Raw genomic sequence first — 121,217 nt, forward strand, 5'->3', positions numbered from 1 at the left:
TCAAGCACGCAGTCCTCTCCGAAATCTTACCACCTGACATCCTCTGCCGGCTTGCCTGCCCTGCCTCGAGTTCCCGGCCATACGATGAGCTGCGTGCTGCCGTCCTGGCGTGCTTCAGCGGGTCTGTCGCTCTACGATGCGGCAGACCCGCTTTCGCTGCCGGCAGCATCCGCAACCTCACCAGCATCACTCTCGTCTACGGCTACATCCTAGGGGCACAGCACGCCGCAGCTGTCTCCGGCCAGCTCTCTGCCCCTCCTGCCTAGCGCATCTGGCCCGGCTACTCTCCTACATGTATGTATCGTCTACGACACAGTAAGCGCAGCCTCAGCTGTTCCGTCCTCCTGTGCCGTCACTTACACTCCCATGATGGGAGTGGATTGAATTGCTGGCATGCGAGTCGTGTGAGGCAGCAGCACCGGACTTCAGCACGTGCCTCGATTTCTCGCACCAAGCGTCCTGCTCATCGTCTGCAATCGCCCTCCATCGCGATTGCGCATCACTGGGCTCCGCAGCCACCTCGCTCGAACACAACGCGTTATGCGACGCAACATCTCTGGTTCGTGTCACAGAGCCTATGGCCACTCAATTTGCATTTTTTGTGAGCTTCCCGCTTTTCCAAGCCCCTATCAGGCAGCAACACCATATCAGCTTATGCCTACCGCAAGTGACCCGTGCGTACGTACATCGCAGCCCTCAGACTCGCAGCCCTCAGACCCTGTCTTCATCACGGTTAATTTTGCCCTCTCGTGCTGCAAGCTTAGGACAGTACATAGCTCTTCGTCACGTTCCCTCCCCAAGACTGGCTCGCCTCAGTGCTTTGCACCATTCATTCGGCCAGTTCGTTGTGAGCACAAAGCCTGCCTTCAGCGCCGTCGCATGCACTACCGACACACTGGTGAACTTAGCACATTCCTCAACAGTCCCGCTTCCTCTACCGCCACGTTTTACTCAGCCGCGATCTCCTGAACAGCCATTGAAGAAATCTGCTTGCCCCTTGGACTACACCTTGGACACGAACTTAACATGTACTTACGTGTATAGCCTTCTTCATAGTTTTTTTTTATGTAGACAGCGAGTTTCTTTTCCTTTTTTTTCCGACCAATCGTCTGGGGGAGGAGCCCTGCAGCGACTCGCGTGGCATGCGCCCGGCACGTGCCGAAGAGAAGGAAGCAGCGCCGGGACGAGAGCTTAGGAATGCTAGCGACCTTCGCCTCGGCCGGACGCTACCGTCGTCACCTCTTCAGCTTCTCCTAAAATAAATGTGGCCGCGGTCGCCCCTGCCTGGCGATCTTTACAAGTGCTTCTCGTCATCATCTAATGTATGACAAACACCACTGGCCAAGCACCGCATTATAACGGACGAACACTCTCGACCTCTGCGCCAAAGCTCTTACCGCGAATCGCCGCGAGAACGTCAAGCCGTCCGCGAGCAAGTCGATGAAATGCTCCGTGACAACGTTATGCAGTCATCAAAGAGCACCTGGGCGGCACGCACTTATGGTGAAAAAGAAAGATGCGACACTTCCCTTCTGTGCCGATTACCGCCGCCTAAACAGCATAACAAAGAAGGATGGTTACCTCTTCCTCGCATCAACGACACTCTAGACCGGCTCTGCAATTGAAGGTATTTCTCATCGGTGGACCTGAAGAGCGGATATTGGGAAATTGACGTCGACAGAGGAGATCGCGAGAAGACCGCATTCATCACACTGGACAGCCTTTTCGAGATCAAGGTGATGCCATTTGGCCTGTAATCAGCATCAGCAATGTTTCAACAATGGACACAGTGCTGGCGGGCTTGAAGTGGCAGATTTGTTTGTTATACTTGAATGACGTCGTTGTCTTCTCTTCGACCTTTGAAGACCACCTAGAAAGGCTTCGGACAGTGCTAGAAGCTATCAAGTCATCAGGGCTAACTTTAAAAGCAGAAAAATTCCGCTTTGATACGCGAAATTGCGGTCTCTTGGCCATATCGTAAGCGCGGATGGTGTTCGCCCTGACCCTCAGAACACGGCTGCATTCGCGCACTTTCCACCGCCCGCCGGCAAGAAAGCCGTGCGCAGGTTCCTTGGGCTGTGCGATTATTATTGACGATCTGTCAGGAACGTTTAGCACACTGCCGAGCTGTTGACGCAGCTTACAAGACGTAACGTAGCATTTCGATGGGAAGCGCCGCAAGAAGAAGCCTTCGCCGAACTTATGCGCCGCCTACAGTCTCCTCCAGTCCTGGGCCACTTTTCTGAAAACACCGAGACCGAAATTCACACCGACACAAGCAAAATGGGCGTAGGCGCTGTCCTCGTTCAGAAGAGCCCTGGACAGGAGGAACTATCGCCTACGCTAGCCGTTCCCTGTCGAAAGCTAAATCTTACGACAGAGTAAGAATGTCTTGTCATCATTTGGGCCACAGCAAAATTTCGCCCATAATTGTACGGACGACCACTCAGGGTTGTGAGCGATCACCATGCTCTCTGCTGGCTCGCCAACTTAAAAGCGACATCAAGCCGCCATGCGCGATGAAGCCTGCGTCTTCAGGAATTCCGCATCACAGCCGTCTACAAATCCGGCCGCAAGCACTCCGATGCCGGCTGCTTGTCACGAGCCCCCGTTGATGCTCCGACGAAAGACGACGACGAAGACGTTTTTTTGGGACCGGCAAGAGTCAGCAGTTGCACAGAACAACAGCGATCAGACCCTGAGCTGAAAGCGCTAGTCGATTACTTAGAAGGAAACACCGTGTCCCCTCCTGCTGTGTTCAGGCGTCAGTTATCATTGTTCGCGTTAAACAATGGCCTCTTCGTGAAAAGAACTTCGCACCCAACAGGACCGCGCAGCTTCTTGGTGTGCCTAAGCGCCTCTGGCACGAAACTCTAGAGACGCACGATCAGCCCACAGCCAGGCATCTCGGGTTTGCACGCATGTCGCGGCGAATCCAGGAGTATTACTGGCCGCGACTGCCTGCCGAAGTTGCCCACTACGTAAAGTCATGTCGGGAATGCCAACGACGCAAGACACCGCCGATCAGACCAGCGGGACTACTGAACCCGATTCCGCTACCAACCCTGCTTCTTTAACAAATTGAGATGGATCTCTTTGGCCCCTTTCCAACTTCATATATGGGTAACAAGCGGATCATCGTGACCACTGACTATCTTACCTTATCATACCCAATGGTACCGCGGCGGAAGTCGCCACATTTTTTTGTCTAACAAATGCTCTTGCGACACGGTGCCTCAGAAATGCTCATCACGGACAGGGGAACGACGTTTACGGCAGAGTTGACGCAAGCCATCCTAGAATACAGTTATACAAGCCATCGACGAACAACTGCGTACCATCCCCAAACCAACAGACAAAATATCGCGGACATGATCGCCATGTACGTCGACTCTGAACGCGAGACCTGGAACGCCATCCTGCCGTACGTGATCTTCGCGTAAAACACGGCAGAAGACAACCAGAGCGACCCCGTTCAAACTTGTGTACTGCAGCTGAGTCTATGTAAATTCCATCCTTTTGGGACAGAACCACATCCTCAAATTAGACAAAAAGTGACTGAAGGTAGGCTTTCAGTATGTTCAGAAACCTATCCACAGCTACACCACACTTGTTCTGAAAGCGAACTGCCCCGTAGGCGTCAATTCATTTTTCGATAGCTATGAGCACCTCCGCGGAATGTTATAGAATAGGTCCTTGACATCTACTGAGAAGCTCAGCACCGGGCTAGGCACCCGCAGGAACAAAACGAAGTCTCTCGAGTCCCTAATTAACATGGGTTCTTCAACCTACAGAAGGTCCGAAGCGCTGTGCAAGAACTTTGCCGCGCACCTCTGCCAGGTATCCCGGTCCTCAACAATCACGCGCAATGGTGCTCCTTCATTGTGAGTCTTCACAAAAAAGAAGGGTCAGAGCGCAAGATTCTTGCTGATCTTTATGTCTTCAGCAAGGAAGTGCAGATAGAAGGGGGTGCAGAAGATAGAAAGAAGGCTTGATGCCACCTCCCTGGAGCTGAAACTGGAAGTGTTCGCATCCCCTCATGGGGGGAGGGGCGGGAGGTACTGCGACCGGTACCGCAAGAAGCTCCGCGATGTCTCTCCTTCGGATCTGAGCCACTTGTTGTGCCGGCCTTCGTGCCGTCCGCGTTGGGCGCTGCTGCTCCTTCCTCGCCCTCCAGCAGAGGATCCGGAATTGCTTCGTCTTGGCTGTTCGCGAAGCTTCTTAAGGCAGTTCTGGCACTCCTTTTCACCAGTAATGTGCGCCTCACCGCAAAGCACACACTTAAGCGAGCAGGTTTGTTCTTGAGGTGGGTCCAGAGTCCCGCACTGCCGGCACATCCGGACATTCGGCGTGGAGCACACATCCGATCGCTGTCCTAGTTGTAGGCAGACGTTGCAAACCTGCCTAGTGGGTCTTTACGGGTAGCAGGCTACCTCATCGCCCTATAGAGAATGTATTTTGGAACGACGGCACCCTCGAAGAGGTAGACAACAGTCCTAGATTTGTTCAGCATTCTAGACTGCAGAATAGTGACCCTATGAATTCGTACGCGCAGATTGTTCTTCTGTTTCTCGAGTAACGTGCCTGGGTCTCTGCTATGTATGACCCCATGTAAGATGCCTTCTGTGACTTCCAAGTTAAGTGTTTAATTAGTACGACTGTCCTCAGAGGCTTATGCGCGTGATATGCCGAATGAGCTGTGCCGTATGTTCATGCGGCGTGCTCACGGTAAGTATATTTGAGCCAGTGCGGCGCTGTAGGATGACATCATCTCCCTGGAACTGCTGGTGGTCGCCGCATGCATCTACCGTGGCGCGCGACACCTGGTGGGTGGTCAGCGTCCGCAGCTGCCAGGCCTTTGGTCGCATGATGATCTTGAAATCTTTTTTGGGGAGTGACAGCGGGTTGCTCCGCTATCCACGCCACCCCAGTGGTTCTTTCATGTTTCCAAGTGGGCCGGATCCGGGGCCAGCGGTCGGTGGTGTCTTGTATTCGCAGGGTGGAGTCGCACCCGCATTACCGCCACCTTTTCCTGCGCGCGATCCTCTCTTTTGAATCTTCCGCTGGCGTTCAGAAAGATCCAGCTCCCAGTTCTTTTTTTTTATTTGATACTGTGCATCCCATCAGGGATTGTAACAGGAAGGGCTGTGAGCATATTATACTACAGCATAAAAGCATACACATTAATACATGGTGTAGAGTGTTACATGCAGCTTACAACAATCGAATAACACAGATAATATCACTTATATTAATTACATGATTACGGATGATACAGCGAGGGGATCAGTATTAGTTGTAATTGACAGTCAAGGCACAATCAAGGTTTAAAATACTAAAAAAGTGAAAATCGACTATAATGAATTAACAACTTGAATCAGGCATAACAGGCAAGTAAAAATACCAGGAGAACAAGGAAGCATAAAAATAAGGAATACAATTGGTACTGCAATGGGTATAATTCATCAGCAACAAGGGAACAAAACTCCGCTAAGGACGTTGTGTTAGTAATGCGCGTGTGTAGAGTGTTCCATTCTCGTGTTGCCCTTGGAAAAAATGAGTATTTGAAAATATCAGTATGAAATGAGAATTCGTCTAATGTATGCGTAAGGTTATAACGGGTTAATCTGTTCGAGGACGTCGGCATGTACACCAATGACACCTTACCACCGGAATCCTTCCTTGGTTTTCCATATTCCCACAACTTCTTCCTAATGTTTCGAATACGCGGTGAAAAGTCCTGTGCTACTGTGCTACTTGTGCTACTTACAGTTTACTTAGAGGGCGTATTCAAAAACATTGAATAGGAGCAGTCGGTCATCAGGGTTGTTGAAAAATATCTCAGTAATCGGCAATTCGCTGATGACATTGCTTTGTTAAGTTACTCAAGAGACCTTGCAATGAATGATTAATGGCCTAGACAGAAGAAGCAGACAGGTAGGCCTAAAGATTAATATGCAGAAGACTAAGGAAATAGTGGACAGCCTGGAAAAGGAACAGCAGTTTAAATTAAGTAGCGATGCGCTGCAGGTGCTTATGTCTATATTGTACTGGTAAAAACCGCAAATCCGGACCTCAAAATTCATAAGATAAGGGATAAGATAGGAGGATAAGATTGAGATGGAGCGCATTTCGAACACACAGATTATGCCTAGCAGCTAATCGGTATTTTAAATAATACTTGCATCAACCGGCCCTCAGATATATGGGGCTGAAACATGGAACCTGACAAAAAGGAGTCACTTGAGTTGAGTACAACGCTGAGGATTATGGAACGGAAAGTGTTTGCTCTAACGTTAAAGAATCAGAAGCCTATCGAGTGGGTCAGAGAAATAACTCGAGTTACTGACATTCTAGTAGAAACCAAGAAGAAATGGACACAAACAGTATACATTTAGTTCGAAGAGTAGGAAACTGATGGTTGCTATGAGTAACCAATTGGATTCCAAGGGATGGAACGTTCAGAACGGAGCTGCAGATTTTTGGGTAGGCGGATAAGGTTGAGAAGCTCGCAGTTATCAAACGGGCGCAGATCGGACGTAATCTGCGGTCGCAGATAGAACAGGACCGGGTTAGTTCGAGGAAAATGGGAGAGGCCATCGCCCTGTCGCGGGTGTAGTTTTGCTGATGGCGATGGTGATCAGTCTAAGCAGGCGCCAACAGCCATCTGCGAGTGAAACCTATGCAAGATGTGTCTCTTTATTTGAGCAACGTTCTTATTGCCAATACAATAATGAGTTGACCAAGCGGGGGAGCTTGGAGTAGATTGGCGGAACAGATGTGGACGCCGAAAACGTGGGTCCATTTTATTGTGGGAGCGGCGACTGGGCCTTCTCAAGATCCACCTACGGAAGGGCACGTCTGTTTGCTGTACAGAGTGTAACCCTGCGTGCCGCATTTGTTTTCAAACTCCTTGACACAGTCATCCGGCACCGAATCCTTGTACTCGGTCTTCACAAAGGCCACGCAGTCTGCAAAGAAATAAAGAAAATAAATGTCTTCTACGAGGGACCTTTGCATCCTAATTATGATCGTGATAATCATCAGGTTGACTACGCCAACTTGGGAGGAGGGCGGGGGGATCAGTAACCTATAGTACCTCAGAGCCGTGCTTGCTCAAGCCACGTAATACCTGCAATACGCGTCCGCTCTCCTAAGTTTCTCCTAAGAACCGAATTAGTTACTTTTAACAGCAACCAGGGATTTGGCCTTCTTATTCCACATTTGCTCATGCCCGTTTCTTGTTTTCGTTTGACTAAATTGCCACTAGCTCATATTTACTCACAGGTCTGATTGGTTTGTTCATCGTATCTTTTGACCAATTATTTTCCTATCCGTTCACCACTGCGTTGCCATTCTTTTTATGAATTCCGCTCTTTTCTTTAGCGCCTATGTGCCGGTAAAGTACAGTTGTTATATGCATCTTCTCCTTTCTTAGGGTCATGGTAAACTGTCATTGATGCCCTCAAAATCAAACGCACATCACACCTTTATTTTCTTCCTCATCCTGACCGGAACAGCGCGCACTAAGACACAGACAAGAAGAGAGACACGACACACACGAGTTCTCGTGTGTGTCGTGTCTCTCTTCTTGTCTGTCTTAGTGCGCGCTGTTGCGGTCAAAATGAGTTACCAACTTGCCCAAGCATCTGTTCTTCCTCATCCGCCGCTATGAAAGAGGGTGGCGCTGTCGAACACTCTAAATGTTCGGTAACAGGAGACTTTATTACCCCAAAAAGTCGAAACTTTGGCAGCCGTCGATGTAGTTCAGTTGATAAAAGCATCGGACGCGATATTCGGAGGCGGTGGCTCCGCTCCAATAATTGGGGTGTTGGTTTTCCTTCTACTTTGTGGTTAATTATATTTCTCCCCAAATCAATACAGTACTAATTTTGGTACTTATCAACTGCAAAAGTAAAGAAAAAAAGATATACCTTACGCTTTCCTTGGCCTCGCAAACTGTCCGCGTCTTTCATTCTTTTATCATAACGAGCCGCTTATTTCCCTTTCCATTTTCTGCTTTATTTTCTTCTAGTTATTTCACCATTGAGATGCCAATCCGCGGGCGCTAAACAGCAGCCCTGAGAAGATGGATTTCCTTACTGCAGTGCATCGCAACATTAATGTAAGCTGTTCCTTTCCGAAAATAACAGAAATTACTTTTCTTTGTTCTAATTTTATAACCACCTTCCTACGTGAAGAACGGACCAATAAGCATTGACACTTAATAAGACTTACTTAAAAATAGAAGTTTCTTCATCGTAGCACCGCGGGCACATGATCCCACCCTTGTCACGGAGCTCATAGCGAATGCTGATTTCATCACCACCGGCAGGCTTGAAGCATGCAGCTCGCAGATTCTACACTTTTACCCGACGAGACATCGACGAGGGTGTGTCGACTTCATGATATGCTGCGTTGTATAGTGCCATCGTAAAGGAAGCGCGCTTCAGAAGTGCGAGATGCCGGGCTAGTTGATACTGCATAATGAAATAAAATAGCGCAAAGAACGGGACGAGACACGAAGGGTGTCTTTGTCTCCTTTCCTTCGTGTTTCGTCCCGTTCCTTGCGTTTTTTTATTCCATTATGAAGCACGCTTACCGGTCGCTACCTCGGAGAGTCATGTCGAGGCATGCTCGGAGGAGCGGGAAGATCCCGTAAGTTCAGTTCTATATGTGAGGCAGGAGATCCTGTAACTTCTGCTCTATATGCGAGGCAGCTTGTGGCAAGCAGACATAGCCCAGCGAAATTAGAAAGAATGTCACACAACTTTCCCGCTTCACTTTTACCCTGAAGAAGGACGGTACAATGTCTGAAACTCTCGGTAGAATACGATAGGATAATCAGGAAAGGTTTGCGATAGCCGTCATATGCTTAATGCAGTAAAATGGAAATCTTGGGCACGGTCAATTGTAGTAAAAACAAAGACCAACCTGTGAAGCAATTTACTGGTTTTCGGCTGTGGTGCAGGCCTTCCCTTTCTCTCTCTCTCTCTCTCTCTCTCTCTCTCTATATATATATATATATATATATATATATATATATATATATATATATATATATATATATATATTATTTATTTATACATGTATATTAGATGAGGTAGGGGCGCACAAACGAAAACAATGGTTTATTTCCGTTTGTGCGCCCCTACCTCATCTTACACATAGTTCTGGGTCCTGGACGACTTATGAAATATATATATATATCGCGCGGCGAAGAGGATAAAGTGGCGAAGCCGACGAAGCGGACGACGCTCGAGCGGTCGCTGTGAACGCTGGCTTTCGTAGCGGCTACGAGAAGGCCAACATATTGCTGTGCGAGCCATCTAAACCGCTTCATTACACTTGGTGAAGGTGTTGCCGGCTCCCAAGCTGGAGCTCTGCAATCGCACCTTGCCCGGCTCTATCATCATGACAGACGCCACAACTCAGTGTTGCCAGCTTGTTCCAAGCGCCATCATCTGTTCTGGAATGTGCGGCAGCGCGGACCCACCTATCTTCACCGGCACAGACGACACCGGCACAGACGACACCGACGCAGAGGACTGGCTGACTTCATACGGGCGTGTGAGTGCTTATAATAAATTTGATGACCATGTTAAGCACACCAACGTCATCTTCTACTTAAGTGTTGTCACTAGATTGTGGTTCTGAAACCACGAAGCTAATATCTCAACTTTGGCAGCACTCAAAACCAGTCTCAAGGAGGTGTTCGGCCGCCCCACTTTTCGAAAACTTCGCGCCGAACAACGGTTAATTTCTCGCATCCAGAAGAAAGGGGAACATTTCACAAGCTATATTGAGGATATTGTCGACCTGTGCAAACGTCTTGATCCATCTATAACTGAAGCACAGAATATCAAGCATGTCTTCAAAGGAATTGAATTGGACGCATTCCACATGCTCGTCGCCAAAGCCCCCCAAATCGTTTCTGACATTTCTTTGTGCCAGAGTTATGACGCGCTCCACAAACAGCGTATCATTACGCACCGTACCATTTTATCGGATGAAGAACTATCGGCACTGGATCTTCCCGGTTACCCTCAGGATCACCCAGTGCTTCTCCACCAAATAAAACAGTTTCTGCGGAAGAGGTGGCTCGACATATCCTTGGTTACCTGCCGGCCCAATTGTTCATGTCTGTCGCCTTCTCTACAGCGTGGCATCCAACAGCAGGTTGCCGAGATCCTGCCAAGTACCAAACCACCCCCTATGGTGGCCGCTCCGCTGACGAACGCCGAAATTTCAAGCCGCCTACCGCTTTCACCCGAAACGCCCACGTACGCACCCTCATACCACGGCTTCAATAAATCGCTGCCCGTGCGTCTAGTGCCACCTACGCATCCTGCTCAGCCTCGCACGTCTTCCCGTAATCCAAATCTGTTGCGCACACAATGTAACCGACCTGCTATGTCTGCGGTGTAGCTGGCCATGTGGCACGGCGGTACCGTGCACGGGGATCCCGTTTTTATATGGCTACGGGCGCGCTCCAGCCTACGACGTACCGTTTTCCGAACCTGAGTCCGATCGTCCGCCGTCGCATCACTCTCCGACACGTTCCGCTTCATAAGCCCACCGGTCACCATCTCTTCGCCCTCGGTCACGCTCTCCTATGCCCCGCCAATCACCAGCACTTCAGCCGGAAAACTCGACGCCGCAGTTCCGGAGGCAAGAACTACGTCCTCAGTAACTGTGTCAAGCCCTGTTAACGTTATTCAGGTTTTCATCGAAGGGGTTGCTGTTGATGCGCTTGTTGACACTGGTCCTGCGGTGTCCGTGACTAGTTGCAACCTGTGCCGCAAACTTAAAAAAGTGACGACGCCGATCCCCGATATTTCAATGCGAACCGCGAGAGCCGAAAAAATTCGACCAGTTGCTGCAAGCACCGCACGGCTCATCATACAAGGCCTCTCTTACGTTATTGAATTCATTGTTCTCGCTAACTCTTCTCATGAAATCATCCTCGGCTAGGGTTTTTTGTCCGAGAATCATGCCATCATCGACTGCACATTTGCTCATATTGATTTGTTGCCGCTTTGTGACACTCTCGTAGACACAACCCCTGCTCCAGCTGCACCCATCTTCACTGCCGATGACGTCGCTGCGCCTGCTTCTTCTTCTGTTCTTGTGCCTGTGAAATGTGACGTCATCAATGGCGCCACAGCAATGTACACACCGTATGTCCATTGTGCTAATCGCAAATATGTGTTGCGCTTGCATGCCGTGTGACAATTTCCGGTTGCATTAGCGCTCTGTACGTCGCCAACCCGTTGCCCTTTCCAACGAAATTACTTCGAGGAGAATCACTTTGCACTGTCGATATCATAGATCCCGCCGACGGCCCTAGTGTTATTGCAGACCCTATAGTGCATCACGTTACTGCCCTCACTCCTCCCACTGGAGTCACCGACTCGACCACATCTGACATTTTCGAGCGTTCTGTCGGCGCATCTTTGCAGCCTTCCCAGCGCAACGAGCTCGTTGCCTTGCTTCAAGAACTCAGCGCGTCTTTCGACTCTCATCAGACTTCATTGGGACGTACCATCGCCGTTTGCCATCATATCGACACCGGCCTCCACGCACCACTGCGCCAGCGCCCCTACCGAGTCTCAGTCTCTGAACGGCGCGTCATCGATGACCAAGTGAGTCACATGCTCAAGCGCGGAGTGATCCAGCCATTCTCACAGCTTCACCCGTCGTGCTAGTCAAGAAAAAGGACGGATATATTCGGTTCTGCGTCGACTACCGTCGGCTCAATAAGATTACTCGGAAGAACGTGTATCACCTAGCTCCCACGCATCGACGACGCCCTTGACTGTTTGCAGGGAGCTGAACACTTTTCTTCGCTGGACCTTCGCTTTGGCTGTTGACAGGTGCCAATGGCTGAAGCCGATCGCCACATAACTGCATTTATAACACCAGACGGTCTATATGAATTTAATGTCATGACTTTTGGTTTGTGCAACGCTCCAGCCACATTTGAGCGCATGATGGACAACATCCTTTGCGGGCTGAAGTGGCAGATATGTCTCTGCTACCTAGATGATGTTGTTATCTTCTCGAAGGACTTTCCATCTCATCTTCGCCTCGAGAGTGTTCTTCGATGTCTGAGCAACGCAGGCTTGCAGCTAAACTTGAAGTGTCGATTTGGTGATACTCGGCCACGTCATGTCCAAGGACGGAGTCCTGTCGGACACTGCCAAACTTCGTGCAGTGGCAGAATTTCCAAGGCCCGTCTCACTGAAAGAACAGCGCAGCTTTATAGGGCTTTGCTCGTATTTCCACCACTTCATCAGAAATTTTGCCGAAATTATTGCCCCGTTGGCCCAGCTTCTTGCTGGAAGCCCTGACTTGTCGGTCTGGTCCCATAAATGTGATGACGCTTTTACTACGCTCCGGCGACTTGTGACATCCCCACCAATACTACGTCGCTTCGATCCGTGCGCTCCTACCGAGCTCCACACGGACGCCAGCGGCATCGGTATCGGTGCCGTTCTCGCTAAGAGCAAACCTGGTTTCATTAAGTATGTCGTAGCTTACGCCAGTCTAGCCCTGACCAAAGCAGAGACCAACTATACAGTAACAAAGAAAGAATGTCTGGCGATTGTTTGGGCCATCACTAAGTTTCCTCCTGACTTATATGGTCGGCCATTCAATGTCATCACCGTTCATCATGTTCTGTGCTGGCAGTCGTCCCTCAAAGGCCTTCCAGCCGCTTCGTCCGCTTGGCTCTCCGTTTACAAGAATATGACATTCGTGTCCTATATCGCTCTGGTCGCAAGCACTCCGATCAGATGCCCTTTCACGCTCCACTGTGACCTCTGACCCTGAACCACACGCTGTCTGCGGCCTCACTCCTTCGATATGGTATCTGAGCAGCGCAAAGATTCCCGGATTCTTTCACTCATGAACGTTCTGGCCAACCAATCACAGCGCCACCTTTCTCGAGCTCTCCTACGACAAGCCCATCACTTCACTATCCGTGACAACCTCCTTTACCGCAGAAACTACCTCCCTGATGGCCGAAAATGGCTGCTCGTTTTTCCCCGACATCTGCGACCAGTCATTTGCGCGAGCTTTCCCAATGATCCACCGTGCGCCCATGTTGGATTCCGGAAAACATATACTCGTCTACGTCATTGCTACTACAGGCAGGGCATGTATCTTTTTGTCCGCTAGTACGCCCGCTCTTGTATCAACTGTCAGCGTCGCAAGACCCCACTACGCCCTCCAGCTCCCCTGCAGCCTCTACCTTGTCAACTTCGGCCATTTGCACGTGTTGGAATCAACATTTACAGGCCTCTTCCCTGCTATTCTGCAAGCAACAGATGGATCATTGTTGCCATCGACCACCTCACCAGATACGCTGAAACTGCCGCTTTACCAGTTGCGACCGCTCGTGACGTTGCTGGTGTCATCCTTGAGAACCTTATCCTGCATCACGGTGCACCACAGGAATTACTTAGCGACCGTGGTCGCGTATTTTTGTCTGATGTTGTAGAAGCCCTTCTTCAAGCGTGCAGTGTTGTTCATCATACGACGTCTTCCTACCATCCGCAGACAAATGGAATAGTCGAGCGATTTAATCGGACCCTTGGGGACATGATGGCTATGTATGTTTCATCTACCCTCTCAAATTGGGACCGTCTGTTACCATTTATAACCTACGCCTAAAATTCTGCTACGCAAGCGACTACCGGGTTCTTGCCCTATTTCCTTCTGTACGGCCGCGAACCTTTTTGCACAATGAACACGATCCTACCCTACCGTCCTGACTTTTCCGAATGGACACCCATTTCTCAAGCCGCTGCCTATGCCAAAGAGTGCCGTCAGATCACCTGTCAAATCACAGCTGGAAACCAGTTCCACCAGACAAATCACCACGCCGGATCCTCATGTCTGCCGGCTACTTATCGTCCAGTCTCGTTGGTGTTGCTATGGGTGCCATATTCTACTTCAGGCCAGTCGCCCATGTTTCTGAGTCGATACCAGGGACCCTTAGCGTGCTTAAGCAAACTTCTCCGGTTAATTACCTTGTCGGGCACCACACGGCATCAACATACCACCGCCGACGAGGACGTGGAATCGTCCACCTTGACCGCCTCAAACCGTACCATGACCCTTCCATCGTGACCTCCGCCTAATCCGCGGACCAGGATGGTGTCTTTTCACAGGGGGAGTACTGTGAGAGAGATGCCTAACCTGCGATAAAGCAGAAAGAAGAGGAAGATAGAGACGTCGTGCGCCGAAGAGAATGAAGTGGTGAAGACGGCAAAGCGGACGACGCTCGAGCTGTCGCTGTGAACGCTGGCCTTCGTAGCAGTTTCGAGAAGACCAATATATTTCTGTGCGGGCCATCTAAACCACTTAATTACACTATATATATATTGTGGAAGAAGGGCAGGTCGAGACGGCAAGGCCGAGAGGGCAAGGCAAGGGATGCCGTGTCTCGCGTTTATTCCGATGGACTACCGAGGCATGTGCCACCGGTGGCGCCGCGGGATAATGAAGATGATGGTATGTACACATGAAAGAAGAAGATGCTTGGAAGGCTCACAAAATTTTCCCAAGGGGTCGGAAGCGGCCAGCCTGGCCGCTCTTTAGCACTGCTGTATCGCGGCGCACAAATGGCTTCAAACGAGACACATGAACTATCTCAGTGCCACGGTGACGTCGATCGGCTGAGGGATCAATTGGTGTCACTTTGTAGTTCACTGGGGACGTTTGGGCGATGATCGTGTATGGACCAAGGTAGCGGTGATGAAATTTATCACTAAGGCCGGGGGTGCGGAGAGGTGCATAAAGTAGTACTTCGTCACCAGGACGGAAGGAGACCTTACGATGTGTAGAATCGTAGTGATTCTTGCGATCTTTGTGGCAGGCTTCTGTGTCGAGGCGAGCAAGGTGACGGCATCTGGCCACGCGGGATACGAACTGGGCAGGTACTGATGTGGAGGAACAGTCGGACGTAGAGAAGAATGAACTGTCGAGAAATGTTGTGGGAGGGCGGCCATAAACGCGGAAAAATGGAGAGTAACTATAATCCGCTCTACTGCTATATTATAGGCGAATGTGACGAATGGTAAAATAGTGTCCCAATTTCGATGATCCGGTGTGATGTACATTGAGATCATATCTGATAAGGTGCGATGAAATTGTTCCGTCAGACCGTTAGTCTGAGGATGATAGCTTCGGTTGTCACTTAGGAGCACCCGTGGAGCGCCATCCCGCAATGCAATATATCGCAAAAAGAAATTTGCAACCTCTTGAGCCGAGCCAGTGGGCACAGGTGCTGTCTCCGCGTAGCCCATAAGGTGATCTACAGCCGTAATGATCCAATGGTTGCCGCGATCGGAGAGAGGCAGGGGACCATATAAGTCAATGCCGACTACGTCGAATGGTGTGGCTGGACAGGGAAGGGGTTGTAGGAAGCCACCGGGTGGAGAAGTCAGCCGTTTGCGACGTGGCACAGGGGGCAGGAAGCGATGCATTTAGCTACACTGGAGGACAGCCCAGGCCAGAGGAACCATCTCTTCACGTGGTCGTAGGTGTTGTGAAAACCTAGGTGACCTGCCGTAGCGTCATCGTGTAGAGCCGCTAAGATACTTGGGCGAAGCACAGGCGGGAGGACTGGGATCCAGCGGGTTCCTTCAGGGCAACACACGTAGCAGAGTAGGATGCCATCTTCGAGCTTGAAGTTACGTAACTGTCGGCGGAGCCTAGCATTGGGTGGGTTCAAAGCGCCTTTAGGGCGGTCGGTGATGGGACGGAAGTAGGCGTCCGCTAGTGGCTGCGACTGGAGAGCATGTTGGTTGTCAGAGGCAACAAACGAAACTGCTATGATATGCGTCGGAGGAAGAGAAAATCGACTCTGGTCAGAGGAGGAAATACATTGCGGAGAAAAACTGCAGGCTGATGGCGAAAGTGGCCAGCGAGAAAGCGCGTCGGCATCTTGGTGGTGGCGACCCGATTTATAAACGACGTCGAACTGGTACTCTTGTAGGCGTAGAATCCAACGACCAAGTGGACTTATCAAATGTTTCGGCGAGAACAACCAGCAAAGAACATGGTGATTGGTCACAACTGCGAAGTGGCGACTGTATAGATAAGGACGAAATTTCTGAACCACCTAGACGACGGCAAGACATTCCTGCTCGGTAATTGTATAATTTTTCTCAGCTGGAGTCATGGTGCGGCTGGAGAAGGCAGTCACTTTCTCACGGGAAGTTGCGCCGCGCTGTAGAAGTACAGCACCGAGACCACGACCACTGGTATCAGTATGCAGGTTGGTCGGAGCGGTGTCACTAAAGTGGCCAAGAACAGGATCTGATGTCAGGGCGTGCTTGAGGTTCTTGAATGCAGTTGCGCACTGTGCAGTCCACACGAAAGCGCTGCGCGCTTTAATTAGTTCATGAAGGTTGGCTGGTTTGGTTGGTTTGTGGGGTTTAACGTCCCAAAGCCACTAAGGCTATGAGAGACGCCGTAGTGGAGGACTCCGGAAATTTCGACCACCTAGGGTTCTTTAACGTGCACTGGGAGCAGCAATAGTTGCAAAATGTCTAATAAAATGGCAAGCCGAGAAAACTGCGCAAATCTGGAGTCCGTTGAGGAAGAGCAAAATTCAGGACCCCCATAATGTTTTCAGAGTCTGGACGAATGCCGTCAAGACTAACTAGATGTCCCAATATTTTAATTTTATTCTGTGCAAAGTGGCACTTCTTGGTGTTGAGTTGAAGGCCTGCTGAAGCGAGACCTGTGAGGACTTCATTCAGGCGCGTAGGATGGTTGCTAAAAGTTGATGAAAAGATAACAATGTCGTCCAAGTAACATAAAAAGGTTCTCCATCTTAGTCCACGAAGTAGTGTATCGATTATTATTTCAAATGTTGCTGGTGCGTTACAAAGGCCGAAGGGCAAAACATTAAATTCGCAAAGTCCATCGGGAGTTGCGAAATGGCTTTTTCTTTGTCATCTTCGTGCATAGCTATTTGCCAATAACCAGAACGAAGGTCCAAGGTCGAGAAATATTCGGCGCCTTGGAGATAGTCAAGGGCGTCATCGATTCGCGGCATCGGGTATACATCTCTGCGGGTAATTTTGTTGAGTGCATGGTAATCAACACAAAAGCGATCCGACCCGTCCTTTTTTTAATTAACACTATTGGAGAGGACTATGGGCTTGTTGAGGGACGAATGATATTGCGACGTGGCATGTCATTTACCTTTTCTTCAATAACAATTCTTTCAGGGAGAGAAACCCGATAAGGCTGTCGGCGAACGATAGAGTTACCTTCAGTAAAGATGCGATGCTGTTCAACACTAGTCCGTTCCAGTGGTGGGGAAGTGGCATCAAAAATGGCTTGGTGATGTCGAAGCAATGTCAGCAGTTTTTGGCGTTGGTTAGGCGTGAGGTTCGGGTTAATAGTATTTGAGAGAACAGGAAGAGAGACGTCTGTCTAAACTCACTGCTGAGGCAGACGGGCGGTGAGCACCATCAGGGACAAAGATTGAACATCCACCATGCAAGGCAGAGAAGCTCCTTTTGGGAGCATCAGGGATTCACGTGAGGTGATAGCGGCCGCTACTGCCGCTGAACCACGATAAGTAGTTCTTCGCACTGAGGAGGCAAAACAGCATCAGCGGCGGCAATGAGGGGATAATGTCGTTCAGAAAAATCTGATGCAAAATCACTGTCTGTCATATGGATGACATGGTCGCCACAGGAAATTAACGCTGAAGCAGTTGACAAAAAATCCCATCCAAAAATCATCAGATGCGCACAAGGTGAGAGCACAGCAAACTGCACACGGTGGCGGACGCCGTCGATAACAACTCGCACAGTGCACTTTGCTGAAGGGCGCAGAGGAACGTCATTGTCTCCACGTAGTTGAGGTCCATCATATGGTGTCGTCACTTTTCGTAACCGGTAGCGCAAATCAGAGTGAATAACAGAAATTGCAGCCCCTGTATCAATCAAAGCTTCGAACAATAATCCTTCAACGAAAACACAAATCATATTGTACGGGCGATCAGGAGGACTTTTAGTAAGTTCGCAGACTGCAGTTTGACCTCCGGTAACTGCATCACTTTGTTTTCCGAATGGCGGACAGGAAGAGCTGTTGCGGGACGGAGAGGAGAAACTGAGCGGCGGTATGGGGATAGGGAGCGGCGTCGAGATGCATGGGCTTCACTAGGCTCAGACGAGGACACTGAAGGCGAGAGGACCGACGAGGCGGGCTGGGAATAGACCGGCGTTGATAATATGAAATTGAATGGAGATCAGTTTCGAAGGCGTCGTAACCACGGCGTTTGTTCTGAAGACGGCGGAGACAGAAGCGGGATATGTGTCCTCTAATGCCAGAATAGTAGCAGACTGGTCGGGAGGGGCGCCAAGGTGCGTAATAGGGTGATGCAGGTTGAGCCATTGCCATTGCATTGATGGGATTGTAGGGTGGTGCCAGTCGGGGCGGCGGAACAAAAGGAGGCGGATGCTGCGACGTGCGCGTAAGTCGGTGCTGGGCGGGGTGCAGGAGGGTCGGATGCCATAGGTCGGGTGATTGTTGCCAGCTCATCTTTAATGATGCTGCGGAGACCGGCGTCATTAGAAGGTACGGAAGAATTATCGCACCCGTACTGACAGACAGGCACGAGGGCCTGGAGCTCCTCCAGGATGATGGCTCGAATCAGTGCCCGCAGATCGAGGTCAGCAGAGGTCGGGCCAGTAGCAATATCGGGCTGCAATCGGAAGGACTGCAGCTGGTCGTAATAATGGTGTCAACAGTACAAGGATTCTGGGCAATTAGGGTGTTATAAGACACAGAATTATTTCCTTTCAAGACGTGGTGTAAGCGTTCAGGTTCCGTCATGGTAGGACTAATACGGCGGCAAAGTGCAAGTACTGCCTCTATGTAAGACGCGTAAGACTCATCGGGACCTTGGAGGCGGGAAGCGAGCTTGTTCTTCGCGATCTCAGTCCGAACTGCCAGGTCCGCGAAGTATTGGCGGAACTGCTGTTTGAATTGGTCCACTTAGTGGTGTGGGGTTTACGGTTAATAAACGAGGTTCTGGAGACCTCAATGAGGTAGAAAGAAACGTTCAGAAGTTTTAGAGCATCGTCCAACCGGTTGTAGTTACTGCAGCGTTCATAGGTGTCCAGCCAGTCATCGACGTCTTCATCGCGACGAACAGCGAACAGTGGCGGGTAACGTTGTCGTGTGGGCACAGTCGGAGGGGGTGGTGCAGTCGAGGTAGAGGGTCCTGCCGGATCGTGGGTACTCTCGGTAGACATAACGATGGCGGCAGGCGGTAAACAGAGACCGGAATGTAGCTCCAGCGAGAGGCAGGGCACAAAACAGCAAGGGGATCAAGTCACCTCCACCACTTGTGGAAGAAGGCCAGGTCGAGACGGCAAGGTCGAGATGGCAAGGCAAGGGATGCCGTGTCTGGCGTTTATTCCGATGGACTACCGAGGCGGGTGCCACCGGTGGCGCCGCGGGATGATGAAGATGATGATGGTATGTACACGTGAAAGAAGAAGATCCTTGGAAAGCTCACAATATGTATGTGTGTGTGTGCGTGTGTGTGTTTGTGTGTTTGTGTGTGCGTGTGTGCGTGTGTGCGTGCGTGTGTGCGTGCGTGCGTGTGTGCGTGTGCGAGTGTGCGAGTGTGTGTGTGTGTGTGTGTGTGTGTGTGTGTGTGTGTGTGTGTGTGTGTGTGTGTGTGTGTGTGTGTGTGTGTGTGTGTGTGTGTGTGTGTGTGTGTGTGTGTGTGTGTGTGTGTGTGTGTGTGTGTGTGTGTGTGTGTGTGTGTGTGTGTGTGTGTGTGTGTGTGTGTGTGTGTGTGTGTGTGTGTGTGTGTGTGTGTGTGTGTGTGTGTGTGTGTGTGTGTGTGTGTGTGTGTGTGTGTGTGTGTGTGTGTGTGTGTGTGTGTGTGTGTGTGTAGTGACAGCACTACAACCACAGCTCTGCATAACAAATGAACAAAATTCCCATAATGAAAGGTGTTAGACAAGGAGACAAGATCTCAGTACTTCTCACAGCTTGCTTAGAGGAAGTATTGAGGGCCTTAGAATCTTACTTTGGGAGCCAGTAAGGGATAAGGACTGATGGAGACTACTTCAGTAATCTGCGACTTGCTGATGACATTGTCTTGCTAAGTAACTCTGGATAAATTGAGAGGAATGATTGGTGACCTAGACAGGAAAATCAGAAAGATAGGCCTAAAATTATTATGTAAGAGACTGGTAACGTTCAACAGACTATAGGGGAGGAAGAGCAGTTTACAATACGTAGCGAAAGGACACGTATTGACCGAGATCCGGAGCATGAAAGGGACATAACCAGGAGAATAAGATTACGAGGGAGCGCATTTCGCAATTGCTCTCTGATTATGACTAGTACCTCACTGGCATCGCTAAAGATGATTACAGTTGAATCATATCTATTCTCAGCTATAAGGATAAAACGTGGAGGCTAATGGAAATGGTTGAACTTAGGCCGGGGACAATGCAGAGAGCTATGCAAGGAAAAATTGTAGGTGTAAGGTTAGTGATAGGAAACGTTCAGAGTGGTTCCGAGAAATAACTAAAGTAATGCTATTCGAGTGGAAATCACGAAGAAATATGTGTGGTCAGGTCATGTAGTGCGAAGAGATGATAACCGATGGTTTCGAAGTGCAACAAATTGAATTCCAAGGGGAAGGAAAACGTCGTACGGGAAGGCAGAAAGTAAGTTTGGCGTATGAAGCCAAGTTCGCAGGGGTCGAGAGGTTGCAATTAGCACAGGGCCGCGTTAGTTTAAGCAATATGGCAGAGGCCTTCGCCTTGCAGTGGATACAATCCGGCTGATGATGATGGTGACGGATAACAAAAAGACACATGCACACCAGGGCTGGTTCAGCACTTATCCTTCTTGCATCCTTCACTTTATCCATCTTTTTCGCAATAAGATGCGCGATGCATCGTGCTGCGTAACCAACTGACCCAAAAAAGAGGGCTGCAGCCCTTAGCGGGAACTTCCACTCATGGGCAGCGATCAATGCCAGTCACTGAGCAAGCTGGAGCATTGCGACCTTCCGAGAAATTTCGGAGGCAGATGAGACCCCGTCAGTGTCATCGGGGTGAAGAATGCAGTCCTCATCCCCCTCCCACCTATTTCAGCTGTCCTTTCGCGTTCTTTTGCTTGGAGTGCACGAGACATGGGCATCCTTACGAATGTCTTATAGGTAAAATGCTGAAAATCCTGCGTTCCCACCAGCAGCTCCTGTACACCTTAAATGCATATCTTAGGTGAGCTGAAAATCCTGCGTTCCCACCAGCAGCTCTTGCACACCTTAAATGCATATCTGAGGCGTGCCACTGTGCTACCCTGAGAATTGTGTTTCCTAAGTTTCGGATACAAGGAAAGGCACTATGAAAGTACAGCACACGACCAAACAGTATAAAAAACAGCGCAGTGGCACAATAACCTAGAGAAATAAAAACTGTATTGTGACAGAATAACACAGGTATTAAACAAACGCATCAAAGCAGAACAAGCTGTAAAACAGCATGTAAGAAACAACATACAACTAAACAGCGCAGCGCAGTACGGTGCAGCGAAGCGAGGGCGGTGAATAAAGAGTCATAACCGCGAATGTTAAAGGACAATGCAAGGAAAAACACAGCGAAATTTGGAGCTTTCTCTATCGATTTCGCTATGCCGCAAAGACGCCTCAAGAAGCTTTCAAATTGGTATTTCTAACCTTCAATATTTTGAACGGCGCTGCCGAATAAAATTGTATAAAGGGATGACGCACGGCTTTGATGTTGACTGCCAACAATGTCCCATTATATTATTGCTTCTTAGAAAATTATAAGCACCTAATTTTTGGGTTCGCCCTTTTTTGCTTTGTAATGATTTGTAAGACATTACTGTACACGAATCGCTATGTGATGTTAGCCTACAACCGTCGAATGATTTGCAATTGAATTTCTTTTCACAACTGCTTCGGTTTCAACAGCCTAGCAATGGCTGTGACGTGAAAGCCGTTTGCGTCGCGTAAGCGATGTAAAAACGCTTATATAATCGCTTCTGATTCGTCTCAATTCACAGCAACGCTAGAGCCGTCCTGCCTCAAGAACAAGGATCACAAGTGAAGAATCGGAAATTATATCGCTCGTTTTTTTATTCTGCGTGTGAACAGGGCCTATTCTCAAAATATGACCGCTGCTTTGTGCCATATTCTTTTTCATATTGTGAGCACTGTGTGGCGCTTCATCTTCCACACGGCTGAACATGCTGCTTCATCTTCATCCTGCTCCCTCTTGTAGATACCACTCGTCATCGCGGAGTGTGGTTGGCTGCAGTGTGCGACCAAGGCTTCAGGTCTCCAATAAAACCTGATCCCCCAAATCCAACCTTCGCATTATCTTACACGTGGTGGAGGTGCGCCTTGATTTCCCCGCTGCTTCGTCACCTGAATCCACCTGGAGCTCCGTTCTGGCCGCCGTTTGACCCCGACCACCATCGTCATGACTCAAGAGGGCCACTTCGCTATTCCGGCTTCTACCAACTCGACCCCAGCTCGCCTTGCCACTTGGACTGTCAGTAGCCGTCAGCGCGACCCGCAGATGTTCGCCGGTCTCCGCGGCGACGACGATAATGACTGGCTCGACAGCTACGACCGGGTCAGTGCTTTCAACCGGTGGGACGATTCTCCTAAACAAATTAATGTGTCCTTTTATTTGACGGATGTCGTCAAAACGTAGTTCTTAAATCATGAATCGACGATTCAGGACTGGGCTACCTTTAAACAAAAGTTACGCCAGATTTTCTGCGCCCCTACTGTTCGCACGGAGTCCGCCAAGAAAAAGCTAGAAGCCCGGCTTCAGCGGTCCAATGAGACCTATACCTCTTATGTAGAAGATGATCTTGCACTTTGCCGGCACATAAATGACACCATGCCAGCGGCCAAGCAGATTCGGCACGTCCTTAAAGGTATTGGGTCACTTGCCTTTAACGCCCTGGTTGTGCAAAACCCTACCACTATCGACGTCACCATATAGACTTTTCAGTGCCTTGACGAACTACAATCAATACGCCTGCAGCCTGACCCCACTTTCTTTGGTTTCACTGCCGACGCTGACCTCCATACGCTTATTCGCGGATTAATTCGTGAAGAGCTCTCGGCTCAGGGTAATTTGCACCGCCCTGCATCAGAGCCACATCCTTCAGGTGCCGGCCTATGTACCATTGTCAAAGAAGAGCTGGCCTCAATGACCTCATCCCCCCAACACCGGTCGCTCCTACCTTCAAGTGCCAACGTGCGCCCAGGTCACGTCCTTGCCGCTTGCAGTTGGAACGCCTACGCCACCGGTGCCTACCACTGCTCATGTCGCCGCATTGGCACCACCTGCCGCGGCGCCGACATACTACCCCACCTGGCGCCCAGCCCGCCCTGTTTGTTATTACTGCGGGTACCGAGGCCATATTTCCCGTTTCTGTCCTTGCAGGCTCCAAAATGAACGCCGCGGCTACGACTCATTTGAAGCAGACTACCATCCTCGCTTCTCCGGGTCTAACCACCGTTCATTCCCTGATTATCCTCGACGTTCATCCCCCCGCCAGAAAGTCCCGCTCTGCCTGGTAGTTAAAGGCCTTCAAGACGCCGTTCTCCTTCGCCTTTTCTCCGCTCAACCTCGCCTCTCCGCCAAGCTTCTCTGACGAGCCACCTCCTATCGGAAAACGGACCACTGCAGTTTTAGGAGGAAAACCTGCACGCTTCGGCCATCCCAAAGCCCTCCCGAACGTCCCTCGAATATTATTTTATTTTGGGTTGAAGGTTTATCCGTTGAGGCTTTGGTTGACACGGGCGCCGCTGTTTCTGTGATACACACTGACTTGTGCTCCCGCTTGCGAAAAGTGAAAACGCCTTACGATGGATCTGAACTCCGTGGAGCTAATGGTGCAATAATTCAGCCTTTTGCTAAGTGTAATGTGCCAGTTTTGTTGACGGTGTCCGCCACCATGTACAATTTGACGTGATGTCACCGTGCGCTCACCCAATTATTTTAGGCTGGGATTTTCTGTCTGCCGCATAAGCCAGCATTTCGTGTCGTGACTGGGTCATTTACATGAACGAGAGCGATCCGTCTTCTGAACCTCCCAAGCCTCGTCATCGCCTGCTTGCCGCTACTGACTCAGTGTTGCCCCCTGGATGCGAACTTGTCGCGCTTACTTCGACTGACATTGATAACGGAGATGTGCTAATCGTGTCTTCTGATCGCCATCTAACCCGTGGAATCGCGTTACCATCAAGTCGTGTAGGGTTTGAGCATGGCACAGCGCTTGTCACTGCTGCGAACGCTTCCCCAAAGCACATTGTACTGACTAAAGGGACATATTTTTCTTATGCCCTGGACATGCATCCGGTGTCCCTCACCACCCTTACCGCCCCCTCTTCCTCATCAGCAGCTTCTTCCGATACCTCTCTCTGTGTTCTCTTCGTCATCATCAATCCTGACCCTCCTGCAACTCACCAAGCTTTGCAGGAATTACTTCGAAAACACCAAGCCTCCTTTGATGTCACTTCTCCGCCCTTGGGCCGAATTTCTTCTGCACAGCACTGCATTATTACAGAAGATACTTCTACTGTTAGCCGCCGCCCTTACCGTGTTTCCTTATCAAAACGTAAAATTATAGCAGATAATGTGAATTATATGCTCCGACGAGACATTATTCGGCCCTCAGCTATCCCCTGGTGATCTCCGGTCGTCTTGGTCAAAAAAAGGATGGTTCCATGCGTTTTTGCGTTGATTACCGCTCACTTAACAGTCACTCGCAAAGATGTTTACCCTATGCCACGAATTGACGACTCCCTCGACTGTCTTCAGGGTGCCGAATATTTCTCCACTTTGGATTTGCGTTCCAGTTACTGGCAGATTCCGCTGCACGAAGCCGACAAAGAACAAACCGCATTTGCTATTCCCGATGGGCTTTACGAATTCAATGTCATGCCTTTTGGAATTTGTAATGCCCCCGCTACGTTTGAGCGCATGATTGACACTGTTCTTAGAGGACTTAAGTCGAAAACATGCTTGTGCTACCTGGACGACATAGTTATTTTCTCTGCGACTTTTTCTGATCATTTATGCCGCCTTGATCAGGTATTAACGTGCCTGATATCCACCGGTCTCCAGCTGAACACAAAAAAGTGTAATTTTGCCAAGAAAGAAATCAAGATCCTGGGCCACCTCGTCAGCCGCGGTGGCATTCGACCCGACCCTGAGAAGCTTGCTGCAGTTTTGAACTCCTCAGCGGACTAAACATCTACGCAGTTTTCTTGGCCTATCTTCCTACTTTCGCCGTTTCATTCGCAATTTCGCTATCATTGCTGCACCGCGCCACCACCTCCTTACCGACCGTACTACTTTCAATTGGTTCGAAGAATGCGAAAAAGCTTTTCAAAACCTGAAGAATGCCCTCACTTCGGAACCTGTTTTCGCGCACTTCGACGACACTGCTGCCACCATTCTCCACACCGATGCCAGCAGCCTCGGTATCGGCGCCATACTTCTGCAACGTGATACCGCTTCTCGGGAAAAGGTAATTTCGTTTGCCAGTTGAACTCTAACACCAGCGGAACGCAAATACACCATCACTGAGCAAGAGTGCCTCGCCGTCGTTCGGGCAGTTCAGAAATTCCGCCCCTACCTCTACGGCCGCCATTTCACAATCGTTACCGATCACCACGCTCTGTGTTGGTTATCAACCCTCAAAATTTGACTGGATGCCTGGGCCGTTGGATTCTGCGTTTGCATGAATACCACTTCGATGTCACATACAAATAAGGTTACAAATATCGAGATGTCGATGCTCTTTCCCGTTGCCCGCTCCCAGAATCACCACCTAGTGTTTTTTCGCGTCTTCCTGCGTGCACCCTCGACGTCCCAATGTCGTCCAGAGCTCCAAACATCACCTGTGTTACTCATGCCGCTGCTTCAGATCGCTACGCCATTTTTTTACACCAGCGAGCAGATCCCTACTCCCTTTCCCTAATCGACCTTCTCACCCTCCTGCCGCTAGGATGCGCACGCAACTCCAAAAGTTCAAACTTGACAACGGCGTGCTCTCCCGTTATATTTATTGATTTGAAGGCACCCGTTGGGTCCCCGTTATTGCGAGAGCGCTTCAGTTCAGTTCAGTTCAGTTTATTACCTTAAGGACCCCCGTGGGGGTATTACATAAGGGGTGGATTATACAAAAAAAATAAGTACAATGGTTGCCATGCGGGTTCAACATACAATATGATCTGTTAGTGCTTTGGAAAAGTTGGATGGGCAGGTGATAGCGGCGATGCTGTGGGAAAGGCCGTTCCAATCTAATGCTGCTCGGGGGAAGAAGGAGGCAGCGAACGTGGTCGTATGGGTCCGAGGCCGGGCAACTTGAAGAATGTGACCAGTGCGATGCGATATGCGAGCTGGTGATGTGATATAGCCTGCGTAACCGTGGGTGCTGTAAAAGAACTTATGAAACAGGTTTAGGCTGGCAATGCGGCGACGAATAACAAGGGTTGATAAGGCGGATTCTGCTTTTAAAGACGACACGCTGACTTGGTATGAATAGGTATTGTGGATGAATCTAGTGGCACGGTTCTGGACGGATTCGAGGGCATCTATGAGGTATATTTGATGTGGATTCCATATGGGGGATGCATATTCTAGTTTCGGTCTGATTAGCGATTGGTAAGCCAGGAGTTTAACTTGTTGGGGAGCGTGACGTAAGTGGCGTTTTAAAAAGCCTAGTGTTTTATTCGCGGATGATATTACATTAGAAATATGTGTGCGCCAAGATAAATCATGAGATAGCGTGACTCCTAAGTACTTAATTGAGTTAACTGCTTCTATTGGGATTTGAGCTATATTGTACGAAAAAATAAATGGTTTAGTGCGACGGGTGAAGGATACAATCTTGCATTTCTGAGGGTTAAGTGTCATCATCCACAGGTCGCTCCATTGCTGAACGTTAGTTAGGTCAGTCTGGAGGGCTTCTTGGTGGGAAGAGTTATTAATAGTACGATAAATGACGCAATCATCTGCGAACATACGAATGTGACATGATACGTGAAGGGGCAAGTCATTAATGTATATTAAGAATAATAACGGTCCGAGCACTGATCCTTGGGGGACGCCTGAGGTTACTGGAATGTAATCAGAAAATTCGTTATTAACTATGACTAATTGGGTTCGATTTGTTAAAAATTCCTCAATCCAGTTTAGAATGCTAGGGTGAATATTTAGGTAAGAGAGCTTAAGTAGTAATCTCTGGTGTGGTACTTTGTCAAAGGCTTTTGCGTAATCTAAAAAAATAGCATCAGTCTGTTGGTTGCAGTCAAGGTTGGCATGTAAGTCATGAACAAATGTAGCCAGTTGTGTCTCACAGGAAAGGTTTTTACGGAAGCCATGTTGTGATGAATGAAAGAAATTGTTGGAATCGAGAAAGTTCATGACTTGAGAATAAATTACATGCTCCATGATTTTACAAGGAATGCTTGTTAGGGAAATGGGTCGATAATTTAAGGGCGAGTTTTTGTTACCGGACTTGAAGATTGGGACGACCTTTCCCACTTTCCAGTCATGCGGTATGTTACCTGAAGAGAGAGACTGAGAGTACAATAGTGATAAGTAGGCCGCGGAAATGTGCTTAGTATTTTTCAGAAATTTCGAGTTAATTTCATCGATCCCGGCTGATGACGTTAGCTTGATGTTTTCGATACGAGATGATATACCATCTGCGAAGAAAGAAACTGGATCCATGGTTGACGCTGTGAAGGAACTTATGAAGGCGTTAGCAGGTAAATCACACTCTTTCGCAAAAACAGTTGAAAAGGCTCTATTGAAAATGTCAGCACATTCACAATCGCTGATGGTTTGACCCATATCGTTAGTAAGAATAATTGTACGTGTATCCTTCGGGTTTACTACGTGCCAGAATTTTTTAGGGTTGTGTATTAGCATTTTTGGCAAGTCAGAGTGGAAAAAGGTGTGTTTTGCGTTGCGGATAGCAGCAAGGTAATCAGCTTCGGCAGTGTAGTACTTTTCCCATGATGCTTGGCTTGGGTTCCGCTTTGCTGCCCGATAGTGACGCTTTTTCTTGTTTTCCAGGCGTTTCAGGGCCGTAGTAAACCACGGTTTTTGCTGGTTAGCACGGAAACTAGCTACCGGAATGTACTTGTTTGTTAGTTCGTGAACTTTGTCCCTGAAAATAGTCCAATTTTCGTTAAAAGACTTTGTGTGGAAATCGGTTTCATAAGTTGTAAAAAAAGCAGTTAGTTCTTCATTTATTGCTTGAAAATCACCTCTTTCATAAAGACGAATTGTTTTCCTGGAAACTTGACGAAGCATGGGTGTAAAACTGAAGGTAGCATGAATGACTTTATGATCACTTATTTCCCTTAGGTATGTAATACTTGTTGCGCTATCAGGGCTGTTGGTTATTATCAGATCTAGAGTGTTGGCGGAATTCTGCGCAATGCGCGTTGGCTCTAATATTAGCTGGGTAAGGTTGAAGTTAAGACAGACCTCGACAAAATTTTTTGCTTCTGAAGAATTTGTCATGGAGGTGTAGTTACGCCAGTCAATAGTGGGAAAATTGAAATCACCAAAAAGAACAATATCTGCGTTAGGATACGATGATGTCAGTTCACTCAGCACATTGTTTAGTTTGTAGGAAAAGTCCGGATCATTTTGCGGTGGCCTGTAACAGACTCCTACCAGCACAGTTCGGGGGGCAGCGTGGCAGAGCAGCAATAGCAGCTCTAAGTTAGAATCTACATTGATTAAGGATGCTGAAAACTGCTGATGTACGGCTATGAGCACGCCACCGCCACGGGCTATTTCCCGGTCTTTACGGTAAACTTTAAAGTTGGGCAGCGCAGCTAAAATTTCGGTATCACTGATATTGTCTGTTAACCACGTTTCTGTAAGAATGAGAAGGGTGCTGTTGGTTGATAAGACAAGACTAGATACGATTTCCCGTTTCGGTAAAAAGCTTCGTATGTTAGTAAATACTGCAGATAAGGTAAGATTAGTTCGGGGGGTGTGCTGTCGGGGAGTTGCTTTAGAGCGAGCAGAGTGTGATTGCTATGGCACTTCTTTTACCGTTTCCGTCAAGTCGTCGAATATATACTGCTTGGGGCCTATGTACAGTGTTTTAAAGCGCAGTGCGTACTTATCAGATGTTTCTTTCGCGAAACGTAGTAAATGTTTGCGTGCCTTACGGACAGAATGTGAAAAGTCTTCTCCTATGCTGTAGTCGGTGTCTTTTAGTTTCCGGGCGTTTTTTAGGATGGATTCTTTTGTCTTATGGAAAGTGAATTTAACGATAATGGGTCGACATCGTTCACTTGAGTGACGGCCAAGACGATGTGCTCTTTCTATTTCTTTTGGGTCTATGGTGATGTCCAAATTTTCACTGCAAAGGCGGGTGACCAGTTCTTCAGACTCAGAGGACGTTTCCTTTGAGCTAGTATCAGGTAAGCCATAAAATAGCAGGTTGTTACGGCGCGACCGGTTTTCGGCATCGTCTACTCTGGATTCGAGGTTACTGATTTGGCTCGCCGACGTGGCGGCATCAGTCTTAATGGATTCAACTTCTGTTTTAAGTGATGCGAGGTCCTGATAGTGGGTTTCTAATTCGGTAATGCGCTTACTTAATTCGGTGATCGATTTGTCTGTCGCTACTAACCTGCTGCTGAGGTCTTTTACTTCGCTGATTAACGTGCTTTGGCCCGATGTTAGTGTCTGTAGTTCTGCAAGTATGGCGGCAGTGTCAGGACCAGGGTTAGTTTCTATGTCACCGGATTGCATAAGCAACGAATGGACAACAGCAAAGCACTCAACGACAATACAAGTACAACACTGCGGGCCCGGCAGCTGAATTAAGAAGTAGTTGCTCGATTTCTTTGCAAAAAGAGAGTATGATTTTCTAACCTGCATGGCGAAGACAAGAGGGTTACTCGTCCGCGCAGTGGCACAGCTGCCGAGCCCACAAGGCGCCGCGGTCCACGGGCGATCTTTTATAGGTGGCGAAAAACATGATGTCTGCGGCGATTGTATTTCCCACGACGAACGGATGGTCCCAGAGCCAGGTGGTGGCGAAATCCAGGTAAACGTGACGTCAGCCGCTGTTACGTAATTGGTATCAGCTTCATGACTGCCGTAGTGATGACGATAACGTGGCCGCACGTCAACGCAGGCAGCAGCCAGAACAGGCAACAGCACATGTGTGAACACAGGAAGGAGCACCTGCATGGCGAAGACAAGAGGGTTACTCGTCCGCGCAGTGGCACAGCTGCCGAGCCCACAAGGCGCCGCGGTCCACGGGCGATCTTTTATAGGTGGCGAAAAACATGATGTCTGCGGCGATTGTATTTCCCACGACGAACGGATGGTCCCAGAGCCAGGTGGTGGCGAAATCCAGGTAAACGTGACGTCAGCCGCTGTTACGGAATTGGTATCAGCTTCATGACTGCCGTAGTGATGACGATAACGTGGCCGCACGTCAACGCAGGCAGCAGCCAGAACAGGCAACAGCACATGTGTGAACACAGGAAGGAGCACCTGCATGGCGAAGACAAGAGGGTTACTCGTCCGCGCAGTGGCACAGCTGCCGAGCCCACCTAGCTACCCACCGAGCCCACCGAGCCCACCGAGCCCACCGACCTATCACACCCGTATCATGGCGGCTTTCCACGATGATGTTACAGCCGGTCACTTAGGCTTTCATAAAACTTAACACCGCGTGAAAAACCGTTTCTACTGGCCAGGCATCGCCTTAAGCGTCGCAAAATGTGTCGCCTCTTGTATGCCATGCCACAGACGCAAACGGCCGACTTCTTCTCCTGCTGGCCTACTACAGCCGCTACCTTGCCCTGCTACTCCTTTCGTCGTTGTTGGCATAGACTTATACGGGACACTTCCATTGTCCGCACGAGGTAATCGCTGGATCGTCACCGCTGTCGACCACCTAACACGCTACGCTGAGACCACTGACCTGCGATTCCAAAAAGAAGGTCGCGACCTTCTTTTTGGAATCGCTCGTACTGCGTCATGGGGCCCCTCAAGTGCTTCTCAGCGATCGTGGTCGGACATTTCTGACGACGATTGTAGCCGAAGTTCTTGTGGCCTCAACCACACATCACAAATTGACCTCCAGCTATCACCCGCAGACCAATGGGTTGACTGAGCGATTCCACCGCACGCTTTCTGACAGGTTTTCCATGTACGTCTACCAGGACCACCTAAACTGGGACGTAATCCTTCCTTTTGTTACGTTCGCCTACAATACAGCTGTACAGCGGACCACAGGTTACACTCTGTTGTTCCTCGTTTACGGCCCTTCTCCCGCTACCTTTCTTGATATCCCTCTTTCCTTTCTACGCATGCGAGTTCCTCATCCTCTCTTCCTGACCAGTTCCTTTCCCGAGTGGCCAAATATCGCCGGCTTGCTCGCGTTAACATGGAAGCTAGCCAGGAAGACCGGAAGTGCCGCTATGATGCAACCCATCGCCAAGTTTCGTTCCGTTCCGGCGACGAGGTGTTACTTTGGACCCCATTACGCACTCCTGCTTATCATAGGAGGTATTATCATCATGAATACCTTCTTCAGCAAACGGAAGAACCGGAAATGGACATGGAAAAGTCCTAACGGAGAGACTAAAAATGAAATTGACTTCATAATGTGTTCAACCCCCGCCATTGTGCAGGACGTAGAGGTAATCGGGAAAGTGCGATGCAGTGACCACAGGATGGTGAGGTCCCGAATTAGCCTAAATCTGAAGAAGGAACGCAACAGATTAGTAAGAAAGAAACCCATCAACGAATTAGCGGTGAGGGGGAGGGCAGAAGAGTTCAGGATCTCGCTACAGAATAGGTATTCAGCTCTAACTGAGGATGGCGACATTACCCTAGAGGCAAGGAACAATAATTTCAGAGATATCATTACTGAGTGCGCGGTAGAAGTAGGCGGTAGGATAGTTAGAGAGGATACCGGTAAGCTGTCTAAGGAGACGAAAGATTTGATTAAGAAACGCCAGAGTATGAAAGCTTCCAATCCAACAGACCAGATCGAATTGGCCGAGATATCAAAGCTAATTAATAAGCGCAAGGTGGCCGATATAAGGAAGTATAACATGGAGAAAATTGAGCATGCTGTAAAGAACGGGGGAAGCCTTAAAGCGGTAAAGAAGAAATTGGGCATAGGCAAAAACCAGATGTATGCGATAAGGGACAAGGCGGGCAACGTCATCACTAATATGGACAAGATAGTCAAAGTAGCCGAGGAGTTCTATACAGATCTCTACAGCAGCCAAAGTAGTCAGGACCGTAATGAGATTGGCGGTAGGGAAAAACAGTCAGACGTTCCACCAGTGACGAAAGACGAGGTCAAGAAAGCATTAGAAACTATGAAAAGGGGGAAATCAGCTGGAGAGGATCAGATAACTACAGATTTGCTGAAGGACGGGGGGGATATCGTGCTAGAAAAACTGGCCACCCTGTATACGCAGTGCCTGGTGTCATCGACGGTACCGGAACCATGGAAGATTGCAAACATTATCCTCATTCACAAGAAAGGGGACTCTAAGGACCTTAAAAATTACAGACCAATCAGCTTACTGTCTGTTACGTATAAGGTATTTACTAAGGTAATCGCTAATAGAATCAGGACAACCTTAGACTGCAATCAATCAAAGGATCAAGCAGGGTTTCGGAAACGGTACTCTACTATCGATCATATCCATACCATCAACCAGGTGATAGAAAAATGCTCGGAATATAACCAGCCCTTATACATAGCATTCATTGATTACGAAAAAGCATTTGACTCAGTTGAAACCTCGGCGGTGATGCAGGCATTGCGAAATCAGGGGGTAGACGAGCCGTACGTGAAAGTGCTGGAAGATATATATAGTGGCTGCACAGCAACCATAGTTCTGCGTAAAGAAAGTAACAAAATTCCCATAAAGAAAGGTGTTAGGCAAGGAGACACAATCTCCCCAGTACTATTCACAGCTTGTTTAGAGGAAGTATTCAGAGACTTGGAATGGGAGCAGTTAGGGATAAGGGTAGATGGAGAATACCTCAGTAATCTGCGATTTTCTGATGACATTGCCTTGCTAAGCAACTCGGGGGATGAACTGCAAATAATGATTGATGACCTAGACAGAAAAAGTAGAAAGGTAGGCTTGAAAATCAATATGCAGAAGACTAAGGTAATGTTCAACAGCCTCGGGAAGGAACAGCAGTTTACATTAGGTTGCGAAATACTGGAAGTAGTAGGCGAATATGTCTACTTAGGACAGGTAGTAACCGCAGATCCGGGCCATGAAAAGGAAATAACAAGAAGAATAAGATTGGGATGGTGCGCATTTGGCAAGCACTCGCAGATTATGACTAGCAGCTTACCGGTATCGCTCAAGAGGAAAGTATACAACAGTTGCATCTTGCCTGTACTCACCTATGGGGCTGAAACGTGGAGGCTAACCAAGAGAGTTCTACTTAAGTTGAGGACAACCCAGAGGGCTATGGAACGAAAAATGGTAGGGATAACATTAAGAGATAGAAAGCGTGCAGAGTGGGTCAGAGAAATAACTCAAGTTACCGACATTCTAGTGGAAATTAAGAAGAAGAAATGGACATGGGCAGGGCATGTAGGGCGAAGAGAGGATAACCGATGGTCGCTGAGGGTAACAAACTGGATTCCAAGGGAAGGAAAGCGTAGCAGGGGGCGGCAGAAAGTTAGGTGGGCGGATGAGATTAAGAAGTTCGCAGGGGTCAAGTGGATGCAGCTAGCACAGAACCGGGTTAAGTGGAGAAATATGGGAGAGGCCTTCGCCCTGCAGTGGGTATAATCAGGCTGATGATGATGATGACGCACTCCTGGCCTTTGTGACAAGTTCCAGCACCGTTATATTGGTTCTTATACAGTTCTTGAAAAAACCTCGCCGGTCAACTATCGCGTCACTCCGGTTTAACCGCCTCCGGACAGTCGTTAGTCTCGTAAACCGTGGCACTGAAGTTGTCCACGTTTCACGCATGAAGCCTTTTATTCGGCGCTATCCTGCGGACTAATTGCGGCCAGGTTGGCCGCTTAAACTGCGCGGGCGGATATAGTGTGAGCACTGTGTGGCGCGTAACCTTGCAATATTTGTTCTGAGCTCTGTCACGTGTTTCAAATTTATAGGGAGAAATTTTGAGCTGCCGAAATCGACTTTTGCGGTGACTTAAAAATGACATGGCCTTGCAAATTGATTTTTAGCAGAGCTTTTAATGCTGCCTGGATAGTATAACTACAAGTAATTGTGGAGGGAAAAAGAAGGTATAGATAGAGATGAAAGTATTTGTGCTTGCATTACGAATGGGGTGAAATTCATCGCCTGCTGTCAAAGGGCGCCTCCTGAAATTTAATTGGGTGACGTTGTGCAGCGGGAAATAGGTCATGCATACGCATCCTACGAGGATGTCAAAATGACGTTTCATGATGTAATGGATATGCTGTCATTACCGTAAATGCCGAAATTGGGCGCCATGTTTGGGACCACGTTGAGGTGAGCGCAGTTTGGCAAAAATTACTCTTGGTGGCGGAGTATGCTGACACATCTTGTTGTCATCGCAGAAATCAATGAGACAGCGTCATAAGCTGCGGAACCTTTTAAAGTACTGCAAAGAAAGATGCAAATTTACAGCCGCGCTAGACACTAGCTGTCCTCCTGTTGCAAACTATTTGCCCTCATAGTGAAACCATCGACTAGCGAGGTTGTCAAGCGCAGCAATGGCAGTCTGCTAACTCAAGCCGCTAATTTGCGTGAGCCGAGGCACTTCAGAGAGCAATGCAATGCTTTTGAACTATCTGTCTGGACGTTTGGTCAGTGCGACAACGTGAGGCGTGACATGGTGAGGTGGCTGTGCAAGGAAGTCCGCTGCGACATGCATCAAGGGATCACCAAAGACTGCCTTAAGCATCGGCCCTTTTGGATAGCACTATGCATTCAGTTCAATGTTAATGGGGTGAAGAGCCTACCCACGATAAAAGAAGCAAGCAAATTTATTGACAGCATCATTTTTTAAGTACAATAATGTACGTGCCATGAACTGCCTATTGTTATGGGTTTTCATGTAAAGTTTTGTTCACGAATGCGGGCCGGCTCACCATTTCCTTATTTGTTTTAGAAAACAAAAATCAGTACTACAGAGCACGTTATGACGATATGCTCCAATGATATGGTGTCGCTAATTGACTTTGTGTTGATTGCTTTGTTTTAATTGAGCCAAAACGTAAGCTCCCTTTATTACTTTGCATTTACCGTTTCGACACAAAAGGATATACGCCGCACACGGCGTCGCCCCAGCTTCATGCCGCGATTTCCTGAGTCATCCTTCGCTTTCGATGCCTTTTCTCCGTTTGTCCCACTCTTCACGCGCACGGTAGCCTAGTGGGTGTCGCCTAGTAACGTCCCTGCTATTCCGTTCCTCTGTTTGTCTTTCTCAGATATCCTTCGCGTTTTGCAAGAACCTTTCTCGCGCGAGTGCATGAAAATTTAACCGACTAAGAGTAAGACCCAGCGTAGGCCTTCCCTTCCACCTATTCGGATATATGTGTGGGGGGAAGGCATGCATGCATGGACACACACACACACACACACACACGCAAGCACGCGCGCACACACACACACACACACACACATGTGGAAGGCACATACTGGGCCGTACTCATAGTCTGCAAAATTCTCATGCGCTGGCGCGCGAAAGGCTCCTGTGAAGCGAGAAAAATATCTAAGGTGTGTGTGTAGAAGCACACACTGGGCTACTTTCCGTGCTCTACACACTGAGTCCTACGCAGGATGTTAGAAACTTAAGCAGACCTGCTGACCTTTCTTTCTTTATTCTATACTGCGAACCTTGTACAGCTCCAAGCAGGGTGGTAACACTAACATGGCAACAAAACAATAATAACAATGGTCATAAACATCAAAGTGGGGGGAGGGGAAGGATATAATGAATCATTCCTGTCGGTTACTGTAAAAGGAAAAAATGAAAACTTGAACAAATCAATTCGTGACCACATACCTGAGGGTATCTGGTCACAATGCGGCTATTAAATAAATAAGGTGGGCAGCCCAGCCAGTAGCTAACACTGATTGATACTCTGAGACTGCGCGAGCTTTGTCATTGGGCATGGACCATGACGGCTGCGCGGGTGCCTCTTCGCCGGGCATAGAGGTACTTGCAAACCAGTCGATTTCTTTCGTTTACGACGATTTCCCTAAATGTTTTAGTTACTGCATTCAAACGTCGCTGATAAGTGAATGTGAGAGCCCATTGGCGCTTATGAGGAGCAATCTCGTTTTCCGCTCACCCCCCAAGCTGCGCAAAGCCACTACTAATATTGCCGCGAAACCTTCAAAACTGTATTTGTTGTTTTTTAACAGCCGGCATGCGGCCTTATCACTCTGATTCCGGACCGAGAATCCGTTCTGTATTCTTTTGTTTTTAATGCTCGATATCGCGAGATGCACCTTCATCAGTTTCATTGTAGCGCAAGATGCACCGAGATCAATCTCGAAGATTCCGGCCACTCGTGTGTCTTTCTACAATGTTCCAGCTTTTGTTAGTAGCAGTTTGCGACGTTATCTAGATTGTTCTGAGCAGCCTTTAAATTGAGCACTGACGAGTCCGACGGACATTCTTTTTTCGACGATCTAAGAGCACGTACGCTTGTTGATAAATCGCCGCCGCCGTGTTGCTTAGTTCTTTTGCGGGCGCACGTCAGCCAGACTCTTCATTTGTGTCATCGACGTTGTCACCACCACGGGACATCTGGTGGAGGTGCTACCTTTGATCCTTAAAGCGAAGACCCCAGCCTTGTTCCTGTCACCCTGGGGGACCAGCCTACAGGTCACCAAACCAGCCGCCGACTTCAAGGGCTCGAACCCGAACACGGTCTGCTCCCTGACCCCGATCGACACCGAACAACATCAACTTTAGAAATGACCCAGTCAACAGCACCGGTTGTCTTCGTGCAGCCCCGGGAGCCCCACTGAGGATGCGGAAGACTGGATAGAACATTTCGACCATGTGGCAGATTTCAACGGCCGGAACGACGCTGCGAAACTCAGGCAAGGGTACTTTGTTCTTCAAGGCCATGCCCGAGTTTGGTTCGAAAATCATGCGACTTCTTTAAAGGATTGGGATACATTCAAAGCAGAGTTTTTGATGGCATTTGCAAGTTCTGTCCGAAAAAAAAGAGCTCAGGCCCTCCTCCAAACAAGACTTCAACTGCCTAACAAGCCTGTCCTGGTCTGCGTAAAGATGATGAAGCGCCTGTTTCGCCGTGCCGACCCTTAGATGACCGAAGGTGAGAAAGTGAAATTTTTAATGCGAGGCGTTAAAGGCTCGTTTTTTGCAGGACTTGCTTGGAAACCACTCAAAACTGTGGACGAATTTGAAAGTGAAGCATCGACCATCGAGAAGACTTTGGACACCCGGATGCGCCACTACGAGCGCCTACTTCAACCGGACTACTCAAGCCACTACCCCAGCGCATCTACAAGCGGAGTGAACTGCGGAAACACATCCGGGAGATCGTGAAGAGGAGTTCCGCCGATTGCTGCCGTCATAACAAGAACCTCAGGTGGCGACGCTCGCGGACGTCGTACGTCAAGAAGTACAGCAGGCACTGGGCGTTCCTCAAGCGATGACTCCGACGGCTCCAGTGCATGAATCAGCAGCGATGACCGATGCTGCTGCATTCCGACGCGACCCCCCAAGCCTTCGTGGCTACCATCCTGCCCCCGAAAGCCGCCCCTTGTCCCCCGCCCGCCAAGTCTACCAACGATCTCCAAGCCCCAGGAATTGTGACGCCTGGAGGACATCTAACAACCGACAGCTCTGCTTCCATTGTGGTGAGGCAGGAGACATCTTCCGTCACTACTCGTAAAGGCGGATCGGCCTCCGTGGTTTCGCTGTCGACGTCCCACGACCCCGTCCTGGCGAGGGACCACAGGAAATCAACGACTTCCTGCGCAGCGGAGAGCACTTATCGCCAAGGCGTCTATCGCGCTCCCATTCGCCGTACACTGCTCGATTTGCGTTGCCGGGCCGCGGTAGGTGCAAGGACGGTCTCCTGGCCCCGTAGGGGAAACTGAGGGCAGCAACCTTTGGAGGTGAGGTTGCTCAAACGACGAACGTTCTCCGCCGCCGACGACCACTAATGACGACACAGCCATTTCTCCGCCGCTCCACACGACGACATCGACAACACGACCAGAGTGCTAGCCGACAGCGCCGCCCAGCGAAGTAACAATGGTATGCCCCGGCCATGACTTGAAGAAACGACGGAGCCAAGATCGGACACCAAGGCCCACGTGCAATGCGAGGACGCGAATAAGTGACTTTGAAGCTGATGTCGATGGTCGCAGAGCCACTGCCCTAGTAGACACCGGAGCTGACTATTCAGTCATCAGTGGACCGTTAGCCTCCCAGCTCAGGAAAGTTACGACCGCTTGGGATGGCCCGCTGATTCGCACCGCAGGTGGCAACCTGATTACTCCATCGGGACGATATACTGCAAGAATAACCGTAAATGGGCGTACTTACCCCACCAGCGTTGTGGTCTTGCAGCCATGTTTCCGCGACGTGATATTAGGCATGTTCTTCCTAAATGAAACTAGGGCTATCATCGACATCCGATCTAAGCTCATCAAGCTCTCTGCAGACAAAGCCATACCTGCTACGACGACTTCAACGCAACACGTCGCTCTAAACGTCCTCGACGGAGAATTGACCGTGCCGCCCCGATCAAGCGTAGCAGTCAGCGTAGGTAGCACAGACATCGAAACCGCTGAAGGTATCGTCGAAGGAAATATCCAATTGCTCTTGGAACGAGGTGTCGACATCGCAGAAGGCATCTCGAAATTCCGGAGAGGACAAGCTCAGGTGCTGGTTACAAACTTCACTGAAGAATACCGGCATCTCAACAAGGGCACGACCATCGCTTTTCTCGACGAATTAGAAGACCTCAAAGATGTATTCGCCCTCCACGGACAACTCCTGGAAGACGAACCGCACCAATTCCATCAGTCCACATTTGACATCAACCCGGCACTAACCCACAGCAGGAAAGATAAGATGCGCAGTCTTCTTCGAAGCTACAGGGAGTGCTTCTCGTCATCATCGAAGGTAGGACAAACACCACTGACCAAGTGCCGAAATTATAACGGACGAACATGTCCGACCTCTGCGCCAAAGCTCCTATTGTGTATCGCCGCGCGAACGCCAGGCCATACGCGATCAAGTTGAGGGAATGCTGCGTGATGACGTAATCAAGCCATCGAACAGGCCCTGGGTGGCACCACTCTTTTCGGTGAAGAAGAAAGACGGTACACTTCGCTTGTGCGTTGAGTACCGGCGCTTGAATAGCACAAGAAGGATGTCTACCCGCTTCCCCGCATCGACGATACTCTCGACCGGCTCTGCAATGCATAGTACTTTTCATCGATTTACCTGAAGATCGGCTATTCGCTAATTGAGAACGACAAAAGAGATCGCGAGAAGACCGCATTCATCACACCGGAAGGCCTTTTTGAGTTCAATGTGATGCCATTTGGCCTCTGCTCCGCACCAGCCACGTTTCAACGAATAATGGACACAGTCCTGGCAGGCTTGAAGTGGCAAATTTGTTTTGTATATTTTGACGACGTTGTTGTCTTCTCGTCAAACTTTGAAGACCACCTAAAACGACTGCAAACAGTGCTGGAAGCCATCAAGTCATCGGGACCAACGCTAAAAGTAGAGAAGTGGCACTTCACCTAGGAAGCACTACGGTTCCTAGGTCACATCTTTAGCAAGGACGGTGTTTTCCCAGACCCGGTGAAAACAGCTGAAATCGCAAAATTCCCACCACCTGTCGACAAGAAAGCTGTGCGCCGATTCCTCGGACTGTGCGCATATTACCCACGATTCGTCAAGAACTTTTCGCGTATCGCCGAACCGTTGACGCAGCTTACAAAGGCTGACATACCGTTTAAAAGGGAAGCGCCGCAAGGAGAAGCCTTCGGCGAACTTAAGCGCCGCCTGCAGTGCCCTCCTCTATTTGGCCACTTCGTTGAAAACGTCGAGACCGAAATTCACACCGACGCGGGCAGTGTGGTCCTAGTAGCCGTACTCGTCAAGAAGAGTGCCGGACAGGAGAAAGTAATCGCATACGCTAGCAGGTCCCTCACAACAGCCGAAGTCAATTACTCGACGACCGAGAAGGGGTGCCACGCGATCATCTGGGCCACTTCTAAGTTTCGTCCATACTTATACGGCCGACTATTCAAGGTGGTAAGCGACCATCACGCGCTCTGCTGGCGGGCTAATTTCAAAGATGCCTCCGTCTGCCTTGCCAGACGGAGCCTACGACTTCAAGAATTTGACTAGACTGTAGTGTTTCAGTCGGACCGGAAGCATTCCGACGCAGACTGCTTACCCGCGCTCCCGTCGACGATCCCCCGCAGGAGGATGACGACGACGCCTTTTTGGGACGGGTAAGCGCCAGCAGTTTCGCAGAACAACAGCGATCAGACCCTGAAATGAAAGCGCTAGCCAATTAGTCGGAAGGACCGCTTCCCCTCATGGTGTGTTGAGGCGGCATTTATCATCGTTCGCGTTAAGCAATGGCAACCTCGTTAAGAACAACTTCGCACCCAACAGGACCGGGAAGCTTCCTGTAGTGCCTAAAAACCTCCGTCGGGAAATTCTGCAAGCGTTGCAGGATGCGCCTACAGCAGGCCATCTCGGATTTGCGCCCACGTTGAGTCGAATCCAGGAGAAGTACTACTGGCCGCGACCCCCTGCCGAAGTTGCCCACTACGAGAAGACGTGTCGTGAGTGCCAACAATGTAAGACGCCGCCGATCAGACCAGCAGGACTACTAAACCCGATTCCGCCCCCAGTCCTGCACTTTCAAGAAACTGGAAAGGATCTCCTCGGCCCTTTCCATTTTCGTCTATGGGTAACAAGTGGATCATCGTGGCCACTGACTAGCTTGCACGTTACGCTGAAGCAAAAGCATTACCCAATGGTACCGCGGCAGAAGTCACCAAATTTTTTGTCGAACAAATTCTTTTGCGACGCGGCGCCCCCGAAGTGCTCATCACGGAAAGGGGAACGGCGTTTAAGGCAGAGTTGACGCAAGCCATCCTGGAATACAGTCATACAAGCCATCGATGAACAACTGCGTATCATCCCCAGACCAACGGCCTTACGGAGCGCCTGAAAAAAACGATCGCGGACATGATCGCCATGTACGTCGACGCTGAACACAAGATCTGGGATGCCATCTTGCCATACGTGATCTTCGCGTATAACACGGCAGTCCAGGACACGACTAGAGAGCCGTACACCGCTTGTTCAAGCATGTGTACGGCAGGCAGCCCACGACGACGCTCGATGCAATGCTGCCGCACGTGGCCAACGAGGACAACCTTGACGTCGCCGCCTGCCTGCAGCGTGCATAGGAAGTCCGACGTCTCGCACGGTTTCGTATTAAAGACCAACAGCGCGCCAACAGCTGACGAAACAACGTACGACTACGCCACTCAGAGTACAATCCAGGAGACCAAGTGTGGGTTTGGTCACCAATTCGCCGTCGCGGACTAAGTGAAAAGTTGTTGCGTGGATCCTTTGGCCCGTACAGTCGAGCGCGATTTGAAGGTTATCGCGCGAGCGTCGACCAGTCTAGCACCCCAGGCACCTGGCGACCAGTTTTGGAACAGGAAAAATCATGATTTCGCACTCTTCTTATGGTGCTAGCCACCATACTCTTCTCTTCCTCGTTCGCTGTTCACAACAACCATCGCCCCGCGACAAACTCAATGCCCTTTCTCTCTATTCTAAGCTTTCCATTTATTGCGGTAAAGTGTCCAATTTCAGATAATGCCTAGAATACGTCGTGCGCACTACGATAACTGCCTGTTGGCAGAATAAAACAAAAGAAACTGATAGCTCAGCAGGGAGTGACGGCTGCTGAAGGAACAGCAAAAAGAGTGAGGGAAGCTGGCCTGATGCCTCCCTCGCCTCGGCAGAGAATTCTTGGCCATGGCGCTGTTCATGTTTTTGGTCGACGCCGCGCAATAACCTTCAAATCGCGCTCGATGTACAGTCATGCGCCGCGTCGGACCACAGGACTATAAAGTCCTTCCCGACGGATCGTCAGCATCACAGCGGCGACGCGCACGCCAGGAATTGTACATGATGTAAGACTGGAGCCATATTACGCGCGTCAAAGAATTTGTGGTGTTTAAACTTTGTAGTGTATAAGTTACTTTGTTTCGAGACATCGAGGCGATGTTTGTTTAAGGGGGGAGTAATGCTGCGAAAGCTTCAAATCGGTATTTGTTTTTTTACAGCCGCCGGCATGCGGCCTTATCACTCTGATTCTGGATCACATAACAGTTCTGTATTCTGTGTTTATCAATGCTCGATGTCGCGAGACGCACCATTATCAGTTTCGTTGAATCGCAAGATGCACCGAGATCTGTCTCGAAGATTCCGGCCACTCGTGTGTCTTTCTACAATGTTCCAGCTGTGCTAGTAGCAGTTCGCGATGTTATCAAGATTGTTCTGAGCAGCCTTTAAAATGAGCGCGGACGAGTGCGACGGGCATTCTTTGTTCGACGATCAACGAGCACGTTTATTGCTATCGCCGCCGCCGAGTTGCTTAGTTCTTTTGCGGGCGCAAGTAAACCCAAAAAAGAATTTCTTCCCTGCAGTCCAAGACTCTTCAAATGTGTCATTCACCTTGTCACCACCACGTGACAATATCCTATTGGTTCGCGGCCCCCCGCCTCCCCCCCCCACCAAAAAAAAAGAAAACAATGCCTCACTTACGGTCAGTACCGGACATGGAAAATCGGGAAATGAAGCAAGTCGTGATGTCAGTGTAGAGTAGCTGGGCTGTCTGATTTGGGTCACCTGAATAGAAAAAGAAACGCCAGCTGAAATTTTTCCTGCCAGCCAAAATTTGACCGCTGCATTTTTCAAGCATAAGCTCTCGAGGATATTATGCGCCAAGTAAGCTTTAATGACTCATGGCCTTTGACTAATTTTGACTAATGGAAGCAAAACATGCGCATTATTTGGATTCGTCGCCCGAAAGAAAACTTTACGTCGCGCACAGATTGTGAATGGAAACAAGGTAGATGCTTTGACATGTTAGAGGTTATTGGTGCAGCGCATAAGACGAGGACGAGAGGAAACGCAGACACAGCGCCGGACCTACAGCTGATGTTTATTGACCACGGACATTAAAAAAATGCATGAAAGGTATGCAAGACACTTCAGCCGTGGCAACAGGATTTCGTCATCGATGGTTGAGTGGCGTACTTATTTTTCGGAGAGAGCGATTAATTCTGTGCTCACACATTCGCTTAGGTGTTTCTGAACTTTGTATGATTTCTCTGGTAGTCTGAATGCGGCTATCAGTCAAAACTTCGCACTCACTGAAAATTAGAAAACATGGTTCTTTCTCTTCATTCCTCATTGTGTGCAGTACCTGCAATGAATGCTAACATGACCGTCTAGAGTGTTTTCCATTTTGTTTTTCTGTTCCATCAACCCGTCATTGAGACATCTATCAGTTTGGCCCGTGTATTGTTTTCCATCGGAAAACGGAAGCCTGTACACAACATTGTTAATGCAGCCTAGAAATCTGTTCTTATGATACTTGGCGCAGCCCGCCTTGCTTGTGTTGCAACAATTGACCAATTGACAAAGCTCAGATACCTTATCAAGCGCGGAAAGAGACTCATTCACATTGGAAAGTGAGCCTATCACCTGGAAAGAGTGCGAGATGTTATTTAAATAGGAGACAACAGCGACACTAGTTTTTTCTTCATTTTTCTTTCAATTCGTTTCCTTTTGAGCCAAGGAACGTGAATTGCATCACGCCATTCCAGTTTGCGCACTCGAAGCTCGCTTCGGCAACGCCCCGGAGAAATCGTGCTGTCACGCAATGGAAGACAGCTTTCAAAATCCAATAACGCACTTAGAAGCGGTAGCACTTGCCTGTAAACTTCCGTCTCTGAAAACCTGTTAAGAGACATCTTGAGTTCAGTCCACATTGGAGTCATTGAAAGGAAAAAAACAAGCAAAAAGGAATGCCGGTTACCCGGCCCTTACTTACATAAGCTAACGCTGTCTTAATTCATAAGAAAGGGGACGCTAAGGACTTGAAAATATACAGACTAATAAGCTTACTATCTGTTACGTATAAGTTATTTACTAAGGTAATCACACAATCTTAGACATCAATCAAGCAAGAGATCAAGCAGGTTTTCGGAAATGCTATTCTACTATCGATTATCCATACCGTCAAACAGGTGCATGGAAAGAAATGCTCGGAATATAACCAGCCCCTATACATCACAATCATTGACTACGAGAAAGCATTTGAGTAAGTCGAAACTGCAGTAGCTTTGCAGGCATTGCAAGGCTGTAGATTAGCCATAAATAAAGATACTGAATAGCATATTAATGCATGGCTACACATCATGGTTTTAAGTAGTTATAGGGGGTTTAATAGCGCAAAAAATATAGTTCTAAATGAAGAAACAATATTCCAATTAAGAAATGTATTACGCATGGAAACGCGATCTACCCAGTGCTATTTACAGCCTACTAAGCGGGCGTATTAAAAACCTTGGAAGGGGAGCAGTTAGTCGTCATGGTTGTTGGAGAATATTTCAGTAATCTTCAATACGCTGATAGACTTGCTTTCTTTAGTAACTCAGAGGACCCTGCAGCGAATGATTAATGACCTAGACAGAAGGAGCAGAGAGGTAGACCCTTAAGATTGATATGCAGAAGAGGAAGGTAATGTTGAACAGTCTGAAAAAGGAAGTTCAGTTTAAATTAAGTAACGAGGCGCTGGAGGTGCTTATGCCTACATTGGACTGGTAGTAAGCGCAGATCCCAGACCATGAAAAGGAAATAACTAGTTGAATAAGACTGAGATGGAGCGCATTTGGCAAGTTCTCGCAGATTATGGCTATCGGCTTACCGGTATCGCTCAAGAAGAAAACATGGAACAGTTGCAGTGTGCCTGTACTCACCTATGGGGCTGAAACGGGGAGGCTAACGAAAACTTTCTACGTATATAAATTGCGGGCAGCACAGAGGGCTATAGAATGAAAAATGTTGGGTGTAACATTAAGAAACAGCAAGCGAGCTGAGTGATACAAACAGCTGGAGCTAATGACATTGTAGTGGAAATGAAGAAGAAACGACCAAGTGCAAAAACAGGATAAGCGATGTCGCGTATAGAGTAAAATTGGATTCCAAGGGAAGGAAAGCGTAGTAGTAGGGGGTAGAATTAAAGATAGGTGGGCGGATGAGTTTAATAAGTACGCATGGATCAAGTGAATGCAGCTAGTGCACGACCGGGTTAATGGGAGGAATTGAGGAATATGGGAGAGGCCTTCGCCTTGCAATCCGGCCGATGACGGTGATGACTTACATAAACTCTTACAGAATCAAAAGATGGTGGGCTTGCGTGTCAATATAAATGTGTTTTTTTCCGCGTCTGTATAGCTCTCTAACTAGATGATAGAAAATGGCATCGCTATCGATACAAGCATGAAGAAAAGGAAACGCGCACGCAAACAGAGTTTTAACTATATGATTACAATAGTCTCCAGCTTCGGATTGATCCCCAATTTCATTACTTCTGTTCTTTAGCGAGTACGCCAATTTTCATGCCTCTACTCTGATCAGCTGTGCAGACATTTCAGAAGAGTTAAGACATCATCAGTCCAAATAACCACTGCGCCGTGAAGCGTCCTGGCCAGACATCAAATGAGATGAACACGTCAGCTCGGGCTGCACTGCCGCACCCAAAAATCGGTATGGCATTGATTCCGGACTTTTTCACCGCCTAAAAACCAGGCACCACATCCTTGGCCCGATGTGGGAGTTGAGAAGGCAAACGTAGAGGAAATGTTAATTCAAAGACATCTCTGGTGCTACATATATTCGAGATCATAATATTTGCGGTAGGCTTCCGGACCATCCGTAGTACAGTGATTCTTTAAGAAAGACGTTCAGTCTTCTTGGTAGTCCAGACTTTGAGCTGTACGTTTGGCAGGCGCCTATACGCAGTATTCTTTTCCTTAACGTACAACCACCTTTTCACCACTAGTAATTATGAGGATAACGTTTTGCTTCAGAACATGACATAGTCGGATGCCACAAAGTGAAATGAAAGAGACACTGCTATGCCGGCTACTAGCAGCGGGCAGAGATTACTATGCACGGAGCAGACAGGACGACCGTTGCTAGGAGACTAAACTAGGTTGATTCTCTTGGCCAAGGTACAAAGAACACGTATACATGATGACGTAATGGCTGAGCACGAAGCACTCACATGCCCGTCGCAGTCAGGGCGGGCGCTGCATATAAAGACAATACGATGCGCGGCGCTCACTCCCAAAGGATTACTTGTCTTGGCACGGGCCGTTCGCCGAAGTTTCGGAACGGTGTTGTCCAAAGGATCGCTTTGTCCCCGAGGGTGCTTTCTGCAGATGGCGTGTAGTTGCTATGTTTCATACGGTTGTTGCTTGCTCGCTAAAGCTTCACGTGTGCGAAGCGGATCCCGATGTTGCTGTAATTCTCCAGCTGGCTTGTCAATATCGACCATTCGTGAACCCTTTGTCTCTTTCACAATTTCTGGAATCCACGTTTCGTCTTCATCCAAGTTCTTTGCCCAAATGAAATCACGAGTACACAGCTTGCTCTCTGTCTCTTCCTGCGAACGTGACGGAAAGCAAACAGTTGGTGGCAGGCAAGCCTCCAGATGAGATCATATCTGGTAACCCATGAGTCACTGTAAGGGAGATCTTCCGTAATCCAGCGGCATTTTTCGGTAGTTGCGGAGCAGTCTTGTAAGGTGGGTGTGCAGATTGTCTTCTTGAATCTCCTTAAGGCCGTCTTTGGTCATTTGAACTGCCCTCTCTGCAAGTGCGTTTGTGTACGGATGATGCAGTACTGTGATGGTTTACGTTGTTTCCCGCGAGACATTTTGCAAACGCATCTGTCGTAAACCGACTCTCTTTCTTATTGACTATTGTTTTAGGGTTTGCCTAGTCTACTGATCATCTCGCGGAGCGCCGTTATCGATTCCGCAGTGGCATGTTTATAGTGAATGCTTCTATTCACTTGAAATGAGAATACACAATAATCAAAATTATAGCGCAATTTGCCGGACCAGCATAATCCGGACTGACACGCTACTAGTTCTCTTGCATCAACGGTCAGTTTACCGGTATCTTTTACCGGATCTCCCTGATGTGTCTCGTGCTGGTTGCATTGGTCTAGCTTACGCGCAAGCAGGGCAGGTTTTTGCAAGGAGTTCAATGTCACTGCCCAGTCCGGGCCGCCAGACAACTGCACGGGGACTGCCTGTGTGTCCCCAGTAGATGCTCTCCTCGTATAGGGTTAGCTTTAGGTGACTTGTGAAAGGGGGTGTAAACGCGGATCAGAAACCTTTCGCTCGCATGGCCACCCACAAGTTACGAAGGAATTTACCTCAACGAGTGCCTCGTCTTCTACAGTCATCTAGAGGAGAACCCGCAATGGAACCCCAAATTGCTGTATGCTCCGCCGGGGTGGTGCAGTGATTACAGCGCTCGACTACTGTTCCCAAGGAAGCGGGATCGAATCCCGGCCTCGGTGGCCGCTTTTCAATGCAGGCTTAAAGGAAGGCGCCCGCGTGCTATGTGATGTCAGTGCACGTTAAGGAACCCCAGGTGGTCGAAATTTCCGGAGGCTTTCACCACGGCGTCTCTCATAACCTGAGGCTCTTTGGGACGTTATACCCACGAACCAAAATGTTGTATGGAGTGTGCATGTTCTGGCACTCATCTGAGGCTTCCTGTAGCATTTTTACTCTAAGTCGGTTCTTTTCCCCTTGTTTGTACTCGGTCTTGTAACTATAAACTCCCAGCAGCACAGAGCAGTGCTGTATCCTGGCTGCAGTGAAGTGAGTTGGACGGTCCTTTCCAATTGTCTGATCAGAGATCTGTCACCAAAACAAACCTGATGCCGAGAACAAGCTGCGCAATTTAGTCGCTCCGAACACCAGTTCTCTGCTTATGCAGCGCTAAGCTAAACGCGGTTGGCCGGTCGACATCTCCAACCCGACTTGGAAGAACTGCCCCAATTCCTTGTGGCGAGGCATCGCATTCTAAACGCAAAGGCTTGGCGGAATCAAAGTGCGTCAGCACTCTCGCCTGCCATAGTACTGTCTGCGACCTTTCAAATGACTCGCGCTGCTCTGGACCCCATACCCATCGATGATCGTTTCTTAAAAGGCCATCTCACTAAAGTAGCCATATTTGGCAGGAACATGCTATACCATTTCAAAAGACCAAGGTAGCAACGTAGCTCAGGCACATTCGTAGGGCTTGGAGCCTTCATTACAGTATCCCTGTTCTCCTCCAGTGTTGCTGTTCGTCACATATAATATTTTGCCCCAAATGAGACTACGGGCATAAGGAAACTGCACTTGTTCTTTCTCAGCTTGACACCGAGCACCCAGAAACCTTGCAAAATTGCCTTAGGACATTCGCCTCCGTCTTTTTTCTCTGAATCAAAACGTCGTCTAGTATGCTGGGACAGCTGGTAAGCCGGTTACGGGTAGCACCATTTCCATGGTACGTTGAAATATAGTTGGAGCTGACGATAGTCGCAACGGCTGGCGGTTGTAAGAAAACAGTCCTCAATGGGTGACAACAAACACTTCTCTCTTATGCGGCGCAGCAAAAAGGTCGTCGATCACAGGTAGCGGACAATGCACAATGCGTTGATAGCTTGTAATCACTACAGATCCTGACCGATTTTCTTTTTCCTTCACTGGGACAAACGTGCTGACCCATCTGAATGCGTTACCGGTGGCAGCATGCCAATTTTCACAAGTATGTCCAGCTCATCTGCCAACTGATCTCTCATCGCGTAAAAAAGCATTTACCATTTTAGGAACAGCTTCCTTCTTTATGTACAGGTGCGCTGGCGCTACCTTGAAATGCTCAAGCTCTAGCCCGAACACGTCTGCGTACCCTGAGAGAATAGCATGCAGATTGTTCTCTTCTGTCTGCTGCACCGAAGCTGGCAAGAACAAAGCTTCGAATGCTTTTAAGAGCTCCAATGAGGTCTCTACTGCAAAGACGCGCTCCGCTACTGCGATAAAAGCTCCTGCGACCAGTGAAGCGATAGCAGTCTTGCAATCGCAGCAGACTAGAAACGTGAGCTCACCGACGATGAGGAGTGGTTTCGGGTAATATAACAGCTTTATATTTGACTGTTCTTGAGCTGACCATATTTCACGATTCTTGCGGTATATTTCCCAAGGTATCACGCACACATGTGAATCGGTGTCAATCTTCATGTTGGTATTGACTCTTCCCCAGTGGAAGTTGCTTCGAGTGGGGGCAACCAACTTGTCTAGGGTGGGGGGGGGGGGAGCATTGTTTTTTTATTTGAAGGCTTGCTATTGTGGCATAAAATGAAGCTGTCTTTTAACCTAAAACAAGTCATGAAATCAGTTTTCTTCAAGGAACCGGAGCCAGCTGCGGCTCTTAGTGCTGCCCATTAGCCGCAAGTGTAAATGTTCCTGCTTCGTGGCCGACAGTCCAACTTCTTGTAGTCGTCCTATTCTTGACAGCTGCATGACGGGGTACTGTTGCTTCAGCGTTTGCAACTCTGAAATGCACCCTTGCCCTTCGTCACCATCGTTTGAAGTTCTCCCGGTTAAGGCAAACGTGTTTAGCGTCTGTTTGCTCTTTCAACGGCACACAGACGCAAGGTGCCCTTTTTTCTACACTGTAAACATTTAGCCTTTTTGAAGCTGCAGATTGCTTGGTTGTCTTCCTTGCTTAGAATCGATAGCACGCTGCTGTCTGTACTTTTACAGCGCTGCCGTTCCTTGCTGACGTTTTCTGCTGACCACTCATTTTGTGCAGGCCAGGCTCTGTCTTGTCCTCGGGAGAGCTCGTAATATTCACTACCTGTCCCGCAGTTTCTGCCACCAAAACGAAGTCTTCCAATTGCTTCAGGTTGAACTTAGACCATGAGAGTAATGGGTTTTGAACCTCAATATTTCGGATACCACGCACCATTTTGTCCTTTAGCATGCGGCCAAGGCTATCACCAAAATAGCAAACGCTGGCAATTCTTCAAAGTTCCACAGTGAACTGCTATGCCGATTATTCTTCGTTTTGAACGCGAGTAAAGAATTTGGAAGCTCTTCGCTATCTCATTAGGCTCTGATGCATTGTTTTCAAGTTCTTGTACAGACTCGGCGTTGGTCATTTCTTGAAGTTTTCTCGGCGCGCAACGCCCATTAACACGTCGATGGTTCTGAAACGAGTGCTGAAACGAGGAATGGTTGTTTCTTCGCGTCATCTTCGATACTGTTCGCTTCAAGTTATGATTTCATAATAATAATGAACGGAGGCCATGATGAAAACAAGACGAGAGCTGCCGAGAGACTGCGAAAAGTTTATTCTCGGCCAGGGTACAAGGAACACGTATACAGGATGATATAATGCCTGAGGATGAAGCACTCACATCGCCATCGGCGTCATGGGGGGGGACTTCGTAAAAACACAACACGAAGCGCGGCGCATAGTGCAGAAGAATCGCATGACGGTATGGAACAGCACACATTATATATCACGCACTTTCAATGTCGTAGATGCCGTTCTCTACTTACGACGCAGCACCTACATATAAGAAAACAATGGCTCGGTAGCAGGTGTTAGTCGTAATGTCCAACTTCCCCTACAGGGCCCAGTGCCTTATTTTACATGTCATTCAAATGAGCTGTTTATTTTGCTTGAACTGAAAAGACCCCCTAAAATGAATGACGGTAGGCTGCAGTCGTTTGAAAGTTCAGGGTGAAGAGTTGCTTACTTTATAAAATTGCGCCTCTGGCCACGCGATGTAAACATGAGATGGACACTCACTCCCACAGAGGTAGTCCGGGAAGTAACCCTGATCCGTAGCATTGAGCACCGTGCAATGACCTTCTTCTTTGGGTCTCCTGGGCATAAAGCAAAGACATAAGCGCCACACGCAAATAGGTAAGTTCCTTTAGGTGAATATGACATGACCTAAAATGCGTATTTGAAGAAAACAGCACTCTTCAATATAATAAAGGAAACGAATATTATACACAGCATAAAAAATTGAAGTTTCTGCACTGCTACGGGGGTCTAGTTCACAATGAATATGAAACAAGATGAGCCGTTGCTTATGAAGCGCAAATACTGCGTACAGAGTGGGTGTATAGCTCGGTTAGATTTCCACGCGTCCTATTTATCGCTTCTCTCTTTATTCGTATATGTAATGATCCTTGAATATGCGGGTAGATAACAGTTTTTCTTTTTCAAGCTTTCGTGCAAAATGCGAGTCAAACAGATGGCCCGTGATTTGTTGGCTGGAACGTTACATGTCGCTTTTATGTTCTTGACGTCGCGATGGTGTTCTTCCAAGCGCCTTCTGAAATCTCCAGTGTCGCCTTGTAAGAAGTGCCGAAATCGTTGCCAGAAATTTTGTAAACGACGCTAGGCAGCTTGTCTTCTCCAAGGGGCCTTTCACCATACCAGATGGTCCTGGAGCTTTCCAGATGGCACGTGGGTAACTTGGATGTCGTAGCCATAGAATATTTGGCATAATATTTCGCTGGCATCCCGAGCATTGGAGGTCTCGGCACTCATATTCTTGTTTTTCTTTCTTGTTCCGTCTCCAGGGGTTGCTGCGAGTCATTGCATCCCTGAAGAAAGTGTCCATTTTGTGCACGTAGTGGACGTGGTCCAACATGACAGCAGCGTTATCAGCAGGTATGCTCAAGCCGTTCTTACCTTTTGAAATCTTAGAATCTGCTTCAAAGGCCCTTGAGCGAGCTTCGTTTTGCAAGCTGGGGGCGACCTTGCGTACGGCATCTTCAACAGCATATGTCATGTGGACAACATATCGATTAGCGTCGACATTCAAGTCGATGCACCTGGCTTCGTTCACCTGCGTCAAGCTGGCATAAATGCAGGTTTCAGGCTCCAGATGTGCCTCAAGTATTTGGTGTTCTGCAAAAACATAGCTTGAATTTGTCACCTTGAGCCACCTGTCATTTTTCTGACTTTGGCGGCTTTACTGTTGTTCGTGTAGCAGGAAAGTAAACGAATCCATGGGAATGAGCAGCTCAAGACACTGCCGGGCAGTAAATACTGTTTTCTATTTGAATAATCTCCCTTAAAGGCACATATCTTGCACAGCAATTGGTGGTTCCATCTCCGTGGTGAGTGGGCCTTATAATATAGAAACGGTCCAGAACCGAGCGCTCATAATATTAGACTCTCCACCAAGGCTTTTTCTTCGGTATGTTGACGACTGTTTCTGTCTCATCTGTTGAGCGCCGAGAGGACACCGAGAGATTTCTGCGGAACCTGAAATCGCTCTATGCAAGCTTACAGTTCACAATAGAAGAAAACATCAAGGTGCGGCTCCACTTCCTTATCGTCCTCGTTCGAAGAAGAGTAAACAGCTTTACGACGAATGTGTACAGGAAGCCTACACAAACGGGAAAGTACCTGAAGTTAGACTCAGCGCGCCCAATAACACAAAAACGATAGTTTACTCGGTGCCACTTTCAAGTGTCTCTGAATCGACGTTCATTCGAGAGAATAGCTTCTCTAGTTTTGAAGGACGAAAACTTGACAATTATAGGGCGAGGTCGATCATCAGTGTGCTTTCCAAGACGGTGCACGCATTCGATGTGAGCAGGGTCAACCGTAACCTCCAAGGTGGCAGAACAGGCGGATAACGGCTTCTTCTGAGTCGGCATAAGTTTCAGAAGGATTAGTACCAGCGAGGCCATAGAATATGAGATTATTGCGTCGCGCGCGGTTTTCTGAGTCTTCCATACGGGAGTCCAAGTCCTGTAACGAGCGAGATGTTTGGATGGTAGTGGTCTGTATTCTTTCAATGTCTTTTTTCAGAGTTAGAAGATCTTATCTTTGTGCTGGGATTTCAGGTCTGCTAGTCGTCTTGCCAGCTCTGAAATGGTATTATGAGTAACGTCTAATTTGTATATAAGCGATATCACATCCGATAGTATTTCCGCCTGACCAGCAGAGAGTGTTTGCAACTCAGCGAGAATGTCGGGTCCTGCATTTGTTTCGACGTCAACAAACAACAGTAGCAACGTGAATTACACTCGGACATTCCGCAACCAGGCAAAAGCAGCACTGTGGGCTCGGCAGCTGCACCAAGAAAAAGTACTGGTTCTCCTAACAAACAAGTTGTAAGAGCTGCTTACCTGCATTGCAAGCGCGAACTGATTAGTGATCCGCGCTATGGCGCAGCCGCAGAGCCCTCTGAGGGCAGATGACACTCCTGTGCTTTTATCCCTGGTGTTTCAGCAGTGGTTGATGACGATGGGGCTTCCCACGTTTTATGCATGGTCCCCTGGCAGGGAGATAGCGCCAGAAAACATTTGGGGGTTGAACACAGTGCCAGAAAGTTCAGGGCACAGTGACGAATGTCGCCAACGCCAACATAGAACAATGGTTTGCATATTACCGTGCAGCTCTACGAGCCAGCCGACAGGAGGGTAGCTTCTAGTTGGACGACAAGGAAGGAAATGACCTACATTGCAAGAGCGAAGTGATTAGCGATCCGTGCCATGGTACAGCCGCAGAGCCCACAGCACGTTGTACGTTTTGAAAACTTTTGGGTAGTGTAGAGAGTTTAAAATAGCCGACCAATGCTCGCATAGATTATCTGCCTGTTTCTGTAACTTTGTTTCAGTGCCAGTAGATGTTAGAAATGAAATTGTGTTAGGGAAGAAGTTGCCATCCAGTTTGTGAACTAGCTCCCACATTTTTTTAGATGTGACTGAGCTATTTATTGATATGTAATTTTGCCAAGAAGCCTTCTCGGTGTTGCGGCGGACATACCGTCCTTTAGCTATCGCCTATATGAATTTCGTGGTTTTCGTTTGCTCGGTACCTGCGGAAGGTTTCCCAAGCTTTGTTTTGTTTCTGTTTTCTTTCTCTGCACTCGCAAGAATACCACACTTCACGATTTTTCAGTACCCCTCCTGAAGACTACAGGATAGCTACAAGCGCTGCGTCAACGGTGGAGGCAATAAAGTTTTCATTTAACTTGTCAACACTGAGTTTTTCGGAAAAGACCTTTTCCAGGCTGGCTTCAGACTGGAATAGAGTACAGTTCGCAAGGTGAAGCTTCCACCGCCTGGGTTTCTTTAGAGGGATGCAAGGTGAGTGTGTTAGGCTGATAATGACAGGCAAATGATCACTTCCAAGATGATTGTCAAGGACACCCATTTAAAATCAGCAACAATTGATGGAGAGCTAAACGGCAAATCTAAAACGCTCATTCTCCCCGTGATTGGGAAGCAGTATGTATGCTGTCCTGTATTTTGCAGGCAGACATCATTGCCTAATGTGAAATCCTAAAAAATACGGCCTCTAGTGTCTGTTTGATCGCTTCTCCAAAAAGTGGAGTGGGCATTAAAATCTCCAACAACCAGATATGGTTCTGGCAGTTATTCTAAAAGCTCTTCCAGATCATGAAGGGTTAAAATTAGGTGCGGTTGGAGATACAGTGAGCATATAGTTATTGTTTTATAATGAATGAAAGAGACGGCAAGAGCTTCAAACTTAGGTTTGAACTCCATTGTGCACTACAATAGCGACACCTCCAGATAGTCTATTTGCTCCTTGTCGGTAACACCGAAAGACATGTCCTTTCAAATGTTTGGATGGGGTCCTAAGTTAGTTTCCTGTAGGCAAAGGACTACAGGAGGAAATGAGTGTAAAATGTATTTTAAATCATAGTAATAATTGATAAGACCTCAGCAGTTCCAGTGTATCAGCAACGCCATTTTTTTAAGAATGCCCCTCACCCTAACTTTCATGTCTGTGGTCCTGTTATAGGAATTTTTGCCCTCCGTTTTCTTTCCAGAGAGTTATGCCACCGCTGCAGCGGGGACAAAGAAGGGGTTGTGTCCGTCAATTGCTTCCTCGAGGGCTTTGAACGTTTGGGGAGAATCGATATTTTGGCTGCAAGCTTCTCCTGTGGGAGAGAAGCCTTTTGAGCTGCTGGCTGCGGGGCCAGTGTGCCCTGTTTCTGCAATAGCAGGGCAGCCTTCGCTAACCCTCGGCGGAGGCCAAATCCTGCTTTGGTGTGCCGCCCGTCCGTTCCACCACATTGGCATTGTTTGGTTTGGCTGTGAACACAAAAGTGCCCTGTCCAGTAAGATATCGAGGTCGTGCCTCTTTAAATGTTATCCTTTCCTTTACTTTTATTGTACTGATGTCCTTTTGCTCCTTCCAAGAAGGACATGAGCGTGAGAATGCGGCTGTTCACTTGCACAGTTTTCACAGTGTTGTGCAGCTTCACACTCGTAGGCATTATGTTCGTTTGAGGCACCTTTTGTGCATATTTGTCAGCCATGGCATGTCTTGGAGCCATGACCTAATATTTGGCAGTTGAAGCAACGTCTGGGGTTTGGTATATAGGGTCGGATGTCTACATTGCTACTGCCAACTTTAATGGGTTCAGGGAGTTTGCTAGAGTTGAAAGTCAGAACTGTGTTTTTTTTTTGTATTTCTTGGTTGTTCTTTCGGACTTTGATCCTGTGCACACCGATTACGTTTTGCTCGGAAAGGCCCTGTAGAAAATCTTTGTCGGTGAGTGACAGAATGTCGTTCTCTGAGATCACGCCTTGGACTGTGTTCAAGGATCTGTGTGCAGAGACATTTATTGCTAGGTTCCCAAATGTGGCAAGCCGTTGAAGGTTGAAGTACTGGTGTGTGCTTTGGAGCTCAAGCAGGAGGTCCCCGCTAGCCAGTTTACTAACTTTGTACTCGGGGCCTAGTATGGTTGTAAGAGACTTGACTGCAAAAGCATGATATTTCGGGAAGCACAGCATGATATCTCGGGAAGGTTTCATGCTTCGGTGCAAAGAACTGAGCTGCTACACCGGTCTGTCGTTTCTTGGAAAGGCAATCAGTTTGTTTGGAAGAAGAAGCTATAAATAATGTATGATGTTTGGCCGCGGTTCCAGCCACCCACCATGGAGCCCAACGAAGGGACGGGACAGTAATTTGCAGGCAAGTCCTATCCACGTCAGCAGTACACCGTAACTATAACTTAATATGCTTAACTCACGGTAGTCAGCCACACAAGGTGAACCCTTGCCTCCTGGAAGTAAGAAAGAGAGAAGAGGACAGGAGAGCTGTAGGATAGAAGATAGGAAAGGGAACGATGGAGGGGAGGATAGGAAAAGGCATCTGTTTTGCCCTGGGTGGGTCAGCCGGAGGTGCCGTCTATGGGAAGCGTGGGCCAACGTAGTGTGTTGCCTCCGCCAAAGGGGCCTTAAAGGTCCAAAAACTCGGCATCGGCTCAAATAAAGTCAGTCGAGAGTCTGCGCTTGTCGTGGTACCTTCAGGTCTGTGTCTCTTTGTGCGCAGAGTCCCGCTTTTATTTACTGGCACGTCGTAGCCCGCGAGTATCCTGCATGAGTTTTCGCTGAAACTTCGGGCATATGGAGTCGCATCACGCTTTCTCTTCTTTTCTTTTCTGGCTCTGGCTGTAGAGGCTGCAGCGCGTCGTTCTTGTGAACGGAGCACTTGAGGAAGGTATTCGTTTTCTTTGAGGTCTTTCGCTATGCGGATTAGTTCATAAGCTTAATTTCCTGGGCTTGAGCAAAACATCAAGGCAGGCTACAGCGTTGGCGATGATTTTTCTCGCCGAGTTGGATATGTCCATAATCCCCCGGCACTTATAGACCCATAGCTCTCACAAGTTAACTTGCAAAGCATTTTTGAAAGAGTTCTTAATACCAGATTAGCCCTTGTTCTTCACTCCTGAGAACTCCTAGACATTGGCCAATGTGGGTTCAAAAGAACATGTTTTACAACGGATCACCTAGTACGCCTTGAAAACACTGCCCCTAAAGCATTTATAAGGAAGGAGCCCTGCCTTGCCGTCTTCTTTGATATGGAGAAGGCATATAATACTACATGGAGATTTGGCAACCTCCGTGACCTAGCAGATTTAGGCATACGTGTAAACCTGTCCGAAGAACTTCTTGTCTAATCGTTCATTTCGTGTGCGCCTGGGCTCAACATTTTCAAAGAGCTTAGTGCAGGAGAATGACATACCACAGGGTTGTTTCTTATATTACAACTCTTTATTGTAAAAATGAATTCCATAAGCACAGTTATCCCAAAATCCATAATGTATTCAGTTCATGTTGACGACCTACAGATTGCATACACATCCTCTAACGTATGGACATGTGAGAGACGAGTACAGTTGACCACAAATAAACTAACAACATGAGCAGACACAAACGGATTTCAGTTCTCACCTCAAAAAACAGTAGCTGTTCTATTCGCTCTCAAACGGGGCTTACAGACAGATCCTACGTTGCACCTAAACAAAACGAAACTTCCAGTAAGAAATGAACACAAACTTCTATGCGTAACTTTTGACAAAACTCACCTTTCTTCCTCACGTAAATGCCCTGAAGAAAAGGGCTTACTTTTTTCAAACATACTAAAAGTTCTTTCACGTATGCACTGGGGTGCTGACAGGACATACCTTAAACAAATTTAAAGATCTGTCGTACGCTCCTCCTTAGATTATTACTGCGTAGAGTATGGGTCAACTAGACCATCATATTTAAAGATATTAGACCCGGTACATAACTCAGGACTTCGACTCTCATATGGAGCATACCGAACTTCTCCTATATTCAGACTGCTTGTGGAAACAAATAAACCTGCTCTGTAAATCAGAAGAACTTCACTTACATGTCCCTATGTTTTTAGAATCAGATCTCTGCCAAGGCATGTCTCATATTTCCTAGTAACAAAACGTCCTTCTAGAAAACTATTCACCAACAAACCTAATGCAGTGAGACCCGTGCTCCTAAGGTTTGAGCAAATGTTTGAGCTACCGGATTGTTTACCTGGTATTGCCAAAAGGCCTAAGCCTCTACCTCCTTGGTACCAGTTTCCTGCAGTCTGCGACATCGCTCTCTCTCTCAGCTCCAAACCACAATAAATCCGCAAGAACTTGTCATACAAGAATTCTTTTAACTGAAAGAAAAATACAGTAGCTTTACGGGCTTCACACGGATGGCTCGAAAACAGATCAATATTTTGAAAGCGCTGTAGGTCACGGCGAATGGGAGAAAATAATAATATTTCGACAGTGCGCGTCAATCTTTAAGGCTGAATGTTATGCTGTCCTTGTTGCCATGGAGAAAATAACAAACGAAAATCTCAGAAAAAGTATTATTTACCAACATTTCTAAGTATAGTCACAGCACGTGATTCAATAAATGCAGCCATACCATTACTGAGAAACATCCTACACAGCAAAGTAACCATTACAGATAAAGGACGAAACATAAAAACTTGCTGGGTCCCCAGTCATGTAGGAATCCAAGGTAATGAGAAAGCAGACATGTACGCTGACAAAGTTCGAGACAAGAAAGTGAAATCTATCGTTTTCTCAGCGCGTAGCCGGACAACAAAGCACGGAGGAACAAGTAGTACACACAGACGCTGTGTGTACTACTTGTTCCTCCGTGCTTGATCCTTGTCCGGCTACACGCAGTGCGAAAACGATGAAAAATAAACCAGCCCGACAGCTTGTCCTCTTCCGGAAAGTGAAACAAGTGCAGATACCATCAAAAGACTGCATGAAATTGGTACAATAATAAACTGATGTAAACATGGTAGTCCACATAGAACTCTGAAAGGAATAACAAACTACACCTCATAAAGCCTGTGATAGAAGAGTGGTAGACGAGTACCCACCATGAACGTTCCAAAGAAGTGGCTCTATGCCGTCTTCGCATAGGACACACATTTTTAACACACAGCTTCATTTTAACAAAACAAACTAAGCCCTCGTGCTATTCATGTGGACACGAGCTAACAGTCATCCACATTTTACTCTCGTGCAGAGAACTCGAACAACTGAGGAAAACCATTTTACGCGGTTTTACTAAGAACATATTCCTCTTCATCCAGCGTTGCTTTTAATTGAAGATGCTCTCGTTGATTTGCCCTGTGTTTTTAGGTTTTTAATAAAAGCGAATGTATGCAACACTCTTAACCTTGTGGTTGGCACATGATAGCCTATGTGCTTATGTGGCACTAAACCAAACACAACACTTTATTTGAAGACCACTGGATGTTCTATTGCTTGAAATTGTCGTATTACACACATGCGCAGTCAAAAAACCTGCCTTTATTCAGATGCAGTTTGATGAATGGGTCACATACGCGATCTTACCCCTCTTTCTTAATACACAGAACGCCTCAGCCAACGCACGTGCCATCTGGTATGGCTCCTCCTCAGGATTTGGGTATTTGCCAAAAAAGATAGGCATGGCTTATCGAGTTGAAGCTGACGCTATCCAAAGTAAACACCTAAGCTTCAGAGTTCTATGAGGACCTTGCTTCAGATGCTTTCTGGAGCCGTTATTAACAGCAAGCACGATAGCTTAGAAGTGATTTTTTTAATCCAAAGAAATCGTAAGGCTGTCTAGCCCTTTAGGTGTATAGAAAGTGAAAAAGGCACATGACAGCGGGAAATAAGCGAGTTTCAAAACTGTCTAAAATTGGTGATGGTAGAGGAACCGTTGGTGACTAGGAACTCGAGAGATATAGTTACATGCCTACAGGGTACTCCGTCTATAATGTATGCTTTTTCAATTGACGTTGAAAACCAGTTGTTTTCGTACCCCACAATGCCCTCTTCTTCGCCGTAAGGCCTTGCCGTAAGGTCTGGCGAGTTGCTAGGACAGAAGGTTCACTCGAACTTGTGACGGCGGTGTGGCCCAGAGTTCGACGTAGAGACGATGTTACACCACTAAAAGTCGTCTACACCCGAATGAGAATGGTCAACGACGAGAGGCAATGGGTGCTCATACGTAAAGTGCTTCCCCTATGGCATAAATAAAGCTGGAAGCATAGAGTAAACTACTATGCGCAATAGCCATGTTTTTACTTTCAAGCCGAACTTATGCGTAGCCATGCAGATTGTTTTTGCGTAACTCCAAGTTTAACCACAAGCTAAACCACTGCTATTTTTCTCCCGCTGCCACACAATGACGGCAGCATCCACAATGGATTTTCAACAGAACAAGTTCTGTTACACGACGGCTGCTTATGATATCACGTAACGCGCACTGCTCGAACAGCTTGGGTTTACGCACCCGTTAGTGCCCTCCTGGTTGGGGTAATGGTAGATATAGACGGCGAACTGCTGCTCCGGCAGGAACACTGATCGCGTGACGTACAGACACCGCATGCTGGCGTCCTCCACCGAGTCCAGGATGCCCACGTAGCTGTCGAAAGCTGCCACCGCCGCGAACAGCTCTCGAGTCTTCTCGTTCTACAAAAAAGGGGGAGCTCAGGCCCACGTCTCCGCAGTTACTATAAGAAGCGTCATGGCCATACAAGGAAACATTTCATGCTCTTCTTACCACTGGGTATCCATACCAAAACGTTCGAAGATTATATTTTTACTTCTGCATAAAACCCCGAGCCAACTGCTGAAAAAATTTCATACCAATACTTTTGCAAGATAAGTGCATACAGAGCGCGAACAGAGCGCAGTTCAATTTGCGCAGAACAGGTGGCGCTAGTAATGCAGCCACCATTTCGAGTATCTCAGCCGGAAACCGCTGCTGCACTGCTGGTGTCGCATGTGAAGTGCGACAGGTAGCTCAGTGTCCGGCGATATGGTTGTGTATGATCTGCTTTCAGCTGCAACGCACGTGTGGCGAATTCGATAAAGAAAATATAGCTCCTGGCCTCGCACGCGGCGCCAGTTCGTGCTCGCGTCCAATGAAAGAACAAAGCTCCTTGTTTTGTAATTTCCACCATACCTGCAGCACCTCGCTGGTGCTTGTTTTCCTCTTTCTTGGTTCCGTAACACAACAACATGCAAAAAATACCAAGAACAAGAATTCTTTCGAAAGCGGCTCGTGCCCTTACCGCGCTTTGAAAGAACAGTCTACTTTCTCTGTTATGTAGCTGAAAACCACTCAAAATTTGGAATATTCGCACTCAGCGAGCAGTGAATTTGATTGGTGAATAACCACTGCCAACACCACCATCATCCTCAGCATGACTAGATGAACTGAAGAGCAAAGGCCGCTCTCATATTCGTTTAATTGAAACGGGTCCTCTTCCTCCTCACCCTCGATGATGACGAGAAGCATTCGCTGCAGTTTGAAAGACTGCGAATGTGACCATTTCTGCTTTGGGTTAAGCTGGGCTGATGTCGAACGTAGGCTGACGACCTTGGTTGGGTGTGTCTTTTCGGAGTAGATCGGGGAGCGCGAAGATAAGTTATATGTCTGCAAATTTGTCGACGGCAGCGGTCATTGTGCCCTTATTGAGATGCCGGTATTTTTCGGCGAAGTTCGTTACCAGAACCTGAGTTTACCCTCTCCAGAAACTGGCGATGCCTTGTGCGATGCCGAGACTTCCTTCCAAAGGCAACTGGGTGTTTTCTCTGATGACGCCTTCGGCGGTTTCGATGTCTTTGCTGCCCGCGCGGACTACAATTTTTGATAGGGGCTGCACGTTCATTTCTTCGTCGAGTACGTTTATAACATGATGCGCCAAAGTCTGCGTAGTAGTTCAGGCGTTGTCCATCGATAGCTCAATGAGGATTGAAAAAAGCTCGATGACCGCACGATGTTCACTGATAAAATTCAGGCCCAAGCTCAAGTCTCGCAAGCAGCTCAGCGAGACCATAGTAGAGGCTCTTTTTCCTTCGTTTTCTTAATTGATTGGCGTCGCGCACGAAGGATGACGAAAAGACCGATATTTTTTAATAATTAACAACTTTATAAATCAGAATAAAATGATTAGAGTTAAAACGGGTAAAAGTTTACAGTACGAATGACATGAAGTCGCCTGAGTCTGTCAGAAGATCATGACGAGAACTCTGAGATTCCCGACGAGGTTTCTTAATCTCTCCGCTTGTCACCGATTAGGAAGGTCCGTTCATGGCACACTGTAGACGTTTTGAACCTTTTGGGTGCAAAAAGGGTGCTGCAGTGTTCCCGGTCTAACATTCCTTTATAAACAGTAAGGCAGGGGTAAGGCATGGCGGTTAGCAATCGAGGTTTCCTGTTGGCTGTCATGCGGTATGTAAAATAGAAGAGGCGATTAAATAAAAAGCTAAAGAAAGAAATGCTATCTGAACGCCAAAAACCGTTGCAGAAGTGTCCTGAGCACTGTGAGGGCAGCCGCGCCCCGTGGCTTCAAAAGAACACATCATAGGATTTTCGACACCCAACAAATAAGATTTGCAAAAAGAACGATGTTGCACAGTGAAGCATCCCAGCTCTACTCATAGCATGTTAGGTCGAGGATAGCATTACACCTCTAAACATGTAAAACGATTGAGTGTGCAGGCCTTCTCTTGATGCAAGAATAGCCTGTCACCGCTTAGATAGGTTGCCCAACGTTCTTCCAATGGATCCCACGTGACCCGCTATTGCACACACCAAGAAAAGCACTAAACTGCATACAACGCAGATATCACATGACAAGACAAAATACAAAAAAGAAAAACTAACAATAAAATTCGTGTCGGCGCTAGCACACGTGAACTCGCAAAACACAGGGCAAGAAAAGCGAAAACAAATCACAGATGCGTACAGACTTCACGCGATCCAACGCAACTACTGGAAGTACAAACGAACTCCGATGACTGCCTCTACCCTCTGCATCTCGTCGCGGCGCAGCCTAACCGAAGACGAAGTACACGCACACAAACAGAGTCGCTCTTTTCCCTCCGTTTCCAAGAAATGGCGTTGCCCGACCGAAACTTCGCGCGAAGTCTTCGCGCCGGAATTTCGATCCTTTAGCTCAGGCCAATAACGTTCGAAGATTTAGGTCTTTCCGGCTCAGTGCATTACTAATGGGACGGCATCGACCAAACCGTAAGCTTGCGAAAGAGACAACGAAGAGAGTTGGTCACTCGGTAAGCGCGGCGTTTACTCACAATCGGTCACGTGGTTTAGTTTCGCTCGCGAGAGCCAAGTGTGCCGTTTCTAACGCGTTGCCTTTGTTGGATTTCTGCCCCCAACCGTTCAGTAACGTACGTATTTGGTGAACGGGGAAGAGGGGGGGGGGGGGGGGGACACAGGAACTAGACAATTCTCGCGAAATGGCTATTTAGCCTAAAAGCCTATTTAGCCTAACATTCTAAATGCAGCTGACGGCAGACCTCTTTTGACGCACGTTGCATTTAATTATCAACCCGCCTCACAAATCGTCGATGCTGCAAAGGCGGGAAGGGACTACTAGTACGCTGTTGCTGCGCCGTTGGTCGGTACACGAAGGTTGACGCTGCCGATTTTATGGGCTGGTCCTGAAATATGATCTGAAGCAGAAGAATCGGACCAGCTCGTGCTCTTTTCGCACTCCGGCGCCGACGCACACTTTCAGTCAGACGCCACCAGCTTCCCGGGTAACATCGCGAACCGAAGCACCAGGCTCAGGGGTTCACGCATTCAGTGCATGCAGCGCTCGGGCAGACGACTTTCGAAGAAATCGGAAGTGTGTCCGTGACGTAGTGGCCGTCGCAGCTGTAGCCAATGTCAGCCTGTCGTGGCCTGTCACTCTCGGTAGTTGTGACGTAGGTATACTTCAGGCCGAATAGTTTCAAATCTTACGGCCACGCGAGAACCGAGTAGCCCACGAATTTCAAAATGCGCGGTATTTAAAAATTAATAATAAATGGGTGCCTTTGCTTCGAGGACTTATATTTTTGGGGAACGCTCGGAAGCATTCGTTCTACACATTCAAAGCGTTATTCAGTGGCTTTTGCAGGTATTCTGTAGTCCCTTTAAAGTTGTTCTAAATGTACACGCGCCTGGAGGATGGCTGTGAGCAGGCATAAATTAATAAATATATATTGTAATAATTTAACTCATTTTAGATGTTAGTCGAACGGATATTTCTCGATAGCGTATACAAGTGAATAGCATCCAAATTGAGACGTATCGGTTCTTTATGCACGTTAAGGTGGTGTCTCTCGCCACTTAGGATGGAATGCAGTTCTGCGATAGGGATTCGAACTGGCGACGTATGCACCTTTAGTCGTATGACGGGGAAGAAAAACCGAGAAATGAGATGGATAGTACCATTTCCCTGCCAGAAAAACTAACGTAAATTAATAAAAAGGCGCTGTTTAATGTATTTCGCCCCTGCTTATTAGTAGGGGCGAAATACATGTCCCAAATCAAATATGGAGGTCATACAACAATTTAATATCTAAACGATCTCAACCAACTCCAGTAGAAATTGTAGTAGATGGCGTCCACCTCAGAGGTCGTCCCTTATCAGACATGTTCAACGAACACTTCTTGACGGTTGGTGAAAATCAGGCCGCACAAACGACGTGCACTGATCCAATGTCATTTCTTCAAGTCAGTCCAAAATGTTCAATGTTTCTCTCCCCAACAACAACAGCCGAAATGTCTAGGTATATCATGTGTCTAAAAAATTGTTCCCTTGGTGCTGATAACATTAAGGGTGAGATAGTGAAAGCTGTATCCGATATTATCGCACCTTTGTTGTCACATATATGCAACCAAATGCTCAAAGAAGGCAAGTTTACAGAGAAATTAAAGATTGCGACAGTTTGCGTAATACATAAGACAGGAAGCTATAATGATCCTAATAATTATCGCCCAATATCCGTTCTGCCTGTCTTCGCGAAAATTGCCGAACAAGTTATCAACACCCGCCTTATTTTGTACCTCGCTAAGAGCAGAGCTATTGCCAAAGAACAGTTTGGATTTCAGAAGGACAAATCTACGGAAAAAGCTTTACTTCTCATAAAAGACAAAATAATCTATAACATCGAAAACAGAATGTTTACACTTGGGCTATTTTTAGACTTCAGAAAAGCCTTCGACCCAGTCTGTCACGAAATGTTACTACGCAAATTAGAATTCTACGGGGTACGAGGCTCAGCCCTCAGTCTTCTTGAGAGCTACTTGTCATCCAGAGTGCAATTTACAATGACCAACGACATACCTTCCAGCTACGGCCTTATGCGCACTGGTTTGCCACAGGGCTAAATACTGGGTCCCATTCTATTCCTAGTTCATATAAATGATATTATTAATATCCCTCCTTGCTCCGAAACAGTTTTATACGCCGACGACAGAAATATTTTCTTTACTGACGCGAGTTTACAAACTATAGAGAGTAAAGCAAATGCCTGGTTAGAAAATCTCTCATTATGGTTGCGGGCCAATAGGTTAGAATTAAACATCACGAAGACGAAGTATGTAATATTCAGAGCTAAAAAAAAAATAAAATAAAGTCATAGGAGATGAGCCAACTATACTATGCAATTCAAATGTTATACAGCGTGTAAAGTCAATAAAATGTCTTGGGGTTATATTTAATGAATACCTGCTGTGGACTGACCATATTAATCAAGTAAGAAAAAATATTTCGCAATCTGTGGGCCTTCTAAACAAATTTAGGCTTCTATTATCAATATGGCTAAAGAAACAACATTATTTCAGTTAATTCAATCGCATCTTCACTGTTGTCTGCTGGTATGGGGCGATACAACACAGGCTAATTTCAATGCTTTGTTTCTGCTACAGAAATAGGCCATTAGAGCAACTGCTAGCCTAGCTTACTTAGAAAGCACGGACCAGTGGTGGAACAGCTTAGGACTATTAACCATTTTTCAGTTAAAAACTCTTCGGCTAGCGCTTGAAACGTATAATACAATTCATTCTGAACCTGTTTTTTGTAACACCAGAACTACCTCAAAATCCATATCACCTCCGGCATATGGAAATCAGAACACCAAAAGCAAGAACGAATTACGGGTTTAAAACTACTAGATATCAAATGACTGCCCTTTTAAATGAAAACAGAAATATCCATGACCTCTTGTACCAATGTAAAAGTAAAACAATTTACAAGAGAAAAATGATTGCACTGCTGACTGCATGACCTTTTTTTATATGTTGTGATATACTGTGTATTCATACCAGTGAACATGATTCTTTTTCTTTCTTTCCTTTCATATCTTCCTGTATTTCATCATTGCTTCTTTTCAAGAAATCTTAGTTTACTGTAACATGCTCTGTACAGTTTTTCCTTCTTGTATGTTCATAGTAGATTGCTGTACCAGCAGTCGTGGCTTGTGATGGTTTCATGTTGTTGTTTTTCTTATTTATTCAGAACACCTTAGGTTCAGATATTGTTATTTTAATGGATTTTGTTTCATGTGCTTGTGGAAATTGATGTCATGATGACCGCTACACATATTGTATTTGCTTGTTTTGTATACATGTGCCAAATGCATTTTGCTTTCCCCAAGGAGGAAGGCCCACGTCAGGCGTCGTGCCTTTTGGCCTCCTTCCTGATGTGTAAAAAATAAAATACACTTCAAATAAATAAATACTACTACTATTTTCGCACCTGAAATGCCCTCCAGATTTTTAATATTTTGCTCAGAACAGGAAAATCGCATTTGTATACGCAACAGGGGGCTGCTGTCGTGTGACTTTTAATGACCTTCACCTGACACGTGGTAAATTCACTTTCACTCCCTTAACTTCCGTGCCACATGTTATAAGATAGGCTGAAAAACACTTGTTCGGGAGCTCGTGAAAGCTGATCACAAATTTTACCCTCTTGTGTTCATGCAAAATTACCACGTTGCTCAGCTGAGATAAACTGCGTGGCAATGAGGATTACGCAATTATTCTTCTTGCTGTTAAGGTTCGCGATGCTAGGCGTTATAACAAAAAACCTAAGACCCCCGTGCTTTCAAGATTCAGCAGGCGACGTTTCTTTTTTTTTTTTTTATCTCATAGTTAACTTCAAAAAATTTCAGAATTGCTGGTCGAGCTAGTTGGCAGTTCTTGCTTTCTCTAGTTCTTCCCTAAGGAAGCTGCTTTGGGTTCAGTTTTCCTCTGCAAATCTTTGAAACGTCGCGAGCGTGCACTTGAGACTGACTTACCGGCGATGCGCCTCCATGCGTGAGCGAAGCGGCCAGGACGAGTAGCAGCGCAGAGGTAGGATTGAGAGCCATCGCTAGAATGTACGAAGCAGAACTGCAGGACCACAGCGACCTATAAATACTTGCTCAAAACATCACGCAACCCTGCACTTTTATGGCGCACATATTTACTGGCGTGCGCAGAAAAAGAAACACAAAATAAAACGGCCTTAATTGGTTCTGAACAAGTGTGCTGTCCACGTTGCGCCAGAAAAGCACGTCACATAAATTGCACTTTCCCGTAGCAACGTAAAGTTTCTGCGAAGAACGCGTAGTAAACAAAAATCTAATCCAACCCAATATAGCAGCTGCGTATTCTATTTTAGAACGGATTAGTGTTTTATAAAGTAATAATATAAGAGACGACGGAGTTTTCATAAAGTTTCGCGGTACGTAGCCCAGCACACGGTTACTGTTGTTAATAATGCACTCGATATGACGTAACCAGGTGAGGCCTGCAAAAATGTGGACACCCAAGTATTTGTATCTAGAAACAGATTCAAGGGGTACGTTATTTAGGCAGCATCTGGAGGGGGTGTTAGCGTGTCGGGATACTCTCATAACTTTACATTTGCCAATGCTTAGGTCCATGCGCCAATCGTTGCATCACGAATAAATGTGAGAAAAATCGCTCTGAAGAAGTTTAGCACCGTCAGGGGATTTTATTTCATGAAAAACAACACAATCGTCAGCGATCAGATGAATGTTAGATGCTATTTTGGGAGGAAGATCGTTGATGTAAATGAGAAACAAATGTGGTCGAATAACTGACCCTTGAGATAAGCCCGAATAAACATCACTGAGTTATAACTGTTAGCACAAAGTGATAAAGATAAGCTTTATTCTCCGTAAACAATGAAAGGACGCGAGGCTAAAAGCTGCGACCGCAGCTTGAGTGGACCGCACTCCCTTGCATGTGAACAACAGGTGGAACTTGACAGTGGAGCATACAATACAAAAGAAAAGTACCGCTTACACAGAAATGTTGGCGTGGACAGTACACAAGGCGACAGCATTATGCAGTGTCAAACAGAAATTCTGTGGACTGTAGTGGATTCTACGGAATCAAAAACATTCGTATCCATGAAAAAGAATGGTCTATACAACTCTCTTGCATTTGAAATCACAGTTAAGTGAAATGCACACACGACATCCGAAAGAGGAGTTTACTAATGTACCAGAAATGATATCGCTAAAACGAAAAAAAAACAACAAAGGAACGCCGCGAGAAAATGATGTCATCTCAAAACGTTATACAATATTAATACTAGTAGTGTACGTCTTAAGCTTGAAGGCTCCACCTTCCAGAATACGGGTACGCGAGCGATGGTCTCACCCTACGAGTGAAAGCCCAAGGCATTCTTAAAAACACCGGTTTATTCCGGATCAACAGAAAAGTATAAAATAGAAAAGAAACAGCATTGGTCAAAACTGCACTGGAAACATGCCGTCGAAGTGCGTGACAATGGACTGTGCAGAATAAAACGGAACATTGGTCAGGGCTTCACCGCGGCAACACAAAACACACTGCGGCGCGGACAGGGTGAGTAATAGAGCCAAAGCGTTGGCGACTGTACAAAAGCATTGCTTCTCGCGTGGCAGCACTCACGCTAGCACTCCGAAGGCAATAGAGAGTTTTAGAATAGGGGGCCCCAAGCTTTGGGGCCCCCAAGGAGCTTCGGGCGCCGAAATGCGCATGCGCAGAACATAAGGCGCGCTTGGGGTCATGGGTTAACGCTAGGGGCGGCCCCTATTTTTCGGAAATAGCGTTCACCCCAAGCCGCCGTTGGGTCGCTTGGGTTACGGCAACATGGCGGCGTTCCCCAAGTGGCGGCCGCTCGCCTCGGCACACATTCGTCGACACCGCTCCATGGTGTCACGCGTTCATGGAAAACGAAAGGCCAACGAAGCTTATGCTATGCATCATGATGCCCGCACAACCAAATTTTAGCGATAAAACGCACTATATTTTCAGATTGCTTCCGGATTTACCGAGCTGCTAGGCTTAGCGAGTTCGCCACCTTTGGTTGCCATGGGGCCAGACGGCGGAGACCGCGGAAGGTTCAAATGAGGTTTCCCGGTCTCGGCCTGTATTGACAATTGGCCGATTTCGTTTTGTCTGACGAAAACGGTTTATATAACTGGTAGTCTTAAGATAGGTCTTGCATAATAATAGTACTTTTTGATGAATAAGATAGCGTTGCTGGCTTTTATATATTAAAATTCTTTTCCTTGACTACCGTCGTGGGGCTGCAATCGACGAACGCAAGCCCGGCTTCGCTGCGTCGGGAAAACCCCTATTCTAAAACTCGCCGCTCGGCCAGTACGGTGCGCTGCCGCGCGCTATTTCCTTGGGGGACCCAAGCCTTGGGTCCCCCTATTCTAAAACTCACTATTCTTGTAGGCGCCGCTTCCGTCTTTGTCTCGCAGGACTCCGCTCCGTCGTCCGTGTACATCCCGCCGGCCTGAGACGCTGCCTCGCCGCCCTTCGTTGGCCGGCCGTCCGGCGCAAAAGCCCCGAGCCATGCTTCCGACGCGCTTATCTACCCTCTGTCTCGCGCCGATAACATGCCGCCCCCGATCCAGGCTGCTCGCTCATGCGTACTCGCGCTGCCCGGGTAGACACCAACACAAACAGAAAAAAGCGCGCGCGGTTTGAAACACTAAAAGGGGATGTGGGGCCCCACAAGCTTATTAGCATTCAGCTGTAAAATGTCGATATTATTAGGCAAATAAGTATTTAAAGGCAATGGAATAGAGTATTTTAGTGTTTGCGCCCCGTAATTTGCTCTGCTGAAGTCAACTTTTCAGATTTAGGGTTTCCGCGTGAAACAACCTGAAGAAACTTTGGGAGTTAGTTTTCCTAAATTTGTTAGGACATCACTGTTCTTCTTCCTTTCTGTGAGTAATGCGAGACAGATTGTAATTGCATTGTCTTCCACATGCAATAGATCCAGCTCATGAAACGATGATTGCAGATTAGTGTCGCACATGGAGTTTGTAATTATTCTGGCCACCTTTCTCTGAAGCCTACGGAGTCCCGGCATATTAGTGCCTGTGACAGTACCCCACACGAGAATGCAATTATTTATACGACAAAATGAGAGAGTATTATAAAAACATCAGATCCATCGGAGGAAAAGGGGGCAGGGCTGCAGCGCAGCAAGTGTGGCCTCGAGCTCCGTGGACAGATAATGTGTGATATTTTTAGATTGAATGGCACGGATAGCAGCCTTGGCGTCAGTGTATATAATATACTGAGTCACAGGTTGGAGAGAATGATGCAGAGGACCTTAAGCGAGATATCCGGAGGGTGCGGAAAGGGGCCGCTTGTGTGAGTGGCAGGGGTAGATAGATGAGAATGAAAGAGAGCCCGGCTGCCGGATCCACGAGGAGCTACATACGAGGCGTACGTGGACACTCGGGGATTAACGGCAATGAGCTGGAGAACCAGCTCGTCCATGAAACTTGTAACCGGGCACCGTTCATCCCCTGGCCAAGATCCTTGGAGGCTGGGTCGAGAATGTCTCTTTGCACCACCATCATCGAATATTACCATGCTGCTTGCTTAGACCGCAAACTCTACCCCGATCGAACCTCATGGTAATCTCTTCGTTCGGGAAGTTCATGTCCTTCGGCAGGTACAACTGAATACGCTCACAACCCCTGCCCGGCAATATCTGTACAAATTCTGTCCTGATCCATCATGCCCCAACTGCCCCTCCTCTTATGCCAACCTTTCACACTGCCTATTTTCATGTCCCGTTGCATTGCAATCGGTATTCTTTCCAACCCCTCTTATACTATCTGGACCTGGGTGGACTGGCTTGTATACTGAGTGTGAAGAAGAACAGTGCCTACTCGTCCAGCCGTCCATTGATGTATTAGGCGCCTAAGTGTTGCGCCTCAATAAAGTCTTCTACTACTACTACTACTAACGTTCTTGGGTAAGAAAGCCTTTTTTCTATGCAGAATAGTAATTACTGCCGGAAGTCTGATCATACGACATTGCATTTGTAAAAACGACTTCTAATGTTCTAAATTCGCTACGATATTTGTTCCCGAGCTGTTTAACTTAACTCCCATGGAACCAGTCTTGTCTTCCCACGGTAAACGGTCGCTTGTGTCTTGCCGTTGTTGATTACCAAACTATGCTCTATTACTTATTCACCTAGATTTAGATGACACCACGTTTGCCTTGGTAAATAGTTCTCTATAGTCTTCCGAGACACAAAAAAAGGCTGTCATCTGCGAAGATGACGTGCGTAGCCTGCGCGTCCACATTGATGATGTCGTTTTAGAATGCATTGTGGGCGATGCCTCTACCCGAGGGACATGCAAGACACAGACTCAGGGGGCCGTGAAATAAACATCTTTATCTCACTGAGGTAAGACTAAGGATAGGCAGGTCCGTCGAGGCAGATCCGAGGGGGTCATGCCATTGTCAGGTCGGGAGAGCACCCCGGGAGCGTACAGCAAGCGGGCAGCAGGAAACCGAAGAGCAAATAGAGAGCGAGACCCCAGCGCGCCTTGTTTTATGGGTCGGAGCAGGGACCGATCGGGGACCGCTTTTCCCTCTGCAGTTGATGGAAGGGGATGCCGGGAGGCAGCGCGCCCTTCAAATACGATGCGGCGCGCCGCTGCCTTTAAAGGTCCGTGGAGAAGGGCCCACAACATTAATAGAAATGGTCCTAAAATTCTTTCTTGTGTGATCCCCGAGTGTATACAAGTTAAACGTGAGGTACAGCCATTGAGCTCAACATTTTGCACGCACTGTGAAAATTATAATTTGATTAGGTCTAATGGTAATCCGCGAACACCGTACTATTTTAGTTTTTCGAGAAGCAGCTTACGAGTCAGATAATCAACTGCCTTGATGAAGTCTAGGTAAATTCCTAGTACACGCATTTTGTTGTCTGCGTTTGTTAGATTTGTTAGAGTAAGTTCTATTCTAGGTCGCCGTTTCTACCGAGCGCTCGGCTAGCAAGCCAGTCTCTTGTGTCCTCCTCTTTTGTATGTCGTCTTCGTTACACCACACACCTTTTACCTAGGTTTGCCTTCTTCCACAACTTCTTCAGTCACCATGCGTTGGTGGTACACTACAAGTACCCCTCTGGAGAAAATTGAGGTATCCTGCAGAAGGAGTTTGCGGGCGTTTGTGGTATATGACAAAGCTAGACATGTCGGTGCGCGAAAGAACGTCTGGTGACTCTGGTTCCGAGCTGTAAATGGCCGGGAAAGCTGGCGACATTCTTCTTTATATGGGGCATGCTTGAGATAGTGTGGTCAATTCGGAAGTATCAGGGCTATGAGGGAGGACCAATTCCATAGTAGAGGTGGGCTTACGGCCGTAGAAAAGGAAAAAGGGGGAGAGGCCGGTCATACTTTGGTTGGTAGTATTGTAGACGTACGCGACGAACGGGAGATGTCGGTCCCAGTTCGAGTGGTCGGACTATACACGTCCAGCATATACCTCAAGGTTCAGTTAAAACGTTCCGTCATGGAATTTGTTTGCGGGTGATAGGCCGAGGTAGATGTGTGAACAACAATGCGGCATTGCTAAAAGGGGGCTTCGGTGGTCTCGGAAAGAAAAACACAGCCACGGTCACTGAAAATTTTTTTTAATGAAGTGTGGCTCAGAACGAGATGGTGAAGGACGAAAGATGCAACGTCTTGCGCCGACGCAGAAGGCAAAAAAAGATGTTTCTGCCACGATGACCCAACGGTTACCAGCTAGAGTGATCAATGCCCACATGGTCGAATGGCCTGCTGGAACAGGCCAAGGGCTGCAGCGGAGCTGTGGATCGTCGTGGAAGGCTTTTGCGACGTTGACATTAGTGGCATGCGCGGATGTAACGGCGCACGAAGCGGTACATATACCCCGCCAGTAAAGCGGGGAAGAAGACGAGTTTATATCATCAACACTCCGGGGTGCGTACTTTAGCCTTCAGAATTTGTGTCGATGATTTGTGTCAGTTCGTTGTGTCAGCTTGGGCTAGTTTAAGAATATGCTGTTCCATTTCAAGAAGTGGACCGTTGTCTGGAAGGCTATGGACTTCACCAGTAATTCTAAATCCAGCATCAATGTGCGCATTGGGAAAGAAATACCAGGACAATAGAAAAGGTATAATTATCAAAGTAATTACAATGAACACGACCAAGCGCGCCTACTGCACAATCAGAGACACGCCATTCGCAAGCAGGAAAATCGCATGCGAGTTCAAGAACGTAGATTGTTGGGCCAGTTGGTGCTTAGTTGAAAGTTAAAACCAGCAAAAAGAGGACGCGTGCACTAGGAGGGAGTGCATAAAGCTTACGCTGGACGCTCCAGCGTCTTCCTGCGTCATCCTTGTGCACTCCTTCCTTGTGAATGCGTCCTCTTTTTGCTGGTGTTCACCTTCAATCGCATGCGAGGTACGCACGACTAAGACTGCTCGATGAGCTAATACACTCTAATACACTAATACACTCATAGCTACCGCTGTCTGCAAAAGACGCGATTACTAACAGCAAATACGCTGGGGCAGAGCTTTTATCTCTTATTTCGGTTGTCCTCTACACGCTCCATAAAACACGTTGCTGGGCTAGTTGGTGAAGCATGGTTTCTTAAGTTATTCATGGTATCCGCGGCAGAACGAAATAAGATGTCTACAGGATAAGAGCACTGAACAAGGGTAGAGGGGGGAGCCTCAGTTCGCAATTTAAGCCAACGTTTCGACAAGTGGACTTGTCTTAGTATGGGCAGCGCGATCATCGCTGGCAGGGATTTTAATACGCTTTTTTTTTCGAAGAAGGAAAGCTGGAAAGGGGGAGAGATAGTGATGGTGGAGAGGAACGTAACAATCTACAAAGCGGGGAGAAAGTTGAATCAGCACTAAAGCACGTTCAATGCTGACACACCTTTCTTGAAATGGGACAGGTATTCCAAAAGGGTCCTCATAAAGAATACATGTTTAAGGGAACAGTTCCCAAAGGTATTCGGCTCGGAGGGAAGAAGGACGCAAAAAACCGAAAAATAACAAGTTAAATGAACCACACCTGCCACGCCGTGGAAACAAAAGGCTTCAAGTGCCAAGAAAAGTAGGAAGTGACAATGACGAAACATGTTTAGAATAACACCTGCAGCTTATGCTATTTTGGAGGGGCATAGTGTGTACACCTGCTGTGAATAAAGTACAATCAACGCTATATGGGATTGCTTTCCCGATTAGTTATGGCACAGAGGGAATATATTTAAGGGATTCGAACGTTCCTTTCGAGATATTTACACCTGTTGGTTCCAATGTTCTAAATATGGGGAATAGATATGCCTTTCTATATTTACAGTCCCTTGAAGATTTAAATTAGGCCTGCCTAGAGAATATATATTGAATTTCTTCGAATTTATGGTCTTTCTGATTTAAATGCTGAGAAACCGCTTTCAAGAGGTTTCTCCGATGTACTGTTTATGAAAGAATGAGCATTCTAGAGCGTAGAAATTACGTTTTGAAGATGTGCAATTATACCGAGATTTTGTGTGAAAAGTGCAATCGCTTGCAGTACATTTAAGCAATTATCTTTTTGTATATGACTGCATGGCTTGGATCTGGTTCAAGAAAAAGAATGTGGTTGTGTTGGATGCTTGTTGTCGAGTTTAGAATGCACTATAATATCTCTGAGGTTTGTGTGACGTTTGTATGTTACCCTTGGTGCCTACGGGAATATTTCCTTCAAGCATTCATTACGCGTCAGCATGCATTGGTATTTCCGCAATATATTGTTTGTTTGGAAGGGCATTAGAGTATTTCTTTACAGAAGAAGGCTGGCGTTCTGTGTTGGCCTTTGGTCGTTTCGTGAGCTCATAGTTGCGGTTTAAAGTGGTTGCTTTTCAAGGATTTAACGGGGTAGTTTCTTTGAATTAGCGTTATTTTCAATTAAGGTAGTTCGCTTGCGTAGTCATTATCTTCGCTACATATTTTGCTAAGCCGTGTCGGCTGTCCTACAAATATTTCTTGCTAACAATATCTCGGACGATGACTTTTAAAATGTAGGCATTGCTGCTTATCCGTTGGTTTTCTGTACAAGGAAGTAATAAGTTTTCCATTTACCACCACACTGTGATGTCAAGGAAGTCTACTTTCAATTGTGAGAAATGCAAAGTAAATTTAAAGCTCCTGTGATGAATATTAAGATGAGAGACAAACGATTATAGTGATTCTGATCCATGCTGCCATATTATGAAGATGTCAATGTAGCGAAGGTATATGAGGGGTTTTTAGAGAAATGAATTGAGTATATTAGATTCTATAACTCCCATGAATATGTTCGCGTTAGTCGGCGCAAATAGAGTGCCAATGCAGGTTCCGAATGTCTGTAGATTGGAGGATAAATTCAACCACAAATAATTTACAGTTCGGACCAGACTAGAAGCGGTAGATGAACTTCAGACGCCTCCTTGAAGTTGTTGATGAATATATGAGAGAGGGCGTCGACACCTTCATCGATAGAAATATTATTGTAGAGTGCCGTATCATCAAGTGTGACAAGTACACAGTCATCTGAAAGGTTAGCCGTGTTATTAAGAAAGCCAAATACTCGGAGAAAGTGAGATGTGTCCAGCACAAACAAAGGAATCTGGGTTGGGAGATCTCCTAGGGTTGGATTAGGACTATTGACAGGTTATCTTTGGGAGTGTTATTGTCATAAACAGTTGGCCTTCCAGTACGCCTGTGGTAAACAATGCTTCTGTGGAAACCTTGTGAATCTTGGGCAGTAGGTATAATAAACTTGCTTTTCTGTTTAATGGCTCCAGAAATATATAGTCAATCTCTGTAGTTGGTTTCCTGGCAAATAGATCTTCCATATTACTCTGTATGACTTCAGTGAAATGTTCGGTCGGATCGGTATTTAACGTTTCATGGTGGCAAGTGTTGTGAAGCTGTCTACAGGCCTCTTTTTTATAATTTTCGACTAGAACAACTTTGTTGCCATATTTATCTGCAGGCTAGTTATCTATATCAGTTCTACGAGCTAGGTTATCAAGAGTTGTTCTTTCATTTCTAGAGAGGATTTTTCGCTTTCGGCTTTCTTTCTTTTGAGGAGAATTTAATGTAGTAGCAGAGTTAATGGATGTGAACGAGGATCTGTAAGAGGAGTTGGCAAGCGGGAACCATTAAACCTGTTGCGTCATACCATTAAACTCCGAGCTAGAGTGCCGCCCTCCCGCCCCCATCCTTTTTTAGTCAGCCTAGTTGGGAGTCGATGTCACAAGAGGCATACAAAAGCAGTGAAGTAATAGCTGCTTGTTCGTTATCTGCACGATAGCCATCAATCGACTGCTGAAACTGATGACATGGTAGCCAAAATTGAATTATACGTTATTTCGCAGGCAGTGCTCGATTCCGTGCGGTGGCTTATTATAGTAATATGTTATGAATCATTGAAATAACAAAACGTATAGCTCCAAATTTGATGTCTACACTTTCTTAAATTAATATAAGCATGAACGCTCATGCAATGGTACAGCCTCTATAGCTGTCTAATGCCCCAGTTAAGTACTCTTTTTCATATCTATGAAAATATAACAGATTTGCCTACACAACAAAGGAATGTAGAAAGCTGTTACACAAACAGTGGGGCTTCGATTGCCGTTCACTGAGCTGTGGTGCATATAAGGATATACTGTACGAGAGAATATTCACTCCATATAGCTACGGGCAGCAGGCCAAGTAAAGAAAAATTCCGGCCGGCAGGCTGAATGGCTGGACATCTTGGCGAGTGACACTAGCACTACCTGCCGCCAGAAAATGTAAAACTAGGCAAAGCAATCTTCATGCTGCCGCTTGCTGGTGGACACGGGAAAAGTGAACAGCAGGTGCGAACATGCAGACGGATCCAGTGGACGGGGTCGGCCGACAGAATGCAAACTTCATTGAGCACTTGCCGCCACTTCTCTTGTCCCTGCATGTACTTTTTTGTTGCTCTTTGGTTTCACCATCGGGCATGCTAGGAACCTGGATATGATAAGGATCAGCTACAGGTGCACATTCTGTTGGAAGTGCCGAGCTAGAAGAAACTTTATGACTTGTTTCATTAAATAATTCTTCAGTTGATGGTAAATAAAGGATTTCTTTCGTAAGACATGCTTACAGTGATCTATTTCATGCAATAGGGTGATCTGCGCATGGCTTTTATAATGACGTGATCTGTATTATAAATGATTTTCGAGGTCGAAAGAACCACATATTATAATGGCACTTGATAGCAGTAGTAATACATTTACCGGATGCATGACTATAGACATTTTCAGTTCTGGCTGCTTTTAGTGACATATAAATAAGTTTATTTCTGCACTTTCATAAAGCTTTCAGCAAGATTTCAATAAACTGACGTCCTGGAGCGGCTGCTGTGTGGTTAAAGCACTGGACTGTTGAACCACAGGACCCAGTGTCGAATCCTTACCACCACAGCCGCTTTTCGACAGTGGCAAAAAGGCGCCATTGTACTGTGCGATTTCAGTGTATCGACAGGAACCTCAAGTGGCTGAAATTTCCAGAGCTCTCCACTATGCAATGTCTCACAGCTCTGTTCATTTTGGGGCATTAAACCACATAATAGATTTTGAAGGAATAACAGCGCGGAGACACATAATAGAGACTAACCAGTAAAGCGATATTAATCCTGCTTGGAAATCTTGCTATGAATGCTATGAATCTTTAAGAAAGATGGAACTATTCAGTCCAGACTTGAGCAGCTACCTGCAGTGCTCATCGATCTAAAATTTCCTTTTCAATCCGCGTAGCTGTGGCATGCTATTTCAAAGTGTGATTCTAGTGAGCCTTCTCTTGGCACTCTATCATGCCTGCTGACTTTGTAACTGCGTATGCAGATTACAGCGTGCCATAGTATGATGCACCAGTTTGTAAATATGTTGTGACTATTGGATCGTGTATGAGCCATATAATGGTGTTTTGTACAGAAACGTATATCGTACAACACATGGCACCCAAGAACGGTCTTGTTTTTGTAAGAGTACGAATTTATTAATGGAGCGGCATGAGGCAAAGTAGACTTAGTGACTCAATTAGGCACAGCACTCGCATCATTGCAGTCAACACTCTGATATATTGTGCCAAGAATTCATGATTCTTAGAAAAAATGGCTCCAGTGCAGCTGGTATCTCAATTTATCGGTGCCTGTAGGGGGTCTGCGCCTTTATACCGATTGCTGCGCATTTAAATTTGCGCATTGTAGGGTCTTAGTACATCTGCCTAAAATGACTCTCGTTCACTACAAAGTTGAGGTGGCTTGGAGCAATAGGATTTGATTATTGTTTAACTGTAGTGCAGACCTCTTTTTGTTATGTTGTGCACTTATCTTTCCTTAATGACGTGGCCATTCTCCTAAATAAATTCGTCAATCCGTGCATTTGCTATCATTAGTAAGTTCTATACATATGCATTGCTGGTCTGAAGAGAATGTGCACGCTTTTTCCTATGGCCTTCTCACTCACTGTGAAACCAATGGGAGCTGTTTACTTTTAATTACAGTCTCTGCCATCGCAAGTGGCAAGATCAGCTCATCGTTCGCTCTGCGCCTGCTGCAGCAGCTGCGGGCGATTCTTGCCTCGTTTCGCGCTGTCATCCACTGGTTTGTAGGACGCGCAACACCAAATTGAAAGACAAATAGCGTAGTTGGTTTAGCAGCACGTCTCCAGTGTTTTCTACATGTGAATGAACTCTTTATAACAATGTCTGCCAGGTAGAATCTTCAGAAATTGTATTTCTTCAAGATTATGAGGTGTATATATGACAGATACTGCTGTCTTAAATGAAGAAAGTGGTGTATTGATCCATTCTTTGCAAATCTTTATACTGGACGGACAAGTACTATAAGTCCTGGTGTCCCTCAAGGGGCCGGGTTATCACCATTACTCTTCTTAATATATATCAACGACCTGCCCTCTAATATTCAATGCAAATTGCGACTCTTCGCGGACGATTGTGTCATCTATAATGCAATAAGTAGCTCAACCGATAACCTCACTTTGCAACAGGACCTTGACGTTATTGCATCATGGTGTGAAAAGTGGCAGATGCCTTTAAATCTTACTAAGTGCAAATCGTTGTCCTTCACTCACAAACACACCTTGACGAATCACACTTACAGCATTTCATCCGTCCCTATAACCGTTGCAAAATCTTATAAATATCTAGGTGTACATCTCACATCAACACTTTCTTGGGTCACCCACATTAGAACCATTTGCTCCGACACTTCACGCACACTTGGCTACCTGAGAAGAAATCTGAAATCTGCATCACCTAACATAAAACAACTCGCGTATGAAACATTTGTGCGGCCAAAATTAGAGTATGCATCATCCATCTGGCACCCATGGCAATCGTATCTCACCATCGAACTGGAATCAATCCAAAATCGTGCAGCTCGGTTCATCACTTCATGCTACTCAAGAGAAGCCAGTGTCACCGCCCTCAAGCAGTCCCTCCGTCTCTCAACACTAGAATCACGCCGAGTCGTTTCCCGCCTATGCTTACTTCATACATTTTATCATAACACAAGATCACGGCACGCTCTATTAACCGCCCCACTACGAACGTCCTCCCGGCTAAGTCACGGTAACCCGATAGCACGCATCAGTGGCCACACGTCTGCTTACAACAACTCATTTTTCCCCAACGCAATAGCACTATGGAGTTCACTGCCTAACGACATCGCTGCATGCACTGATCACAAAACATTCCGCGAGAAAATAAAAATTCACCTCGCATAGATCTTGATCACTTCTGCGCTCTTTGTAGCGAGTATTCCTTGACATATCTTTAATAAATGATGTATCATTTGCTGGGAAACCCTGATATGACTACAACCCCCTTTATGTTTGTTTCTATGTTTGTTCTTTTTATTGTTTTGCACGTTCCCATCATCGCCGTTGTAAACCAATAAGCCCCCCCTTATGTAATGCCTTCGGGCCTTTAAGGGATCAATAAATGAAATGAAATGAAATGAAAGTAAGCTTGTTATGGCAAGATTAGTTTGGTGGCGTGCATATGCGGTTTTATGCCCCGAAGAACGTGGGTCTATGATAGGCGCCGAGGTTGTGGAGTTCGATGGACGACACTTCACAGAGGGTTTCTGCGTGGCCGCCCCTCGACCAGGCCTCAGGGAACAAGCCCCCCTTTATTGCAACATGACAAATATATACACAGACGCCTAGTACCTCACGCACGCGCCCGGCATTGCAAACGTACACGTGCACTTGTTAAGATAGCTACTATCACACAAGTAGCAATAATGCCACAGAGGTCCCGGAAATTTCAATTACTTGGTGTCCTTTAATCTGCACAGCATTGTGCAGAAGACGAATGCCTTGACGGTATCACTTCCATTGAGATGTGGCCGCCGCTGCCGGGATCGAATTCTAGAAAAATAAAAGCTGAAGCTTTTCAAGTTTCAAACGTCTAAGACGACTACGGCCAACAAATTTCGATTTTACTTACGCGCTCGTAATTTTATATTCTGTAATATGCATGCTGGAAATTGCTGGCAAATTTGGCTTAATATTCGTGGACACCACAAGTTTTGCAATTTGCGCATAGCTAATTCGAAAATTCCTTTTTCGTGTAACCTGTAGAAATAGCAAATTATAATTTAGAAAATGAAGTGCCTCAGAGACAGCTAAATTCAAAAGGGGCTCCGTCGAACGATGAGCACCCAGCTCCTTCGTCCTCTAGTCCGTGTATTCGTAGCGAGTTGGAGCAGACTTCTTGAATAAAGGTTGTTTATTGAGGACAGGCTAACTGCAGGGCAGATGAATAAAAGGCAGTTGCAAATATGGCAGTCCACCGGCGGCCGCGACCCGGTGCGCTCTCCTCATCTCGTGTCACAACGTCCCTTTAAATCAGTTTCCCTGGATATTGGGGCACATCCTACACATCAATCACGGTCCACCTTGTGGTGGTCAATCCCGACAATTTTAGACCAAGTTAAATTTGCCTATGGCGTGTCGAGGCTAATGAAGTTGCTTTTATTTTGCCGCACCACGCGTTTCCTCGAAACCGTTGAGCGTCTCACTACATGGCTACAGCACCGCGGACCATCACGAAAAAGCACTCAAATAACAAAAGCAGCACGCAGCAGGAGCCACACTTGCGGTCCGAGGAGCAGTAGTGGTAATAGCGGTCCCAATCACGTCTCCATTTCTGGGGCATCTTCGCGCCGCATCTTCGAAAGGCTATAAAACACAATTTTCAGAAACATAAGGGCTCGCGAGGACGGCTAGCTTGTCTTCGTCCGAGTCGCACACCTCGACACAACAGACTCAGAGCTCCGGTGATGGCCATTCTTGTGTGTCCCGACGGACGCACATAACAGAGGGGGACCAAGACAGCGGCGAACGGGGGGGGGGGGGGGGGGGGGACCTGAGAGCCCGGCAAGCTGTTTGGCGGTGCCGGAGGCTCCTAACCTAACAGAGACTAACATGGTCTCCTGTTTAGAACTGGAAATGCGGTCCCTCCCGTGGCGGTTGCGTTTATTTACAGGTTTTAGGTTCAATAAATCCCTTATACCCATATGGAGATGCTATTGGCACGTTAAATGCTCTCCACCGCGGTCAGGTGCTCGGCGCCGAGAATCCCCGCAGGCGGTCTGCTTTCGAACCACGATATAATTAGTTGTGATTGCGACAACGCTAGAAGCAATCATCCCGTCCCCCCGGAAAGCACGCAGACACACGCTGAGCTCCTGCCATGGATCATACTTAGGTGAAATAATGGACGTAGGTATAATGGAATGTTCTGTTTTTTTTTTTTTTAAGGTGAATATAATTTTCTCCGTTAAGTTTCCTTAAAAAAGAGTCATCGTTAAATCAGAATTATAGTTTCTTGTCGGCTGCTCTATTCACTTCTGCAGAACAAATATTCGTTTCTAACGTCTTGATCAAAAGTGGTTTGAGTCCGTCGCGAGAATACATACTCTCCAACATCTTGGCATTGTTCTAAACGTAATGTATGCGGAACTCAGAGAAACGTTCACTGCATTGGACAGCCGCAATTTCAACACTGAATAAATTTTTTCTTCATAATCTCAGTCTGCGAAGCGCCAGGAATGATTGTTAATGCCCGCTTTTTAGCTAGCTGAATGAGAACAGCATCGATTGAGATTCCAGGATATTATTTGAACTTCAGAATATCCGTTCCTCACGTTTGCCAATCAAACGCTTCGAGTAAGTAATTCGACACACTGCACACTGCATGACATAAAAAGTTTGTGTTTCCTTAAAATTTAGGGGCAGAAAGCTGTAATGACAGTAGACCAAGAGGTTCATGCGACCATGCTGTCGCACTGAGGGGGCGCCTTTGCACGGGATTTATCAGCATTTTATATCTGAAAGATCATAAATCTCTCAACACTGGCTGCACAGTCTTTGTATGAAAAATAAAGATTGAAATGTGAGGCCCCGCAGGTTGGAGGTGAAGCGGGTGGGGCGTGGAGCAGGTGAGTGCTTTCCTTGCACGTGAACGGCGCTTGCAGAAGCGGTGAGGCGGTGGCGACCCTACCGAGATGTGGCGGTAGGTGGAAAGAGACCCCATTAGAAAGGCCGCAAGAAGAAGCGCCCTTTACTTCGAGGCAGGCCATGACTTGTGTTGCTGCGTGGGCAAACGGCCTGGTCTTAATAGAAAGGGCAGTGTATGCACATTTTAGAGCGCAACGTTTTGGCGCCCTTTCCTGCGTTCCATGTCGTCGTTGCCATCGTCGTTGTCCCTCGTAACCACCTCCACAGCCAAAGAAGCGCGTGTCGTGCCGACCCCGTTCGCCCCTGCGTGTACCCTCATCCCTTTCGTGTTCTCCGGTTGCTACATCCTCTCCTGCTGTAACCGTTCGCCGCTGCGTATACCCCCCTCCTCTACCAGGGTTGCGGCGACGGTGTTCTCCGGTTCTCGAAGCGCTGGCTCGGCATTAGCGGATCACGGTGCGTGCATCGCCAACCAACACGAAGAGCCACGTTCACTTGATTCGCTAGCGGCGTCAGCGGCATCAGTCATTCGCCATATCTCATCGCCCCGTAACATTTCTATCAGCCATCGCGCTGCCTCCCGCGACCTCCCGTTAATTTAATTGCTCTCCTCTCTCCTCCTACAAAGCCACCCTTGTGCGGCCGCGATCAGAGTGCCGGATCTTTGGTAGCTGATATCTATATGTGTACCGCCCGAGCCGTAACGCAAAACCGCTTTCGAACAGCTGATGAGCTGCGTTCAAATTTCGCGTCAACAAGTAACACATTCGCGGACACTTTCTGAGCTTAAAGAAAGCTTGAATAAATTTTCATTTGAAAGTTTACATTCATGGCACAATTCTCCATCTTCGTCTTGTTTTTCACTGTGGTGTTTTCCTGAAGTTAAAGGAGTGACAGCTGAATAGTGACTCCGGTGACGGATGAGCTTTCAGTCAATGTGTTGCTTTTGTTGCCCTACGGCAAACGATGTTGTATATCACACTTCCTAGGAGTGAGTATGGCTGTATCAAGTCCAGGTTTACGTGCCAGCCATATTGGTTTATACACTATATAATACAGCCAATGTCAATGTTGCATGTGAGTTAACGGCATAGCCCTACCAATGTTCTACTGCAAAAATCAACATCTGGAATCGCAAGCGATATTCTCGCATGTGAAAGAATTACTCGTTTAAAAAAAGGTTTATAAAACATGTCTTCTTCTGATGTGTATTCGTGCATTCACAATACACTAATGAGCATACAACTAGCTTTAAACAATAATCTAGGTATCCTACAGACGGCGCCTAATCATAATCGTGTCACTGTTGACACTGGCCCACTGCTGGAGACTACACAAGGGACAGCGTTAACTGGCTAGGCCAACGTTTCCCGAGGTAGAGACGAGCCGAGGATAAGAAAACTGATTTATTAATGCAATAGCGTACAGTCCATATGAACAGAAAAAAGTGGTATTGGCAGAAACTGTCTTGCTTGGTTGAGAGGTCAGGTCATGCTTATGACCAAGCGCTGATTGGTTGGGGAGGAGTGTGATGTCACAAAACTATGTGACGTGATCTTTCCAGATTGGGTGGAATCTCCTATAATTCAAAAACCTTCCGTGCCGGTTTTAATTGTTATGATTTTGACTCTGCTCTTTTTTATGCGTTGTGCAAAGTGGTGCAGGCAAACTGTCAGCGAGGTACTTCGAGAAGCTAACCGCAGAATCCAGGACAGCTTGTGTGCGTTAAGGCTGTTGCTGTTCCCATCCAAAATGTGCCATCAGTTGCTTGTCAATTAAAACGAGTTATCATGACTTTTAAAGTCGACAACTTGGGCTCTCTGTTGGCAAGCAGAGGTTGAAGAGTGATTGTCAGAGATTTGCTGGCAGGCATAGGCAGACTAACTGGCCAAGGTATAGGCTGATTAGCATTCTTAAAACAAATTGCTACTCTACGTGGAGGTGCCACTGATGCTAATGCGTGGACGCCTTGCTAAAAGAAATGGGTCTCCGCAAATTGTATCACAGACAAAAAAGAAAGCAGTTCCTATTGTCTGCTACACAACCACACTTAGCCTTGCTACATGTGACCATCATCTAGCAGATCGACATTGTGGCAGAAAACACGGGAAACGCTTTTACTTCAATAAGCATGACAACAGAGTAGTCTTCGATGGAATACGTCAAGCAGATATTTACAGGAAAACTATACTTGTAGGGACGGAGGTGCAGAAGAATTTGTGCAGCATGGTGTCATAATGGAAGTGCAGATGGCGCAAAGTCGCATTGACAAATTGTACTTGAGAATTCTTTCAACTGGTGCAGAAAGCGCAACGTAATGGAGCGCTTTGGCCAAATTTACAGGTGTGCTGGTCAAGTCTCATGGCCAACAGCAGTGGCTGGCTCTGTGGCAGTTGGCAACTGTGCAGTGCGGGCATGTCTAGACAGCTCCGTGTGTCATATTCGAATAGAGTCACCTTCAATGCTGCCGATGTCTGCTGTAGTAGAAAAACAACAAACTCCATGTCCACAATTAACCTACTATAAGTGGCAATTTTTTTTTTAAATTAGAGCATCAATGAGCATGCGAAGCTCAAATGACACAAACCTGTTGCAGCAACGTTGCTTCGAATGCTTTCTCATTCTATTCTTAAGGTGACTTCAGAATCCAAATAATTTTTCATGGTGGCAGAAAATGAAGATGAGCTTTTATTTAGGACACCTAGTGCTAATGCTTTGTATGCTGTGCGTTGACTAGGGGAGTCCTCTATTCCTTATGGGGACTGGCATTATTCATTGGCGCACGAAGCCTTGCCGCTTCATACGCTGACAGCCTGCGCCCGTTCAGGCCGCATGTAAAACAGCTGCCCCTGGTAATTGGCGCTACAGATTCCTTGGCTTCATGGTTGTCCAGCTGGGCGCAGGAGAAGGCCCCAGGCTTAGCGCAGTAGCTCCACTTTGCTTAGAAGGCCAAATTTACATAACTTTCTCGTGGACGTTTTTGTGAAATTCTGTCAGTTGGCCTATGGTAAGTTTTGGTGTGGAAATATGCTAGCTGGCAGATGGGAATATGAAAAATTTGAATTTTAACAGGCTATACTTCTACAGAGTGCATGTGATGCAGCAGATGCTAACATTTACCAATTTATGCGAAAGTGTTAAAGGCCTTGTTACTCAGAAAATTCTAAATTACAGTCTCAGGGCTCACAGGCTGAACTAGCTGGCAGCTCACATGGCCTAGCACTGATACTTAGATGGCGAGTGCAACTTAACTAGATCACGTATCGGAAAGATTGAAGGAGCGGCTAGCTCTGGCTTCTCCTTTGGGGTGGGAAAGAGGAATAAGAATCAACCTTCCAATGTTTCTGGACGATAAGTCAGGCACGTTCATACGGCTTGGTTAAAGCGGGGGTTACGTCTGGATGGTCGCCTACAAACGGTTGAGGATGATGTGATAGTTTAGTACTTTATGCTAATAAGGATGTATGATATATTAAAGGCACAGATTAAGAGATTAGTAAATATGCAAGTAAAGACTATATGTATGCCATTGAACTGTAATGGGAGCTGCAGATGCTATATAGTCATAAGCTTAAAGGAAGAGCTTAAGTGTCCCCAGAACTTGCTACCTTCTACATATGATTATAGATAAATTTGTTCTATAACAATCTGCCAACAAACAATTGCATCCAAATATTCCTTATGACAATGTTTTGCCAGCAGCCGAAAAACATTCATAAATTGGATATACAAATTTCCTCCACACTCAACCAAAGCCACACTGATGACTCCACGATCACCATATTGTAACAGTACAGAAGAAGATGAAGTTTAGAACACAAGTGAAGGAGAAAGACGTTGGAAAAAGACTCTCGTGCCGGACGCGCTGCCGTTGACCAGCTGAGCTCCCTGCCCTATCATCGTGTTGTTCAGCGCTCCGACGTCTTACCCCCGTCGTAACAAATTGGTGGTCAGGTGCTGGGTACGACTACCCTCAAGACGCATCCTCAACCGCTGGAGCTTCTTCGGAGCCGTCGCCTCGCTGGTCTCCCACCCTTTTCAACAAGAATGCAGCAGACTACCGAGCAGCCCCAAACAGCAACATGGGACCCTCTACCCCCGTCCCGCGATGTGCCGCCAACCACCACGAATGCGACGCTACCGTTTCGCGAGCCTCGTTCCTTTGCCGGCCAAGCAGGGGAAGATGTTGATGACTGGCTCACTCATTATGAACCTGTGAGCCACTATAACCGCTGGGATTTAGTGGCTAAACTAGCCAATGTAGTTTTTTTTACGCAAACCGCCTTGATGTGGTATGAGAACCAAGAGGACTCCCTGACAACTTGGGAATGTTTTGTCGAAGCAATCAAGGAATGCTTCGGTGACCTAGCTGCAAAGAAGAAACAGGCCGAGCAGACACTTGCTCAGAGGGCCCAGGCAGCCAGAGAAACTTGCACCAACTACATAGAGGCCATACTCAAGTTGTGCAAGACCGTCGACAGCAGGATGACTGAAGACGATAAAGTAGGCCATCTGTTCAAGGGAATCGCGGAAGATGTCTACCACTTCCTCCTTGCCAAGGAAAACTTGAGTTCGGTCTGTGACGTTATCCGGCACTGCCGAACATTCTAGGCCCTAAAGACTCGCCGCATTGCACCGAAACTTGGACGGATCGCAAATGTGACTACAGTGGCTAGTATTGAAGAATCGCCATCTCAAAGCCTCCTGTGCGCCATCCGTGAAATTGTTCGAGATGAGATGTCACGACGTGAGCAGCTTGCCCGGCCCAATGGCTTCGGAGGGGACGTATATGCTCATCCAACCTATGGGGTTGCGTGCCCGCCGATGTCCGCGAATGTCACCGACTTTGCCTGCCGCGAAGATCTATACACTCCGCGACCAAGACCGGAAGACAGTTTCCAACAATTCTCTTGCCATCAGCGTAGAGATCCTCGCCCTTACTCCAGTCGTACATCGCGCCGACCGCCGGACAACTACATCATCCCGGAACTACCATCTAGATATCCGTCGCGGTCTACCATGCAGGATCCAGCTTACACGCCACATTTTGACCGACCTCTTCCAGTGTGCTACCGGTGTCGTGCCGCGGGTCACATTTCCCGCTACTGCAATCGGCGCACATCGTTCCGGAATCCCCCGACGGCATCGAACCGACGCATCGTCCAGCGATACATTGACAGCTATCGGCCAGAACACCCCTCCCGGAGGGGCCGTTTTCAAAACGAAGGGCCCCGCAGCCATTCGCCAGCGTCTGACCGTAGTGTGACACCACCTCCGTCATTTCGCGTGCGCCGCTCCCCGTCTCCACAGCGCCGATCTCCGGCTACCAATGACGGAAAACTAGCCAGCGCGGCCAATGGAGGTGAGGTAGCTGGACAATGTGCGCTGATACCTATTATTCCTCCGTCTGTGTGCATGTTAAAGAACAAGGTCAATGTGATTGTTGATGGTTTGCCAACGCTGGCGTTGGTAGACACTGGTGCTACAGTTTCGGTAATGAGTTTAGATTTTAAGAACCTTTGGAAGAACAAAGTTATGTTTGTTTGGGACAAAACTGTAAATTTTTATGGGGTAAGTGGAGAGTTGTTGTATCCGGTTGGGGTATGCAGTGTTAAAGGTTCTTTGGGGGCACAGTATTTCCGGCGGAGTTTACAGTACTTCCTCGATCTACACACGACGTAATCCTGGGAACTGACTTCCTGCGTATGTGCGGCGTTACAGTTGACTGTCGAACGGGAGAGCTAAGTGTTAGTGGTTCTCTTCCTCGTGAACTTTTGGAACAGACGTCAAATTGTGAACACGTGTTGTGTGTGTGTGATGAAGTCGTGATACCGCCACATTCTGTAGTGTGTGTCCAGGTGTCTTGCTCCCGTGCTATTAACGACTTTTTTGAGGCTACTGTGGCGCCTCTTAATTTACAGTGCGTAAAGAAAAATGCGTTAGTGCCGCATTGTTTGGTTCATGTGAAAGAGGCCCGTACCGGACTGTGGACTGTAAATTGCTCATCGGAACCAGTTATCTTTCCAGCGGGCTCCAAACTAGCTTCATGTAGCACAACTCTCCCGAATTGTATAGCTGTCGTTTACTCCTTCCCTAGACAACCCCGCTACTAAATTACCTGCTAACGAAAAGCTTCTTCCGATAAACAGCGCATCGTTGAACACCTCACAGCGACAGATATTGAAAATCTCTTGTCCCAGCACCCATCCGTCTTTGATTTCGCGCAGTCCGACGGCTCGTAACGTTTTCCGCTGTCGCGCGCACGCCACAGGATTGACATGGGATCTGCCCATCCGATCCGTCAATAGCCGTATCATGCGTCACCATCAGAGCGTAAGATCATCACCGAGCAAGTCCAATACATATTGAACAGCAATCCTCCAGTTCTTGGGCTGCTCCCGTGATATTGGTGAAGAAAAAAGACGGAACATGGAGGTTCTGCATTGACTATCGTCGCCACAACTCCATCACTAAAAAGGATGTGTATTCTCTCCCGCGCATCGACGATGCCATAGATTGCCATTTCTCCGCGTCTTATTTCTCTTAGGTTGATTTGCGATCGGGGTATTGGCAAATTCCGATGGACCCTGCTGACAAGGAAAAAACTGCATTTGTTACGCCGGACGGCCTACTTGAATTTAACGTGATGCCCTCCGGCCTATGTAATGCCGAAGGGCATCACGTTTGAAAGATTTATGGAGAAAATACTTCGTGGCCTCAAGGGGGAAATCTGGATGTGCTATTTAGACGATGTTGTTATTTTTGGCTGGACGTTTACTGAACATAACACGCGACTCGCTTTTGTTTTAGATTGCCTACAGAAGGCTGGCCTTGTCCTGAATTCCAAAAAGTGCCGTTTTGATTTACGTCAAGCGCTGGTACTCGGGCATCTCGTCGACCAAGATGGAGTGCGGCCAGATCCACAGAAGACAGCAGCAGTTGCAGCATTCCAACGACCACAGACTCAAAAGGAGCTCCACAGTTTTCTGGGGCTGTGTTGCTACTTCCGACGATTCACCCCAAGGTTTGCCGACGTCGCCTACCCTCTAACATCCCTCCGACAAACGGACGTCCCTTTCGACTGGACCTCAGATTGTGACGCGTCTTTCCTCCAACTAAAGTTTCTGCTTACGTCACATCCCATACTACGGCACTTCAACCCCTCCGCTCCGACTGAAGTCCACACTGATGCAAGTGGGATTGTTGTGGGCGCTTAGCTTATGCAACGTTCGACAACAGGCCAGCATGTAATTGAGTATGCAAGCCGTTCCCTCAGCAAACCTGAGCGTAACTACAGTGTTATGGAGCAGGAGTGTCTTGCTGTAGTTATCGCTGTTCAGCGGTTTCGATGCTACCTATATGGACGCCATTTCACGGTTGTGACGGACCATCATGCCCTGTGTTGGCTCGTCAACCTTCGTGATCCATCTAGTCGTCTGGCACGCTGGGCCCTTCGTCTGCAGGAGTACGACTTCACTGTTTCGTACAAGAGTGGCCGCAAACACGCCGGTGCAGACTGTCATGTCTTCCTCTTCCTACGACCGAATGTGACTCTGGTGATTTCGATCATTACATCGCCTCCGTCGTGCCCGAGTTTCCCGACGCCTCGGCTCTGCGAACTGCGCAAGAGACCGACAAAAGCCTCGAGCCACTGCTTGCGGAGGCGCGGGATTCCACTGCTTCCAGCCCATTTTGTCTCCGTGATGGCCTTTTGTACAAAAAGGCCTACTCAAGCATCGGCACAAATTTTCTGCTTGTGGTTCCAGAGAGCTACTGCTCGTCCATCTTACGTGCCATGCACACGACGACCCCACTTCCGGTCACCTGGGCTCTGCACGAACGCTCCATCGTGCCCGCGACCGATTTTATTGGCCAAAAATGCGCAAGACGACTGAGCGATATGTGGCGAGCTGCACTGAATGCCAACGACACAAACGTCCTACGTCTATGCCACAGGGCCTGCTACATCCTGTGAGTCCGCCACGTGGCGCATTTGAGAAAATCGGAATCGACCTTATGGGTCCCTTCCCGGAGTCATCCGACGAAAATTGTTGGATCGTGGTTTGTGCCGACTACCTCACCCGCTACTGCGAAACGGCAGCTCTTCCTTCAGCCACCGCTCACCACGTGTACCTGTTCTTGCTCCGTTCTGTGATCCTCCGCCATGGACCTCCGCGAGTGATCATCAGTGACTGAGGTCACCAGTTTATGGCAGACGTTGTGGAAGAGCTTCGTTTGTGTGCGTCGCCTTTTCGGCATTCCACAACATATCACCCTTAAACCAACGGCTTGACGGAGCGCACAAACCGCACACTTACAAACATGCTATCTTTCTGCTATATGCCCGTCCTCCTCGGTATTGTCTAGACACCATTCTTCCTTACTACGTCCATGACGAACCGTGCATCGCGGAAACTCTTTGTCGAGCCGAAGAAGCTTGCCGTCTCGCCCGTTTGCAAATTCTCGCTTCGCAAGAGCGTTCAAACTCTCGGTGCGAAAGCCGGCATAACCATGTGTCTTACGCCCCTGGAGATTTAGTGTGGCTTTACCGACCTCTCCGGAAGCGTGGCTTAGCCCAAAAAATGTTGGCGCAATAGGCTGGCCCTTACGTTGTGCTTGAACGGTTCAGTGAAGTGAACTACCAAATAGCACGTATGCCAGCAAGTGGTCGTCGTTCAGTCAGAACCGAAGCTGCCCATGTCGCCCGGATTAAGCCGTGTCACTCTCGTGGAAACAAATAAATACCTCGCCCGGGGGGCTTTGTCTGCCCAAGGGTAACATGTAACAGTACAGAAGAAGATGAAGTTAGAAAACAAGTGAAGGAGAAAGACGTTGGAAAAAGACTCTCGTGTCGGACGCGCTGTCATTGACCAGCTGAGCTCCCTGCCCTATCATTGTGTTGTTCAGCGCTCCGACGTCTTACCCCCGTCGTAACATATATGAATGTGAAAGGTGGTGTACCCTAGCATCAAATGTGTATGAAGAGTTCTTGTGGCTTACATAGGCCGTTGTGCTGCTAAGAAAGGGCCGCAAACGGGCTTTATAGCATGATGTAGATTCAATTTGAAAGTGAAACAGTATAAGGCCCTTTCCAAACCCACCTCACCCAAAAAGGAGTTGCGCGCCAACATGAGAAAAACTTTGCCCTCAGAGAAAAGCAGTTGGTACCCAGCTGCACCAGGGACTGAAATCTGCAGCTTCTGCACGTAAGGCATATTCTTGAACCACTAGGCAATCACTGATTTTTTTTTTTTTTGCATGGAAATATTTCAAGTCCGATTTAACCAATCGCATCCCGTAACCTGTCATGCACTGTCGCACTCTGCGCCTTAGTTTACTTACACGATTGGCCAGTAATGGGGACTGCCGTATTTCATTTGTAGAGATTTTCTAGCTTATAAAACCTTAATTCAGGAGAATAAGCATCTATTGATATGGGGCTCTGAAACAAAGAACTGCTAAGCTAAGCTCTTGCTTAATCTACTAAACAGTGTTCAGGAGCAGAATTCTAAATAATCCATAAAATTGCCATTGTGTTGTATAGCCCAGACTGAGATCTCAGTGCTTTAGGGCCTTGATCACACCATGCATTCAATCATGTATTCTGCAGAACAGCGGTGGTTCTCATTCCAAGTGCCATTTATTGGCAAGAATGTGATCATCAGTTCAATACTAAATCCAATATAGAAAATGTACTTAGGTCTGCACGTTGCTAGGTGCGCAGGATCTCATGAAATAGGCAGTTTCCTAAAGTATCCAACTCACCTTGCTGGAGATGGGTGCTTTTCAACTACAGCTAATCCACTTTTAGCAGGCAATATTAAGGATCGATACAGTGAGTTTAAATATAATGAAAAGCCGAGGCCAATACTTACCATGTTAGTGACTTGTGCTTCAAAACTGTGCTTATATCAAATAGGTGGCAGCCATTTTCTACGCTACATACCAGGCTGTGCCAGCTGTATCAAGCATACTGAACTGAACCTGTGCTTTTGGGTATGGAAAAAACACTACAGCGAGCAATGCCAAGTTTCCAATATGCAGGGATTGTGGCACAGAACAATCCTCATGCCAACAATTTCTGTAAGGTTCCTTGAGTCTAGTTTCATGTGATAACTGCGGTTTTGCATTGCAACATGGAGAGACGAAGCGAGTGGTCATGTGTACAACACTACTTATTTTCTTGAGTACATTTCACAAATGCGTTTCCTCCAAATGTTGGAAGCCTGAGCATATTTTGCATTAAGCTGGTACCTAGGAGCATTTTCAAGTGACGGGCAACTCAGTGCAGCTCCCTGCAGGTGTGCTTCTGCTGTAAACTGAAAGCATTTCATTTTTAGCCAACAACCCATACACCTGCATCAGTATGACTAACCAGAAGAGCCGACACTCTGGTGGTATCTGCAGAGTACTACTACAGGATATGGGCCTGCCCAAAATGTATTTCTGTGCATTCCCCAGATGGACGGAAGGGCAAGGCAGCCCATGGTTATATAAATGCTCAAGACTGTAAGCTTCAAATGGCACTGCATTATGAGACAAATGCAGCGCCCTCTCTTTCTTAAAACTCGCTCCACACCAACGGCGCCCACGGTGCAATCAAATTCAATGGAAGGGATGGTAAACTACGGTCACCAAGGTGCCCTCAGTCTCCTGCAATGAGAAAGCATGTGTCGTTCATGGTAGTTTCATAGCATGAACAACAGCAAACCACATCACTCACTACTGCTATTGCATGGAATACTTAAAGCCTGCATAAATTGCATGAACTGACCATAGAGTTCTCTGCTTAGGCTTACTATCTGTAGCAAACTATTGGCAGTGTTGCAGAAGCAAGCAACTAACGCTTAAAACCGACAACGTTCACATGCGTATCAGAAAATCTGCCAATCGACGCTGGTGTCGCGACCTCGAACTCTACCCGTCCTTGGTTGTGACCATACATAAAGCGACTGAATGAGAGCCGAGGCTGATCACTGTTTCTGCTGCGCTGATGCTGTTCGTTAATATGCCTTGGTACCCCAAACCAGAGCAAACAGAAGCGCTGCGCCGTATCTGGCCTGCAGCGACTGATAATACATAGAATACGAAGGTAAACCAACGCTGAACTGTTGCAGCAGTCATCATCAGCCTGACTATACCCACTGCAGGGCGAAAGCCTCTCCCATATTTCTCCACTTAACCCGGTTCTGTGCTAGCTGCATCCCCTTGACCCCTGCGAACTTCTTAATCTCATTCGCCCACCTAACTTTCTGCCGCCCCCTGCTAAGCTTTTCTTCCCTTGGAATCCAGTTTGTTACCCTAAGCGACCATCGGTTATCCTCTCTTCGCACTACATGTCCTGCCCATGTCCATTTTTTCTTCTTAATTTCCACTAGAATGTCGGTAACTTGAGTTATTTCTCGGACCCACTCTGCACGCTTCCTATCTCTTAATGTTACCCCTATCATTTTTCGTTCCATATCCCTCTGGGTTGTCCTCAACTTAAGTAGAACTCTCTTGGTTAGCCTCCACGTTTCAACGCCATAGGTGAGTACAGGTAAGATTCAACTGTTATATACTTTCCTCTTTAGCGATACCGGTAAATTGCTAGTCATAATCTGCGAGTGCTTGCCAAATGCGCTCCATCTTAATCTTATTCTTCTTGTTATTTCCTTTTCATGGTCCGGATCTGCGGGTACTACCTGTCCTAAGTAGATATATTCGCCTACTACTTCCAGTACTTCGCTACCTAATGTAAACTGCTGTTCCTTCCCGAGGCTGTTGAACATTACCTTAGTTTTCTGCATATTGATTTTCAAGCCTACCTTTCTACTTTTCCTGTCTAGGTCATCAATCATTATTCGCAGTTCATCCCCCGAGTTGCTCAGCAAGGCAATGTCATCAGCAAATCGCAGATTACTGAGGTATTCTCCATCTACCCTTATCCCTAACTAGCAGCAGTGCAGCAGAGCTGCGCGGCAAACAAAGCTGCGCCTAAAAGTGGCCACTCTGCTCATTTTAGTGCCTTTCTTGATATTGTATGCACGTCTTTTGCAACGTTCACTATATCCTGAAGCATGAATAGAACATCAGAAGTTTGTTTACTATGCCGCCCAAAACAGTTTAATTAATTAAACAGAATTCTAACTAACTCACGGGAGTCTGCCCTTTCGATGGTGCATAAGAGAAGTACACTGTTTCTGAAGATGCATTTAATTAAAATCGAAGTAGGTAGGGGAAAAACGAGCAGCAGGCGCATCTAAAGCATTGTTTCAAGAATGATCGGAAGCTTCTGACATGCACTAAGTGGACATTCCGGCACAAATTTATGTTGTGAACCTAAAGACATATATATATATATATATATATATATATATATATATAGCATAAGTAAATAGACGTACTTGGTTGCCAGAGGTTACATAAAAGTGAAAAATTGCTTCATACTGTTTCCAAGTTTATTTGTAGTCGACGTTTCGGCAGGAGCCCTGCCTTTCTCAAGACTGATGGTACATGATTCTTGTTTGTCTTCTTATAGGGTTGGCCAGAGGTGATACAAACAATATGGGCACACACAGGTGAGTCAGCTGGACACGCACAACACACACATACACACACAGCTGCGGAGAGCAGGCTAGGCCCAATGGGCCATCAACCCAAGGCACCGGCCGGCGCGAGTCATCTGTATACAGTACAAGACACAATACAGGCAACCGCGGAACAACCTTGGAAGGGGAAAAAAGAAAAAAAAAAAGAAGACGAAAACAGGTGGAGGAAGGATAAGAAATACTGTGCAATAACACCGATGTTTGGGCCAGTTGGTAATGATCCATATTGAAACCCATTCGCAGCACGAATAAAACAACGACATGAAGAAAACATGCGCCGAGTAAGCTTTCAAAAATTTGTCCTATGATGGTGAGAAAAGAAAAGCCGATTTGTTCGATCAAGCACCACCCTTGGTTCACTCGGTGCACTACTAAGATAGTGTACAGCATTCCACTCACCTGTAATCGTGTGTACATAGGTCAAACGGGACGCTGTTTTAATCAGAGAGCAAAAGAACACCACGATCAGGTGAAATAAGGAAAAGGCAGCAATCTCGCAATTCACTGCCGAGACTGTAAGTGCAAACCCATTTTTCGGAAAACTAAGTTTCTTGGGCGGGGAAGAGATCAGGTAGAAAGAGAAATAATTGAGGCATTTCACATCAGAAAAGCAGGCGATCAATGTGTCAGCACCCCATCCCTCTATCTACATGATAATGAAGTTGCTTTTTTAGACACACATGTTTGACTGTCAGAAGGTGATAGTAGCTCTGTACTTAAGCTTGGTTTTTTCATAATAAACTTTAGTTGGAAGTGCAGCATTCGTCCTGTCGTGCGTGTTTTCTTCATGTCGTTGTTTTATTCGTGCTGCGAATGGGTTTCAATAAGGATAAGAAGACAAACAAGAATCATGTACCATCAGTCTTGAGAAAGGCAGGGCTCTTGCCGAAACGTCGACTACAAATAAACTTGGAAACAGTATGAAGCAATTTTTCACTTATATATATATATATATATATATATATATATATATATATATATATATATATATATATATATATATATATATATACATATATATGTATAGAATATATACAATATGTATATATATATATATATATATATATATATATATATATATATATATATATATATATATATTCTTAGCGTCTACAAAAACTGCGGGTTCCGTCGTGTGCGGCCAACTAGCTCAATAATTCACCACAGAACAATTTCACCATATTAGTGTCACAAAACCTCGGTTAGAGTCAAGAGCACACGTTTTTGTTACTTCTCACCTTGCGATGCTCCCCGAGATATGCTAGCATGCTGTTTGTGCTGCGCGCATCAATGTTGGCACGCCGACTCCAAATGAGCCCCATCCTCCAGCTGAGGCAACTGACGCACGACCGTGGGCACAATGGAGAGCTCTGGGCAACCTGCGTGACGCCATATGCATTTTGGAGTGTGTCTGATGCCACAGCAACCAGCGGTAACCAAGAACGAAACAACTGACGTCATGTAACGTCTTGGCGATGGTGACGACGAAGATAGTGTCTGCTCTCACCAGGGCTTGAAACCTAATATCGTCGCCGGGCTCTCGTGGTATGTCCCCCCTGTCTAAGCGAAGCGATCGAGGGTCAAGACCCCCTGACCCTCTGGAATTTTACGTTTCTGTGGGATAGCGTTTTGCTGTTGCTTGAATTAGATTACATTGTTCAGTTGTCTGGTATGCCATATACGCCTCATGCCTTCCGTCTGCGGCTGGTTACAAGTTCGAACCTCTTCCTTTATCATGCGGTGTGGGGTACTTCTCCGCTCTACCTCCTTCAATTAAATGAAGTGTTCACTTGTGGGCTGGTTTGCCCGGTTAACTATGTCAGTGGTCACCTTCCTTCCTCCTCGACGTTTCGCCTTAGACTGGCTGCTTAGTGCACTGTCAGAATTGTTCCTTGTACTTTTCACAGCCCCTGGTTTTCCTGCGGAGTCCATAGCTCATCGTCAGTAGCTGTCGGAACAAGTACCAGATGGCTCTTGCCAGTGATTCGCCACGTCATGATCGCAGCCCCTGTCGTTTCTTAAAGTCAGTTGTTAGCTTCTTGAAATTTGGATTGCTAAACCTAAATGATCATCACGGCTTGACGCCACCGAAACAAGACGCAGACAAGAATAGCTTGAGCCATCTTCAACTCAATAAAATTGTTTTATATATATGTCGAAAATAATAAAAATAACTGGAATAATAAAGCTGCTGAAAACGTGGTTGAGGGTGAGGGACAGCATACGAAATGAGAGTGAGAGTGAGGCACGGCAATTTTTTGAAAGTGAGGGTCAGGGCGAGGGAGGGCCAGGCAATTTTTTTATAAAATGAGAGTGAGGGAGGGCCACTAATTGAAAAGTGAGGGGGAGGTAGGAAATTCCAAAATGAAGACAGTTGCCCACCTCTGCAAACAGCTGGGTAAAAATGCACTATTTTTGTAGTCTTTCACAGGCGTCACATCTCACACATGTATTGCAGCCTCACTGCTTGCTCAACATTCAACCAGAAAGAGTGGAATAAGTCTTGCACATCAGTTATGATTTCGGCACACACATACCCATTATTCTTTCAGCAACTTTGAGAGCATACTGTTTCCTTTATGTCTTTTTGTGAACTGCAAATTTATCGTCTCGGTTGATTGAGGTAGTTTATTGCCGTGCATCCATCCACTGATTTAGGATGTCGCTGTATTATCGGTTTCATAGACGTCAGGATCTTCCATGTGGTGTATCATAGATGTAATTGGCAAAACGATAATTCGTAGCTTGTGGTAAGAATTTTCGTCGCGAGCGCACGGGGCTCGGCGGCAGTAGCAGACGACCTCCGTAGGGCGCACCCTCTGTGGTGGTTAAGCTGAGTTGGCTTGAGCGCCAATGCCTTGAAACTTTTCGCAGCCGGTATTGACATTTTTAGTTCCTTTTTACTGGAAAGATAATGCTGAACTTTTTGTGCTCATTGTATGCTTACAAAGTTTCAAAACAAGCAAACGTCTTGTGCACAGTGATTATCAACATCAGCTCAGCTTTGTATGTCATGGCGCTGTTCTGAAAAGGTGAATCGTGTTTGTGTCCATAAATTGTGCCGAATTTAGCTGCTTCGGCCGCGTACACATCTTCTCCACAGGTTTAATGCAAGGTTAAGTCGCTTCAGAATGTTTTGCAGATCAATAATTGAAAACCAAGGAATGGCATAACTAAAGTGATGACGGTATGTTGCGCCTTCAAAGAAGTTCCAAGCGTTTCAGCCTAGTAGGGATCGATGCGGTTCTAAGCTTTGACCACAGTTTGCCTGACTGTTGTTGCTGCTGTAAATGATAGAATAAGGGGCCGGATAGAACTTTGATGATGTTTCGCAATGCCTATTCTCAAGCACACTGGAGCAAGATTACGTGGCTACCTCGGCGGCAGCCATTCCCAGCCTTCTATGCATAAGGTCGCGATGCTGGTATCCTCTCGTGATATGATTTGCCTCACTTGCACTAAACGGCTTGTCTTGCATATCTCTGTTCAGGTTTTCGGCCGCCCAGAGCTTGATGGCACTTATGATGCGGCGCTAGTTCACCACGCATTGTACATTACGTTCTACAAGCGCGACCTAGGAACGCTATTCATATAAGTGCTGTTGTTGTTTCCCTCAAAATTGCTGCATACCAACATATTAGTAGATTGCATCTGGAAGAAATGAGATGAAATGAAAACTTTGAGCAAACTCATTTTTATTAATAGAGATGGTTAAGGCAGGACAGAGGACTAATGAACAAAACTTTATGAGATGTAAATATCAAAACCGGAAACTTTTACAAAGATATCAGAAACAGAAGGTCTAAATTATGCATGAAGAGTTTTTCGCTGCAACAAAGTAATGTAAAGCGCACGGCTTCCTTTTCCTTGCTCTCTCTAGCATGCGAACGGCTCGTAACTTGGTTGCTATAACAGCAGTAAAGGAGTGAGCGATGATTTTTAGTAGGGACAGAAACATCGCTTATAAAGCAACGCCTAGGATCTATGGGGCTGCCAATTAGTGAGAGTGAGTGCCAGGAACTCGATTGTGCATCCCAATATCAAAGAGGCCTTTCAGTCACTGTACGGGCCATTGCGTCAAACAAGCATCACGGTACCACCTGATTTCAGCAGCCGTCTGCAGTTTTAGTGCATGAACGGTTACTTCCATTATCAAAGGTAATACATTATGAGCATTCCGTAAACGAACGCTTCATAGTAATAAATTTTCTCCTGCGTTCTTGGCAATCATGCTCTGCCCATATTACATGCAAAATATGTTCTCAGTTTGGTAACGAAATAGCAGACTGTTTTCGTGCCTTATTATGCTATGACGGAGATGAAGGACGTCTCCTATCGCCCGGCTTCCAGGGCCTCCTTTTTCACGGTTCTGGACACCTCAGGGTCATCCTCGCGACCACCTCGGGTGACCTGCGGGATCCGGATCAGGTTTTTAACCGGGTGTTTTCCACCGCCGATCTTGGTTCGCGGCCAAAAGCTGCGGCCATTGTCTGCGCCCGTCACCACCGGGCCGGGCTCTCGGATCCGACCTACTAAACGCAGGCAAGCGTTACTCCTGCGGACTCCCAGGCGGGTTCCTGCCGCCTGCAGCCTGTTTGTCGCCGCATTTTGGAGCTCCGGAATCTTGGAGCCGCGGGGCGCGGCGGCCTTGCCTTGGCATATCGAGTCATGATGAGGGTTTGGGCTGAAGAGTTTGGGGTGCGTCCTGATACCGGTGAACACCTCTGGCAACGCACTCCCTCACCAGAACAGGAATTGGCCACCCTGGTTAAGTAATTGGCCACAACCTCCCATAATTAGTCCTACAAATCCCCAAACCCCGGCTCTCAATCACCAACGGCGGTCAGACCTGTGACGTAGCGGGGGGTGCTAAGAATCTCTGGCTCCGCTGGACAGGCCTCCATTGAACACTGACTTTGGCAACATTTAATGCTAGAACACTAGCTAGTGAAACTAGTTTAGCAGTGCTGTTAGAAGAACTATAGAGTTTGAAATGGGTTGTCATAGGGCTTAGTGAGGTTAGGAGGCCAAATGAGGCATATAATGTACTGTAGGAGGGGAATGTACTGTGTTATCGAGGTTTACCGGAGAAGCGAAGACTAGGAGTAGGTTTCCTTGTCAATACGTATATAGCTGGTAATATAGATGAATTCTATAGCATTAATGACAGGGTGGCAGGCCTCGTAATTAAGCCTAATAAGCCGTATATACTGAAGGTTGTACAGGCCTACGCACCTACATGTTGTTATGATGACCAGGCAGTCGAAAACTTCTATGAAGATGTAGAACTGGTAACGCGGAAAGGAAAGACGTAGTATATTGCACTAATGCACTAATGGGCAACTTCAATGCCAAAGTAGAGAAAAAGCAGGCAGGACATCAGGCACTGGGTGATTATGGCATTGGTTCGAGGAATAGCAGGGAGGAGTTACTAGTTTCAATAACAAGCAACAGGAAGAACCGGAAGTGGACATGGAAAAGCCTTAACGGGGAGACTAAAATGAAATTGGCTTTATAATGTGTTCTAACCCCGCCGTTGTACAGGACGTAGAGGTAATCGGGAAGGTGCGATGCAGTGAACACAGTAATATCTCGATTTACTTTAAATCTGAAAAGGGAACGAAACAGATGAGTAAGAAAAAAGTTCATGAACGAATTTGCTGAGAGGGGGAAGGCAGAAGAATTAAGGATCTCGTTACAGAATATAAATTTAGCTCTTACCGAGGATGACGACATTAGCCTAGAAGCAATGAACAATAATTTTAGAGATATCATTACTGAGTGCGGTGTAGAAGCAGGCGGTAGGATGGTTAGAAAGGATACCGGTAAGCTGTCTAAGGAGACGAAAGATTTGATTAAGAAACGCCAGAGTATGAAAGCTTCCAATCCAACGGACCAGATACAATTGCCGAGATATCAAAACTGATCAATAAGCGCAAGGTGGTCTATATAAGGAAGTATAACGTGGAGAAAACTGCATGAGCATGCTGTAAAGAACGGGGGAAGCCTTAAAGCGGTAAAAAAAAAATGGCATAGGCAAAAACCAAATGTATGCGATAAGGGACAAGGCGGGCAACGTCATCACGATTATGGACAAGATAGTCAAAGTAGCCGAGGAGTTCAACGCTGATCTCTACAACAGCCAATGAAGTCACGACAATAATTAGATTGGCGGTAGGGAAATGCAGTCAGACGTTCCGCCAGTGACAAAGGACGAAGTTAAGAAAGCATTACAAACTATGAAAAGGGGGAAAGCAGCTAGAGGGGATCAGGTAACTATATATTTGTTGAAGGACGGGGGGAATATCGTGCTGGAAAAACTGGCCACCCTCTGTGTCCAAACTCTGGTGTCATCGACGATACCGGAACCATAGAAGGACGCAAACATTATCTTAATTCATAAGAAATGGGACGTCAGAAACCTAGGCGGTCATACAGGCATTGCAAAATCAGGGTGTAGACGAGCCGTACCTGAAAGTTCTGCAAGATATATATAGACGGTGCACAGCAACCATAGTGCTGCATAAAGAAAGTAACAAAATTCCTGTAAAGAAAGGTGTTAGGCAAAGAGACACGATCACCCGAGTACTATTCACAGCATGCTTAGAAGAAGTATTCAGAGACTCGGAATGGGAGCTGTTAGGGATAAGAGTAGATCGAGAGTACATCAGTAATCAGAGATTTGCTGATGACATTGCCTTGCTAAGCACCTCAGGGGATGAATTACAAAGTATGATTGATCACCTAGACAGGAAAAGTAAAAACGTAGGCTTGAAAATTAATATGCAGAAGACTAAGGTAATGTTCAATAGCCTAGGGAAAGAACAGCAGTTTACGTTAGGTAGCGAAGCACTGGAAGTAGTAGGCGAATATATCCATTCAGGACAGGTAGTAACCGCAAATCCGGAGCATGAAAGGGAAATAACAATGAGAATAAGACTAGAATGGAGCGCAATTGGCAAGCATTCCCAGATTACGAGTAGCCGCTTACCGGTATCGCTCAAGAGGAAAGTGCACAACAGTTGCATCTTGCCTGTACTCACCTATGGGGCTGAATCGTGGAGGCTAACCAAGAGAGGTCTACTTAAGTTGAGGACAACGCAGAGGGCTATGGAAAGAAAAATGGTAGGGACAACGTTAAGACATAGGAAGCGTGCAGAGTGGGTCAGAGAAATAACTCAAGTTACTGACATTTTAATGGAAATTAAGAAGAAATGGACATGGGCAGGACATGTACTGCGAAAAGAGGATAACCGATGGTCGCTGAGGGTAACAAACTGGATTCCAAGAGAAGGAACACGTAGCAGGGGCGGCAGAAAGTTAGGTGGGCGGATGAGATTAAGAAGTTCGCAGGGGTCAAGTGGATGCAGCTAGCACAGGACCGGATTAACTGGAGGAATATGAGAGAGGCCTTCGCCCTGCAGTGGGTATAGACAGGCTAAGGATGATGATGATGATGATGATGCTACCTGAGCATTTGCAACATTTTGAGATTTGCATGATAATAAAATTTTATATTGCATAAGTATTACGTTTCTCGCCAGGTGTGGCGCAATCCTTGCTCGGAATATTCCTAATTTAAAATTATCCACCAAACAAAGCTCCTAGTCCTTGCCCTAACAAGCTTTTCACGTAACTGTGGAATTATAAAGGAGTAGCCTTTTGTGTGTAAAATAGAAGCACCAATTGTTGTTCGCTCAATGAAAATGATTTTGGCCGCAGCCACAAGCATCATGAGAGGATATAATAGGCACAATCTTTAGAATTTAGGGCTAGGGAGTTGTAAAATCGCTTATTCTTTTAATCTACAAATCGTTCACTTCAGCTATCATTGCAATGGCACTTTAGTTAGAGCATAGCCGTGGCCATGAAAACGATCTTCTGTTCCTCGGACAGATGTGGTCCAAAATTGAACACCTTGCAAGACAAGTGAGCAGACAGAGAACCAGCATCCATGGCTTATGGGGTGATCCTAATGATACCGCTTAAAGATCGGATGCTAGTGCTGACCAATGCTGACCACTACGTTTAATTCTTTTTAACAATGTTTAAATGGAAAAATGTATTGCAAGAGGCGGAGATTTAGTGATTTGTAAGTCCTGTAAACTTCTTTATCTGTGGTTTTTAGTGTTCCTACAATTTTTGTTTAAAATAGTCGCTGTTCTTTAAAATACTATTCATCTCTGCAGAGAAACGTCGCAGCGGGAGTGTGGTCACTGCGATGTGAAGGTGGCGAAGCTTTGCCCAATACGTTTTTAATTGGTTTTTTCGGCATTTCTAAGTCAAAAGTATAGTCTGCTGTCGCCGAGCTTTCGGTCCGAGGAACTGGAAACTGTGAGGTTTCTTCAGACGTTTAGAAAAAGACGGCTGGAGGACTGTCAATACTGGGATTTTTAAAATGCAAATAAGCATTATTTGTTTAGGTACAGAATCGTCAGTGCCCGTAGTGGGAATAGTTCCACGTCAAAAAATCGCTGCCTGTCTAACTGCAATAGATACTCTCATCAGCTAGAACAGACATGGCAGCTGGGCGTTGTTTGGTCCTTTGCATACTTTGCATACTTTGACATCCTCCGTACTTCTTATCCATTCCCACGTAATTTCTACTTTGTTATCCCGGTATATTTCCTGTAGGAACTCTATTATCTCATAACCGATACCTTCTTCTTTTAGTATGTTCCACAGGAGTTCCCTGCTTACGTTGTCGTACGCCCCGTTTATGTCCAGGAAGGCAAATACAAAGCTCTATTTTCCACTCTAGATATTTCAATGCATTGGGTAAGCACGAACAGGCTATCATCTAAGCGCCTACCATTTCTAAAGCCGTTCTGAAGTTCTCCGAGTATCTTGTTACTTTCTACCCATGCTTGCGCCTTTAATTTCACCGCCTGCATGGCTAACCTGTACATAACAGATGTTATGGTAACTGGCCTGTAGGATTTTATGTGCATCCTGTCTCCTTTCCCTTTATAAATCCCATTCATTTTACTCTTCCGCCAGCTGTCCGGAATTTGCTTATTCGGTATGACTGTTTCCAGAGCTTTTAACAACGTTTCCTTACTTTTTGGACCGAGTTCATTAATCAGCTTGATCGGAATTCCATCTATTCCTGTAGACGTGTTTTTAGGAATATTTTTTTCTGCCTTTTTCCAGTTTAGATTGGTCAGTTCTAAGCTGCTTTGTATTCTGCTAACTTGTGTTGCTTCCTGATTTGCGGAGATTGCCCTATCGTCGCTCTTAAATGGCTCGGCTATAACCGATGTAATGTAGTTCACTGCATTATCTCCCTTGACGCAATTTCTCTCGTTATCTTGAATCCGATCCTGCTTTCTTTGATTCTTCTTCCCTAGCCAGCTTATATGGTTCCAGAATTTTCTTGCTCCGCCTCTAGAGGCATCGTGTATAGCAGCCATCCAGCGATCGGTGGATTGTCTTATTTTACTTTGGACGAGGGCCTGTACCTCAAGTTTCATTTGTCGATATGATTCCCATTTTTGGTCGATTTTCTCCTGAGATACCTGTGCTTTCTTTGCCATTCGGTGTTCTCTTGAGGCAGCCCGTCGTTGTTCAATAGCTTCCCTGATTTCCTTATTCCTCCAGCTCCGTGGCTTCCTCTTTCCAGTCCAGCGGTTTGCTACTTTAACCTCCTGAATTTTCCTCCTTATGAGTAGTTCTACCTGTTCATAATCCCAGTCTTCCATGGGGCATTTCTCTATTGCTTCCTCTATGTCTGCTGGTATCTGCGCTATTTGATCGTCGTTTAATTTTGCGTTTACGTTTTGTCTAAGTTCCATTTCTCTTTTCATCAAAGGCCCCATCTGCAGACTAATACGTTAATGATCACTTCCCAGACTACACTCCCCTTCTTCGTCTATTTCCATTTTTGTGACCTTGCTATAAATTTCCTGCCACATTAGACAATAGTCAATGGTCGTCTGCCTGTTGCGGAATTCCCACTTGACTTGGCCTTGACATTTTGTTTCTCTATTTACTATAACTAGATCGTGTCGCTCACAGAAATCTAGCATTAGCTTGCCGTTACAATCCGTGTATCCATCCAGATCGTCGACGTGGCCGTTCATGTCCCACAGTAGAATAATATTGGCCCCGTTTCCAAACTGGCTTATATCATCACTGAGATATTCACCAAGATCCCTCTTTTCTTTGCCTGCATTGATGTCCTGTTCCTAAATAAACTGCCCCTAGCCATGTCCTTATGCCGGCAATTGTTCCTGAAACACAGATATATTATTAACAAGATGATTTAATTATTTGCCAATTTGTTCCCTGGTGTATCAACATACCTACCCCTCCACCCTTTTTTTCCGTTCTCGTTGTGTTGCACCCTTCCCAGACGTAGCCTTCTATAAACGGCGGATATTCTAGATCCCTGAGATGAGTCTCGCAAAGAGCGTACACACATATTTTGTCATCCTTCAACTGCTGTTCTATCTCTAGCCATTTCGCTCTTTTTCTACCTCCTTGCATGTTTATGCAGCTGATCCTAGTGTTAAAATTCTTTTTTGTACTTTTCTTTCTCGACTTCCTCTTTGCCATTTTTGGGGGTTCAGCCTTCGTTATTACACTCTCTTCTGCTTCACTTCTAACTACCTCTGTGCACGGAGTCCTCGCAGACCCCCTAAAAATGCTACAGCCCTGCCTGCCAGGCGCCAGCCGATCTCTGCTCTCACTCTTCTGTTAAAATGAATGCCATCTCGCTGAAAAGCCCTACCAAAACCTGCTTTATGTACTTCCCTGTTTACCTCAACCACTTCGAAACGCTTCTCCAGGCTTAACTTTCTTATGTCCTGAGTAACTATCACCACGTCCATTTCCATCTTTCCATTCAATCCTAGCACCTCTGGTACTGTGCATACAACTATCTGCGTCTGCTGTACTATCTCCCTGATCTCGTCAACTCCCTTAGCTAAACTTTCCACCACTCCTGCAGCGTCACCATTTAGGACATCGTTTAGCCCCGCGGCTGCTATTACCATACTGCGCTCTTCGGAATTCTTCAACAGCCTATTTTTACTCTCTTTTAGCACTGCACTCATTGATCTCCCTGGGAAGGCTCCAACCAACACTCTCTTATCACCCCTTACACGTTCCAAGATATCTCGCTTGCACCTGTTCATGTTAGAATCTCCGGCGATAAGCATCTCGGCCTTCTCTCTCCCTCTCCCAACTGTTGGCTCCTGTTTTCGGTTATCTGTGTCCTTATGTCTGGGATTTTCCTTCTTCCTTACTTCTTCCTTTTTTTCCGGCATCTTAGCTGCTTCTAAATAACTCTGACGGTTCGGATCCGCCTGACCTACTTTGCTTATGCCTTCCATGCCAGTGCTGGCCCCAACCACGTGGCCCGCATTGGAATGTTCGTCCTCGTTGGTTCCAAGGATAAAGTCGGCCCTTTTTTTTTTTTTCAATTTGAGTAAGCAGTCCAAGCAGTTTCTGATGTTCCGCTCTTAACAAACTTACTTCATTTTCTAAATCATCCACACGAGACACTAAACTGCCCCTTTTTTGATCAAATCTATCTAGACGCGCACTCAGTACGCAACACCGACACAAAAAGTCGCTGCCTTCCGCTTCACCAACAGAGTCAAAACGCGTTTCCTTGAGATTAACCTGCGCCTCAAACTTAGTACACTTTACCTTCTTTTGGTTGCACATCTTAAGCGCTCATCGACTGAACTATATCTATTACGAATTTTCAGAATATACAAATTGCCAAAAGAAGACACAAGAAACGACTAGCAAACACGTGTTAAAAACCAATTCTGCGAATGCCAATAGCCTAGAAAAAAAATATTTATCTAAACAAGATAGCTATATAATGAACGCCAAGAAAACCTAGCTGCCGGCACGAAAAAACCAGGCCGCTAGGACCAAGGGCTAAAATCTATTCTTTTGGCTGCACCTAACCTAACTAGCTGAAAACGAAATAAAATTAAGCTGCCATTTTGTGTATGTGGCACCATCTAGCGGCCGAGTTGTGAACAACCACCATGCTGGTATGTGGGCTCCCATCCGCGGAACAGGCGACAAGTAGCGGAAAACGGCATTTTGGAGCTTTCGCGTGCAAATTTTTGCTTTCTGGAAGTACCTAGCTGAAAGAAAAAAACGTTTTCAGTAGCAGCGAAGCCATTCGGTCCGAAATGACAAAATATTATGCTCCTGATCAGGTCGGCGGAAGGCTACAAGCCTGATTACAATTAGTGTGTAACTTTTATGTGGCTCAGAGAAGCGGCGGCGCACCACTGGTAGTGATGGCAGCTTTCGATCTACTTTTTATTCTTAAATGATTTCTAGAGACGGCTTACCATAACAATTTGAGGCAAGAAAAAAGCGAATGTAGCCGTTTCATGTCACGTTTAGAAGCAACGCTAATCGCGCTAGATTTGTTCGGTCAACCGATCATTCATATACTCTTTACTGCTTGAGCGGCTACTGCGGAAGTTCCCACACCTCCACTGGGGTTCTATTCTTAAGTATCCATTATCTATTTCGGATCCATTTACTCTACCCTGGCTACTTTTGTTGGGTGACAATCAGGCAGGGTGTTCAAGCGTCCACTACTAGGCAATCGCATTTCAGCCTTGCCTACATGACTCAACCACCTGTTTGCCGGTATGTGCGGGGAGTGGCGATGACTTGTCGACAGCAGAAGCTACTATCCTGCAATTTCTCTGACTGGGCGTTAGTTGAGTTTGTCTGAAGCTGCCGTCATGCTGACATTAAAATACAAGGTAAAATAGACAAATGATACCTATGGAATAGGGACCTTAAATTATGTCCCATAATGACCTCCTCGAAAGTTGTTTTTGTCAGCAATTATATAGTCCATTTATCGTCGCAAGGTTTACTTACTGCAAGCAATCGCTGCTATTCCTATGATCATATTCCCATTTATTATCGGCAGCAAAATTTTACGAGATGCATGTTTAAAAAAATATTGTAGCGCTATTTCACTAAATAAGTTGACAACCAGTTTATTAGTATATCGTTGTCTTCAAGTGGGACAGGTTCTTTCATACTTGCATTAACCTCAGGTGATTGAATCGAAATAGTTCTTCTTTACCTGGCAGCATCTCGTAAATATTTGCCGCAAGGAATATCATCCGCTTGTTGCCCAACGTCTGCCGTTGTTGCACGGGTATTCAGTTTTTCCTGTCCCTACACTACAAACACACTGTTCGGAACTCGCACGAAAGGCTGTCAAAGCGAAACATTTTTGGTTGGGGCTTGAAATTCAGAAGCTGCTCGTCTTCGCCCAATTGAGTGAGTTGCAAGTGGAACAGTGTGGAGTAACACACGCCCATACCCCCAATGTTAATCTTTTATCTTCTGTTAATCATCTCCTTTTGGTTGTTATTTTTTTTGGTCAATGCAAACAACTGAGTAAAAAAAAGATTGCATTAACCGCGGCAGCTCTTAGCAGCTAAACGGCGGCCGGCGGAAATGAAACGATCAGGGAAATGAAGGAAAGAAAGGGGCGAAAGAAGAAAGAACAGGGAAACAAAGCACGTTGCTCACATCAGCTAATCGGCTTAGATACTTTGCGGCTATTCAAGACACTCTGTGTACAAAAGACTGCAACATGTGCGCTTTCTCCGTAGAATGCCCTGCCGCCCCCGCTGCTATCCCCGCGTCCCCACATACCAGACAGGAGGAGCCGCGCAGCGCGTTCCGGTTCGAGGCTATTTTCCTCCTCGCCGCGAAAACGGTCTATATAGCATGAATGTGTATGCTAGCAGCAGTGCTACAATCTCGCTTAGAACTGGAGGTATGAGCGGACTTTCTTCGCTCACCTGCAGAGAGCTAAGAAAACTTCGAGTAGCCATTACACACGCTGATTCCAGTTTCCAGGTCAGAATACGTAAAAAGGCCTGATGCACTACGCGAAAACTAATCTGCTAAAATTTGCAGAACACCTTCTAAAATTATTGCGGAATGAACTGAACACTTTAGAAATCAAGCTTTCCATTTTTCTAAGGATTGGGCACTTGGGCCCGAGCGCCGTCAAGTGAATTAACGTTCACTTTTTGTCTCGGGTCCCTCATTTCTTTTTGAAATGAAAATAAACTTCAAACTTCAAACTTCAAATTTCAGTATTTTGTCTCCTCTAGGATGTGTAGTGATAGTTAACACTCAGTGTTTCCCGGCTTTATGACAATCCCAACTGCCTTAAATGAATAAATCGAATGCTACCTGAGCAGTACAGTTTGATATTCTCATTGTTACCTAGTTTTGGCTAGTGCGTATAGCTACACGAAATGCTGACTTATGTCATGGAGCAGTGTGACGAATGTCGGCTCGAGATTCAGTCCTTCAAAGTCAGTACCAGCTGTTAAATGTATTGATTGGTCCTATGGGTGCCTTGAAGTCTTTCACTTTTGAAGGCCATGTTGCTTCAATAATCAAGTGTATCACTTCAAAGCGGGCATTACCTAAGATATTTGTTTTTACTTTGTGTGCAAGCCAGGCTGAATACTCGTTTTCTGATGCGCATTCACAGTGCACCTGTATTACTTTGCCGAAACGTATTCTTAACTAGAGGATAACCATTTTACTGGACCTGCTGTGTAGACAAATACTGAGTTTGTAAAAGTTACATTAAAGCAGAAAAGACTTCTTGATTGCAAAGGCTGTTCATTGGTCAGGTTGTTTCATGAAACGACAGATATCAAGCCACAAAAAGAACTATTCATGACAAACTATGAAAACTGGAAATGCCTGAAAGGACAATGCTCCAAAGCGCTGTAAAAACATCGTGGTCATTTAATTTAGCGGGAGAAATAACAAGCAGTTTACTTGTGCAAAATAATTACTGGGATAAAAATGCAGCTGCAGCTGCCTTGAATTTTGTGATTGTTGCCTAGTCCATTACTTGAAATTGTTTCTACATTGCTGCATTCAGCTTTCGCACAGCAGGATATGACAAGTAATTTTTCCTTAGAGTTATGGACTGCATCCTGTATCTAGCTTCTTTTGAATTGAATGTCATTTGAAATGGCACAATGGAGTACTGAGCCTTTACACTGTTCGAGTATTAAATTAATTAGTCTTTTGATTGTTTGGCTTCATATTGGCTTCTTTTTTTTTCTATCTTCCTGCAGGTCATTCCCTCAGACATGTGCCAGCAGATGGGCATCAGTGATGAGGTTTTCGGAATAGAGATACAAAATAAACGCATGAGGCGGCGGCAATTAAATAAAAAACACTAATACCGAAGAAAAACCACAAGTACAATCAAGAAAATGAAAAGAAACGCGCCCGGCAAAGCAGAAAATAATCTACAAACGAAAAGGAAAGGTGTACTCCTGTGTTCGTGTCTTTCGAAGTGATGGTGCGTCCGGCGGAGTGGTCTGTCTGGACCTTTCTGGGTGCGTTCCCAACCGACGTGTCGGGTGAACGGCCGCTCTACAGCAGGCCTCAAAGCTGTAGCCTGTATCTGACGGCTACGCGTCATACGTATATTTCAGAGGGCGGAGCAGCGTCTGGTGGATACGCGGGCCACTTGCATTCGGCCACCCGGCTGGTAGCCACATGATCACAGCTGCTGGGAAGGTCCAAGTCCAGCTGCGCCTGAGTCCTGTAGCTCAGGCAGATGCGTCTGGAATCAGGATCGGGTCAGTCCGGGTTTGGAACCTCGGACATCTGTAGCAGAAGCTAAGCCTGGTCACTCGCCAGGAGAATCTCTGTCTTCAAGGGCGATCCGGGTCTGGAATCCCGGATATCTGTGGCAGAAGCCCAACCCTGGTCACTCGGGTCACCAGCAGGCACATGCAGCCGAGAGAGTTTTTCTTCCTGACTCTTCCGAGTCTCTGACTGCGCTCTCGTCACCATCTGCTCCGTGCTCCACGTGGCAATTGCCCAATGCGTCACCCGTTCGATGCTTTGCTTCCACGTGACACTTCTCAATGCAAAAGCGTTTGATACTTTCTTCTCTTCGTCGTCTTCGGCGTCCTTCTTACGTGGCTCTTGCTTCTCAAAGCATCTCGGTTTCCCTTGCCTGTTCGAGAGTACCGGTCGATGGCTGTGGAGTCCTTTTCCATGGGTAACTGTAGGAAGCCAAATGCAGTAATAAACATGCTTTAACGCAATAGCATCAGAGGTCCTGTTAACCAGAAAATCTGGTATCGTCAGTGTTGGTTAAAATCACGGGCATGGCTCTGGTAGGCGGTAGTTGGCCGGTGCAATGGTCGTGCACTGATTGGTAATCGGGTTGTGTGATGTTATGAGGCCACATGACACGATTGAATTGAGAAGTGTTCCAACTCACGCTTTTCTCTTTGAGGTCGGAGGGTGGGATTGAACTGCAGCTTACCAAGTTCGTTTTATCCCAAGTTAGACATGTCCAACTTATACCACACCGACCTGCTCATATGGATTTTTTAGAGCGAGTACTTACGTCTACGTCGGGTGGTCTCTCAAATGATAGCCTACCTGCCAATCCCTGCTGATTTGCGCAGAAGGCTTCCGATTTGACTGACCGTTTCGATAATACAATAACTTCTTTAAATCTTCCGCAACTGGTTTCTGCCTGCGTAAGAAGGCCGTATTAGTTTGGACTCGTGCCGACGTGGTGGTCAATCATTCCTTGTAGGCAGCAAATGCGTCGGCGGCTAGAAGCTGTGCGCAGCCACAGCAGATGTAGAGGCTCCCTGACCTCGACTTCGATCTCGTTTAAAGGGCGGCCTCTTAGAGTACTTGGTGGTGTAGGGTTAGTTCTGCAGGTTTGTCCAAACATCACGCCTTCTGATCCTCCTACATTGCGCTCCGCCGCATGTTTCATGTTACTGAGCTCCGCTAGGCCCGTCAATAGCCTGATAGGTTATCTTTCGAAACCATCACTTCCAGCAACTGTCATGGACATAATTGCATGTAAAGTAGATAATAATTGTTTCGCGTTTATCTAAAATAGTTCACCGAAGACTCCGAGAGAAAACGGCAGCGGCGCCTCGTCCATCAGTTTGCATAGACCAGTGTCGGAGGTATATCGGGATCTCCTGGCACGGGGTGCTGACTTCTCTGAGTCGCCTCTCATGTATGCTATTGCTGCTTGTTTTGATTTGCACTCATGGACACAACGTCCTGAACGTGTCCTCCCCTCAGCGCAAATAAAAAAAAATTATTCCGATTTTTCATCTCGCCTAGTTGGCAGGTATGTGGTAGGATATTTTGCTTCTTCATTATTGTTCATTATTTGCATAATAACCACCGATCGGCTGCTAAAACTCATGGCTAGCTAGCAGAAATTGAATTATGCGTTAATTCATAGGCAGTGCGAAATTCCATGTGGTGGCTTATGGTAGTAATGTGGAATGACTAATTGAAACAAACAAACGTATAGCTCGAAATTTGGTTTCCACACTTTCTTAAATAAAATAATAACATGAACACCTATGCAATAAAATGACAAATATAGTAAGGACTTTCTAATGTCCCAGCTGAACTACTCTTTTTCATATCTATGCAAATACAACATATTTGCCTACACAATAAAGGAATGTCTGCAGCTGTTACACAGTGGGGAGGCGATTGCCGTTCACTGAGCTGGGTGCATATAGGGATAGACTATGCGGGAGAATCTTGGCTACATATAGCTATGGGCAGAACGCTAAGTAACGAAAAAGAGTGGCAGGCTGAATGGCTGAACATCTTGGCGAGTGACACAAGCCCTACCTGCCGCCAGGAAATGTAAAACTAGGAAAAACAATCTTCATGCTGCCGCTTGCTGATGGACACTGGAAAACTGTAAACAGCAAGTGCCAACATGCCCACGGATCCGATGGACGGAGCCAGCCGACAGAGTACAAAATTATTGCGCACTTGCCCGCACTTCACTTCTCCCTGCATGTATTTTTGTTGCTCTTTGATTTCACTATTGAGCATGTCATGAACCTGGGTATGATAAGGATCAGTTACAGGTGCACATTCTGTTGGAGGAAGTGCCCAGCGAGAAGACAACGACTTATTTCATGAAACAGTTCTTCAGTGGATGGTAAAATAAAGGTTTTCTTTCGTGAGACATGCTTATCGTGGCCCATTTCATGCGATACGGTTATCTGCGCATGGCTTTCATAATGAATCGACCTGTATTATGAATCATTTTCGAGGTCGAAAGAACTATATTATAGCGCCTGTCCTGTCTACATCTGTGTTGTCCCCGTCTCTTTTTTGCGCTATGTCTTGAAGAAATTATAAAGGCATTTGATTACCCTAGTATTGCTTTTACCGAATGCATGCCAACAGACATTTCAGATCTGGCTGCATTTAGTGACATATAAATAAGCTTATCTCTGCACTTTCATTAGGCTTAAGGCAAGATTTTAATAAAGTGACATCCTGGCTTGGATGCTGGGTAAAGTGTTTGACTGCTGAACCAGGGAACCCAGAAACAAATCTTTGCCTCCGCAGCTGCTTTTCGATGATGGCAAAAAGCGTTGTGCCCTTCTACTGTGCGATTCAGTATATGAAAAAGAACCTCAGGTGACTGAAATTTCCGCAGTCCTCCACCGTGGAGTCTCTGACAGCCCGAGTCATTTTGGGACATTAATCGCAATAATCTAGACCAACCAGTTAAGTGATATTGTCACAGGGTGGTGACAAGGTCGATGACACAAATGAAGAGTCCGTAATTGCACTGAAGAAACTCTTTATTGGGCTGACTTGCGCCCGCAAACGAACTAAGCAACTCGGCGGCGGCAATAGCAACAAACGTGCTCGTCGATCGTCGAACAAAGAATGCTCGCCGCACTCGTCAACGCTCAATTTAAAGGCTGCTCAGAACATTCTAGATAACGTCGCAAACTGCTACTAGCGCAAGCTGGAACATTGTAGAAAGACACACGAGTGGCCGGAATCTTCGAGACAGATCTTGGTGCATCTTGCGCTACAACGAAACTGATAAAGGTGCGTCTCGCGACATCGAACATTAACAAACAAGATTACAGAACTGATGCGCGATCCAGAATCAGAGCGATAAGGCCGCATGCCGGCGGCTGTTAAAAAATAACAAATACAGTTTTGAAGGTTTCGCGGCAATATTCATCCTGATTGTGAATCTCACTGTGATTGTTATGCAAATTTAAGAACGGTGGAACCATTCAGTCCAGACTTAACAAGATACCTGCAGTGTTCGCAGATATAAAATTGCCCTTTTAATCCGTGTACCTGTGGTATGTTATTTGAAAGAATGAGTGCAGTAAGCCTTCTCTTGGCACTCAGTCATGCCTGTATTTTTTGTAACTGCGTATGTATATTAGAGCGTGCATGAATAGAATGCAACTAAAACAACAGCAGTTTTTAACTATGCTGTGCCTGATGGCGCGTGTGTGTGACATTATAATGGTGTTTTAAGAAGCCTATATCGTACAACACATGGCACCCGAGAACAGCTTTATTTCCGAAAGAATAAAATTCTGGTGCCGGCTTGGCTCAAATTTCATAATGTTGCAGCCTGGAGCAAGGCAGACTTTCTGACTCAATTTGGCAGAGCACTCGAATAAGTGAAGTCGACTTTCTGACATGTTGTGCAGAGCATTAATGCATCTTAGAAAAAACGGCTTCAGTCCACCTGGCGTCTCAATGTATCGGCACCTGTACGGACGTCTCACCATTATACATATGATTGTGCATTTAAATTTGAGCATTAGTATGGACTTGATGCATCTGCCTAAATAATGACTCATGCTAGCTACTAATTTCAGATAGCTTGGAACGATAGGAATTGTACTTCTTTTTAGCTGCAGTGCAGATCTCTTTTTATTATGTTGTGCACTTCATGTGCATCTTTCCATAATGACTTGGGCCATTTCCTTTAATAAATTCGTCTATCCGTGAATTTACTATACAGTTGTGTACATGTGCACGGCTGGTCTCGAGGGAAAGCGCACGCTCCTTCCTATGACCTCATTCGCTGTGAAATCAGCTGCAGTGGTTCTTTTTTAATTACGCTCTCTGCCGCCGCAAGTGGCGCTACCAGCTCACCGTTCGCTCTGCACCTGTTGCAGCAGCAGCGGGAGGTTTTTGCCTGTTCTTAGCTGCAATCCACTAAATTGTAGGGCCGGCAACAGCGAAGTGTAAGAAAGCATAGCGTAATTGCTTTAGCTGTACGTCGCCAGTGTATTTCACATGTGAATCAAGTGTTTATATCCAAATAGGCCCGTTAAAATCATCAAAAAGAGGAATCATTCTTCTTCAAAAAGATGACATGCATATATGATAGAAAGTGCTGTCTTAAATGCAGAAGACGGTGTATTGATACATGTTTTGCAAATCTCATACTGGACTGACAATGACTATAAGTAAGCTTGTTAATGGAAGGTTAGCTTGGTGGCTTGTCTACGTGGTTTAATGTGCGAATAAAACTAAGGTTATGATAGGTGCTGCAGTGGAGAGCCTGAAAATTTCAATCACTTGGTGTCCTTTAATGTGCACTGCATTGTGCAGAAGACGAATTTCTTGACGGTGTCGCTTCCACTGAGATATGGCCGCCGCTTCCGGGATCGAACTCGATAGAATTGAAAACAGAAGCTTTTCAAGTTTGTGCTCCTCGACATCGCCCTGCAAAAACGTCTGAGACGACTACGGCCACCAAATTTTGGTTTTATTGACAGAGTCGTAATTTTATATTTTCTAATATGCACACTGAAAATTGGTGTCAAAAGTGGCCTATTATTCGTGGACACCACAGGTTTGCAAGTTGCACATAGCTCATTCGGAAATAGCTCTTTCGTGTAACCTGTAGAAATAGCAAATAATCATTTAGAGAATAAATGGCCTCTGAGAGTTACATGCGTTTCCTGTTTAGAACTGGAAATGGAGTCCCTCCCGTGGCGGGTGTGTTTATTTAGATGCTTTAGGTTCAATACATCCCTTTTACCAATATGGATATGCTACTGGCACGTTAAATGCTCTCCAGCGTGATGAGCTGCCCGGCGCCGAGACTCCCCGCAGGCGGGCTGCTTTCGAAGCACTATATAATTAGGTATGATTGCGACAACGCTAGAAATAATTATCCCGTCCCCCCGGAACACAGGCACACACATGCCCTCCTTGCACAGATCCTACTTAGGTGAAATAATGGACGGAGCTATAAAGGAAAGTTCAGTTTATTGAAGGGGAAAATAATTTTCTCCTTCCTGAAATTTCCTTAAAGAAGGGTCAACGTTAAAAGACAATGATTGTTCTCTGGTCCGCCGCTCTCCTCATTTCTGCAGAACAGATACTCGTGCCCGATGTATTGATCAAATTTGTTGCGTCAGTGGCGAGAGAAATGAAAACTGAAGATTTTCAAGTTTGCGCTCCTAGATATTGCAGTGTAAAAACATCTAACACGACTACGGCCACCAAATTTATACTTTATTGACTCTTTCAGCCAATTGATATTGTTCTGAACATAACGTATGCAGAACTTAGAGAAAAGTTCATTGCATTGCAAACCGCAATTTCAACTCTGAATAAATTTTTGATTTATCTCAGTCTGCGAGGCGCTAGGAATGATTGTTATTGCCGCTTTTAAGCTAGCTAAATGAGAGCGACATTAATCGAGATTCCATGATATTATTTGAACTTCAGGATCTCCGCTCCACCTGTTTGCCAAGCAAACGCTTCAAGGAAGTAATTAGACACACTGAACACTGCATGACATAAAAAAATTTGTGTTTGTTCAAAATTTACGCGCAGAAAGCACTGATGACAGCATATTCAGAGGTTCATGCTACCATGCAGTCGCACTAAGAGGAGCGCCTGTGCATGGTGTTCATCTGCATTTGATATTTGATAGATCACAAATCTAGAGACGCTGGCTACACAGTCTTTGTATGAACTATAATAGTTGCAATGTGAGGTTGTAAGTGATGCGGATGGGATGTAGAGCGGGTGCGTGCTTTGCTTGCTTGTGAACGACTCTATAGATAAAGCGGGTCGGTGAGGTGAGGGTGAAGCTACTGAGATGTGGCGGGAGGTCGTAACAGACTCCATTGAGGAGCCCATAACAAGAAGCGCGCATTCCCTCGAGACAGGCCATGACTTGTGTTGCTGTGTGGGAAACCGGCCTGGTCAGAATAGAGAGGGCAGTGTATGCACCTTTTAGAGCGCAGCTCTTTGGCTCCCGTTTGTGCGTTTCGCGTCGTCGTCACCGTCGCTGTTTTACCTCGTAACTACTCCGCAGCCCGGGAAGCGCGCATTCCTGCCATCATCGTTCGGCGTTGCGTCTACCCCCTTTCCCCCTTCGTGTTCTTCGGTTGTGCGCGCACTCGTTCCGCCACCGTTCGCCGCTGCGTGTACCCTCCCCTTCTGCCTGCATGGCGGCGAGGGTGTTCTCCGGTTGCCGACGCCCCGGCTCGGCATCAGGGGATCGCGCTGCGTGCATCACAAGCTGAAACGAAGAGCCGCGTTTATTTCACTCACTAGTGGCTTCAGCGACATCGGTCAGTCGCTGAGATCTCTCCCCCGCGCAACGTTTCTATGGGCCCACGCGCTGCCTCCGACGACCTGCCAATAACTTAATTGCTCTCTTCGCTCCTCCATCAATGCCACCCCTGTACGCCTGCAATCAGAGTGCCGGATCGGTGGCGGTTGATCTCGATACGGGCACCGCCCAAGCCGAAACGAAAAGCCTCCGCCGAATAGCTGATGAGCTACGCTCAAAATTTGAATTAGGAAGTAACGCATTCATTGACAATTTTTCACCTGGATGAATTCTTGAATAAATTTTCTTTTAAAAGTTGGCATTGCTAGCACAATTCTCTTTCTTTTTTCTCTGCTTTCCACTGTTGTGATTTCTTGAAGTTAAAGGAGTGACCGCAGAATAATGCCTCAAGTGCCAGATCAGCTTTTAAGTAATGTGTTATTTTTGTTGCCCTAAGCAAAAACATGCTTTATATCAAATTTCCTCGAAGTTGAACTGAGTTTAGTCGTATGCTACAGGTGGGATTCATCATCGTCATCATCATTAGCCTGACTATACACTGCAGAGCGAAGGCCTCTTCCATATTTCTCCACTTAACCCGGTTCTGTGCTAGCTGCATCCACTTGACCCCTGCGAACTTCTTAACCTCATCCGCCCACCTAACTTTCTGCCGCCCCCTGCTACGGTTTCCTTCCCTTGGAATTCACTCTGTTACCCTAAGCGACCATCGGTTATCCTCTCTTCGCGCTACATGTCCTGCCCATGCCCATTTCTTCTTAATTTCACTAGAATGTCAGTAGCTTGAGTTATTTCTCTGACCCATTCTGCACGCTTCCTATCTCCTAATGTTACCCCTGCCATTTTTCGTTCCATGGCCTTCTGAGTTGTCCTCAACTTAAGTAGAACCCTTTTGGTTAGCCTCCATGTTTCAGCCCTATAAGCGAGTACAGGTTAGATGCAACTGTTGTATACTTTTCTCTTGAGCGATACCGGTAAGCTGCTAGTAATAATCTGCGAGTGCTTGCCAAATGCGCTCTATCCCAACCTTATTCTTCTTGTTATTTCCTTTTCATGGTCCCGATCTGCGGTTACTACTTGTCCTAAGTAGACATATTGGCCTACAATTTCCAGTACTTCAATACTTAATGTAAACTGCTGTTATTTGCCGAGGCTGTTGAACATTACCTTAGTCTTCTGCATATTGATTTTCAAGCCTATCTTTCTGCTTTTCCTGTCTAGGTCATCAATCATTATTTGCAGTTCATCCCCCGAGTTGCATAGCAAGGCAATGTCATCAGCAAATCGCAGGTTACTGAGGTATTCGAAATCTACCCTTATCCCTAACTGCTCATATTCCAAGTCTCTGAATACTTCCTCTAAGCAAGCTGTGAATAGTACTGGGGAGATTGTGTCTCCTTGCCTAACGCCTTTCTTTATGGGAATTTTGTTACTTTCTTTATGCAGAACTATGGTTGCTGCGCAGCCACTATATATATCTTCCAGTACTTTCAAGTACGGCTCGTCTACCCCTCGATTTTGCAATACCTGCATCCCCGCCGAGGTTTCAACTGAGTCAGATGCTTTTTCGTAATCAATGAATGCTATGTATAACAGCTGGTTATATTCCGAGCATTTTTCTATCCCCTGATTGATGGTATGGATATGATCGACAGTAGAGTACCGTTTCCAAAAACCTGCTTGATCCTTTGCTTGATTGCAGTCTAGGGTTGTCCTGATTCTATTAACGATTACCTTGGTAATTACCTTATACGTAAAAGACAGTAAGCTGACTGGTCTGTAATTTTTAAGGTCCTTAGAGTCCCCTTTCTTGTGAATGAGGATAATGTTTGCATTCTTCCATGCTTCCGGTACCATCGATGACACCAGGCACTGCGTATACAGGGTGGCCAGTTTTTCTAGCACGATATACCCCCCGTCCTTCAGCAAATCTGTAGTTATCTGATCCTCTCCAGCTGATTTCCCCCTTTTCATAGTTTCTAGTGCTTTCTTGACCTCGTCCTTCGTCACTGGTGGAACGTCTGACTGTTTTTCCCTACCGCCAATCTCATTACGGTCCTGACTACTTTGGCTACTGTAGAGATCTGTATAGAACTCCTCGGCTACTTTGACTATCTCGTCCATATTAGTGATGACGTTGCCCGCCTTGTCTCTTATCGCATACATCTGGTTTTTGCCTATGCCCAATTTCTTCTTTACCGCTTTAAGGCTTCCCCCGTTCTTTACAGCGTGCTCAATTTTCTCCATGTTATACTTCCTTATATCGGCCACCTTGCGCTTATTGATTAGCTTTGATATCTCGGCCAATTCGATCTGGTCTGTTGGATTGGAAGCTTTCACTCTCTGCCGTTTCTTAATCAAATCTTTCGTCTCCTTAGACAGCTTACCGGTATCCTCTCTAACTATCCTACCGCCTACTTCTACCGCGCATTCAGTAATGATATCTCTGAAATTATTGTTCATTGCCTCTACGGTAAAGTCGCCATCCTCAGTTAGAGCTGAAAACCTATTCTGTAGCGAGATCCTGAACTCTTCTGCCCTCCCCCTCACCGCTAATTCGTTGATGGGTTTCTTTCTTACTAATCTATTGCGTTCCTTCTTCAGATTTAGGCTAATTCGGGACCTCACCCTCCTGTGGTCACTACATCGATAACGTCGAGTCTAAAACTTCGTTGTCAAAGTTCAGTGAAGAACCTTAGTCCCAGAGTTGACTGGGGAACCGAGACTCGATACAGAATAGTGAACTGTTGAATCGAGAATGATACGGGAGACAATGTTAATCTCTGTGCTGTCTTCTGGAGGTGTCGTCGTGCTGTTCAGTATGTTTCTAAGAGTTTATTTCTTCTGACAAGTATTGAGTAAGTGTTAATGTTACTTGTATTAGTACGAATGTTTTTTTTATTTTGTGTGCGCCAGTGACTCAGACTCTCAGCAGACAATAGCAATGGTGTGGCCCCTCTGTGGGGTGTGCAGTGATGGGTGAAGCAGTGTTGTGGTGTGCGGTCGTCCTCCGGAAGAGTGCATCAGTGTCATGGCCCCAAGTTTTTTTTTCCCCCGAAAAAAAAACTTTTCAAAGGGGGGGCATCTGTGTGAAGAACATGTGATAATTTCACAAAAGACGAAGAAAGAAAACCACGTTTGGAGAAAGAAGAGGAGAAAAACGTGGAGGTTAGCTCGAGGAGCGCGAGACACGAATAGGGGAGAACAGGCGAGCAGCGGAGCCGATCGGCTGTCCAAGGAGCTCGGAGCGGTGCGTCTTCTGACAGGCCTGACCCGGGGATCCAGACCTGGGGACTGCCGGCCGTATCCTGTCCTGTTCTCCTGTCGTCCACGAAACTCGGAACGGTGGTCGGCCCCGGGAGTGCCACAGCGCCAGCTCTTCACTGGCACGAGCGTTCGGCGCCGTGCTGAGCCCACACTGTAAAAACAAAAACACCTTTTTGGGCATTTGCCTGTTTCAAAACACCCTTACACCCTGAGTCTAGGGTGTTCGT

General features: G+C 46.7%; 2 protein-coding genes across 2 annotated transcripts; both read right to left on the minus strand.

Annotated features, from left to right (window-relative positions):
- Positions 1–6,675: 6,675 nt before the first annotated feature.
- Positions 6,676–67,230, minus strand: LOC146187912 (uncharacterized). Its single transcript, XM_084603060.1, has 5 exons — positions 67,143–67,230; positions 60,334–60,512; positions 51,038–51,114; positions 42,909–42,992; positions 6,676–6,971 (listed from the first exon to the last, which is right to left on the minus strand). Exons 1-5 carry the CDS (start codon positions 67,212–67,214, stop codon positions 6,835–6,837), a joined length of 549 nt encoding a protein of 182 aa, XP_084459186.1. The 5' UTR covers positions 67,215–67,230; the 3' UTR covers positions 6,676–6,834.
- Positions 29,098–30,652, minus strand: LOC146187913 (uncharacterized). The gene has a single exon (XM_084603553.1). The coding sequence runs from the start codon at positions 30,603–30,605 to the stop codon at positions 29,121–29,123; it is 1,485 nt and encodes a 494-aa protein (XP_084459679.1). The 5' UTR covers positions 30,606–30,652; the 3' UTR covers positions 29,098–29,120.
- Positions 67,231–121,217: the final 53,987 nt, after the last annotated feature.

The sequence above is a fragment of the Amblyomma maculatum genome, chromosome 5 (genome assembly GCF_055883805.1).
Source record: "Amblyomma maculatum isolate TAMU_Amacu chromosome 5, ASM5588380v1, whole genome shotgun sequence".
Classification (NCBI taxonomy): domain Eukaryota; kingdom Metazoa; phylum Arthropoda; class Arachnida; order Ixodida; family Ixodidae; genus Amblyomma; species Amblyomma maculatum.

What these genes read in the sequence shown, in the direction of transcription:
- LOC146187913 (XM_084603553.1), bottom strand. Translation starts at nt 30,605, where the DNA reads ATGCAGGTGCTCCTTCCTGTGTTCACACATGTGCTGTTGCCTGTTCTG.
- LOC146187912 (XM_084603060.1), bottom strand. Translation starts at nt 67,214, where the DNA reads ATGGCTCTCAATCCTACCTCTGCGCTGCTACTCGTCCTGGCCGCTTCG. An exon ending in CGCATGGAGGCGCATCGCCG is followed by an intron (nt 60,513 to 67,142) that starts GTAAGTCAGTCT and finishes CCTTTTTTGTAG; the next exon opens with AACGAGAAGACTCGAGAGCT. An exon ending in CCCGGACTACCTCTGTGGGA is followed by an intron (nt 42,993 to 51,037) that starts GTGAGTGTCCAT and finishes TTTTCTATTCAG; the next exon opens with GTGACCCAAATCAGACAGCC.